The sequence below is a fragment of the Pleuronectes platessa genome, chromosome 15 (genome assembly GCF_947347685.1).
Source record: "Pleuronectes platessa chromosome 15, fPlePla1.1, whole genome shotgun sequence".
Lineage (NCBI taxonomy): Eukaryota > Metazoa > Chordata > Actinopteri > Pleuronectiformes > Pleuronectidae > Pleuronectes > Pleuronectes platessa.
In genome coordinates, this window is record NC_070640.1 from 16,076,783 (window position 1) to 16,186,097 (window position 109,315).

The following is a 109,315-nucleotide window of genomic DNA, read 5'->3' on the forward strand; positions in this document are numbered from 1 at the left end:
GTTGTACTGATCCATTAAAAGCTGCAGGACAAATGTCATATAGGCAAGTTCAATCACTTCACCTCACTGCCACCTGCTGGTAGGATCATGCAGCTGCTAGTGCACAGAAAACGACTGTGTCAAATGACCTCGACATTCAAACAGCACAGGAGCTCTGTGTTAACAGAGGTCAGTTGACAAGACAAGTTACTTCAACAAACAGAAACATACTGATTCTTGTGTGGACAACAAAGCAGAGAAGAAAGAAGCAATTGGAAAATGAGAACTTTATTATTACACACAAAATGTATATCTGGTCAAAGCATGTAAAGAACTGTATGTATTATATATATATATATTTGACCAGACAACTGGCTCCAGCCGAACGGAAGCCACACCCAGGTATTGTAATGGTCAAAACACACCACATGCTCATGAACATCCATCACCCCTGAACATTTTCACAATATACAGAGCAGTTCCGAGCATGCCAGACTCCTGACGACCAATCACTTTGCATAATAGTGTACTGTACAGACTTCTATTGCATATGGACACACTGTACAAACATTGACAAACTGCTCTGCAGTACAACTGGAAAACATTAACCGCGTGGAGCGGGTTCAGTATGCTGCAGTGCGAATGGTGAAGATGACAGTGGTGAAGAGATGAAGGTCGAGGCCGGCGCCGAGGTTGCAAGCACATCGACGTATCTGAGAGATTCGCTCTCGTTTTTTGGGGGGGTGGGGGGGTTGTGTAAAATTCACATGAAAGAACCTCTAACTAATTTGTGCTAAGGCAACAATGAAACTTTTGTAAAAATAAGGCAAACACATCAGCTAGCAGAGTAGTTGAGCTGCCATATGAACACGTGTTAGACCTTTGACCATTTTTGAAATTTACTTGAAAACAGGAATCGGGCACTTTTTGTATTAAATGAGAATACCAAAACACAAGTTAGAGATGCAAACCATATAAGAACAAAGTGGAAGACATTTTAAAATCGCCTTAAATGAGCCTGATACTTTATAAATAACATCAGTCACCTTCCACTGTGGCACAGGTCATGTTGAAATCCTGGATTTTACAGTACATAGAGCAATACAGCAAATATTTCTGCCTGTTTAAAACAAGTTTACTTCTAGGCAGGCCCAATGATGAGGATGATAAATGGTGGATGTGCTTGGAATGGAACAATATGACTATCCAGCCAAGAAGTGACAGAAGTAAAATGTCAGGGTCAGTTCACTCAAATCTTGCCACTTTTGCCAGTGAGAGAATAGCTGTGATTCAATTCCGAGCTGCAGAGGCGGCATTGAATCGATTGCATCACATGGGGGCATTTAAACTCTCTGTGTCAAACTTCAGCTCTGTTGCTGGAACGAGTTGGCCCAAAAGTTAGCCCAGCCCCCGAGGACCCATTCCTTTGTGAGCCACGTCCTCTGAAGAGTGTAGCTCTTTAATCGAGACATGATATATATCGTTTTTTCAGTTTTTTAGGTGAACTGACCCTTCGACCTCTCCTCACACGCTATCCATAAGATTCACCAATAGCAGAGTAACAGTTAAGATCATAGCAGTGCATAATAAGTCACTGATAAAAAATTAAATAAAAAAAATAAGGTTTAAAAAATTACAAATAAAATCAATACCCGCATAATTTTCCTAAGACCATTTTTTGTCAATTCGGTTCCATTACTTTGCCGCCTACACTTTTACCTACGGAACAACAGAAGGTGAAATCCATCCATTAACAGTAGATGCAGCAAAGTTCCAAAAGACAAAACACTGGTCTGAGGTATTAACCCTATAAAGAGTGACATGTTACAGCAGCCAACGAGTCAAACAATACAAAACGCTTAATTTGTAGTAATCATACAAATCTTGACTGGAAGAACGCATGCGTCACAATTCAGGTGAACCAGCTGAAGTTACGTCAGATTGTAGTGATCCGTCTTCTTCAAAATACATATTCTGGATATACTGTACATACTTATAAGTATGAAAATAGATTGTGTCGATTGAACAAATCTAAAATTTCAAGTTTTAAAGTACCGAACACTTACATTTTTTAGAGGGGGGGGCTGGAAGAAGAGGGAAAGAGGAATAACATCAACACATGAACAATTTCAAATTTCTCAAATATTTACAAACAAAAAAAAAGACTTTTGTATAAAAGTATACATCTAAGAACAGGCCTGCAGGATAACTGGTACGTAAGCAAAGTTGACATGATGCCGTTTATCTTTCTAGTCTCGTGGGGGGGTGGGGGGGAGAAAAGGAGAAGATTCAGCACACACACAAGGCAGCATTGTGGTGCTGTGACAGGGGAGCGAGTTCCTCCGAGGAGCTTCCCTCTCCTTTCTGAGCGTGTGTTCCACGGGATTGTTCACTTGGTGCTTTGCTACAAGGCGTATTCGGGGGCAAAACGTTGTCGGGCGACCGGCCGTCAAGTTCGGGGGGAGTGTGCGGCGAACGGCGAGACCTTTTCGGTGGCGGAGCAGAGGCGCCGCAGTCCATTGGGGTCGTCGGGTCTTGCTTTTCGTAAACCTTCTCCGAGGCGTGCGACGAGGACAGTGTGGCCCCGACAGAGTCATTGTCAGGTAAGAGCTGCGCGGTGGCACTGGAGGCGGCTTCGTGCAGCCCCAGTGCCTGCTCCAGAGCTGTGCAACTCGCTCTGAAACGGGAGGGAGTGGCCCCTGCTTCACTCTGCAGAAAGAATTAAAAAAAAAAAAAGAATCTGTCATTAAATGATCCTTATTCTTGGTCATCTAATTATAACAAAACATTACTGGTAAAAGCCTTAGAAATGATTTATTGTGTACGATTAAGAACAAACACAACTTTCCACTCATCGATCTAACATTAAACATGAGACACGGATGAAAGCTGTTACAAATGACTCATGGACTAAACTCATGGACATAAACAATAATTTAAAACAAAGTTGGATTAAGATAATGTTCACATGCTTCTACATTGAGTTGTGTGGATTATAGAGGATGTGGCCAGTTGGTATGAAAAGGTATAAACACCTATAAAATGATCGACTTGTATTAATTCACATCCACAGTAATCATTCAGTAATTAGTCCACTACGACAGAGTGTTTGAGCCACTTTCAGGGGAAATCATCTTAAGACCTGAGAAAAGAGTCATAAAATTACGGCAATAAAGTCGTTATATTGTTATATAATTATTTATAATAAGGTTTGTATAATGAAGTGTTAAATATTAAGCCTATATTAATATTCTCTGTCATTAAGCTTTTGATAACAACATCTAAGTAATCAACGCCATTTTAATAGATATCTATCGGCTAATACCAGTATCGTAAATGTTTTATTCTGTTATACTGGTATAGCATCGGTATAAATAGAAAAGGTGACATTTCTTAGAATGAAGTTAGCTATTGGCTGCCCTACCTGCTAATAACATGTTCTGATGTGATTGACTAATTAGTGTGTGGTATGCAGCCTTTTCACCGTGTCCCTATACTGGCACCCAATGGGACCGTTTGACCTTTGGTTTGGAAATGAAACTTTAATGCTTTTAAATTGGTTGTGTCACATTCATCCAAGACTTTAGTTAACAGTCGACAACCAATCTAGAAGAGTGAATAATCCTCAGCTCTCTTGCTGAACTGGATTGGATTGACCGTATGTAAGAGGATGTCGTTGATTTGCTTCCATATGGCTTAACTGGGGCTGCCAGGTTCATGGGTGGGTCTGGCTACTGAGCTAATGAGTAAATGTCACTGGCCGGTCATGTAGCCGACACGTCTGATACTGTTTTTGTTACGGAGCAGTCACCTCACTACCACTCCAGGCATGTCCAATCCTCATGTTCTTCTCCATATATCTCATCTTCTTCAAAAAACATGTCATCCTCATGCTCCGCCTGTTGGCCCCGAAAACAAAAGAGTGATTGGGTGAACGAGTGGTCCTCGGACGGAAACTGTGTGACCGTCGGTGTCTGTGAAGCATCATATTTTAACTGTGAAAGTATTAGAATGACAATAAAGATGGACTGAATTAATAAAAAAGGACAATACAGTGAATAGCAAACAACAAACAAACACACAGAAATATTTTGTACAAGCTTCCATGGTCAGAGCAGTCCTGAGGTACTTAACCCCGGCAGCCTAATGAAACAATGCAAAGAAGAGGATGCAACAAAGCTGTGGCACTGACCTTTGGGACCTCACATGTGTTATAAGGAGTTCCCGGGAATGGAACCTGGTCCATTCCAGTGGCCATGTCAATAACGATCTCATCTCGATGCATAGGGACAGGCGGTCCGCCGGGCTCCTGCAGGGCCAGGACGATAACCGTCGTGTTGTCTGCACGGAGCATGCGCTCTTTCCAGAACAGCAGGGCTGTGCATCCAAGCCGGCGGGCACAAGACATCCCCTTTGGACCCTTTAAGAAACAACCAGATAAAGAAATAAAACTAGAAAATGCGTTTATGTGGATTTTACATGATAATCAAAATTGAATTGCTTCCAAGATCCTACAAAATATTCATATTCTCATAACCTTTGCAAACATTGTATCCTCTTTACAGTGTGATGGTCTTTGCACAACAAGTCTATATTTTGCTTTAGATTTTTTTAATCACTCCAATAAAAATCATTGGGTGCTAAATCCTTGCACACTGAGTTCGATGTGTTTTATTATTCTATCTGTGGTGGTCGACCACTATCGAGGTGGCAGCTGATGGTGAATCCTAATGGCGCCAGTGGACCATGATTGTGGACTATGGTGGCATTCGATTGTGGTGGTGGATCTTGATCATGGTGGCTGCTGATCATGGACTTTGATTACAACCAGACTGCTTGTCATACAATATGTCTGCTCAGATACTCGACCGTTACTGACAATAATCCATCAATTAAGTTAACTTCCATTATGCTACAAACTGGTTCCGTTAACCAATGCTGCAAATACCCTTATCCTTCTGATGTTCTCCATTGCACGTGGCATCTATTACACTTCTGTCCGACCTGGGAGAGGGATCCCTCACATGTGGCTCTCTCTGAGGTTTCTACGTTCTGTTTACCCTGTTAAAAGGGCTTTCACACCTTGTTAAAGCCCTATGAGACACATTGTGATTTGTGAATATGGGCTGTACAAATAACATTGTATTGATTGATTATAGATTTGTAATGTGTAAACATTGTATTGATTGATTATAGATTTGTAATGTGTAAACGTGAATCACACAACGCAAGGTCATGTTTATTTGAAATAAGGACTTGGTGTGAAATTTTGAAATCTAAAACCAAAATCGATACACCAAGAAAAATGTATTAGTGTCATTACGTACCACCATTTTGTCATGGCTATAACACATATTCACAGCATTTTTGGGTGGCATCATATTCCATAGCCCATCACTGCCAAGGATGATGTAGCGATGCAGTTTGGGGTCAAGGGTCATTACGGTGGTATCAGGCTCTGGTGACACCACAAACTCCCCACTGTAGAAATCATAGCTCCAGAGATCACCTGCCAGCAAAAGACACATCAGATCACTTTAGGAGGAATAATTGCACAAATATATTCATTTCCATTACCATGTGTCATTGTATGGAAACTAATCTCAAGAAAAAAAAGGTAAAGTTGTTTTTTACCTAGGGATCGGGCCACAGCCAGGAAGGGGATCTGGTCGATGACTGTGCTCCTCCTCACAGGGCCGTTATGGGTCAGTCTAGGCCTCTTCCACACCACACGGTTCACGCCAGATTTCTTCATGACACTACAATTACAAGAACCATAAGTATATTAGTTCCACCCAATTTTCTTTTTTCTCTGAAATCCCTTCTTCTTTGCTGCTTCAAAACAGAAGTTGTGTTGGTGAGTCACTGACAAGTACTGTTTTTAGAGCTGCAAAGAAGGAGGTAAGATTAAGATTCCTTTATTGTCTCGCCAAAATGCACACATAAGCCCTACATGCTATGGGGAACTCTGCTTTTAACTCATCCGTGTGAACACAACACCCACAGTGACCACACGGAGCAGTGGGCAGCTTGCTCAGGGGCACTTAGACAGTGGGATAGGGAGAGTCCATCTGTCCCCTTGTACTTGAACAGAACCAGGTATGTTTGCCAGTCCGTGGCCTTGAACCTGCGACCTTGCAGTCTGATGTCCCTTTTTCTAACTAGTCCAACGCTGCTCCATGTAATGTGGTGTTAGCGAGAGCTAGCTTAGTGTCAGCAATTTAAAAGAGGTTTAACCTGAGCCAGGCCATACAACAATATCAATCACCTCTATACTGGGTAGCACCAAATATGTTATATATGTTTATTTATATGTCTCAATGCGCTGGTAGCCGATCAGTACTCGGCCTCAGCTAATATCCAGAATCCAGGTATTGGAATCTGTATCAGGAAGGGGAGAATAGTATCTGGACATCTCTACTTAGGACCTGAACTTCAAGCAGAATTCAAACGTTCACCAACTCACCTGCCACCCAGTCGTTCAATCCTCTCCTTTTCCTTCGGGAGTTCAGGTTTGTGGTCTTGTGTTACTTCAAGTGCCTGGAGCGTGATGTCGGACTCGTTCTCTTTCACTCCAACCACGACTGCTGAGTCCCCGACATGAGCCACGTACATGTGAACCCCACGGATCACGATCACGCTGGCTGTGGTGCCCGATGTGCTGGGCAGACCAGTGATGGTCTTCGGCCACTCCGCTGTAAAATAAGTCAAATTGATTTAAAAAAGTGTAACTTATATGTAAAATGTGATCAAGGTTAGGGGGGCACGGATAATAGTGTAAACCTTATTGTATGAATAGTCAGATAGAAATAGGTAAGAATGACATGACATCATTCAGACAGGTGGCTGTGGCATTAAAAATACCATAACTATGAATTATTATTATTATGAAACACACTTAAAAAGGTATGTTAGAGACAATAAAAACAAAAGCTACTCTCTCAGTCGAGCGCATTATTATTGGACTGTAAATCTGAACAGAGGTCAGGTTTTCACGAGACTTGCGCATCGGGTGCAAGCAACTGAGAGCTGCCTCACAATGCAGGGTTTTGATTCTGGAAATACTGAGTTAACCTGTCCCAGATGACCTGGGGGGGCTAGATGCACTGGAGAGCAGGGATGTACAGTATTTAACCCTGAGACCATTTATACTACTTTTCCAGCAGATGAGCTCTTGTTGTTTAACCCGGTTAAGATCAGGATTCTCGGTGCTCCCAGCAATCAGCCCACATTTCCACCAGTTTTGGAGTGAAACCATTGTCATCAACAAAGTCAGGGTCGTGTAAGAACTCCCCATCAATAAGTAGCACAAGGACGCCCGGCAGCAGATGGTCTGACCCCCGCAGAGCCCTGATCACTAGCCGTCTGGGATCGCATGAACAGACAAACGAAAATAGCGCTGCAGCTAAAGATTATTTTCACTATTGATCATTTTGCCTATTATTTTCTCAATTGATCGTTCCTATTTATTTTCCTAAATGTTTTTTTTTTGCCCTTAGCCCAATACATCCCTTCAGATACACCAGAGCAAGAACCAGAGATGTGGTTTGCGATTATGAAAACCATCAAATTCGAATCCACGTTTCAAGAGCAATAAAGAGCAAATGATGACACGGCATATTAGGCAACTGAAGAAATGTTCTCAAAAAGGCTTGCAAACAACCGATCTGCCAAGCAGCTTGAAAAATCTGTGTGCAAATGTACCAAGGAGAGCTGGTGTTGTTATAAAGGCAAAGGGTGGTCACACCAAACGGCCATTACATGTGCCAAGGAGGTAATGATTCAATTTGTTATTAAATTTGGACTGTTGGGCCCTAGTGGAGGAACACACTCCACTAAAGAGCTATTCCAGTTACACCTTTTGATTTTTTCAGTTACACCTTTTGATTATTTGTTTTTTCGCAGGACTACATAAAAATGGCGGATTACCACTAAACTCGGTGGAAGGGCACGGAGTGGGTCAGATAAGAACCCATTACATGTTGGTGAGGATGCAGGGAGTTTTTTCCCAGTTTTTTTAACATTGTGAGATTTTCACATTCTCAGGCACATTTAGGGGACAGCCATTTAGGAATGTAAAGGGGACGGGGGACGGGGGACGGGGGGGGGGCCTTGGTGGAGGAATGTGCTACTTCTAACTGTTTGATGTTGACAAAACAAAAAAAGATGAAATGCCTTTTGAAAGAGCCCCCAGCCCCCCCCCCCCCCCCCCCCACCCCCCCCCCCCCCCTATACATTTCGTGCATAAAACTTTTGAATGTTTATGCATTGCAGAGTATTTCATATAAAAATGGAAATAAATGATGTTTCTGTCAGAAAACTAGATATTCTTCCACTAACAGTAATGTTAAAAATGAGTGTCCAAGGGTTCCCTGCAGCTGCACTCGATTCATTGGGTGTGTATGGTGATCACTGGTATGACAGTTGGGTCATGTCAACTGGGTGGTGCTCACTGGGAGGAGGACCAGTCTCCTGACGACCGGGCATCAGATGAGGCGACCCCCAGTTTATCCCCCAAGCAACAATCACAAACCCCCACATTGACAGCAAACATGCGATTAACGCTCCACTTACGCAGCTCCTTCCACATGGCGTGGTGACAGGCGATGAAGCCTTTGCGGAGGGCGGCGCACACCTCGCCGTGATCCTTCGACCAGAAGCCGCGCTGCCTCTTCAGCAGCTCCCACAGATTGTCCCGGGCGAAGTGCGCGGCTTCCCGGCCCCCGTGGCCGTCGAACACGGCGAAGAACGCCAAGGACCTGCGCGTGTCCACGACGCGCTCCGCATCTTTCCCGGCCGGCTCCGGTGCTTCGCCGCCGCCGCTGTTGTTATCGCCGCTGTCCTCGCTCGGCACACTCTCCACCCACATCGCAGAAGCGGGACCAGATTCGGCGGCGACGTCACGTTCATCCCGCGCTTCGGTGTCCGTGTGTCCGGCGGCTTCGCCCTCCGCTCCCCCCGGCTGTCCTCCATCATGCTGCCGCTGCGGCTTCGGAGGATCCTCCGCTGCCGCCGCCGTCGGCTCGTACTCGATTTTGATCTCGACAACATCCTCCATGTATTTCCTCCCTCCCTGCTCGGAGAACGCGCTCATACGGAATATTATCGAGTCGTCCATGATGGTGTGCGCCGGTGGGGAGCGAGCTACGCGGGTGAAGGGGACATTAAGTCGCTACCTGCGGCTCGCGACCTCGACTTTTGAACCGATTTTGCCGCGATTGTGCAGCCGAAGGCTTCCTTCCTTTTTGTTTATCTTCTCCGAGACGTCCCGCTGTACGGGATGACGTCACGCTCTCCCGCACATATCATTCCAACGACCACGCACGGCACGCCGGACTGCCGTGGTGCCTTCACTGACGCTTGAAAATGTCGGAATTACACCACGCGTTCAGATTATAGAACCAAAAAAACTGCACATACTCTTGAATGTGACACGTTCCGTTACTTGGGTGATGTTACATATGTCATAGACACATTTTAGTATCATTATAATTAATAAAAAAGTTAAGTTATGATTTATCCACTCATCGATTCAGCAGCTAGCCCGCATTTGATTGCAGTGTTGCCTCTACAGGCACTCGGGAAGGTAGGAATTTCACAAGGCGTTAAATTAATACACAGAAGTCACGGTCCCAAACTCAAAGCTTGAATGTGGCCTTTTTAATGACTAACTTCATGACGCCATGTTTAAATGGTCAAACACAAATCTTACTTCCATGAAAATTCAAGATAACTTCATAAAGTCGCCCTTTGACGCGTTGAAGAGACGTTAACGTGGGAAACATTCTAATAACATAACAGCTAAACTGGAGATTGGGGCATACATTCACAGATGTTTTACAAAAGGTACAACTACAGTTAACACATTTTAAATATTAAATAAATATTCAAAAAGTATATGAAGCTAATTTAAAAGCTAAATGCCAATCTTCTCCACTCAGACCCAATGCAGCGGACTAAGTGCAAACATTTTCATTAGCTAAACCATTTTGTTTGGTGTATGTTAGACTTTAAATTCTCATTTTAATTTGTAAAGCACATCGTAACTGGGTTTGAAAGATGCTGTATAAATAACGTTTATTATTGATACTTTTAGTATTTAGGAGTTTATTTTAAGGTTTCTACATATAGTAATATGTAGAGTAACAGTCGTAAAATATATTGTGACACTAATAATAATGCAGAGTAGCCTGTTGATCTTCAGTTTGCTAAACCTGCTTACCTTGAAGGCCTTGTTGTCAGGCTTGAACTTGCACCAAAAAGGGATTTTCTTTGACTAAACTGCACTAAGTGATGGTCTTGACATGTCATAGCAGGTAAAACTACAGGTTTAAACCAGAATAGCACTTACTGGTGCACATTCCTCTGCCAAGACCCACCAGTCCCTTTAGGCTCAATAGAGCTGCACCAAATTTTACACACTCATATAGATATCAGTTCCATAATTGTGTCAAATTTGTTCATTAGAATCTATGAATTAGTCTCTGGGAAATCAATGAAGATGTAGAAAAATGTTCAACAGAGAGCAAAAAACACAACAACCTGGTTACATCCCCTGATCCACATCTCCACCAAAAGCAAATTGTCTCTTCCCCGACACATACTGCTTTGTGGTAATCCATACGGCTATGTTTATGTTAACGGTCAGGAGGAGAAACATAACCTCCTTGGCCCAGGTAATAATCAAATGATGACTGAGGGCTCTGGTACAGTGTCGGACTTACTGATGCTTGATTGCATTTGTTAGTAACACTTGTTGCCATGTCAGAATTTACCTGTGGGAAAAACAGCTCCTTCTCCTCTGCTATTTCTAGATAACAACAACAACTACAGGACAGCTCTCTCTACCGCAGCCAGTACGGTTGTTGATAGGTGTTTGTCTTGCTATTGCTTTGTATTAACTGACTGAATGTGGCTTGTGAAGATATATTTACTTTGTTTGTTGCTGACAAGTTTCCGTCCATTGCTAAACTTCTCGTCCATTGTCTGTCATTGATCTGTGGATTGCGTCTCTTTGTGATTATCCTGGTATTTGTGCAGTTAAACATCTCATCTCACAAAGGAGATATATTAAACTCTGTAGCAACTCAAATGTATAGATTTTCAGAGCTGCATTAGTCTCTGCTGCAATGTGACCTGGTGACCAACAACATTATATGAGAAGGAAACAAGTGTTTCACGCTGCTTGATGTTAAGATTGACTTTAAAACATAACAGTTAATTTTGACATAATAAACCACATGTGTGTGCATATCACGCCATTCTTGTTGCCCTATAAATAAGTTAATTAATCATGAATTAAGTGGCATTTACTTTTGTTTTGAATGCACTATGTACATATATATATATGTGTGTTAACTCTATAATGAATGCATGAATATTCCAAAGAAGAAAGCAGATGGTTAATTCATGTTGTATAAAAATCAACAGCTTTCGTAAAATCCCACCAGAAGGAATAGTGTGGGAGTTATTTTTACACCTTTGCATGAGCTGCTTTTTTAAGCAGTGCTACATTAATGCCAATAGGGGGCAGTGTTAAGCCATTCATATAAATTTATATCAGCCCTTTTCCCCAGTTTAACAAAATACATTTTAGTTAAACTTCAAAACACATCAAGTTATGTTTCAACATCCATCTTTTTTAATCACAAAAAAATACATTTAGGTGTCTTATCTCGATTACAATTGTATCATTGTGATGCATGGCTTAGAAGTCATGTTTATGTTCACTATCATACAACACAAAATTATTTATGATTAATGACTTGACATGATAATCCCATCTGTGGTGAAGGTTCTTGTGTGTGTTTATGTACGTACTGTACGAATGTGTGTCAGCCGAAATGAATGCCTGAGGTCAAAAGTGACAGTAAGAAAGTAGAAACAGTTTGTGCACTTTAAATAAGGCCGTTTTTATTCCATTAAAACAGATCTTAAAAGAGACACTTGGTCTGATTAACCAGCAAATGTGTTACAAAATAAATTGCAAGTGAGGTAACAAAAGTGAGAACATACATGACCTCCTATGGATTCTCTCAGCAATTTGCTTTTCTTTTCTTCTTCTTGATTTCACTTATACTTTCAGGAAAAATCTTTACAGAGCTTCCTCTTTGTGTGTGTGTGTGTGTGTATGTGAGAGACAGAGAGAGAGACAGGCAGAGAAGATGACACATGTTAAAGCGAATAAATAGACATTTCTTTTACTATGTGTCTTCATCCCTTCATCCCGTACTACCCGAGGCAGACCTGTCTGTCTGTCTGTCTGTCTGTCTGTCTGTCTGTCTGTCTTTCTTTCTTTCTTTCTCTCACTCTCTCCCTTTCTCTCTATCCATATCTTTCTTTCTCTCTGTCATCCTCTCTCTCTCCCTTTGTCTATCCATCTCTTTCTCTCGCTAACCCTCTCTCCCTCCCTTTCATTCACTCTTCCTTCCTTCGTCTCTTTCTTTCTGTCTTTCTTTCTTTCCTTCTTTCTTTGTTTCTCTATTTGTTTCTCTCTTCCTTTCTTGTTTGTATCCTTTAATAGTCCAGTCCTTAGAGAGATCCTGTTTGCACACAGGCCACCACCACCAACCAAGAGGAGAAGTGATTTCCATTTAAATGGTGTCAGAATGTCATTTTCAAGTGAAGCTGCTGAGAAAATGAATTCCTAAAGACGGAGGAGATTACCAGGGACCAATGACACCTGGATTGCTTTCTTGCAGATTTCCCCGTGCAGTTCTCATATAATGGTCCATCCATGAAAATAGCTTTGTTTGGCTTCTTGACTGTGTAGATGCTGAAGTCTCAGTCAGACCAAACCATACATTCATATATTGAATGTATGGTAATACAAGCACGGGTCATTGTATGATATGAGCAAAACATTTTTAAAAGAGAGGGACCTGTTTTGTCATCAATGTATGGTCGTAGTGTAATGATCAGTCTGGTGAGGGTACAATCAATGTGTCCGGGATAAATACATTATATTTGGAACATGTATGTATGTCAACCAGCAATAATGATGGAATGGGAAAAAGTGAAGACAGGACCAAGGGTTTGCAGGTTGAGCAAAACCCAAACCTCTTTCTTTTTTCATACAGAGGGAGACAGACCAGGAAAATAGCATTTTGCCAAGACTTTCACAGACGTGAGTATGAAGGTTGTTCATCTTACTGCTACTATTCTCAAGTGCCTTTGTTGTGAACTGAATTAAATATGAGATTCTAAAAGAATGTGCTGCACACAGAGCTGTGTATCTCTGTATGAACAAGTAGGTGATCTCCCAATAAATAAACCTTTTGTAAATCGGGATATTGAAAGTGATTAAATGCATCAATCAGGTTGCTAGGCTGCCAGACTGTCAACATTACTGTCTATGCTTAGCTTTATTTCATTTTTTATATATTTCTAGTTCTAAATTTTAAGCTTTGTTTTTTCACTGTTTTCACTTATTTTCGCTGCTATATAATTTACAGGCTATGTCATAGTCTAATGCACTACTTTGTTTAGTTTCAGTTAAGTATATTCAAATCTGTATTATATTCTTACTTGTGTAACAGTAGTCTATTGCTCTCACTTCAAATTGTCAATCATCTCTACTTACTAATCTCATATCTGTACTTTCAATATCCCCATAAGCACATACTTCTTTACAGTGGCATATCTCTCTCTCTATCCATCTATCTGTATATCTATCTGTCTGTCTGTCTGTCTGTCTGCCTGCCTGCCTGTCTGTCTGTCTGTCTGTCTGTCTGTCTGTCTGTCTGTCTGTCTGTCTGTCTGTCTGTCTGTCTATGTTATGGTCATGGCTGATGGAATAAAAATGATTAAGGATAGATTCACATCTAGACAATTCATTAAGGTATAAATAAAATCATTTGATCATGCACTAGCTATGATAACTAATTGAACTAGATAATGAAGGTAAAGATAAGATATCAAAGTTGAGAAAGGGGCAGACATATTTGTATTAATTAGAAGCATAATGTTACTGCTGTTTAACAAATATCATAACGTAACTAACACTGACGGTAATCACAACAATCAAACAAAATTTTTGATGATGTCTCTGTGTATCTCTCCTGAAATTTAAACTTCAACTGACTTGACCATACTGAAGTAGTTAAGCAACATCCCATGCTGGAGACAACGTTTTTCTCCTGAGATGATTATCTGTCCAAGGTCACACTCTGCTCCAGTCAGCGTGATCGATGACCACGATATTGACTTGAGGTTAATTCAAAACCGGGCTCCTAGGGTTCGATGGAGGATCTCGATAAGAGCGCGGCTGATAAGGATGCAGTTGAAAAGAAAATTGTTTTGGGTCACATGCCCTGATGCTCCTCCATTGCAACAGCCTCTGACCCATCATTTTTTTCTCTCTCTCTCTCTCTCTCTGTAGGCAAGAATACCTAGAAGCCAACAGCTAAGTTTTCATATTTATAATATGATTTAGCTCCACAATACATTTCCAACTTACTCACTGGATACAACCCGGTCAGGCCTCTTAGATCAGCAGGTAGTGCTTTTCTAGTTGTACCTAGATTCAGATGCAGGTCTGGCAAAGGTGCTTTTAGTTACTATGTTCTCTGGAACAAGCTGCCTGTTGACCTGTGGTGTGTGTTCGGGTCTTACATCAAGCCTTCTGACAGTTTGGAACAAATCTGTAAATTTGGGAATGATTATGCCTCATCGTGGATTCCTTCCACAAACCAAATACAAAAGCACAGAAATCTTTCTTAACGTTTGCTGTTTGGATGAACTAAATGTAAACGTCCATTATACCTAAACAACATACCTGTTAGGTTGCCTGATTGGTGTAATCCACTGAGGCCCCAACACTGATATATATGGTAAACTGAACTGAATAGAAAGCTGCTGACGAGTGTTGCGGATCAATTCTGCTGACATGATTACACAGAGGACGATGCATTCATCAGCCACTGTGGACACTGTTTTCAATCAAATGTAAAACATCTATAATTGTTGTTGCAGGTGAATAATCAATAAATAGCAGTGATTGTGGATCGTGGGAGACAGGGAGAAACGTTCCGAGCTCCGCAGACATGCAAGTCATGTGGACCGAAAACTCTTTTGGCACGCCGGTGTTTGTCTTTGCTATCTCTGTGATGAAGTGGGTGCTTTCTCGCCCCTCCACTGTATGTACCTGAATAGGAATAAGCAGGAGGCAAAAAAATAAATGGGCAAAAAACATTTTCAATTTCACTCAGCTAAAGAGAGAAAGAGAGAGAGAGAGAGATAGAGAGAGGGGGGGGGGGGGGGGGGGGGAGAGAGAGAGAGAGAGCAAGAGAGAGAGAGAGAGAGGCAGAATGGTTTTGCTGCAGGTAAATGTGGACCCTGTGGGATACCTCGCTGCAGATTGTGATACCTCGCTGCAGATTGTGAACCACAACACAGGGATGTTTCCACATATTGCAGCAACATCCTGTGATTCTCTACCCACTGTTGCAGGCAACGTGAGCTGTGAGGTTTCATTTGGAGAACCATCACAGATACAGTGAACGTAAAAATATATATACATGTCTAAATTCTGTCAAGCCATCAAATACAGTGTTAATCCTGCAAATAACACTGTATTTAATTGTAATAAATAACAGAAAGTAGTTTTGAATTATCCTCAACCTATAGCCCATGATGTCATAAGTGCATAAAAAAAGCAGAAACTGGAAAATGTGAATTTTTTTTTTTTTTTTTTTTTATAGCCTGAGAAGATGAAATGAAATGATAATTTTGTATTGTTGGAATTCAGCACTTTCTGATGTGTGCGATTTGTCAGGCGTAATCTGTGAGAGTAAATTGTTTGTGTGCAGCCTTAGGACCCTGAGGATATTGGACCTTGGTTGCTGCAGAGGTAGGTTTGTGATTTGTATGCACCCCATCTGATAGTGTCTCCTGGATCACAGACGGATTATTTAGACTTCTCCTTCTGCAGAGGCTCCTTCTGATTTTTTTTCTTTAATTTTATTGTTTTTCTTTAACAGGTCCACAACACACCTTCCTTTTTATTTATTTTTCTCCCTGCTCTCATTGTTGGGCTGCACTTGGACGCCGGCAAAACACACAGAGGCAGAGATTTGATTCTACCAGAGAAAATGGAACAATAATACCGGATGAACAACCTGCAGGGGTAAGTTGCAAAGTTCTATGCATTTCTGAGGCTTTTGGATTGTATTTTCACTATCGTGTGTGCACATGGTTTTGCTGCAGGTGGCTGCAGAGAGAACGGAATCCCTTCCCTGCCCACTGATTCATGCAGGAGCAGATGCTGTCCACGTGCTGTGGTGCTGAAAGTTATTTGCGGTGAACACAAATTGCCATGGATCTTATTTGTAATCGGTTGTGATGCAAATGTAATGATTTTTCATCCATAAATCTACTGAAATGACTGTAAATGTCAATATGTCTCGAGGTTTATCATAAAAAAAATGGCCAAATTACAAATGTATTTAACCGTGATAATTTTTCTGATTATTTTAATTTTTAGGGATGAAATACAGTGGAATAAATGTACTGAATTATTATTAGAGCCATAAACTTAGTGTGTAAAACTATTCATCTGTCTTTTACAGGGCTAAATAATTTGCATTTCTACAAAATCAAGATCTTCGGCTTTTTCTCTCTTCACCGTCTGTTTTCCACTTTAATTCTCTCGCTACTGGTTCTAAAAATCCTTCAGTGGTTTCGAAACCCTGAAGGGATTAAGCTATGGATGTGCATGGAACAGTTGCGAGAACTAGCCTCAAACATAAAGGGTCACTTAATCTGGTGGATTTAGTGTGATTGGCTTAACCTTAATTGTAAATATGAAGTTGCCCCTAACTGGCATTTCTGAGTGGACGTATTAAAAGTCAGCGGATTAATTTGTTTTGGAATCCCTTTAGATGTTTGTCAGAGAGGGATACAACTTTTCTGTGCTGCAGTTTTTCTTTCCTCTCAACAACCAAATTATTGATCACATTATTATTGTCATTAATACATTACACCAAACATGCATTATCTTCGTTATTCCCAGCCTCAACATTCAATTGCAGCTAACAGCGGGTTCAGCTGTTGAATCTTGCTATCGACATCAGTCATCTGGGACCGCTGCCCCTGGTGACTGCTTCCTGGCATCATCCGTTTACTCCTCAGCCTAGTTTTCCCTCTTCCACAATGCCTACTCATGCAGCCAATGGTGACTTGTCACTACGAGCTCCAGACACCGCCTCTCATACTTTTAATATCCTTTGTCTTGCTCTGATAGCTCCCTTAATGCGTTACAGTGGCAGTGATGAAAGCCTGTATTTGTCCCCCCCCCCCCCCCAAAGACACTGCCATATGTCAGCGATAACAGCCAGGTGCTGATAAGGACTCTCTAGTCTTATACGTGAGCAGACAGCGAGCCTCGTGTGACGTTACGCTACTTCCTCTTTTACTCGATTGGCAGACTTTTTTTTTTTTCATGCAGGTGGTTTGTGAGCATGTGAAATATCTGAGTCTGACTGTCTCAGCAGTGCAAGCCTCTCCCTGCACATACCTCCCACTGTGGCCTTGATTTAGACTCCAGATCTCATGCGGAAAATAGTCATTGAATCATACTTCCTGGTTGTACCCCCTGCTTCCACTCAGCGTCCACTGGTGTTGTGCAACAGAGCCTCTGATTAACCCCCACCTAGTGTCAATATTGCACATACAGATGTAGAAATTTGAATGTGTTTGACCTTAAACATGAGCACAATACAATATTACATTTAAAGTGCCTTAAAGGGGACATATTATGAAAATTCCACTTTTGTAGTGTTTCTACACGTTAATTTGGGTATCTGGCGTGTCTACCGTCTAGGTGTGGTAGTATTATATTCCCTCAGATGCTGCAGGTGCATTGAAATATGTCTCCTTTTTGTTGCAGCATATACATCCATTAACTTGAATATCCTCCTACACCTTTTGACACGGTACACTTAGTAAGAAGTATTGCATCGCACATGTTTGTCTCTACACGAGCGCAGAAGATTGCACTTAAGAAAGAGAAGAAAAAAAACAAAGACGGGGGATCTGCCGAAAGCTGATTCTGTTCATGCTCCAGTGCTTTCTACAGTATGTGATCCGTCTGCGCTGATATGGGGAGAGTTCCCGCTCTGGCATATTGACAGTGTGTTAGATGGTAAGCTGTGATTATTCCCCAGTAGACAGAAGAAGGAAGGGAGGAAATCAGCAGTCCTGTGTACTTTGATCTGCGGACTCTCCCCATTAACTCGGAGCCGGTGCAGATGAGATTCTTCTACTGTCATGTGGAAGGAAACTTTGCAAGTGTTGGGTGTGACTGCATGCATGTGTGCATGAGTGCATGTGCATGTAGACACTAAATGACACCATGTGATGGAACCCACAGGTTGTTCGCAGGTTTTCTCACTCTAAAGACAATAAGATCAGCATACGTGGAATGCACTATTCATTGACCTTACTGTATGAAGCAGTAGTTCTACACTTCAGTATGTAATGACTAGACTATTCTATACTAATCTTTACCTTGGGCATCCGTCACCTAGTTCTTTGTCCTCACTTTAACCATTTCCTTTTGCTCATTTCATTTCAGATAAGTGTGAAAATAACACTCCTCCGCTGGAGTTATCAGCATATTAAACACGCACTCAGGTGCTTTTTCTGTTTCACTCATATAATATTCTCTCCCTCTGGCGTATTTTTGAATTACATCGTGAATTCATTATGTATCTAAACCCAATTTCTTCCAGTCTCCGATCTGCATTCCCCATAAGATGTTTCACAAGGAGAAAACCATAAGCAATGCAATGTTATTACCGCCCACATTTAATATTCAGTCCTCAACAAAATGCAATCTTCCTCACTCATTATTATAGTAATTTATCCATGTAAAGAGTTTTGTAACAGCAGATCTCAATATGAATGTTACTCATATTACATTACAATTTATTACAATACCGTGGAATATTACTGTTTCTGGCTTTCATATCTTGTGAATCGTCAGCTTCTTTACTAGATTGAACACTGTGAAGTTGGTGGTAGAAGTTATAAAATAGGTTTGTTATTTTTTTGCCGAATCTGCATTGGCTTACAACATTTCACAAATTTAAAAAAAAGTAGATCCTGAATGAGACATACAATACAATAAGTACATAAAGTCTAATAAGTCTGCTAGTGTCTGTGTGGCTGTTCTGAGATATGCCCGTGCTCAGACATAAATACTAATGAAAACCTGCTCAAAATGCCAATACTAATAATAAATCAACTTTAGCTGAGGTTGATGGGAATCTCACGAGATGAAAAGTCATTATCTGCATTCCATGAATGTCTGTATCACATCTCATCTCATAGTTGATGAGATGTTTCACTAAAATTAAGAAACGCCAACCTTATGGTAACTTTTGTTGCCAGAGAAAAAGACACGTGATCGCCAACCAATATTTCACCAAATTGGTGATCTGACAGACCATCATTGCCAACTTTAGATGGCATATTGTTAAAATTAAAGTGTATTATATAACCTTATGTAACTAGAGCCACTCTGTCATAGCTACAGCAAAATCCAGATCAGCGACCTACTTATGAAAGATGAATCTGTAACTACAGTAATGTATAATATTAAAAAAACAACGTAAAAGGTCTTCCATCTTACTTATTTTTAAATATTTGTCTTTGGTGTCATCTAACTTTAAGAAACTTTAAATAAACAAGTATTTTATTTTGTGATTATTAGTTGACCAGAATAATTCAAGTCTCAATTCGATTGTATCACCACTAGCTGAGAAAAACAAAAAGACTAAACCAAAACCTCAAACATCTACAGTAATTCCTTACTGTTCATATTTAGAAAAACGTAGTTGCTCAGATATTTACAAAGCTAACACCATATCACTTTTTTTTTTAGCTTAATCAATTCCCAAAACATTACAAGCCCCACCCTCCTCATTACTGGGTGCACGGTACATTCACTATTTGTAGTTTTGGCATATTTACAAATGTTGGCTGTCGGTGTGCGTTTCTCAGAACAATTAAAGTGGCGCATCGAGTCGGTGGTCACAGGGTGCCAAGACATCCCAGGAATCTGGCCGTCCATCAGACGGCGAGGATGAGTTGCAAATCTGTTTGTACCACAGATGGCTGAGCAGTAGAACTGACTTCCTCTTTCTCTCGCCTGGCACTGTCACTGTGTCTCATCACCATTCCCATTTGAGAACAAGGAGTTCTGTTTTGTGTGAGCGGGCGCGTGCATGTGTGTGTGTGTGTGTGTGGCTGTGTATTTGGGGGTTTAGAAGGGGACGGGCAGCAGGTAAATGTGAGGAAGTTGGTGTTTCACTTGGTTCATGTATGAGCACATGCAATTTTTATGCGGGAACTTGAACACCAAGCATGGTTTCTGCACAAAGCTCCCAGAGAGCGTATTACAGATGTAGGCTGTGTGACTGTAGCGGCTCACTCTCTGTGTTTGGAATATGGGAGGAAAAGCAACAGTGAAGCACTAGTCCTCTGCTCCCCCCGCTCTATGTGTGGATTGGATCCGACTGAAACAAACCGTCTCAGAGTTTAGCAGCAAGCTGGACTGGTTTAGGAGGAAAGTCCATCTGTCTGCCTCTCCTCTTTGTAGTGGAATTTCACACAGCGACATGGTGGTACATACTCAACAGCAGGTTGGACCATAGAGAGAGTCTGATTATGATCATAATGCAATGCATGTAGGTGAAATTACACAATTATTATAAATTACTTCCACTGTGAATGAGAACCATTCATAAAAAACTGAATTAAAGGGCATTTACGTAAGTTTTTGCTGATGCTACACAGACGATGGCATTTAAAGCTGCTTACTTAGCAGCTCAGCAGAAACACAGCATCAGATTTCAGCATCAAACTAAATTCTTTATTCTAGAAAACCCATCTACAGAAATGGAAAGAAACATCAATGCTGACTGTTTTGGTTCTGCTTATACAGTAGAGCTTATTTGCTTCTACTGGAGATAGCATGCTAACCACCTAGAGGTCACTATCACGTCCAGTCTCTCAGAAAAAGAAACACAAAAATGTATACATTTCTTTGCAAGCTACAAGTATCACAACCCGCGTCCATCTTGAAATTAGAAGATTGAAATTAAATATAGCACTGGTAATGTATCTTTACAATAACACTGAATAGCAGAGAAGTGCACAGCAGATTATTTTCTGACTTCTTTTCAAAACATTAGAAGCATGAACTCCCCCGCCCCAAAAATTAATTTTGCCTGGATCATCTCAAGATCAGCTCATGTGTACATATGAAATTTCCTGATGTGATATTTATGTCTCTCACCCAGGTTTATTCAGGCCTTTTCAAGGCTCGCTGGGTCATTACGGACTATGAGGGCTTCACTGTCACCCCTCAGCTTCCTTCTCCTCAGCCTGCTGTATGTCAGCCAGCTGCAGCTCGGCCACACCATGGACATTTCATCAGGTGAGATATGTGGGTCAAAGAAGAGTAGATAAATAAATAAGTAACTTTAATTTATTGCAATTTATTTATCTAAAATGCTGTCTGAATAAGATGATTTCAGCACTGTAAAGAGTGCAGCAATGCTACCCTCCTGTGGCGAGAGCTTTAAGACACAGTGCTGGATATTTGAGTTAAAATGATCATGAAACAGGAAATTAAAATCGAGCCTTCAGGATAGTTTGCAAAACCACTTCAACTGGGGAGCCCTTCAATCAGACATTCTCTCAGTTTCCCAGTTAAACACAGGAGACTGATATTTCAAATGATGGCAAATGGTTTGTTTGCAATCTCATGTTTTGTACTTGCTGATATTTGACTAATTATATAAGTTTCAAGTTTCCTTTTGCCTTTGGCTGAAGTTTCATTAACATACCTGAATTCATTTCAAATAAAGTAAATTGCTGTAATGTGTATAATGAGAGCGTAAATATCCAAGTGCAACAAGTAACCAAATCTATAGTTTTACTTCTTCTCAATATGTTGAATGTCTTATTCAGTTTAATTTATTTCAAAGCCTGTTAACAATATACAAGATCATGACCCATGCACCAACCCCTCATATCAACAGCGTCCTATACTTTGAATAAGTGGTGGCTCCCTCTAGTGGTACACTTTAACAATATACATTTCTGTAAGCCTCCCCAAGCCCACAGCCAGTGGAAAAAGAGAGGAATATTAGAAAGTGAAGATTTTTGCGAAATAGAAAATCCAAGTTGGTTTATGTCATTATAAAATGTATGATAACTGAACATAATATGGCCAAAAATAATCATTTATTTAATAATTATTAACAATTTACCAACTTAAATATAAAGTGTATTGGTTGCTTAGCAACATTTCCATTATCACTCTATAGTTTCAAAAGTGAGTTGCATTGAATTTATTACATTACAATATTGATTATCGTGAAATGTGCTCAGGGTTGTAAGCCTAACCCCAACCCTCACAGGCAGTATCTACTACCTAATACTTAATACAATAATTTAAGTAGATATATTCATAACGAAATCAAACAAACGTTTAATGAGGAATCATCGATTTGCAGGACATAAGTGTATTTTCTAATAAACTCTTTGCTAAAATGAACATATAAATAAAGAATATTCTTACTATTGTCAAGCTAAGAAAAAAAAACATCTCCATGTTGCAAAATGGGTTAGCAACACAATTCTGTAATTTGTTTTCTATTATTTTCAAACTCGCTGTTGTTGTTCCCGTGCAAACAGCTACAGATAAACACAGAGAGAACCGTGAAGTCATCGCCCAAACAACTGCACCCGAACAAGACGTTGAATACAAAGGTAGGATCCTTCTTCTAAATGAGATTACTGCAAAATGGGGTTGACATGACTAACCAACGTTTAGCACTTTGCACCTTACTTTGTGTTATCAGTCAGGTGCGTTCTGGTCTCATGCACCTTTAAGTTAAAGGATGTGCTGAGGCCATTTGCATTCTTTTTCTCTATTATGTTAAAAAAGGAATCTCTGAAATAAGCCTTGATGAAGCCGTCAGTCGGTGACGTGTCGCTGTCAGTTGTGCTGAGTCTGTATTTGTCAATTGAAAGAGACAATATTGAATCCAATTCCCAGGAAGAGGACGATGTCTCCTTTTGCTGACAAAGACTCTAATACCACTTAATACCAGTTCAGCAGCTGTAGACTTTGAGTGCTGTGTCCAAAGTCAATGCACTCCAATGGCCCTCTGCCTTCGCTTTGATATTTCATGGTAAGGACTGAGACATGGGGCGTATTGTGATAGAACAAAGCTTTAAGTGGAAGAGCTCCTCTCTCCGTCTGTAGCCTCTTTGGCTGGGAGATTAAAACATTCAGTTTATATGCTGAACAGTCTCTCCGACACCTGGAGCCCATTTTAGATAACACAGGGAAGAAAATTAGAGATGATAAAGTAGAAATGTCTTTGGCCCTTTCATCCTTTAAAGCACTCCATAAAGATTGCTTCCTCTTTACTTGAATTGAATAACGGGAGCTTCTTGGGCTCCATCTGAAGTCGTTTCATCCCCCGAGATGAGAAGGCTTTTTGTTTTGGTGTCTCAAATCGCTGTGACCCAGAAAAAATAAAAAGATGACAGTGACATTGCAGGAAGTTGAATGGATGTCCAAGTCGTAACGGCTAATGAGACCGTCAGGGTGGCTGCCAGTTGGCCAATTTGGAGGGAGGTCAAGAGGAGCAAGCGGCGGCAGCGGTTTGTCGGTTGCATCAGCTTTTCCCCACCGTGCTGCAGCGACTGGCAAATGTGACGAATTATTCTGCTTGGAAACTTTCTGTGATCCAGAGAGACGGTGGGGATGTGCACTGAGATGGTGCTGAGATATCAACAAGTGGGGAGAAATGATGGCGAGATGGGGAGGGAGGGGAATGGAATGGAAATTAAGGCTGTGGGAGAAGCCGCTAATGGCGCGTTACCTTCACATCCATCCATTAATACATCCACCCAGGTCATTCGGTACCTGATATTCTGACACTAGGTATAGACAGATGATTTCAGCAAGGGGGATTTGAAGCCTGTTTGTATTTTAAATGGACACAGTTGTGACTAATAAAGGAGCAGCTGAGGACCAAGTGTGTTGCTCTGTGGAGATTCCAAATTATTTATTCCCTCGTAAATATTGTTGGGGATTTGGCTCAGGGCTTTTTTGAAGATATTTTCTCTCCTGGCTCAAAACCCACTGGAGAACTACTTTAATGAAAAAAGGAAAAAATAGAAAAGGGTCTCAGTGCTTGGCACTGTCTCATTGAAATCCTGGCCATTTTATGCGTGGTGTTGCCATGAAAACGTGCTTGTCTTTGTGTCCATTTTTCACCATCTGCTCCGGCAAATATCGGTGTTGGAGATGCTTTGGATTTTAACCAACCATGAAATGTGCTTTGTATTTTACCAACCCTGCATTTAGCTGTGAGCGCTGCATCTGTTGTTGTGTTGAGGCCGCATGTGCATAAAGCAAGAGCTCCTCCAGTGAATCCATATCCCCTTGTTATTTGTTCTTTAGCCCTTCTCTTATGGTTGCCAGCTAATTCCTAATAAGGATATGGCTTTAGACTAATTATGTAGTCATTACAGGACCAGGACCATATTTTCCTCCACAGTGTTAGTGTGCTACTGTGTGTTGGTCTCAGCCAAGAGGGCTGCCAGAGTCGTACAGTTGGGAGGAAACTAACATGCAAAACATGGAAATAATATGAACAGAGACTGTGGGGGAAATAAACACATGAACAGCAATGTGCAGCAATAACTTAGTTAGGCCTGAATAATAAGAGGCACAAGCTCGTATATTCCAGCAATGCATCGGCTGAACAGTGGAAAGAAAAAAACAGGAAAATCCAAGAAGAAAAAGGGAGAAGATGTGCTTGCAGGGGAGTGCATATTTTAGAAAGCCACTTAAGTGCTTGTGATGAGGCGGACTGTAATTCTCCCTGTTTTACTGGTTGTTTACAAGCTGTGATGTCTCTGCTTAGAGAGCTGGCTGCATTGAGCGGAGCTGCGAGTGGTCAGCGATGACCGATTAAAGGATTTGAGGCGAGAGGGGCAGGGAGGGCTGAGTGCATAAACTTTGTCTTGGGTCTGAATGAGACTTTAAAGAGCAGACGCCTCGCGGTTGTGTCTGTGGCGTGTGAGTGCATCAGACTGTTTGAAGTCGTTTGATTCCATCTTTTGTTTGGCTGGACATGTGAAGGAATGTTTTTTTTTTTTAAGTCTATGCTTTTTATAGTAGAAATGATTCGTATGGCTAACCATGACACTGAACTTTAGTTTCATGCAACCTGTAGTCCATCTTTTCTTATGTGACTGTGCAGATCATTCTGTGGCGTGGGCAGATATAGGACCAGTAGTGTATCTAAAAATAAAACCTAGCAACGATTTTGACTCTTTATGACAGCAGTGGTTATAATACTGCCGACACTGAGGATATATATTGGGAGATATCGACAGTGTCAGCATCAGAAAATTAAAAAACTCGCCTTGAATTGAACAGTGAGCTTTTCCTGCTGCTCCAGTTGCCCTAACACCAGACTGTGCTGCAGCTCCGCAGCCAGCAGAGGGAGTGCTGACCTCCTCAGACAAACACAAGACATCGCTCTTCCTCACTGCTCTGTGATGGAACTATTAACTTTAAAACGGATTCATCTTTCTCAATTCAGACTATATCCGATTTAAGTACAGTATCACAGATGTGATTATTACTTCAACATGTTTGATACCAATGCAAAATATATTAGATCATTCATTTCTATTAGAATGTCCTCTAATTTCCCCTGTGGCCTGTGGAGAGGTCACAGTGAGGAAACCTGATCGATTTTTTTTCCTCATGGGAAGAAGATGACACAGCTCTGTTGCTTTCCTGTGTGGATAAAGCCACATGGCTCATCATGGCTTAATTTAGTAATTTTTTCCATGTGTTGCATGAGCTTGTTCCATTAAAGGTTTTAATAAGAACACAGAGTGCACGTCTCTATATGTTGATAGAAGGGTATAAATAGCAGAGACCATTCATCGAGGTCATATTATAGCCAATATTCACATTAGACACACTTTATAAAGTATAGTTTAGGTTCAGGAATCTGCCTTTTTCACATTGTGCTTTAGTGGTGCAGCCAATGTGATTGACAACCATTGTGCAAACTTACATTTGAATAGACACTGTGACATATTGTGTTTTATATTTAATCCATCAGAGGTTAAACCCTAACCGTCCACATCCACTGGTTTGCAGGGATTTTTTCCAACATTTATGAGGCTGCTGAATCTCTTTTTTCGAGCTTAATGCAGAAACCCAGCAGAGTCTCGCGTTGTGCACGTGAATCCTTGTGCGGTTAGATGGTGCCTGACTCGCAGGAATCCTCCGCGCAGCAGAAAAAGCCTCTGAAGGAAAAGCAGAGCAGAGCTGCTGCGCGCAGAGACACACGGCGCCTCCATCCAACCAGCGCCAGTCCCACCAAACCCAGCCCGGCGCGAGAGAGGAGAGAGAGAGAGAGAGAGAGGGGGGGGTACAACTACACGTTTAACACGTTAAAGTGAAAGCAAGTGGACGCTTCTCCCCCTCGTGGAACTATACCATCTCAGGGCCGATGCGTTCCGCCAAGTTCTCGGCATTTTGGAGAGAGGAGTTCCTCAGGAGCGAGAGAATCCAAGTGGGGGACCGAGTGGATTAAAGCCAAAGCGATGCCTCCGACTGGGGTGAACTTTGGTTCCAGCAGCAGCAGTCCACTGTCCGGGGAGCAGCTCTGAACATTCTTTGTCTGTATCACTGCGGAGTTCAGGAGAAACTCTTCCCCGGCCGGAACCGAACCCGCACCGCCGCCTGCACAGCGCGTAGAAGTTGAGCTTTAGATGAAACAGACAACCAGCGCGCCTTCTCACTGGATTTACCCCGTTTCCAGCTGCCCGTGAACTGAAGGATGCCTGTCTGTCTGTGGGCAGTTTACTGTCTACTGGCACTTCTGCGAATTTGTTCAGGTATGAGCTGATCCATTGCCAAACACATATTTTTTTCTTTTTCTTTTGAGAAATCTACATTTCTGTGCTGCTTGTGAGTAATTCGAAACTGCGGTGGTGATGCATTTGCAAAGTTTGACCTGTCTCAGGCCCCCTGTGGATATAGAGGTCACCTTTCCTCTGTGCAGCAGGATCCGGTTGTGGCCCCTTGACCCACGCTGCCTTCCGCCTGCACGCTGAAAGTGACCCATCTATCTATAATTGCTGCAGACCAGCGGGACACAGGCCCACTTATAAGTCTTATCACACCATGTGGAAATTAGTTTCCACAGTGAGTGTCTGAATGAAAAAAAAAGGAAAAACCAGGAGAGTCAGGTTTGTGTTAAGATTGTGTTGTTTTAATGTGTGTGATAAAATCGGTTGCATCAGTGGGTGCATATACTTTACATGAGCTGCAGGTTAATGAGGAACAGAGAGACTTACCTTGGATACTCCCTCTGCACCAGTGAGGGTGTGTTACTTTCACTGGGTAGAAAGAAGACTCCAACTACTCGCTGGATTCAGAAATAGACAATTACATTCACTTTGTCAAGGTTGAAAGATAAAAATAAATTTCCAAAAAGTGACTTCAGTTTCTGGATATAGTTTAAATATATATTTTTGTATATGATCTATTCATGCACATTAATCAAAATCCCTGTAAGTGTGCCAGTTTTAGCCAGCAGGCTGTTTATTTAACTGCAGGGCTAATTTGGTGAGATGATCTGTTGCCTAAGGACGTTTTGCACATATTTTAGATTATAAAATTACATCCATATTTACACGCTTTTGTCACAGCACATGTTAGCCACTTTGTTCCAGTCAAGCACCACCCTTTGCAGATGTAGCCACTGAACTCGGTCAGGAGACATCCTCCACCCATCAGGAATCCGAGATTAAAAGCTTGGAATGATTGTGTCAACCCAGATCCTATTCAATCACATATATTCTTTATATATTTGGATCGGGTTTCGGGAACAAGGTGGTTGAGCCGGATGCGTTTAATTTTTTAATTTTTTAAAGGGCTCCACCTATGGGAGGAGTTTATTGATTGTCCCCAAATAATGCAGACATTTGAATACAAGGCAAAGGCCTATAGGGAATAATGACAAAATCCGTCCACTGTTTTTTTAAACACATGCTAAACCACAGTATGGATTCAAGAGCTAAAGCAAGTATTAAATTAAACAAAATCCTATTTACCAATAATCTAAAAACAATCGAAAGAGATGACTCGAGGAACTTCAGCACACAAGAAAACCCACAAGTCAAGAATCCCTCATATTCCCGACTGGCAGCAGTCTTGTTCACTGTGTCAGACAAAGACAGCTGTCAGTAACATTAACTGTGGCCACAGAGTGAAAACATGTTTCCAGCACCAGTGTGTGACACTGAGTGATGGCCTTTTTTGCTCGACTTCCTTTGACAGAATAGAGAGATACTTCTTCAAGCATTATTTTCTCTTATATCATGAGGGCTGGAATAAATCTACCCACATCAGAACACATGTGGCTTTAACACGCCCTAATTCTTGGATTTGTATCCATTCCTTGAGATTAACGTATTGTAAAAAGGTTTATCTATATAAGACTTAACTAAGATAAGGTTCTTCCCAGAGCCAGAGGAGGAGGAGGAGAGGTACAGTGTTAACATGTGGATACAACACAGGCTTTGAGCGACTCCTCTCTTTAATGTCAGTGGTAACTCAAAAAAGGAAACACACTCAGTCTTGCCTATCCACATCAAGAGCACTAAAATACGTGTGACGCCTATTTTCCATTTCGTTGTCTCTAAATTTCCAAACCGACAATCTTGGTAGCCGCGCAAATTCAGGGAGTTTCAAGAAGAAGGTTTGTGCTTTTGTCCGAATTATTTCCTCTGACCCTCTATTATTCATTATTATTAAACATGTTAATTTGCAGTTAAAGTTGAACCATCGGTGCAAAATCCTAACTGGCCACATAGACCTCAAAGTTTGAATCATCCTTTTAATTACCGGTAACAGTTATTTTCTTCCCATTAAGGGCCCCTGACATGAAATAGCCCAGATGCTAAGAGTATTCAGTGGTCGTCTTAACCACTGAGCTTCAGTAGCAGTGGACACGTTCTCACTGACTGGCCCAGTAATGTACTGTTTAGCCAAAGCATGTGCGGTGGGATAAATGTCATAAGCTGTGTAGTAGCTGTGCATTTCCCTAACCCTAACCCAGTTTGAACCTGTGAGAGAGTGGGTGGACCATATCCTCTTCCCACCACCCATACATTACAGGGACATTACAGCTGGGATAGCTGCCAGGTTTACGTGCCCATCCTTGAAAATTATCCCCGCTTAACAAGTTTCACTCAGAATGATGACATGTTTTTTTTCCCACCCTGTTTGTGCTCGATGCTCCCAAACTGATTCCCTTGTATGGTATCTTGACTGCATCGTAAAAAAAAGGTACACTGGTCCCTCATTAAAACACCGTGGTCTGAGAGCCGGGCTTTTAAAGACACGTTATCATGCTCAGAGCTAAGGGGCACCTTTGTTGAGAGTTTAATCTCCCAATAATAAATCTGCCGGTGGTAATTGGATGATACATTATAATCTAAATGATTGCCATTAAAAACATATGCTCGTGTCGAGATGGCTTTGTCCCTTTCGTCCCGTGGATCATAATTACGCATCCCCAGAGTGATGCCGCGACTTGGCTCGCCGCTCTACCTGCTTTGTCTGATGGTCTGTAAACATTATCCATAAAAAAAAGAAACATGGGAAAATAAAAGAATGGCCCATCCTTCTCTTCCTCTGGATGACGGTCTTATCACGCCTGCACTTTCAGAGCACAGGTCAATATTTTCATAAGTCGACGAAATAAATAACTAGGGTAATTACTTTGGTAATAACTGGCCGAGATCCTCCGAGGATTATTCTACCTTCATGGAGCACATCATCCATTTCTTACCAGCAGAGAAGTAAGTACAAGAGGGGCTCAGAGACCCAGCAGAAACCAGCCTAATTCCATCACTGGTGTGTGCAGCAGCCCCATAGGGAACAGTTTAACCGAGACATCTGGCCGGCCTGTTGGAGTTAGTTGTGCACAGGTCAGAGTTCACATGTACTTACTCGTGCTGCTTGGGCGACTGACACTCAAGGCTACAAGAGGTTTACTGTTGTGACCCAGAATACTGCACAACACCAGTTACAGAATACTGGACCTTTAGTAATGATGGCTTATTTGGGGGGCGGGGGGCTGGCCTGCTGCGTCGTCCCCTACGCTAACAAGACTCCCCATAGCCTTTGTCATCTGACAGTGATGGGTCCAGTCTTGCTGCTAATGAGGACTTCTTCGCCATGGATGATGGGGCTGATAAGACATCTTTGTATGGCGAGGAGCTTCCTTTGTTTGTCGGATGGAACTGTCAGGTTCCTTCTGGGCTTTCTTAGAAAAAATGAGACTAATAAGCTTTACTGGAGACCATTGTGGTAGGACAGCATCTCCTGTAAATGTTCTTTAGCACGCCAGCATAAGGGTAAGAAAAGGGTGAAATTCACCATGTGGCCACTCTGTTGTGTATTTCCTACTCACTGAGAATCTGCTGAAACTACTCTTTTTACAGGTATGATGGTTTCTTGCTAAATTATGCTGCATAATTTAATTTCTTACTGCCGGCAGCAACGTTTTCTTTCAAATCCATCAATCCTAGTTTGTGGTTGTGTTTTTTATATACATCCATGTTCTGAAAGAGTAGGATGCAAAACCCTGACTTAAGTTTTGTGCATCGTAAGCATCCACCTTGAAATGAGCTTTAACAAAGTAAAATTGTTTCAGACCGGTGTTGTTGAGATCATTATTACCTGAAAAATGCTCCTAAGAAGTTTCTTTTCCCCACCAGGAACCGTTAAGGTAGAGAAGCTGAGACTGTATCTCTCTTGTCTCTCAAACCCCTGTGGACGTCGCTGGAATTGTTTGGTTCTGACTGAACGTGCATACATGCATATGTAATGATGTTCGCGAAAGCTTGTTTTCCGTGTGTGCTTTCGAATTGTTTGCTGAGAGCTACGATTCATAATTGCTTCCGTTGTTTACTCGCTGTTTTCCTGTGGTGCTGTGAGGCCGCGAGCGTGGTTTGCAACCCCGGGGAAGGGGAGCTACTCGGAGCTTTAACAAGTGCCTGTGGGCCTGCAGTTCACAGGTCGTCACACCTTTGCATAGGCAGACACATACACTCACACTCCTGCGCACCACACATACACACACAACTGAGATGGATCGATAACTATATGCCTCTGCAGCAAAGCGAGCCGGTTCTATGCCTGGAGGATCCTCCTACACCCCTAACACTGTCTTCAACCTTTTCTACTCATCTCTAGAAAAGAGCTACCACAGACTTTATTTATTCAGTCCACATTTTTATTTGTTTAAGTTGAACTGGTCTCATTAAAGCACAGTAATGTATTGATTTAGTGCAACAGCGACTCAAAGCATGACCCGGGACAGATAACAAAACAAGAGTGACACTCAAACGGATACCTGTGCCAAGTCCCAACATCTTTCCTCAATTCAATCAAGCTGCACGAATGTTAACAGCTTTTCCAATGGTCAAAAACCCACAAATATCCACTAACACGTGTTTTTATTGGCTTTGATCAGCATTGATAGCAACGCCTGGATGAACGTGCTAATTTATTCGGTCGAAATGCTGCACCTTTCCTGGCTTGACGTTATGACGAGCCTTGAACCTAAATATCCAGGAAGGTTTGTGTACTTATTGATTTTTACATTCTGGGAACAACGTGCAACAGCCGAGTATAATGCTAAATATAACAGCAATGCAAGACAGTGAGGCACAGTGACTCACTGGGGAAAAATACAGAACTCCTCTACTGGCAATGGGAAAGGATTCACTCGCCTTATTTGAGCAGGAATACCCACATTTAAAAAAAACTGTGTATACCTGCTAACTTTGGCATTAAAGAGGTAATAGAAATCAGTCCCCTAAATATAAATAGTTTATTACCTGCATTATACTCTGGGAAATCAGTGGCAATGATGAAAGAATTCCTTTATCAGCCCCTTTATGAGGAATTGAATTAGTTCTCCCCTTCCACCAAGCTTCAAGATAACCCTTTCAGTAGTTTTGATCTCAACTACAAACCTGTAAAGCTTCATGACAGCATTTTGCTCATTTGTGATGCTACTCAGACAGACATACAGACTGAGGTAGTTCCTGCTACAGTAGGTATCTCTTTTGATTACTAAATATTAACATTAAGTTTCATGGTCGCTGCTACCTCAGTTATTTGTTAAATCACCTGAATAAATTGGTACTACCCACATCTTTCTGTTGAATACACAGTTATAAATGTGGTTGTGCCATGCCACATAGCACACTGTGAAAACACAATCAAACACCACACACAGTTTAATTATTTGTGGTCTTTGGAATATCTTGTGCTTGTCACCCCCCAGGTGCTGCTCTCTGTTCCTCGCCAACAAAAACATGGCCGAGAAATACTCATTGAGAAACCACTCATCTAAATAAGACTAGCCTCTGAGATCAGAAACTCCCTTGGGCCTGTGGTTTTTCTCCGGGCTGTTTGTACTTCTTTCGCCTTAGTTTCCTGCTCTGAGGCCAATGTCCTATGACTGTTTGCCGAGGCCCTTTGGATAATTACTTCTGCAAATAAAGCTGCTCTCCGTAGTCTTGACTTTTTCATAAATAATTACGAAGGTGTCCGCGTCAGAATTTTGTGGTTAATAATATGCATGTTGTTTCATCCTCTGGTCATAAAGGTGGGCTTATTGTGTTGTCTAAGACAAACTGTTTCTTTGAAACAAACTGTTGTGGCCCTCTGGGCTAGTAGTGGTTGCTTCAGAATGATGCTGCTTCCCTTAGGATTTCGGATAAGGAGTAATTGGGAGAATGAATATCTTGAAAGGACAGCTTTTTAAAGGTCACCGTAATGGTATGGCCTCGGAGATGCTTCCCAAGGATAACTCCCTGTCCATCCACCCGTCTCCAGTCAGGCAGCAAATAGTCAATAGTGTCAATATTTGTTTCGGTAGGTCTTCTGCAGTTCGTCTTTACTTTCAGACTCAGTCAATGGATGCATTCTCACACATATCAATTAGGCTGGCTGTGACAATTAAATCCAAGATTCGTTAATAAAGGAATGGTTCGGTATTAGTTGGTGCACATTATCCCTCTGCCATTTTGTAGGTCTTTCTCATCCTTCATTCATCTCACATCGCTCCCCAGCATTCCTGACAGGGTTCAGAGCCCCCTATGTGAAGACTGCAGCATAAAGAACGGTTTTCCCACCAGAGCCCCATCTCGCCGACAGCCCAAAACATGCATACATTGCTTTAATTAGCAGATCTATTATTAGCTAGCATTTTAAATTCTGTAGGATTCACACGAAATGTAGGTCCTGCGACTAATGCTGATGGTTTTGATAGATGTGGATTTATAACTATGAAGCCATGACTTTATCTGAACCTGTACTAAGGCAGAAGTGAGTGGAGTATTCAGTATTAGATATGTATGTGATGATACAATAAATACCTCACCTACTGCACCATATATACAGTATGTAGTATAATGTATATCTCATGTAGTTGTCATGCTTATTAACCTCTAAATGTCTCTGTGCAGTAAAATATCAAAATTTAAATTGAAAAAAAAAATCATTAAAAATCACGTTTGAAAACTGACTAGCTTTAAAATGAAAATGTAAAAACCATGTACTATGAATTGAACTAGCACAGTATGAACGACGTGCTGTGAAAATAACTAGAGACTGGCTTTGGCTTTAGGTAATGTCCTTCACCAAGATGAATTTGATCATCCACCAGACATCTGAGGGGAGCGGTTGAGGAGCACCTCTTTTAAAAAAAAAATTATTCTGACAGCCTTGATCAGAGCACGCCTAAACCAAACCCAGTCCTTCACGTCCCAGTAAGCCTCCAGTAAAAAGATGAAGACAGCAGGTGGATCAACAGGCCAGTCTGAGTGGCCTTTTCTCCTTAGTGGGAGAGAGAGGGAGAGAGAGGAGCTATCTAACGTTACCTTCATTAAACAGAGGCTGACGGCGGAATGCACACTCTCAAGGCATCTCAAGCATTTTGACTAACAGCCTCATTAGTAAGAGGGAGATATTTGTACTGTGCAGGAGTCATATGATGTCTCACCTATGTAAATGTTGACCAAGACAGATCCTGTATCAGTTTAGATTCTAAAGCTAATTTCTGTCATTCACCATGATGAGCTACAAAGATTTTTTTGCGTAGTCGGTTTGATACACAAACTAATAGCACCTGACGGCAAAACATAATTTTGATTGTTTGTTTGTCGGATTACGCAAACAATACACAACTGATTCCCATTCAATTTTGTTTAGGGATGGAGCATGACCCAAGATTTTAAGTTTTCACAAACAATAATTCATGCATCATGATGACATAAAGCTGTCATTTTGAAAGGACTGATATATATGAGTGTGTGTAATTTGGTTTACATCCAAATTAAAATCCACATCTAGTGAATTTAGATGTGTCCTAATAAGGGGGATGTTCGGGCTTTTGGCACAGGTATGCACTCTACTGGGTGTCATATTTATTTTCCTTCATTCTAGTTTTGATGTTTCACTGACAGCTTCACAAGAAAGAAAAACATCTTTAGTATTTTAATTCTAGAGTTTGTGCTATTAAGGCTCAAGATACATAAGAAACATTTAACGTCAAAAGGAATGGGAAAAAAGAAAGCCTCTTGGATCTGTTTTTTCTAAGCCTACATTCCATTTTCTCTCCTGTCGTGCTGGGTTACAGTGCAACAGAGGACTTTCTTTGGAAAGTCCATATAACTGGGGGTATAGCACTGTCGAAGCACAGCCACTGAAATCCTGTCATTTCTATAGAAAGCTGCCTCAGGTTAATGAGGGAGTAAAGAGTGTGGACAGGTACTGAGTCGGAGGAAGTGCAGTCTGTGGTGGCTCTGTTTTTGAAATGCATTAATTAGCTCATGTTCGGAATCTGTACGTGTGAAGACAGAGATAAAAAGAAACTTCAGACAGTCGTGAATCCTGCAGACATTTTGTTCTTATTTTCCACTTCAATAAGAACTGAAGGAGCAGGCTCGAGCTTAACTTCTAATCATCTGAAATACCTGTACTATTTCCTCACTTCAAGGAGAAGCTTTACTGTGACATGCAAGATCGGCATCCGCTGCTGTCTGCGATCTGATTGTAAAAATGCTTCATTGCAATCAGTGTTTTTTTTTCTTCATATCATTGCAATTACATGTAACAACTTCTCTCCAACCGGCATAATCACAGCCTTTTCAAATTGTACTCTCAACACAAGGCGTGCAGAAAATAACAGTTTACCTCAGAAACAATACTTAAAGCATTTATGTAGCAATAGTTACAAAATAGAGAGAAGTTTAGACCCACACCCTTAAACTCAACTCCACACAACAGAGTAAATCAGGCCGGAGAGCTGGGCTATATACTTTATGTCAACAACCGAACAGAGGCCCCTGTGCCAATGTGCGATCTGCAGCAGCATCGCAAATGAAGCCAAATCAAAAGCTGTTCACACAGATAAACTCACGTATTCAAATAAATTCAAGCGTTTATTGTTATCGGACAGCTGCACAACGAAACATAAGTGCAACTCCTCTCGGTGGTGCAAAGAGACAGCAGCAGTTAAAAGAAAAAACAACTCACTGCCAGATGAGCACTTTTAATCACCTCTTTATGAAAGAGCGTATTGAAGGGTGAGCTCTGAGCCTTTCACAGGGAAAAAAAAGGATTGAAGTCGCAAAAAAAGGAAGCAAAAAAGCAATTTGTGTGGAACATGGCTGGAAGGATATTTGCCCAGTGGAAGTGATTGACACGAGCAGGATTGCTGTGAAAAAGGGGTCAAGATATTATGGAGTTCCAGGCGCTGGTTCTCATCCACGCTGAACTCTGACTTCTCGGCCGCTTCCACCACGGAGCTTTATTGCAACTTGTAGACCTAGTCTTTGCAGGTCGTGCTTGTGTCTGGAAAACAAACATAAGACTTGGGTTTCCTCTTATGAACTTCAACATTATTTATTTTGTGGCTGTAATATCCCCACCAACCTTTTGGCAAACATGTTTGAAACGGGTAAAGACATTGGGAACACTTCCAATTCTTATTCATTATGTTTTATGTGCTGTAATTTACCTTTATACTAAGGCTTTGCAAGCATCATCAATTGCACATTGGTAAAGCAAGTACAACACAGAACAAAGTGGCGGCATCACCAGAAGCAGCACTAACAGCCGTGTTTTGATAAGAGTTACATTCTGTTCCTTGGCTTGACGGCTGCCAAATGCGTCAGACACCCGTTACTGTTTTTGAAAGCGTCAGACTGTTGCCTCAAGACACAAAACGATTTGACAATGAACAATGAAATGGATGTAAGTTTTTGCCTCAGATTAGAGAGTTAATTTGTGAAGATACAAGTAAAGGTACAGAGTGTGAAAGTGCATCGCAACTTAAAAAAATTAAACCTTTCCCGATTTTGTCAGTTGCCTGTAAAAGCCTGTGGCCTCATTCCTGTGTAACGGACTCAACCCAATGGATGTGAAATTCAAGCTCTCTCCCGTGTGCCTTGTCTCATTGCCTCGCTTTCACTTCACTGAGCACAAAAAAGAAAACAAATAAATCCTTAAAAAGAAAAGAAAAAAACATTGAGGGTCCATTACAGCACTGTGCCAGAGCTTGAGAGTTGGTATAGTCTAAAATACAGAGTTGGGCAAGTTACTGAAAATTGGTACTTAGTTACAGTTACTAGTTACTTCTTTTAAAAGTAATTGAATTACTTCACCAGTTACTGTATATCAAAAGTAATTAGTTACTAGGCAAAGTAACTTTTAAGTTACTTCTGTTATTTTATTGTGAAAATGTTTTATTGTGAAAATGTTACATGATGTTATTTTGAAACGGTTCCGGTAGAGTCGCGGACATCCTGTGATGACTACAACGGCGCTACGGAAAAGGTTTATGTTTTTAGCAACCCTCCGAAGAAGCACAATGTCTTACGGTGTCAACGGTTGTTTTAAGGTGTTTCTAAGTTGTTCAAAGTTGTATTAAGGTGTACGGTGTTACAAGGACGGCTCAAATAAACGACCAGAACATCAGTTTGAGTCTCGACCATCTTTCGGGGGATCTGGTTCACTTGTCTTCTTGTCTGCAAGTGTTCAGTTTTCTCAAAAGAGAGTAACGCGAGTAACGAACTCATTTAAATTTCAGAAATTGTAACTGATTAAAAAATTAAAAAAAATACTTGATTTACTTGATTAAAAAAAATACTTCGTTACATGCTCGTTACCGCTAAAAGTAGTGGAATTACAGTAACGCGTTACTTTGTAGCGCGTTACTCCCAACACTGCTAAAATATAATAAAGCTATAATAACACAGTGAATTTAGTTTCCTCATGCAGGTTAGTCTGTAGTTGGACTTGCTACCTGCACCACAGACGCTGGTGGACCATCTTATCGATGGATCGATGCACAGTCCAATAACCAAAGTGTCCTTGTCTGTCTCTTTTGAAAATATTCTTCATCCAGCCCAACTGTCAGCACAGCTAAGTGATGACAGCACACATTGCTGAACATCAGTATCACGAGAGGGCGACTTCTTTGCCACAAGTTTAATGAGAAGATCTATTGGTTTGTTAAGTCCTGATTTCTGGTTCTGGGTCCAAGCTCTTGTATTCTCAGCATGTCAGAGTGCTGCGTTTGTCTTTTGCTGACTTTAACAAGCTCCATTTATATTAAAACTTGGATTAAATGATTTGAGTTAGGTGAACTCCCGCTCGGCTGGGAAAAAAACTACATATGAATTCAGTTCCCTTTTTACCCTAATGCTGACTCCTTAAAAGTGCATGATGGTGAAAAAAGTAACTGGTGTTGGATGTGGATAGAGATATTATGTCACATTTAACAATTTGACAGCCAATCACAAAATGTTGTTTAAGCTTAAGAGTCGCTGTTTGGTGGGTTCCATTCTTTTTGCAAGGCTAAACTCATCTGACTCAGCATGAACGGATTATGCATAGTCCCCAAAACAGTGAACTACTCCTTTAATGACAGACAAGAATATAATCCATCTGGATGGCTTTTAGTGCCACGGATTGGGTTTTTGGTCTTTGTGAACACACAGGTTATCAACAATGACAAAAAAATCTAAGTGAAACTACACAACACTGAACTCTAATCCCCTGTGGCTCAGTGTACGCTCCCACTAATGTCCTCTCCGACTATTACGCTAACGCCACGATTGCTTTTAGTGTTAATGCAGTCCAACAACCAGGCAGAGCTGTGGCCACTTCATTACAGACACTGTGATTGAGCTTTAGAAGACTGGCTGGTTTTTTCCCATATTTATATCTGTGATATTGTTTAATTGGCATATCCAGCACGTGCACGTTTCTGTATCTGCACGCATACATTTCTGAAATAAGAGTAGATGGGTTCGGTGCTTACTGGGGAAGTCTCTCTGCCTTCACAGTACGACAGCCAGTTCACATCTGGACTGCCACTACCAGGGGCGCAATTAAGACAGAAATTAAATGTAGGTCACGCACACATGCACTTGTGACACGCACTGATGCAGCATGAAACTAATGTGATATTAATTCATTAATTGAGTTAGTCACGCAAAAATGTTTCAAATGACGGTTTTATAACTTTCAAGCCACAGAGGAGATGATGGAGACCCGACTGCAGGGGGACAAACGTACGTGATCTGTTCAGCTGATATTCATCCGGAGATTTGAAATAATTAGTTTCTCAGACCGGAGTTGTCTTAGAGGTTTAATTATTAGCTCTGCAGAGGAATCGTCAGCAACATGGCTCAGAGTGCAACCACGAGAAGTTAAAAAGGAAGGTTTTTATACAATGTGATAAACAGGAAACAAAACAGAAAGCAGACAGGAAACGTCTTCTCTGCATCAGCTAAGTGCACAGAAAACAGTTGAAACAGTAGTAAGACATTGAGCAGTGGAATTTTCCATTACACTGATTATTCAAATGAGAGCAGACTAAACTGTAACTTCTTACTGAATCACACTAATATAAAAGATTAACCGAGGGCAGGGTTTTTATTTTCTTTGATAACAAACGATCTCCGTACCGTTTCAGCGCCTGCTCCGTTCATGGGAAGTTTGACTTTCAAGCTCTGCCTCAGTGATAATCAATAACCTATATACAACCACTTTACTTTCCTCTGAACAGTTAATGGAGTGAGGATAAGCCTCTCTCCGATGGGCTGCTGGCCTTTCCAGGCAGTTGTGCTCCAAAGGTGTTTCTCATCACAAATACAGGAGGCAAGCTCCCAAGTATCAGCAACCTCTGTTTACTATGTCGAAGCAATATGCAGGATTGGGTCTGGATATAAAAAGCCAAACACGTAGACTCCTGGTGACAATATTTGACATTATCAGGCGATGTCTGTAATCCATTTTAACAGTGCTTGGAATCTGCTATATATACTTACAAGCTATTATTACATTTTTTAAAACTGTATAAAGAACTAAACCAAAACCATTTGTAGTGTCCGTCATATTTAGCCTGATGGATTTATCCTCCAGTTAAAATGTCCTGGTGACCTAGTTGGCTCAGATGTTTATCGTGCACCAGCAATGTTCTGGTTTGAGTCTGCCCTGGGGATTTCATTGCTTGTTACCTTCCCAGTGAGCATTTAACAGATGGCAAGCCAGAGAATATTTTGTTATAGTACTGTGTAGAGACACTGTTAAGAAAAACCATATGAAAACCATTTAGAAAAGGAATAAACGTCATTAATTGCAGATGGTTCTAAATGAAAGATGTGCTTAAAGTTATTTAATATAAACGCTTAATCAATTATTTGATTGACTGATGAAGTGTTTTTCATTCTTTTCTGACATTTAGAGACGGAATGATTAATCGAATAATCATAAAAAATAGTGGACAGATTAATCAATAATGACAGCAGTTGTTAGTCTACACATTATAATATGAATTCTCAAGCCTTTGTCAAGCGTCTGCCTCATTCTCACTCAGTTCATATCTTGCACTGAACATCTGGGTGCTGCAGTTCGGAGGCGTTATCTTCGCCCGTGACCTTGACTCCCCTCCAGAGACTGCCACATTGTGCATTCCGTTGTTAGAGATATCGCAGGAGAAGGAAACACAGATACACACAACATCCGAGTGATTAAAAACCACCTGTACAAATGCATTTTGAGGAGAGATCATATGTTGTAGCAGAGTGTAAGAGTGTGTGGTCACAGACACCTCGTCCCGGACACACACACACAGGCCTAGAGAAACACACACATTCCTTCCCCCGCATACTGGAGTGAATGACAGTGTTCAACTGTTCCACTTAATTGTAGTTTATACTGCCTGAGAAAGAATGTCTGGCATTTATTGGTTCCCTGTGTTTTACCTTGCAAATGAATGAGTGTGTTTGGAAAACGTGTCTCCACGGGATGAGTAACACAAATGGTTTGTTTTCCGTTTGAATGTATTTTCTTTGTCATTGAAATAGTTTGAAACGTTGAGAAATAGGCCTATTTCTTTTACTTTCGAGAGTTAGATGAGAAGATTTATATCGTTCACATATATTTACAATACATATACAAGACGGTTATAAGGAAGTTAGCTAAGCTCAGCTCAACGACTGAGGAAAGTGGGAAAGGTGGCCTGGCTCACTCAAAATGTTTAAAAAATAAATGAAATGCATTTATATAAGCACTTTGAAAGTTCAACAATTGTTTTGTAGCTTTCCTTTGTTGTAGCTTCTTATTAAACTCATGGAAGCCTGGGTAGCTTAGTCGATACAGCAGCACTCTTTCAATCTAATGGTTCAGGGATCATGTCTCTGTTCACCTGGTGCAAAGGTTCCGATACTTTCATTTGCCTAAATTTCCTTCGGGATCAATAAACTATCTGTCTATCTTTCTATCCATCTAAATATCTGTCTATCTATCTAGTACCCATGCAAGCAATCTTGATCGTCTCATCTAACTCTCAGTGACAAAGTGAATACGTGTAGAGGAATTTAAGTTTGGTCTGAGGCTTTTATCTAAAATGTATAAAGTTTAGGAATAGATGTTTCAGTGGTATCATTTAAAACAACTGTTCTTATTGCGAATATACCACAAAACAATAACATCCATTTATTTCTCTTATTTGATCTGTGGTCTGACTTACTTTATTTTCCCTCCAAGTTCTTAAATGACAAGTTGATCAATATGAATAATACAGTTATCATTGTTGGAAACTTTTAAAGCCAAAATATATATTTTTTGGAAATCATTTCAAGTGCATATTACTATTCAATATGGAGAAGTTAGTTGCAGCTGAACACGTGTATGGCTTTTAGAATAACCGTTGTATAACCTTTTTATTGTAGAGTCTGCACTGTTTTATAAAGCAGGTCCCTGGTCTCACTTAAAGCCCCTTTGATGTAACACTGAATCCACATTAGTCAGAACTTGGCCTACGAAGAGAGGATTTGTTGAATGTTTTTTTTGACATTTCTGTATAATCAGATGTGCTTTAAATACCAAAGGTTGTGCGGCAATGCAAGCACTTGCATAACATAACCCACTTGTCACACTAATACTTTGCTGCTCAGGGTAGAGTGTCACCGACTGTCTAGTCTGGATCTGTGAAGTGCACTTTTAGGATGGAAATGCTGACAGCACTTCTTTTTCAGGCAGACGCAGGGTTCATTTTGTGATATACATGTTTTTTTTCACTTGCGAAACTGAAACTTAACTTTCAGTGCATGTCAGGAAAAGGTGGAGGACTTTCCACATCCCCTTTGACACTGTCAACTTTCAAAATACTGAATCAATGTAAAACAACTTGTGAAGTTTACTTACTTCACCTGAGGTTTTCCTGCAGCACCCGTTGGTGTGATGGTGGTGTTCGGTTATGACTCTGTGCCACCGACAGCAGTGGAGGACAGCCGTGGCCCGAGGCGTGATTTTTTTGGGGTTGTCTGTCTGTCCATGTGTCCGTCTGGCTCATTCTTTTGAATAAGATATTTCAGGAATGCCTTGAGGGAAAATGTCATCAAATCTGGCAAAAATGTCCAGTTGGACTGGAAGATGAATTTAATAAAATGTTGTAGGTCAAAGGTGACATAAATTATTGCATGACATTTTCAAAAGGTCAAAGGTCAACTTCAATGCTTCACAAATACATCCATGTTCCAGCTTATCCTCTTGAGGCTTGTGGGATAGCTGTAGTCAATCTCAGCTGATAGTGGGCGAGAGCTGGTGTTTACCCTGGACGGGTTGCCGGTCCGTCAAAGGGCCGACATACAGAGGCACAAATCCGTTCACCCCCACGGTCAAATTAGAGACTCCACTCAACCCTAACCCAATCTGAATGTCTCTGAACCCCCCCCGGAGGACCCTGATAAAACCCACACAGAGAAAATGCCAGACTCTGGGCAAACCGGGTTTTGAACTTGGAATCTTCTTGCTGTGAAGAGGCAATAGTGCAAACCACTGCACAACCATGTTTCTTCAAATGCACCTTTTATTAAATTCCTTCACTAGATACATTATGAGTCTGGGCAGACGTGGATGCAAACTGCAGTTTTCTGGCAGACATTTACAACCATGAGACGGTAATTGTAGCCTCTGAAACTCTCTGTTGTCTGCTCTCTGGTCTCTCTCTGTTCTTTTTGGTTCTCTGCCTTGTTGAACCGGCCTTGGATAGTTGTCTGTGTTGTATGTGGTGTCATTTGACTCACGAGGGTGATGCTGTGAGCTGTGAAGCTCCTGCAAATCTCTGTCTCACCATTAAAAGTGTGGACTTCGATCCACGGCCAAGACCACGGCTCGCAAAAAAAGAAAACTAAATGACTTTCACAGACCGAAACAAAGGGATTGCTGTAACGAGACGTGGCTGTTCCATTTATTGCACACTCTTAAGCCCTTCTACAGAAATCAGCGTCCGTTTTAACAGCCGTGCCTGACTGCTACTCTCCCGGAGTGGCGTTGGCGCTCGAGTACAGGTAATCCTGCAGCACCACCGGGAGAGATTTACAATTTCCACCACCGGGGCTCAGGTAGGGTTGGTGTCAGAGTCCCCGAACAAGCCGAGTTTGTCACACAGCTGTCAGCTGCAACAAGGGGGTGGTACTAAGTCTGCGGTGTTCAACATTAATAAATGTCACCCACTGCTCGTCTTGTACTCACTTGTTTGGGAAAAAGCACACAGACAATTATTCTCCTTCTATAAGAAGTGACTTGAGGTCTTTGAGTGTGAATCGGAGTTGAGAACTGGAACCCAAGAAACCGATGCTTCAGGAACTTTGTTGTGTGTCTATGTGATGCGTTTTACCTTTGTATAGAGCCATTTTTCAAACTGAGCAGACGGCTGGTGCTGGTGCAGAGCTAATTTGATTGTGACATTTGATATTTTCTCTGTATATTTCCTTGGTTTGGGTCCAAACAGACATAGTATCCTCCTTTCATGCACTCTACATATATACAGTATTGTACTGTAAATGACACTGGGGTAGGTTGGTGTAGGACCACCAGCGTTGTGGTAAATTACACTCATATTTGTCACATTGTGTTATTACACTCGCAGTGCTCATGATTTGTTGCTTTAAAACCCCTACCCTCCCCCATTACAACCTCTCCCTTTCCTTCTCGCTCACTCCTATAATTTATCCCCTCATGCTTTCTTTTCTGTTACATATTCACCAAGCCTTCTTGAATAAAATACAAAATGCCTACTTTATCATTTCAACATACAATGCCTTTTTATTCACTCCTCTTCCCCCCCCCCCCCCTGCACATTTTATTTAATTCTCTAAAGAGAGATGCACAATTTTGGAGAAAACAGACTCCCCGTCCTCCCTCCTTTCTCACCGACTGAGACTAAACTACAGACATGCTCATTTCTCTTTTGTGTTTGAAACTCTTCATCCGCCTTCCCTACCTAGATCTTCACTGAACAACATAACTGCCTCAGGGATGACTGACAGGAAGACAAAAAAACACATTTGTAGGGGGTACAGGTGCTACAAATGACCTTTTAGTGTGTATGTTCTCCATTGTGCATCTGTGTTCGTGTTTTTGCATGCTGATTGTATGCTGGCTGCTGGCCCTTTGCAGATAAAACCTGGTCTTCTGGGGGCCCACTTGTGGCGTGCTGATATTGCCTTTCTGTAATGCCAGGGAAGCTTAGGGAGTTGCATGGACCCTTAGGCATCAGCCCAACACAATTAAGAACAAGGAAAGCAACATGCGGGCTGTGAACAGGGACCGACGGCCACATTGACCCCCCTTGTTTATATTGTTCTGTAATACTTTTAAACGTCTAGACAGTGTGTCAAATTGTCCTTGAATTATATTTGTATTTAAATATAGATTTAGCTTTTCTTTGTCTTTAGTTTTGATGGCTAAATGTTAATTTGTGGTTTAGGATTATTTCCCCCCATTTTCTAAATTATTAAGAAGTCTTTCAGCATCAACTGCCGGTAAGAGGCTTTGTGCTGTTTTAATAGGGCGTGGCAGAAATTCATATCAGTTTTCATAAATGTCTCTTTTTGAAGGCTGTGGTTTTAAACCTTTTTGGCACAGAATGACAAGCACTTGATAAAAAGCTAAATATTTTACGAATCTGAGGTAGATCAGATATGTGCTATATCTCTTTGCACGATGCAAAAGCATTTTATCAATAACTTTTGTGATATTGCTATTGATGAAAAATATATTGAATACATTTATACAGTTTTTTTTAAAGAGACCAATCGTACATTGCTCTGCAGCTCTGAAAAAATGTATGGAAACATAGGTTAGGTCACCACTTTATCACAGGTATTCATGGTGTCCAGAGGAGGAATCCTTATAACCCTACCTTCCATCTTCACATCCACTATTTTTTATTAATCACTAAATACATAACATCACCATCAGCCTCACATATAAGCCTTCTTTCTGATTTGCGGTAATCATCAAATAGTATGAGCTGTACACACCGTCGTCACATTAGCATTATGCTCAAAGCCCCGCTACAACATCAAAGTGCTGGCTCCTTGTTTTAAGTCAATTCTCTTCATCTACTCTTTTACTGGGGAGGATGCATGAGCGCCTCTTTGACAGCGCCACAGTTTAATTTGTGCTTCCTTGGCTCATGTCTCATCCTTTCACCAGTTCTTGTGGAAATACATCCATAGTTTTTGCGTAATCCAGCCATGCTAACAAACAAACACAGATAGATGTGAAAACCTAATTGGCGGAGGTTATGAATCCTATCTGCATTGAGCATGTTTTTCTTATGTACTGCATTAGTATAAAATAATAATAAATACTGAGCATGTTTGGGTTTTCAGTTCATTAGCATGTACCATTTTAGCTAGGTTGACCACTTAACATTAAAGCAAGAAGAGACAAATTAAACCAATTAAAGAAATAATGATAATGTTATAATCAGGCGGTGGAAATGCTAATCTCACCAATTCACATTGATTTAGTTTGAGTGCTACTTTCCAGGTAAAATGGTTTTGGATGCAACACACGCATTCATCATACCATAAAAAAGATGTATGATAGGACTGTGCACTTATCATGCACCAGACTTTTTGTGTGGAGAAGGGGGGGGGAATTCCACCTCTAAAACAATATCACATTTTCCATTATAAGCTTGCGGGAGATACAGTTAATGCAGATTTGTGCAAACACACAAAAGTGCACCGTGCTACCGAGATGATCGAAATCTCGCCCGTGTCATGTGCGAGGAGCTCTCTCTGGGTAAACACTTGTCTGTGTCGGATTTATTGGTTGCAGCGGTGAGTGTAGGAGCTCATCACTGTCGAGCACGGTAGTGATTATCTGCTTTACAGGGCCATTGGCACATTAAAGCATGACCTGCTGAAGACTGGATAAGGCTAGTGTTTGCAGCTGCAAGTAAAACAGTGACTCCATGACTGACATTAATGCCACATTTCCGACACTCTTCCCAGCCTCTCTTCGCTCTCTCCATGTGTGTGTGTGTTGTTAGCACAACAGCGGGCGCATTGCCAGCTAGATTCTGCAAAACAATAACACATGCGATTCCTTTGTAGAATCCACAACAGATTCTGCTGCATTTGTACACTACTGGAGGGAAAGAGGTGAGAAACGAGTGTGGGGGGGGTCTGTGTTTGGACGTTTGGTCGTGGTTAATGGTGGGCTACCTGGCTGTGTAAAGGGGTTGGAAAGATAGGGATGGAATGTTAGATATATATATGGAGGCATTGCAGCATCGTACCTGGACCTTATTAGGGTGGTTCTCTTTGTCCTTTGCTTCACAGGGAGCTCATTGTTATACAGCGAGACCATGAAGAAGAGCATGATTGACATCTCAACTGTGTGGCAGGGAATTAGAGGCTATTTGGTGGTTGTCAGTGTGGGTATGACTGGAAGTATTGATTCTATGGCACGGTTTAACAATTTCAGATGTTCGGAATAGTAAAATAAATTCACACGAAGAAACACACACACCCACACACACACAAGTGGGTATACACACATGCACACGACTAACTCCAGCAGAGTGATGGCTCATGCTGAGGATGGACATCCTTTCCCGTTTGCTTGAATATCAGAAAAAGACATTTATGGAGAGAAAAAATACCACAAGATATAGATGTAATATTAGATTTTCCACCAAGTGTATTTCCCTGGTCATTTATGAACTCCACTGTGAAAATACACCCACACATCATGCATTTGGGAATGTATGCTTTTCCTGCAATATTAGCTCTAGAAGGAGACGTGTAAAACTATTGGATATTTAAATTGTTAAAATATCACACTGGTGGAACCACACAGCAAGACACTGTAATCCCATTAGAATTCAGCCTGGGAGCTTTTATCAAAAAAAAAAAGTAGAGTACACGTATTTCTCTGCAAATGCTTTGAGGGTAGACATGTTTTGAAAGATATTACTTACTGAGGACTTAACATGTCAGCATTGTCTTTTTATTTTTTTTTCAATTTCCAATGCCTCATGAGGTTCCAACGGCTGAAACAAAAGCGAAAAACATTTTATGAATGCTTTGTGATTGGAAGGTAATTATATTGTCAAACTGGATTATTTCTAATACAGAGCACTTGCGCAGCTATACTAATGCACCATATCTAATTCCTTTAGAGCTGCTGCTGTTTTGATTCGATTTGATTAGTACTCCTCTTTATTGCATGGAGGGAGTGACTGATAGATTTCAGAATGGCTATTTACAGTGTGTTTTCTTGTGTTCTGTTGGCGTGTGTTATGTGGCTAATTTGGCTGCAAATTGAATACTTGAAACTGATCGTCATCTTTGTTTTAACACCTTTGCACTCTTCCAACTCTCTAGGGTCTCGTCTTCGCCAGGAAGACTTCCCTCCTCGCATCGTGGAGCACCCCTCCGACCTCATTGTATCCAAAGGGGAACCCGCCACTCTCAACTGCAAGGCCGAGGGCCGTCCAACCCCAACGGTGGAATGGTCCAAAGATGGGGAGCGCGTCGAGACGGACCGCGACAACCCCCGATCGCACCGCATGCTGCTGCCCAGCGGGTCGCTCTTCTTCCTGCGCATTGTCCACGGACGGCGGAGCAAGCCCGACGACGGCAGCTACGTGTGCGTGGCCCGAAACTATCTGGGCCAGGCGATCAGTCACAATGCGTCGCTGGAAGTAGCCAGTAAGTCCTGCTGGTGTGTGTCGGTGGGAGGTGGTGTGTGTGTGTCACAGTACTAAGAGATGTTTATTTCTTATTTTGGCTATTCCATTCAATCTTATGCAATACACATGCACTTTAGCAGGGTGTATTTACCAAGTGCATCTAACATATACATCTAAATTGACTAGAAATAACCAAGAAGCTGTTTCTAACACACAGGCAAAATATACACATATCCAGATAAAAGAATTCTGCACAAAATGATAGCACAAAATATATTTTGCGCTGGATATAATAATGAGGATTATTTTGTAAATCCAAAAGTCTGAAGTATTTGCTCAGTGAAACCTTTACATAACCACTTGTGTGATGTGTTAAAGCAACACATAATTAAAGGTGGAAATAAATGTTTACTTATTGCCATCACATATTGAGTGCCTTCACACTTGGCCTGCCTTGGTTTGCTACCTTTTTACAATATGGCTCGTTTTTATGGTTGAGGGACAGGTGGAAGTTCCCAGTGCCATCCACCTGTCAGGCACGGCAACAGCTGTGTGTCTGCTTTGGTCCCAGGGTTTAAACCAGGGCCCAGCATGTTCCCAACAGGTGACGGTGTCTATACTCGCTGAATCACAGAGTTGCAAAGAGTCAAGTGTGTGCCACTGCCAGATAAACAGCCTTTCACTGCAGTATGTCACAGGCAGGAATCTGTCGGGCTGCTTGCAGCAACCAAACATATGTGCGCATGTGTGTAAAGGTTAACTGTATGTGATGGAATGAAGCCTGTGGAGAAGCAGGGGGTAAAAGGTCAGGGTTTTACGACCATCAGAATAGGGTGAGTGCAGATGGTGTGTGTGTCCCCATAGAGCAGGGGCTTTGCCAAGTCCAAAAACAGTGTGAGCAGACTGGTAAACGGAGTGAAGAATGCACGGAAATAAGGAAGTGATGGTGTTAAGGGTTAACAACTGCACCCAAGCCCCTGCACGCTGCGTAGATCCCCCAACCTTCACTGTCGATCCCCTGGTCGGCTCAGCTGCGTCAGCTCGCGGAGCTCTACCCAGGCCCCGGTCTCCTGAGGAGATATTCTGCGAAGGTTTTAGAATAATAATAACCCTCTAGTATCCGTTTCACCTTTTGAATTATAATGAAAGAGATGGTCAAATGGTAAGATGGTAATGCTAGATCAGCGCTCCTACCCTGAGAAGCTAAGCCCTCTAGGGGGAGAGTTTATTACTGGGAGTTCAGTAAATTTACTGCCAGGTTTTGAGGTGGAGAGGAAAAACAGAGCGGACTTGTTGAGGCTTCCTGGATGAGTTATGTCTCCCTGCCTCATCCCTCAGAGGTCACGCAGATTCATGGGTCACCCTGGGGCTTGAGGGTAAAACCGAATCCCCTTTGGTGAAAGCGGCTGACAGAGGGAGTTCAGGAAAGGACTGAGGAACTGGGGAGTGTTAAAAGGAGGATTGACTCCAAACAGTCGATACACGTGTCAAATAATTTATCTTGTCTTGTTAAAGTGTCAGTTGTTAATTCTGTGTTGTGTTTTAATTGCCTTACTTTTTTAATGTGGCGGCACCTGCATCCACATTTGTGTGATACACAGTAAGTTACTCTGTCTGAATAATTTGTATTGACTTACAGCCCCGTGCACACGCGCACTTCACTTTCATCAAATTAACATCATGTTTCACTTATTATATTTGTCACTCAAAAATTACTGAGGCAATAACACAAACTGACAAGCGTCTAATAATAGAGCCAACTTGTGAATTGCAACAATATTCCAGATAATAATTTGAAGTCTGAACAGCTATTAAATTAACACCATATGCTACATGAAGTATATCTATTATAATAATTTGAGGCTGTATCTCCATCATAAAATGCTATCATAGAAACATATGCTTAATAAATTATCAATCATTTATTTATTTATTCGTGGCAAGATGCACTAAATATGGTTTATTGGGATTCAGTTTTTAATTCTAAAGTACAATAAAATAATTTATATTATTAAAGTTGTATTTACAGAAATCAGCATTACAACTGCAACATGACTAAATCCCTATAATCAATACATTTTAGCTATAACAATTGCTGCCTGTCTGTTGGTCAGTCCATCCACCACCTAGGTCTAGAACAAAATATCAGTATCTATCACTTGCCGTGACATTTTCAACATATTTTCAGGGCTCCCAGATGATGCATCCAAATGACTGCTGATCCCCTGACTTTAGGGAAAGTCAGGGGATCCATTTCCTATCAAGGCCCATAATAAATTATTGAACATATGTCTCACACTAACCTCTGGAACTGCTTCTCTTTGAGGAGACCTCTGATGTCAGATGGTAGTGATGATGACAGGGCCGGTGACTCAAATAAGGGGAAATAGCCACGATTAGACGGCACGTAATCTGTGGGTTCTTGTTATGTCTGTTGTTTCACCACAGGCCAAAGAGTCTTTCCGTGTTTTTTCAATGTCATCTGCAAAATCATTATTCTGCTCTGTGATATTATTTTAAGGCAAACTGACATTTAGGAATAGCTTTGTCCAGTTGTACGAGCTCCTGAGCGGCAGCGAGGCTCATTCACAAATTCTCCTTCTAAATGAGATTATATCTTTTTAGCTTTTAGCTCACACCTTAAAACCTGTTTAATGTTGCTTCTGACAGAATGTGACCCAAAAACTACACGAGTGAGTCCATGCAAACCTTTTGAGATGGTCTCATTTCAACAGCTCAACTCAGCAATAACATTTGTCTTATACGTATCTCATGGAAAGTGTGACATTCCGCAACTCCTTTTCTTTTGATGATGGTCTCCATGATGCTTGTGGCAATGCAATGCAACAGCTATTATTCTATATTGTTACCTCTTAACTGCAGAAAAAAACTAAATGCAAACTGTGACTTGATTTTTTTTTTTTTTTTAAATTTCTGAATCAATGCATTGCCTTGCAGGCCAAATCAAACTGTCTCACAGACCGTATATAACACAAAAGCCCGGCGCTCACCCCTGCCTCTGAGCATTGGTCTTTTAATCCCGTATTGACAAACTAAATGTGAAAGCCACAGTGGGAAATAAATTACCTATAAAAGTCTTAACCGAATTCAAGTTTATAATTTACTAGTGTATCATTTTCTCCTGCCACTTTGATTTAAGTCATGCAAAGTAGAGATGATGAAAAGTAGGGATACTGCTGACAATAGACTGTGTTGGAGACTGACAGATGTAAAGTGATGGGCGAGGGAAAGGAGTGACAGAGACAGATGGAAACAGAGAATAGAGGAGAAGAAGAATCTGTCCTTCAACGCACACGAGTGAAACTTGTTTGCAGAAAATTGAGGTGACGTGGTAGAGACAATGACAGATGTAGTATGTGCCGGTGCCTGGAGCGTGACCATGGGGTTGAAATGCTAAGCGCACACACACAACATGCTACCAGCACAACGTGCACACACAGACACAGGCTAGTGGAGCCCTCTCTGAAAGTGAAAGAGATGAAAGAGAATAAAAAAAGACATATAACTTAGTTCCCTTCCAATAAATGTCACAGAAGACACTCAGCATATTTTCTGTTTCCCCCTGCCCGCGGGGATCCTGGAGGACCCTGGGAAATGAACATATGTCCTATTGACCTCGGCCACTTGATTCAATCATGGAGCGCTTTATTGAGGTGAAGGCAAAGTCACAGCCTGTGTACTCTAAAGGTTATTGAATAGTAGACCTATTTTTATGTTCAGTAAGGGAGAGAGGAATAAATGTTATTCTTAAACTAATTGGACGCTGCCATTTGCTGAGGGAAAGCGAGGCTTGCGGCCGAGCGGATGGTTAGCCCACAATGCTGCAGTGATGAAGTAATGAGCCACATGCAGGGAAAGAAAACTATACAGCCACACCACTGCTCGTGTTTATGAAAGTATGACGTGAACGGCAGAGACACCCCCTCTCCATCTGTCTGTAGATTAATTAGGATACAAGCAAAACCATTCTTTCGGATCCTCACAAAAGTTCTATGGATTCTTCCCTCTCCCATAGCGCATCTTTCCACCAAGTTTTGTGGTAATCTATCTTGTAGTTTTTGCATAGTCCTGTTAACTAACAGAAAAACAAAGTGAAAACATAACCTCCTTGGTGGAGGTAATTATATCAGACCTTGATATTTTATATATTTTCTCTAACATAAGGCACTTTTCAATAGAAATGTGTCTCTCTCTTGTCAAGGAAAACAAACTGAATCTGCTGATTATCTTAATATGTGTTCATAGCTTGGCAGACATTGTGAATAATCGTCACTGTTGTAGTTTCATCGACATTTCAGCCGTCTTTATCAACCCTGTGAGTGAACACTTAAGTCATGTCATGGCACATTTGGCAGATCCCACAGAGAATTACAAAAAACAGCTGCAAGCCAGATCTCCAACACAAAGCGATACATGTTCCAGTCTGCACAGTCGCAGCAATTTGGTAATCAGTTAATCAATCTGCAGTAAATCCGTCACTGGTAGTTTTTGATAATTGCAGTCACTTATCAGTTAATAAGTCTGAAACATGTTGGTGAGTTGTCACTACAAGATAGTAGCTACAACATTGAAAAATGAAAAAATAAATACATGGGTGTGGATTTAGCCTGAGCAGATATCTGAAGCTCATCCTTCATCTCTGCCTGAGGCTACATCCTCCATTTCTAGCTGCATAACACACAATCTTTGACCACATTTGCTGGGCAGGTTGCATTATGGGTGATTTAGATGCCAGATTATTTGACAAGGAAAAAGAATATGCTGAAAAGAAGATGCTATCCGGATGATATCTGTTTCTGCTCAAAATAAAGAGTCCAACAACATTACAAGACTGCAATGCTAAATAAGTGGAATACTATTTTGATTATTTAATCAAATTACATAAACAGTACATCTACCTAATTACATGCTTACGTATGAGTAAATTGAGCAATAGAAGATGAAAAAGAAAGAAAGAATCCACAAATCTTTATTGGGATATATAGCTTTTATTTCCATCTCTTACACTTTCCTTTTTATCTTATATAATAAAACACACAATTCTCCATTGAGTGTTTCTGTCTCACCACCCGAAACGTGTGCAGCTTTGAGGGAAAGCCACTGGAAATCATGTGATGGCTTGCGGTTAATTACACGAATGCATTAACATGACAGACATGTTCACTGTAACACCATACTCTCTGAAGTGGATCATGGGATATGCGCAGCCCAGTCGAAGTTTGAGATTGACAGCTTGAGGTGGGACCCCTGCTTCGTCTCCCCGCCTGCTCCTCTTTGATTATAATCTCGGGCTGGAAGCGAGCGGCTTCAGGCAGGAGACGTACGGAGCCGCTAAGAGAGAGGCGGATTCTCGGAGGTCAGGTTCCCTCTCTGCCTGCCCCTGCCCATTAACTAACGGTTCCCTACTTCAAATATCTGTCACCGTTGCTGACAGCCTCCTGTCTGTAGTCGCTGTGGATAAATGCAATACACGATCCTAAGTGGCAGTGGAGTATATGTAAAGTTGTCATTATATCTTTGTATGAATGAGGAGTGATATTGTTTGATAGACAACCATTGACACATTGTAAATAGTCTTCATCCATAGCCACACATCTGTGTTTATTTCCAATTGCCTGTGACAGTCTGTGAACGGCGTGATAGGCTCCCCTTCCCCATCCTGTCTCCACTCCCTTGTACTATCCCAGTTGGCCTATGGTTAGATCAGTGAGTGAGCAAGTATCACACTCTGGGGACAGCTGGATTGTGTTTACAGTCGGGAGACCGTGGCGAGTGCACTGCAAGTATTATCCAAACAATTTGAGTCACTATATTCCTCTAGGCTCAGCGTTTCCAAGAGCCAGATCGGTGCCAGAGTGTCAGGACATGGGGAAAGAGTTTGTTCGGCTTGCAGCGGCTCATCGGAGAGAGAGAGGGGAGAGGGGAAGTGCTCGAGAGACTCTGACAAGGACCATATGGCTTCTTGGTGTTTGTCAATATCATCCGAATCCAAAGCTGTCCCTTTTGTGTGTGACTGTGTGAGTATTGTGTCAGGAATGTTCTCTATACAAGATTATTGAATTCTACCTTCAGGCACATTGAGACCACACACCCCTTCCGAGGCTTACGCCCTAGCTCGCCATGTCAGTGTTTTTTCCATTAATCATGTCAATTTTGGAGGCCTGTCATTTTTAATATGTACTCCTGCGAGTTTGATAATGACCCAAAAGCATTTAATACTTAATCATAACATCATAAAAGATCTATGTTCTGCATCATAGGTGTACAGTGCCTTTTCCCTGTTTTTACTATTATTACATTACATGGCATTTAGCTGACGCTTTTTGTCCAATGCGACTTACATTTTAGTACACTCAACATTTATGAGGGGGCACTTAGGGGTTCAGTATCTTGCCAAGGACACTTCGGGATGCAGATGGGGAAGAGTGGAGTTTGAACCGGCAACCTCCGTGTTGGAGAACGCCCGCTCTACCCCCTTGGCCACACCGCCCCACTATAACACACAGACAGAAAAAACGGATCTGCCCATTTATTTAGATCCTCGCCAAAAGGTTCGAGCTTCTTCCCTGGCCCATAGAAATGTCTCCTAACTTCGTCAAGGAAAACAGAAAGAATCTGCTGAATCTAGCTTTATATCTGTTAATAAACTGTCAGACATTGTAAATCATCTTTGCTGTTGTAGTTTCTTCTACTTTACTACTACGCGGAAGTTGCTGACGAGGAGAAATGGGACAAGAGGGAAAAAGGAGGAGACGGGGGGGAGGGGGGGGGGGGGGGGGGAATCAACAGATCTGTCTGTTAAAGACAGACTTTTGTGTATAGCGCGCTCCTCTGTGCCTTTATGTGGGTGACATTATGCATGTGATTAGGTATCTCTCTATTTTTATTCTGCATTCCATTTGCTTCAAATCACGTCGGGCACCATTTCTTTGTGGTTAATGTATTCAGTTCCGGATTGTTGACGGGGAGATATTGTGTAGCTCGCCCCATTTCCCAGCTCCACACTAAATCTTTCTCCTCTGCGCTGGTTGCATTTCCCTGCAGCCGCGGAGCTGTTATAAAGACAGACTTTATCTATTTCCGATAAAACTCCACGGATGTTGTGTCGGGTTACTCTGATGTCATACGCATTTCATTCACTCGTTTGCTGATCTGTAACATGACAAGAGAAACTCCTCCGAAAGGCCAAATAGCCAGCACTTATACGCTTTGCTGAAGAAGTGCTTCTAACAACTGAGATTAATTAAGAGGGAAATGTCGTCACCATGTCACAATTTGCAAAACAACTGTACTGACATAAACTATGATACGCTTTAGTGTGCCTTGTATTCTACTTGGGAGTTTGTCACAAGGCTCACAGCGTGGTTGAGTAATCCGGCTGTCACGGAGAGAAGAGGCATGCTTTAGCGTTTTGGATGATATTAGCCTTATCCATCCTCAATCTGTCATTCAGTAAAGCCACACTCAACAGCATCCACCGCCAGCCATATCTGTGCTCAGGGTTAATGCTGTTTTTCCCCAGTGGTTAAAGGTTGTGTTGCTTTTTCATTTCAGCCTCACGTTAGTTTTCATTTGCCCAAGCTCTCGGCCGGGTTTCCCAGAGTGTCTGCTTTGTGTGGTATCTTATCAGCGCATAAAAGTTAGAGTCCCTCCAGGGCGTAAAAATGAAAAATGATCACTCACCCTGATGTACGCTGTGTAATTGTCGTACCATGATTTATTGTGTGCGTTAGAGTTTATGATATAGATGCCAACTTTTTAGGACTGTCATTAAGCTAATCAAGATTCTTATGTGATGTAACACAGACAAACACTTTTACTTTGTCACTGCCAACCATAGTCAAATACTCTAAATGAAAACCAGACAGCCAAATTGCAGTGCAGTTAAATTATACTCAGTGTTTATTGTTTGTTTTGAAACAGTGTTGAAGCGATTCACTGTAGTGAATGGGATCTTTTCACCACCACTCAGTTTGGCTCTCTTGCCACATCCACCACAGCACAGGGCCTCATTCACCTCAGGATTTAAACTTTCTTTAAAATGGCCAGTATCAAACCAAGACACCCACCAGCTGACTTTGAGACTGAACACAGATGCTGATTCAAGACCTGAAAGTGAAAGTTAACTTTCACCATTTGCAACATTGAATTTTCAGTCATCTGGAATTAACACTGGACCTTGTGTCTTTTTCACCTGTTCATCGACTCCGACCTCTGCTCCTCTGTCACTGTCAGCACTACGTCACCTGACTTTATATTTTGTTCCTGTCCTGATTACTACAGCTTCCAGATTTCACTTAACAATAAAACATAAACACATCAGCACAGACGACCCATGGGCTTGTTTATCAGAAGAATTGTCACAAGCAAACATTCACCAGGGTAAATTGCATTACCAACACCAGTTTGCAGGCCACATTTCCAACTGGCTGATCATCTGTGGCACAGTGAACACAGTGCACATGTCAAAGTCCATTTAGATGCTGTTGTGGTCCTCCCTATTCAATATCTGCTGAGAACACACTCTCTGCCAGTGACATGAATTTTACAGTCCAAGTTAGTTGACTCAGCCACCCGTTTCCCAGCAGGGGATAGGCTTGCCACCTGCTGTCAATCAAACATGGACACGCCCCTCCGGCAGCTATCCCTGATTTCCGCAATAACCCATTTTATACATTTATTTCAGTGAAGATAGTGAAAATATATCCACATGTTTGGATGAAGTGTCTCGCCCTGGATAACCCTGTGGTAGGAGGCGGGGCTTAGACAAAAATCCTTCACAGTTTACACATACGTAAGCATTTGCCCTGAATTGTCGAAGGCGGTTTGAAACATTGAGGAGAGCCATGTTCAAACCGTCAATTTAATTTTTTCTTAAATTTAGAAATACATGTAACTTTAAAATCAGTTTTAATCAATGATCAGTTAACAGATAAAAAAAAACTAAAACATTGTGAAGTATCACTTTAAACAGGAGAATTCAGACAAACCATACACACATGATGAAAGCTGATGAAAGAAACATTGCAGGACATTACTTATTGTTACTTCCTAAATACTGTTTTACAACACAAAGGTGACACCATACACAACAAAGCCCTGGCACTTGGAGTCTGAGACGATAGAAGTTGTTGGTGCAGCAGCAGACATGTTGCTTTTGCAACATATTGTTGCTACTGCCTACCCCTCCACAACCAGAGATTCTGATATCTTCTCTAATAGTCTTGTAGATTGTGGAGATTTATAACATGCAGCAAGATTGAGGACAAAGAGTGAGAGAGAGAGGAGTGGTTCCTCAATGGAAAGCCGAATAATGAGAACAACAGTTCCGATGCTCTGCAACCACCCTCGTGCCTGGCTGTCAGTTCTGCATCCCCTCTTTTCTGCCATTTCCCTTCCTGCTCCTGTAGCATCGCTTCATCTCTCCCCTGTGGGGATACTTTGGAAAGAGCAGACAGGTTTGTGATGGAGCTGCTGTTGTTGAAGCCGCTCGCTGAAAGCTTTGGTGACCAGTGATGTTTTGCCCATTATAACACTGTCATGCACGCGATGTGTGTACAAATTGCCCTTGTGCACTGTATGTGTCTTTACCAGGCCCAGAGGCAGACAGTGAACCAAGGGTGTGTCTGAATCCAGTCCTGTCCTTAAAAATATGTGGTATTTTTAGTTTTTCTTCTTTTACTTTTGTTCCACATGTTGCAAAAGCTCAAATTATTTGAATTTTGTTATTTTTATTAGTACCTGAAAAATAACTGAATAGCGACAACCACTGTGGCTGAACTTGACATTTCTCACGGCGCTGCCACTTTAAGCGTCTGTGCTTTTTTCCCTACCCTTTATCTTTCAATCAAAAGCCTTTTGTGATGTTGACATTGCAGAATTCAAATAGGCAATTTCAATATTTTTCCAATTAACCGTGTTGCTATGTGTGGAGGTAGTAATAATACGTATTCACAATCTCTTTGTTTGCTGAGGTGGCAGCTTCCTTGCACAGCCACAAACTAAATTTCCCCTTTTTTCTCTCATAAAGGCCAATTTTCAAGGTCTCAGTTTTTATTATGTGCGACAGAGACGAGTGAGGGCCATCTTCCGTCTACCACAGCTTAACATTCGAGTACGTACAAGCCCCATTACTGTAGATGTTTACAGGCACTCTTTCCGTTTAATTCCTTCTTTCAAATATATTAAAGCATATTGTCTTCAAATGCTGCATAATATGAAAAGATGGAATATTTCATTACGCAGAGCTCTGCCAATAACACCCGCCTTTTTTTCTAACCTCTCTCAATCTGTGTTTTGTTTCTCGGTGGAAAAACTCCCTTTGCTGTTTCTCCCAGACTTGTCAAGGCTATTGCAGAGATATAACAAAAGGAGCGCAAAGGCAGACGGTGTGAAATGAGCAACTGGGAGCCGACGGGGGAAGATAAAGCCGAGAGGTGTAGGAAAACCAAGAGACACTGAAGAGGGACTGTAGATAATTAAAAAGGATCTTCAGAGTGATATAGTAGCTCTTAGCACCAGGACTTCATATTCTTCATGTTCATTTACACACCTTTAGATGCCCGTCTCACGCACCTCGGCCAGAGACATAAATCTGTGTCTCCACCCCGCCCGTACCTTTAAGCTGAGTTATGCAAAGCACGTCTGGATTTTAACAGCAATCTACTGGCAATTCATCACAATCAAGCGTGAAAAATGTGCTATTATTCAGCCGCGATTATTTATTTATTTCTTTGTTGTTTAATATAACACCCTGCGTTTCTTGGAAAATAATGCAATGTAGGTTTTATTGTCACATTGAAAAATGTGTATGGTACAAGTGCCACTGGTTACTCCTGGAATCTGGTGGTGTTGCCCTGCTGTAACTCTATTAGTATCTATGGTGACACCAGTGCACGTGCACAGCCAATGAAAGCTCACAGCTCGTCTGTCAGGCTGATTTCATTGTAATATGTGTTGGTAGTAAAAAATGGCAGGGGACTTGGCTAATGTTGTCTAAACAGCGAACACAATCGATCAGGCTTCTTTCTAGTGGCCTAATTTACTTCTACAGATCAATGAATGTCATGCATAACTTTGAACACTTCCCCCCCGCAGTGATGAAATGGTGCTAATGGCGCTCTCCCTGTTCCTGGTGCTTGCGATCATGGCAGCTCTGTCACGGGTCTCTGAGGTCAGAGGGAGGGACAGCTGAACCTAATGTTTGACAACCTGTCAGCAACTGTCAGCAGCCCTGTGTGTCTCTGTGTGTGGGTGTGTCTGTGTGTGTGTGTGTGTGTGTGTGTGTGTGAGAGTAAGAGAGAGAGAGAGAAAGAGAGAGAGAGAGTCAAAGAGTGGAAGATGAGACAAAAACCATCTGTTAATAAGTGAAATGTCTGTCAGCACTACCACCACCACTCGTATTCTTGGTTCATTGTACATTTTCCGCCTGCCTGTATGTGGCTGACATATTGTATATCAGGAACAGTTGATCTTGCCAGCTTCACACTTGTGAGTAAAGGGACTTAAGGAAGTGCAGCGTCAAATTTGGTGCGATTTGGACGGATACGAATATTAATAAACCTCGAAACCAGTGCTCTACTTCAGATGTGGTTGTGACTCTGAGATAAAAGTGAAATTGTTGATCACCACACAATGACGTTGAGTTTCACTGAACTCTGTCTACACAGGTGAACAGCTCTCTGTGCGGCAGCAGTGGTGCAGCTCTTTGTTTGTCTGTGGACTGAGCAGCTTTTCTATAGCTTAGCCATGGCTCAACTACTGCAGATCAATTTGAAAAGTTTTGGAAAGAAAACTGCAACCAGCAGGTCAAGCAAACCCCCCCAAACAGACAGGTGGAGACAGGTTCCATTGTCCAAATAACAAAAATCATAATGCTATTCATCTAATCTAGGATTTAAAAAATGTCTCATTTCTGTGTAAATAGGGAATCAAAATGCTCAAATGGTGAATAACTGCTTCCCTCTCAATGACCCTACTCACACACCATGAATGCAATTGTAACAGCATGTCACAAATTGATTTCTATGGTAATCTTGCATGTAGGCATGTCAGCCAGTTCTAGGTTTTCATTGTCTCAAGCTCTCATTTCATTTTAGACCCAGTCACTCCACCCTGCCCAGTTTCCTCCCGGCTGTCCGCTCCACCTCTGCACACAGCAGCTCCCATTCACCTCAGCATCCCTCTGTATATATGCTGTACCTCCCTGTGTTCACTCACCAGTTGTCAGATTTTGTTAATGTTCATTGCCAAACCCTACAAACCTTAGTTTTTAATCAATGCTCGATTCCTGTTTCTTGTTTTGAAAATTCCACTTTCCACTTCATACCCGCCGCCTTTCACTCTGGCAATTTTGTTTCTCAGAAAGTGACATCTACGCGTGACAGATTTACAGACTGATTATAAGGATGTGTGAACTATACATTCCTTTATGTGTCCCAGCACATATAGCAGAGCTGGCTAATTATACGTCCACCAAATTCTTCTGAAGTAAGACTAGTGAGGCAGGATTTGCGCTGATAATTGGATTGATCAGGGACTTGGATTCATTGCAAATCTAATCTAATTCTGTAGACATTTAAAAGCCACAAACTTAAGACTTGCATGCACACACTCATGAAAATCCCTGCGCAACATTACCTGCCTATCTCTTTTACCGCCTGCGGAATTTTGGGGGTAAAAGCCCTTTTCACATCTCCCATGAGAAACGTCTTGCTAAAGGTCTTGCACCAAAATGTCGACAGGCAGTAAAACATACCCACCCACATATCACAGACAGACTCAAGCTCATATTTTTTTTTTCCGGTCCACTCCCTACTTCGAGTGTGAGATGCCTCCTGAGATGAGTGGTTGTTTAATTGACAGCCGGCTCACTAACTGGTTCCCCTCACTGACAGATAAGGACGTTTTTCCTACAGTAATAGCCATCAGACACCTGCACATCTTGTCAGTTTTGCCTTGAAGTTTGTTGACAGCGTGTGCAGACACAGCGAGTGTGATGTCGGAGCACTGTCAGTCTGATGTCTTATATACTCGCAGTCACCTATTCTCGAGCACTCATGCAAAGTGCCATTTAAAAATAGACTGTATGGCACGGCCATGTGGTGTTTTTGTTGGCATGCGTTCCTTTCAGCATGTGCACCTCTAAAAAAACATCGGCAGGAAAGCACTTCAGGGACAGACTGAGACATTATATCTGATTTAATTACGGCTTCTCATATATTATTTTCATGCATTTATTTTCTCGTAGCTTTGCAAGCTTCGTTATTTTTTGCTTTTTCTGTTTATCTAAATTGCACAGTGTACATTTGAGTTATCATTTTAATAAGCTTATGTGCAGTGCATACACTTTACATTCCCAAGAACTGATATCAAATGTATTGTACACAGACAAAGAATTGTAAATGTTTGGATTAGGACACTTGTGCCTCATCTCGTCTTTGTATATTTTCTCTCTCTGGGTTTTGTGTGTTTGAGTAGACCTTGGTCCTGGGTCTGTCTCTCTCCAGCCTCTCGATCTGCTGCTCCTCTGTTGGCATTGATTATCTCAGACCTGAGGTATCATGTGTGCTTGTGTGTGTGTGTGTGTGCGCGTGTGTGTGTGCACTCTCACATGTGTATGTGTTCTACCGTCTGCATAGTCTGGCTGAATACTGAGAAAGTATATATCTCTAGAGGTCCCTGATAGAATGGATACTGTGGCCCGCCTCACATTGCCATGGGGGATGGAGGGAGAGTTGGGTATGTGAGGAGGGATGGAGTGGAAGAAATAGGGGAGAGGGCCAAGGATGAGAGTATCCTCTTCTTACCAGCAGATATGAATGAAATCCTATCTGTTTGATTAGCCCTTTGACTCCACTGATAACAAATGCTTCTAGTTAAAGCTAATTGAATTATGTCTCCTCCGGCGATATCAGGCAGAACGCTGTGACGTGTTGAATGTGGAATATTTGGAACCACTAAATTAAAGGGTCACTTGACCCAAGTAAAATAAGATATTCCTCACCTACTGTGGTATCTATCCATGCAGACGGTTTTGGTTTTATATGCTCATGTTTGGAATTTATCCATCTTTCAGAATTTTGCCTCTACCCCATTACAATGGAGGTGAATGGAATTCTGTACGTGGAGTGAAAGCACTTAAACATATTTTGTCTGTTTTCTATAATAGTTCTCTCATTGTTTCTCATCTAGGGATTATTAGGATGAACCGGTTTCCAAAGTTTGCTGCTGCTGATCGTTCCACTTTCCCTTTGCCTCTGTGAAACTCTCTTTCTCGTGAGGGTTTTTTAAATGCTTTATGAGATTGCCCGTGTTGTTATTGGCAACACAAGTTCCACCCTTCAAAACTTAACCTATACATTGTTTTACTTGTGAGATTAAGCGTGAAACATCGCAGAATTGCTGATATTTTATCTCGCTCTGGCAAATGCTGCTCAGAAGTCACCTCGTCTTTGCCCATGTGAAGCATCACAGAGTCTGCTGTTATATCTGGGTGAAACTAATAGACTTTAAAGATGTCATATCGGAATGGTAATTAGTTTTGCGCCCTCACCAATGCCTGATCCATTTTTCTTATCACAGGTATTTCAGACGCTGGCATCTCTAGGGATTATTATTTTACGAGAAAGTAGGTCCCATAAAAACACATTCAAGACAAAGTTGATGGATTATCCAGAGTAAAGAGACCTCTCACACCCTTTGTGACTTTGTCATTGAACACCACAAACACAATTCCAATCACCTCCATTGGAATAGGTTGGCAGAAAAATCTTGGAGAAACTGGGCAAATAGAACCAAAACTATGACTACACATCATCACTAGAATGAGAACATTGTCTGTAATTTGAGTCAATTTGCTCTCCCAGAGAGCTAAAACAGGTGAGGGTGGTCGCTGAAAGACTTTACAGTTTAATCCTCCCTTATATGCAGGAGCACACATCTAACCACACTGCGTCCTCCCAGAGTTTGTGTGTTTGTGGAGCAACAGCAAAGCAAGATGGCTCTACAGTACCAAATTGCTTCTGGGGAGGGGGAAGTGAACGAAGCTTCACACTCCCATGAACACGCAGCAGGGGGATGCGCTGTACATTGTTTACAGTACACACAGTTTGCCATGTTTAATAGCCCCCCCGCCCTCACTCCCATTTGCTTTCCGATCAGGAAGACAAGCTCACAAACACCGGGACTTCCAACAGCCCCATGTTAGTCAGTACGCTTCAATGGATGCTAATCACATGGGGCTACCTTCAGCAGAGACACCTACTGGGTCTAATCAGGGGTTTCAGTCCCAGTAAACCTAACTGTTCCTTTCCGTCTTAAATAACCGTAAAGACTAGCGAGAAGGTTTTGTACGAAGGCCTCCCACTTTTCACTCTTTATTCAAACCCCAGAGCAGCTGCATTTGTTATATCAAGCAGAGCGGAAATAAACTGTGCATCCAACAACAGACCCATTAATTTGGACACATACTGCCATATGTGATGGTTATTTAAATAAAAGAATAATTGAAGTCAACCATGTTTAGAAAGAAAAACCTTTGTATATACAATAGAACTCAGATGTCTTTAGTGTAGGATGTGGAGATGGTAATACCACAGGCAAGTGGAAATGACAGTCAACACTGACCTTGACTAGACCTCAATTTCCTCCTCTAAATGCACTTTTTCTCCATGGAGCCTATAGACACATGAAAGAAACTCATTCTCCACCGTCTGCGAAGGACGACTTTTCATTTTGAGCACACAATGTCATGGAGTGTCCTCCCAGAAAAAAGGTTATTCCTATCCCTAACTGCCCTCGTTCTCATCTCTTCCTATGTGGATCCAGACAGTCTACTAAGAGGGAGACAGCTGGACGGATTACAGCGAGCTAATTATAAGCTATCTATCCATAATTGCTGCGGATTACGCTATTATTCATGCGGGGCTTAGCCAGACAAAATGCCTTAAACGCCATCACATTACGTAGCACATATTGCTGCTTGCTATTCACTATTTATACAGCTGAAACTGAATACCGCATTTAGCCTTGGAAAGAGTAGAGACTAACCAAACTCTACTATCCAAGTACAGCTCTCTTCCTTTTTTTTTTGTCTGTAACACATCATTGATGACTCCATTAGCTTTGTGCACTGAGGGTATTGTTGGACAGAAATGAGGAAACGGCATGTTCCATTCAGGTAACAGATCAATCAGTGCAACTAATTCGAGGAGGAGAGCGAGATTTGGCTTCTTGGCTGGCCTTAGGATGATGGACAGACAAGTTAGTGGAGGAAATCCGCTGAGCAAATAGCAGAGCTTCAACTGCCTCATCAAACTCTTGTGCCTCCACCCACTCACCTTCTTTATATATGTAATACTAATCGAATTGATTATGTGACTGTAAGGAAATTGTAAAATGTCATCTTGGAAATCTGCTTCCTCCTCTTCATTAATTCTCCCCAGTCAGGCGAGAAATTGTCTACGAGGAAGTGGATCAATGGTCGACAGCACGAGACAAGTTGCAAAGAGCAGCTGAGGGCAGGTGTCAAAGCGCAGCCACATGTTCATGTAGCCCAGCTGATTTTATTTCACAGCCAGATGTGATGTTCGGCTCTTGATCCCTTGAGCCCATGAGCCCTGTACTGTAATTCCCTCATGGGAGTGTTTCATCTAACAGCATGCTAAGCATTGAGTAACATATCAAAGAATATTATCCATCTCCAGACCTAATATGGACTGAGCAAACAAGATAAACGTCTGCCACCTATTCTCACAACCAAAAACTCTCAATAGACGTATGTATGCCATACACTGTTTATAAAGATGGTCAATGCATCTGCACCTTCTCCCTTTCAAGGACAGGGCCAAGTGCCACTGGTCCTATCTGATATCTGATTGGCCCCAGAAGTGTCAGTAGTCTAACTGCACAAAAAATATTTTTTTTATTTCCTAAGCATTTTGAAGAACACAATGAACCTTGCTCAAAGCTTTAGAGCTAACAGTAAACAAAGAATGACTTAAATGTGAACGTTGCAGATCCGGAATTGTACAAAGATCTTGGACATACAATCGGCCCCTCTAGGTAAATTGTGGACCCTGATTTAGATAATTCCTAGACCTGCCACTGCTTCCACAATTGGAAATGAAGCCAAAATATAGCAGATATGCTTCCATTTTACAATAATGGCATCTTTTAGAGTAATAGCACAGTGGTAGGGAAATCCAGCTTTATCAAACACTCGCATTGAGATTTTACCCCATTTTATCAAATATTTAGACCAAACTTACTGTGGAAAAGAACCCTTGATCAATGTCATACCTTAAATGACAAAAAAAAAAAACTTTGAGAGAAATGTATTTGACATGTATTTTGACTTGTTAGTTTGCTCTGTGTTACCATCTACAAACATGGAGGAGGCGGATGTTATGACCTATACTGTAGCCAACCACCAGGGGGCAATTAAAACGCTCTGGCTTAACTTTTTGGGGGTCGGCCATTTTTATATACAGTCTACGAGGTTGGCCAGGGTCATGCATCTTGTAATGTGTGTGTCCACATTCTTTAATATTCATAAGATCCATTAGAAGCAAATGAGCGTCAAGGTGAATATTCTACGAGCATGGTGCGAGTGGTTGAACGTCCTGCAGCCCATCTCCCTCTCTCTCTGTTGCCAGATTAACAGAATGCTATTTCTCAACCTAGCTGGTTTAAAAAAATAATAATCTGTTTAACAATATGTTCACTTTGCCTCCTCCCACCTCCCTGCCCGTCAGAGCAGCTGTCTCCGTGCATGTGGTGCAGCAAGCCAACCTGAACGTTTTCTTTGCACTGCTGCTAAAACCAATTAAATTTACGGCAAAGAAATCACCTGATTATAGAAGCTGCTCGGTCCCCTCCCAGCCCCTTCTTTCCCTCTGGGCTGCACAGTACACTTGAGCGTGCATCTGTGTATGCGCGCCACCGAAGGCAACGTTGAGCGCCGATCAGGTGGCAGCGTGACATACTTTTGGCTCGTGCGTGTGCCTGTCTGTTTGCTTACCCATATGGGCGCAGCACTAATTAAATCCAGCGGCTCAGCCATTCACACCACTGGCTGCTTGGCAGTGAGCAAAAAAAAAAAGGTCTGTTGGTGTTCTGTCAGGTAATATGACAGACGCAGCAGGGAGAGTTTATGTGCGTGTGTGTTAATGTCTGTGAGAGACAAGGGGCTGTGATCAAGGCTGTACAGTGAGTTTTTGTGAGCAAGATTGAGACGGGGAGGGACCTGGCCTGCAGAGAAAGAAATATTAATTCTAGGATTAAAATTAGTCGATGGGGAAAGTCAAATTGTCTGTTGATGATGTAGACATCTGTGTAGGAGGTTAATAGCAGAGGAGACGTCATGTCAATCGAGGCCTCCTCACCCAGCCGACCCTGCTGGGGTCAGACAGGCGGGCTGCTCCAGAAGTGGGTGTCTCTCTCAGCAATTTCCAGGCCTTATCAAGACAAAACGATATAGACGTGTGCCTCCCCTCGTCCCTGAACCCATCGTTCCCCGTTGCTTTCTCCCAGTCCCTCCCAGCGGAATCTTATTATTGGGTTCTGAATAACCCAATTTTTTGGCGCATTTGCCAGTAATTTCACAGCAAATGTGTCGAGGTTCCTTAAACATTGTGTGTGACAGTACGCTTGATTGGTCCTGGTGCTTGTGGGGGCTGCTAATGTGTTGGTTTTCTGGTGCTGTGTTAACTGGATAAAGATTTATAGGGGGGGCAGGCCAGCGTGTATTCCGTGTTCCACACAACAGATAGGTAAGCAAATGGAAATTGGATCCATTTGTCACTGCCCAGCTTTGCATGGAATGCCACGTTTACCTGTGGAGCGCCGAGGCCCAACAGGGAGGTGACGGTTCGTCCCCGCCAGTCTCTTATCGGCTCCCCTGTCACACTTGTCTTTGTGAGCCTGCTCCAGCTCCCTGCAAACACAACTACCGACTCAATCCTCCACCGAAGGAGAGAACAAGGCAAAAGAGCCTTACCTCTGTTTGATTTCCTGTTCACACCTTTTTAGGATAAAATACTTATCACATGGTGAGTGGATCTTGCTTTAATTAAAAGCTAATTGAAGCTCGTGAGGACGACTGCATCCTGAAAAAGAAAAATCAGACAGTGGAATCAAATTAGTTTTTGAACAGATAATTAAGGTCATATTGTAATTTAAGAATTTGTGGTCTTTTATAAGTGCACACTACTCGACATTATGATTTCTCTTCTTTCTAATAAACCTCAGTCAGGTTACACAATAAAGGTTACACATATTACACATATTTTATTAAATAAAATGTAACCATTAAAAAATAAATAGGAAAACAATCCACTCCTCTAAGGGGGTTTTATTATTGCAAAATAAGTAGCCCATTGTGTTATTAGGGACAAATTAACCAGGTTAAGACAATAATCTGCATAAGACACTGCCTTGTAAATTGCATTTTGTGATTAGCTTAACGTGAATAAGGTCATACTAGGAATAAGCTTTAATCATATTAAGATGTGTGGAGTATTCCGACCATAGTCGTATGATGTAGACATAAATTATTTAATTATGTAAATATATATCGTAATCACATTACAGCGTTAGACAGCAGTTACAAGGTTTTGAGTACAAACAAGTAGTGGGATGTTATGTACTGTATATTTTAGTAATATCAGAATATGCTCTGTAAACAGAAATATGACTGTAATATTCTATTAGCAACTCAAATACAATCATAATCTAAATTAGGTCAACAGTCAAATTAGTATCAACTGCGAATGTAGTCACTGACACAGTTTTGAAAAATGATAGGACTCATTAAAAGTAGTATGCAGCTCCAGGACAACCTGATATGGTGAGTACTCTCTTTCCCCACGTTGCCTGTCAGTTTAATTCAAACAATGTGCCCCGAATACTTAATAAATATATAACAAAATAAAAAAAGAAAGTGAAACTCCAGAGACGTGGGTTTGAGTCCCACTTGTGGTGAGGTTTAGGCAACAAAGCACTTTGCTTTAGGTTTCGCGAAAGAACTGCGGTTTCAGTTTAATGGTAAAATAAACATGTGCTCCACGTTCATGTTGAATATTCCAAGCTATAACCCAGACTGTTATCATTCCCTAACTTCCCCTATCCAAGTGCTTGGAGTTATCTAAACTTACAGTCACCATAAGGCTCTGGCATTTTGTATTTTAAGAACAAATATTGAAGGGGAATCAAAAGAAAGATGCTATCGGTGCCAGATGCTAATTAGCAGCGTTTAAACATGTTATGATAATATGGTCCAGTAATACATTTCAATTCGAGCTTATTTGTTGCTGCATATTAGCAGCATATACATGTAATCTCTAAGAGACAGGACTGTTTATTAAGCACATTTCCCCTATAATTTCCTCAGGGATACAAGTTGTGGCGCAAAAAAAAAAAATGGAGGGGAAAAAATCTCCTCATGCACAGTAAGTGCTGCGTTTACCAGAGCAACACTGGCTTCTTTGGAACACAGAGGACTTGGCTAATTATCTTGTATAGCGATAGCTTCCATGGCTGCACAGACAAAGAAAAGTCAATCTTCAGCAAGATAAAACCTAATAAAATGTGAAAACATTGCACTCATGTGACAGAACGAGCACCTGTATACTGGCATGTACAGAATTAAAAAAAATATGAGCTACAGAGTAAGCAGAATCTCTTTTGAGTCATTTGACTAAATTGTTTAGCCAGCAGTTTTTCTATTCATTTTTCTCTCGAATATTTTCATAAATAGAAGAGAAAGACGTCGAGGCAGAGACAGACTGGAAGGCACAGTGCAGTTGTGTGGTTTACTCTGGTATTCTGCTGACATGGGATCCATTAGCTGGGTTTGAGGGATGGGGGTGGAGGTGGAGTGTGCTCAACAGGACTGGGAGAGAGAAGAAAAAAAAGGGGGGGAAGCGTGGGCCTTAAAAGTCAGTGAGGCAGAGCTATTGCGTCGCTGCAAGACTTTACAGCATTTTTGAGGCAGGAGAGAAGAAAAAGAGATGGGGAGGAGCAAAGCCTCGTGAGATGGTGAGATACTGAAGCTTGGAGGAAACAAAGGAGATACGAGTAAGCACAGATTGAAGTCGGAAGACGGGAAAACACAAGGGAGAATGAAAAGTGATGAGGGTGTGCAGCACCGTACATGCAGGAGGAGAAGACAGAGGGATGAAGAGCAGAGTTGGTGGGGGGATGATTCTGCTTACTATGGAGTGGTGGAGAACCAAAGCAGCGTGGTGGAACCTTTATGAGAACAGCACAGTAGAGCTGTGTGTTCAGTGTCATTAAAGCTGATTTCCTGGACATGTCTCTTTCTGTATGTGTGAATGGAAATGTCCAAGTCAGTTGCTCTGGACATTTCCTGGAACTTTTCCCTGCCATTACACTAGTAACATGCGTGTAAGTGAGTAAATGGGCGTGTCGATGGCATTTCTAAGACAGACACAAAACTAAAAACTGGGACTTAGTCGCGTGCATATCTCCGCTAATACCCAACAGTACCCTTGTGAAGGCACATTTAAATTCACTAGATCCACATTTTTATTTGGACCTGAGCAAAATTGCACATACTAAATATCATACGCCTTAACATGGTCGAATAATCCATGCACCTATTCTCCAAAAAACCCACAGAGAGAGAGAAAAAGCAATTCTGAATCCGGCTCCTGATGTGGACCTGCAACAAACTGTTATGGGTTCTTTCTTGACCCATACTGAATATTTCCCTTAAGTTTTGTAGTCATCTGTGAGCAGTTGTTGCTGACGAGACATAACACCCTTGGCACATGTAAAAACTATAATAATGCAACTATCTCATGATGAAAAAGAGCTGCCATACAAGTAGAAGACAACTCTCTTTCACATGTCTAAAAACAGCGTAGGACATATTCAAGTGTGCACACGCCTTAAACCAAAAATTGGCAGTGATGCACACTATTGGCTTCACTTCGCTCTGCTAATCCGCTCCCATCCAGTCAGGTGAGTCATATAATGTTGCAGGCGGGCCGAGCCAGGACAGGTGTAATGCGTTTTAGCAGGTCTTACTCATGGAACGCCTCACGCTGATGACAAGGCGTCTGTGCACACACGCTTAGTGATCTTTCCTGTGGTGCCCAAATGATACCCTCCGTCTCTGTCATCACCGGAGCCTGGCACGCCAACCCGCAGGGAGTGTCATTGTCAAAGGAATCGGGGAAATGCCTGGAGGCTGGCGTCGTATTTGCGTGGAATCAAACATTGACGGATGAATGTTTTGTAGCCACAGGGCTGCAGCGGTGTTGGTGAGAGGGATTTGGAGGATGACACAGGAGGGGATGGAGAATGAGGATGACACAGCCACTGTTTAATTAGCTTTATTTTTCAATAGGCTCCGTGTTATAGCTGCGTCGACCACTTTTGCTCACTTTTCCAGCAACGTTTTCACATGCAAATGCCCACTCTTTCCCATTCGCGCCCCTGACCACAACATCAAACGGAATGAGGTATCAGAGGCAAGACGGGAGCCGATCCATCCAGTATCAATTTTTTTTTCTCTCTCTCATATAATCGTGTTTTTCTCTCTCCCTTTGCATATCAATTTTTAGCCCTCTGCAATTCCCTCCTCCCCCCCTCCATACACATCCACGGACTCTCCTCGTCAGAAAGACAAATTACCCAGTGGGCTGCTCTTTTAGCTGTGCTTCTGTACAATAATCAATTGGAGGACGAGAGAAAAGAGAAGGCTGGAGAAACGTGAAATTATTCATCAGGGCTCCTCAGTAGCACGGCTGTGGAGGTGTGGGGGATGGTGTGGGGGGGGGGGGGGGGGGGCTACCTCGTCCTCCCTGAGATAATTAGGTAGAAGACCAAAAAGCAGACATAAGGGTAAGACTGCAGGCCAACGGTGAGAGGGAGGGAGAGAAGAAAAAGAGGCAGAGATGGAGAGTGGTAGGTGCAGAGTTGGGGGGGGGGTCATTGCTTGCCTTTGCGAGCAGTTTGTTGTTATATTTGGAAATCTTGAGATGGTGTTTAGGTTGTCGTCCCAGCAACAGAGAGATACACAGGAGAGGATGGAGCGTAGACAGCTGGGGCTGGTGACGAGTGAAGGGGAAGTGCAGAGAGGAGGAGGAGGAGGAGGAGGAGGAAGAGCTTTGAGGGGAAGTTAGCTTCAGTTAAACTACTCGGGAGAAAAAGAGGGACAGTGCAACTGGAGGAAAAATGAGCCAAGCTCTGACTTGTGGCGGCTGTTTATTCAGAGACCTCTTGTTTCCTACCAATTAAAGTGGCTGGAGACTGCTTCAGCAGAATCCTCCTGGTCCCCCTCCTCCTCTGCTCAATCTGTCTTCACTCCCTTCTTCTTCTGCCCTGTTTGCTCCACGTGCATTTTGGATCATTTAAACATCTCACAATGGATAGTTGCACGTGTATTTTTACCTCCTGTCTTCATCCATGTAACATTTTCACATATACAGTTGATTTTTACATTATTGAATAAAGCTTGTACTAAATCAATCCTAAATGTGTTTATCTTGTGATAATTAAGTGTATTACCTAAAAGAGCGGGCATTTACTCTGCTCTTATCTACAGCCTGCCCTCTGCCGCGATGACCCAATTTCCCCAGAGGGATCATTAAAGTTTCATCTTTCACCCCTCGTTCATTTCTCTCCCCGCTCACTCCTCCCCGGTGCAGCTCGGTCCAAACCAAACAAGCTTGTCGCTCTACGCCATTTCTCTTCCCGTTCCCACTCTAAATCACCAGTCTTTTAGCCTCTCCATGACTTAAAGGGATTAGAAGTGCCAAGGACTACTGTTTCCAGGCTGTTGTGTAACTCCAAATAGTGCAAATGTTGCATTTGTGGAATAATGGACCTGTTATTGATATATTCCTCAGAAAACCTCGAAGTTAATGATGATAAGCGGCTGCGTATACTGAATGTTTGCACAAAGCTTTTCTTTTTTGGTGTTTACCTAGAGAATAATAAATGAAGCAAAATGAAACCTGGCCCTTTCGTACTACCTGCACAGAGGAACCACAATGTGCAGCTGTACCTGCGTGCACATATTATTATCAGCATCAAACACCTGATGTGCTGCACTAAACGCCTCAAACTCATCCATCATTCAATGTATTTTACCTTCATGCTTCACCTAACCCTAACCCACATAACCATCAGTTGTCATGAAATAATGTACATTATATGGCGTCAAACGCCGCCTCTACACGTGCCTCGGAGTCATGTGCTCACACCATCTGGACCTGCGCTGTCAGCATCTTTCCCCACCACGATAATGTAATTTCCCCCCGTTGAATATAAAAGAATTGTTGTGTCGCGGCCTCAGCGCCGGATGCACGGCTGTCAGTCAGAATATTATACAGTTCTCTGGAATACGATGCCGCATTCTCAAATGTTCATGCGCAAACAGACCATGATTCTGTCTGGTATCCTTGTCTGATTTATGTCGTCCCCCTTTTTTTTTGTCAGTCATACCGGAGAGTGTTAACATACCTGCTCATAGCCTCCTTCTCTCCTGGGCCCCGAGTTGTCTCTCAGATTGATGACACGGGAAGGACTAGGGCACCTCGGGGTACATTAGGATGCGGGAACATAGCGGTAACTGTGAGTGTGTGTGGGTGTGATTTCTGTGCACGTGTGTGTGTGTAACTTTGCCTATTTTGGCACATGCCATGCCGTAAACCCCCCCCCCCCCTCAAAAAAAAGGAAACACTACATTGCAGTGACTGTTGACTCGTCTCGTTCGTTGTTGCATCTGCTGTAGCTCTTTGTTTCTTTGTGTCTGTATCTCTACTCCTACCCGCGCTTGGATTTCTTTGTCTTTCTCACTTTGTTGCAATACATGGCCCTCCCCGCCGCCACCTCCTCTTCATCCTCCTCCTCCTCCTCAACTCCATCGCCTCTCTGTTTGACCTGGGAGCACTCATCCTGTGGAGCGTCTCTCTTGGGTTTTCCTTTTTTTTTCATTATCATTATTTATATCTCTCCCTGCTTTGTCTTCTTACGCAAACAAAAGGCCAGGTAGGAATTAAGGAAGATGCTCATTTAAACAAAGAGAAGCCCACTAAGCATCGCATGCCCTGTCTGCAGTGTGTAATTGCACGTGCCCTTAAGTTGGACCCTCTTTGCTTTTTGTGTACAGTTTAGGGAAGGTGCTTATTTACAGCTCGGCCCTAGCCCAGGGAGATTTCTCCAAACAGGGTTGCTATGGTCATGCAGCTCAAACAAAGGCTTCTATGGACAAGCATACTGGAAAGCCTACTGGAATAGTTTTGTCTCAAGGTCTGACTGCTGTCTGCTCTCCCGTTCTTTTGTTTTGAAACACAAAGCCGGCGAAGTCTTTCTTACTAATCTCTCTCCTTCAGCGGGATTCATCGGCCTTATTAGTGGAAAGAATCTAGACGTGTGTTTTTGTCTGTGCAAGAAAAAAACAAACAAGATAATTGACACTCTCTCACACATTCACTCACACACACTTACATACAGGCTTCCCTCTTGCTAAACCATATTTTATCTACTCGTTAATGTTCCCAATTACTCTGTCAAACACAGGCAACGTTTTTGCAGCGTGGCACGCTTATTGAAATGGTAATGCAACCATCTCAAAGTGAAACTCTTTTTCATTCACTGGCTTCTAAGTGGATTTATTCATGACAATTTACAGGATTAAACTAATGAGAGGGTTAAAGGGTGGTGTGTGTGTGTAAGTGTGTGTGTGTGTGTGTGTGTGTGCGTGTGTGTGCATGTGTGGCTTGTCTCTGCTTTCATACGAGGAACTCTTGCCCTGGAGAGAGGCCCACATTTCTACTGCCTCCAGCACTCTCCATTATTTAAAAGAAGAGGGTTTGATTTGGTTCTGTACTGTTTCTCAATCTCTCTCTCTTCACTTCTTGCTATCCAAAGGAGTCAGCTGTTTTTTTGTGTGAGGTTTTATCTGATTTGAGTAAACAAACCAGTTTATATCTCGATTGTCTCCACTGAGTCAGTAAATTGGTGCACACCTGAAACAGGCCCCGAGTGTAATAAAGCAGGGATTGTGCACCGTGGGACCAGACAGTATACGCCACCTCCTTGCAGGAGGTCAGGTCCCAGTGGGGAGCTGTTGTTGGCACAGATTACAGTGTGTGGGTCAGTGTGTTGCCCGTGCTCTACCACGACTTCAAGCTGCTGCTGTCATCACATCGTCATGCAGCTCTCTGTGTCACCTTACCTGAAGCTAGTTAGTGTCATCCACCCAGCATCATCGCTTTTAACTTCCCCGCCTCCTGATATGATTCACACTCGAAGGAATTTTGTTTGGAATAATTAAAGGGCGGCTCCTGTGTAATTATATCACAATCACACGTTATAATGTAACTCATGGTGGGATCTTTCAGAGGCTAGATGTCAGTTTTTGCTGTTGTTAAAGAGGTAATGCTAACATGGACGGCTTAAGAAAACTTTTCAATTTTCAAACGTCTTTCCTTTACAATGTTTTTCTCTCTATTTCTATCACCTTGTCTCTGACTATCACCGCTCCAATGCGAAACGGGCCCACTCAGCTGCAGATAATTCGGGTTTATGTATAAAGCACCTTTAAATTAAAAGAATTACGGCTTCCCCTGTTTACCTGAAGGGGTTTTATGAGTTCACAACGAAGGGTTAAATGGTCTCTGAAGTGCAGGGTACTTACAAAATAACTGGTGGCAAGAGCAGACACCACCCACACACATAAACATTTTATTTGGACTTCAAACAGATTCGGTCATACGATGTTTGCATCATCAGAGCAGTGAACTTGTCCAGTCCTCGCAAATATAAGACTGTGTACAAAACACAGAGGATAGCAGCTTGTAAACTGTATTTTGCAAACACATCACATAAAACCTTCCACATTGTGCCCTGAGGAAGGAGACACTCTAGATTAAATGGACCAAGCTTCTATCTCGAGTCTGTTTTATTTGCTATTCATTTGTTTTTTACTTAACAGAAGCTTCACTTGAAATAGAAGAACTTTAGTGAAACTTATTAGTCAATGTACTTGAAGTCATGAGCATAATCAGAATAAAGTTGAGCTATAGCTACCAGTTTATTACCAAGTAATAGCTACAACTGGGTTATATAAACACAGTATTTGCAGAAAACCCCACACACACTTTACTTACCAGTGCACACACGCTTTACTTACCAGTGAGGTTGCACCTGAACCCAAGGGGCCGAAAATACATATGATCTTTTGGTAGCTTGTATTATTTACTGTATGTTAATGATTATGCACATCAACATATTAAAATAATTAATTATTAATAGAAAATCAAATATTCAAGTGATAATATTAATATTAAAGTCACCTTCGGTTATGTGCAATGGGTAAAAAAGAAAATAATACTAGATGGTGAATATCCCTTGTTTGAAGGTCCTCTGAACTATATTGATGGTAAACCCAACACATTTTAGAACACATCATCAGTAGTGGACCATATGATCATACAATGTGATCACCTGAGAAAGGCCCCATCAGGGTTGATGGAGCACTGTGTTGCGTCCCATAGCCAATCATATTTGTTTTTTAAGGTTTTTGAGATTATGATTTGTAGTTTCCATTTTCTAGAAATCACAGTTTGTGAGTGTTGTTGTGCATTATTTAGTCTTAATGACAAATCTTCAAGGGCAGAATGGTCTTGCCTGATGTTGCCTGCACCAGACAACATAAGGAAAAGGTATATGTGGGAATGTTTTCACTAAAAACACTATGTATCCCATAAAAAGAGTGCTTGTGTGTGTTTGCTTGCGTCAGTGCATGTGTATGTGTTTGCGCTTATAACAACTCGTACAGCCTGTATTTCCTCTACCTCTCACAAATGTCTTGAATTGATAAAGTCCTCTGCAGCTCATAAAAACGTCCACAGCTCTGGTTCCTTAAATCATAAAAGCAAGGTTGGAAGTAATGTGTGTACAGTGTTTCTCATTAAAGATTTGACATTTGACAGTAGTTTGGTTTTACACTGCACCGGCTTGTTGCGGAATAGAGAAGGTATTACACGCTTCTTCTCATTGCCTGCTCTCTGAACCTGTACCACCAGGGTTAAATCAGGTTAGCGCCTCGATCCTGAGAGCTGATCCAGTTTCATTTAGTCTTTTATTACATTTTTTTGCAGCTCAGACTGCGGAGCAAATAAATAGCAGCTGTTAAAAATACAATTTTCTCTGCTTTGTTTTGACTTATCGTCATCGAGGAAAATTGGGGGAATAAACACCTCAGCAACCAACAACAGGGACGAAGAGTGAATCCTTTGCACTTTAGTCTGACTGACAATTTTAATAACCCTATCAGAGCTGTTCAGCCTCTATTTCACCCTGCTCCTCTGCCACGTCGCTAATTCTCCTAATCTGCTTCATGTCCGTCTGTCTTTTCCTATCTGCCCTCTCCTTATTTCTCAGCTATGCTTTTCCTCTTTCTCGTCCCCCTGTCTTCCGTCTTACGGAGCGATGGGATGAGTGGAGGAGATTAAAACGGAGGTTACACAATCCTTTTAGCTGGTTTTAATGTTTGCCCCTCACGAGTGATATGTTCAGCACGTACATCAACAGGATTAGGGTGTCAGAACATCCAAGAGCTGATGAACCGGTGCATCCATCCTTGCACGCACACTCACACACCATCATGGTAGAAATAAAGCCCCTGTCAGAACGCAGCACCTTTTAAAAAGCTTGTTTATGTTTATTGCACATCATTTCTGATGTCAATTTGTTTCTAATAGAACTAAAAAGGACAATAAGAGCAGCATAAAAGACTCAGTAAAGAGGGCAATATCGCAGCAAAAAAACACGACTGTGGTTCAAGACCTTAAGGGGCCCCCACTGCTTCAGCACTTCCATACTGTTGTCAATATTTGAATATTCACAAACCTACTGTAAATCCACCATTCTATAACTATGCTATTTGTGCCGTCGGCCAGACTAACAGTGTTGATTTGCTGCTGAAGTTAGCTTATAGCCCTGTGCGGAGGAAGGTGGACCATGTGAGATAGCTTTGGCCTTTGGGTGGACGCAGATCGATGATTTTAGTTTCCACCCATTAATCAAAACGTGATTGGGACATTCACCTGCCTTTTTCTGTGCAAACACACACTCCTTCAGGCAATCCTGCTGCAACTAACAAGTAAGCCAACTGCCCTTTAATGCATCTTTAAGGCACCCAGACAACAACAAAAAAAGACAAATCTGATTGCATAACCTCACTTCCATGGTTTGGGGACGGTATTAAATGTCAGTACATTGGAGAGACTAAATATAACATTTAATGAAGGCCTAAAGGGTTCCCCACTGGTAGCTGGGATAAACCAAAATACTGTGTCACCTCTGCCAAGGAGCTGATGTTTTCACCGCTGTTTGTTGGTTTGTATGTTTGTTATGCAAGACTACGTAAAACTACAGGAAGGACAATGAAACTTGGAGGAAAGATGCGGTATGGGTCAGGAGAAACCCTATACTTTTTAGGTTGAACAGGATCAGGGACCGGATCAAGGATTTTGTTTGATCACTGTCTTTAACATTTAGAGATTGGGGACTGTTGGGCCTTGGTTGAGGTATGCACTCTACTAAGTGTCATTAAAGTTCAAATTTAGATGATAGGATGCCAGGAAGAAGAGGGGATGTCTGCCTGCACATTAATTGGTCCTTACACTGTACAAATACTGTGCATATAGCTTCTTAAATTATATTTGATATATGCTGATTATTACATACTACAGTATTTGTTTTGTAAGCATGTGAGTTACCTCTGATAGGCTAGGAATATAAAATAGGATAATTACAAGCTAAATGTCTGATAAAAGTCCAGCAGGTCAACATAGGGCTAACATTGTTAGCATGTTTTCCAAGAAGTGTATGAAGCTGGAGCCATGACACAACACAGATATCTACAGGGGATGGTCTTGTTGATTCTAAGAAAAGAGAGCAAACACGTTTACAAGTAAAAATTTAGCCCAACAAATAATGTAACCGAGAGCTTTATCCCATTAAGTCAACTACTATGCTGAGTTAATTGGCTCAACAAACATTAGAGTTCCGTATGGTCCAGCATGCAAAAAAAATCTGTTTACTCTGTTACTTTTTTTTGTTAGTAATGATTTCTTTGCAGAAAATGAAAGTCAAATAAGGTGGCTTGGGGAAGACTAACAGGGTATTTTTGTTTCCTTTATAAGCACCGTGTGTGTGTGTGTGTGTGTGTATGTGTCTTGGTGGTTGCTAGTGCAATCTGAAAATCTCATGTGGCATAGTTATGATACCATAATGCATGTATCCTAATGTGTGTGTGTGGGACCTGCATTTTTTATTGGATTTGCTCGGTTGCAGTTTATATTATGTTATTGGCTTTGGTATGTGCTTGTAAAGAGGCACAGAACCCATGGACCTCCTGTGTTAGGGTATTTGTGTATGCGAGTGTGTGTCTGTGTGTCTTTCTTCGATCTATCGGACCAACTACTACACACAAGCTGCACATATTGGTTTTTCTGTGGAGCAGCTGTTAATCCTGCAGCTTTCTGTCTCTCCAGACTACAGCTCTGTAGGAAAAGAGCATGGAGAGGAGGGGGAGGAGTGAGAAAGAGGGAGGGTAGACGGGTAGATGCAGAGAGGTAGGGGGTAACGGAGAGGTCAGGAAAATAGATTGTGAGAAAGTCAAGGATTTCATCTCTGCTGGGGATGTATGATATAGCTGCATTTTCACGGTCAGCTTTGGGTATTTATTACATTCATGTATTTTCAGGTTGGTGCTCTGGGATATTTTAGTCAAAAAAAGTCTGGCTTGTATTTGAGCTGAATTCATGTTTTTAAGCACTGGGAAACATCAAGACTTCTGCAAGGCGTAATAGATGCCAATACTTACTTTTACGACTTACCCTTGGAATAATTTGTTTTAGTGCGGTCTCGGCCCAAAGTACGTCGGTACAGAGAAGGAGACATAATTCCTGCTTCTGCCTCTCTTTTCATTCTAGTGTTTACATTTCACAGACACAGTCTGGTGAAATACCTAGAAAATGTCAGGAATAAAAGTAAATGGTAAAGTAGTACCATTTTTAGCCTTTTCTTTTCATTTAATTTGTGTTTTTCGTCAGCATTTCATTAAATTTTACTTTTGTCTTCCACTCACTTTTGAACCATATAGAGGAGGCCAGAGAGTAGCAAGATTACACTTGAATGATTGACTGGTTAAATCATAAAAATATTCTAATTTTTGTATGAGGTTTCAATGTTTTGACACTATTATGGTTTATATGTTTTCTACTAACAAAAGTGGAAGATGTATTGTCTGGTCACAATGTGCTGAAACAAAAACAGATTCCAAACATTGGCATGTTAAACATTGTTCTATCTATTTTGTTTATTAAGGCAAAGCGAAAACCAGGACTCTGTTGTTTTGGCTTTTAATCATAGTCCTTTTATCATTTAAAGCCTATATAATAAGATGTGATTGGCTTTTTTCTGCTATCCCTAAAGTATTGACAGCACCATGAGGTTGCCGGGCAACCAGCTGAGATTCCATAAAATCAAGAATAGTCCAGAACGTAATCCATCCCTAAAACCACAACCTTGCACAGATTAAACTAGAATGGCAGTCAGCAGAGCACATACCTCTGCCAAGGCCCAACAGTCCCTTAAATTCAGAATGATTTTTTTTCATCAAGGTCCGTGAATAATTCCATGGGAAAACTGTGAAAATGTTGAAAAACATCATATCTCACAAAGAAATTCTGCAATTATTGATCCGGATACACAGCAAAATTAATTGGGTTCTCTCCTGACCCGAACCGCATCTTAAAATCTAGTTTCTTGGAAATATGTTCAGTTATTTTTATCTAATCTTGCTTGCAAACCAACAAATATACGGACACACCGACCAACAATAAGAAATTGGTGAATGTTTAACGTCTTGGAGGTAAAAGCTAAATATTGTATGTTATTCATTGAACTTGAGAGGTTAAATAAATGGATTTTCTTTATTTGTGGACAGAGTCTCTGCGTTTCCAGTCTTTTTGCTACTGTGAGCTGAGCTAAGCTAAGCTCCAGTTCATCTGTGCAGACATGAACAAAGAATCCCATCTAACTCTAGGCAAATCACAAGCCTATTTCCCAAAACTATTCATTTTCAGTTAATATCAACATTAACCAAAAAAAAAAAGTTTGATCAATTATCGGAGTCTAATGAAACAACAGGTTGATGTGTACCTCTATTTAATTTTCCCATAAAAGAAATCTGTATTTATCCCAGATTTGACATCTAATTACATTCATCAAGTTCAAACGCTGCTGACCATAAATATGTGATCCCATTGTTGATATCTAATAGATCTTCTCAACAGTGATTAACAGGTCATGTCATGAAGACTCTGATAAATGCTATAATCTATGAAAATATAAAACAATTCAAACAACGATGTGGAATTTCAAACGTCTACTCTATTCTTACCATCTGTCAATGGACTCTAAACAGGCTTTTGGAATCATAACCCCATTATAATGTGAGTTAAAGCAGAAGGACCTAGAGTACAGTCTGCTTTTGGCAAATCTAAGCTACAACTGAGATTAAACTAATACAAATCAGTGGTTTACAGTATTCATGTTTACTTTGGGTCATGCAAACGATTCTTGCACCGAAATATCTCTACAGCTGGAGCTGCACTAGGTAAAAAGCACCTTGGAAACCAATGAAAGCAACAAGGGAGGGTACGTTTAGACTGCGGTGACAAAAGCTGCCTCTGCTTGGGCTGATGTGGTGTGATAAGGCTACTGTGCGTGCCCCGCTCCACTCGAACTATCTGTGGGGTGAGACAGTCTTCCTTTTTGGTCCGGTCGGACTCTGCAGAGAGGATTATTGGAGCTCAACTACAGTAGGCCTTTCAAGCTCTGCGCTCAGGCTCCACGGGACTAACAACAAGTCAGACACTGTCAGATCCAGGTTAGGGAGGCCAAGGGCTGATGCTTTGAAGTGGGCTTTGAGATTCTCATCTGGAGGGGGGGGGGAAGACAGCGAAAGGTGCAAAGCTCCAGCTAAACAGGCAAGCTGGGTTGGCTTCAGGAGCCGCAGAGGTGGGGGTTTTTACTTACTGTTATGAATGGCTTCCACTCAATGGAATCCTGGGAAATCCACGCATCCAAACTCCCGAAATAAACAAGTACGGTTCGGGAATAACAACACGATGGCGTGTGAAGCCTTAAAATGCAGAGGCAAGAGTGTGAGACAAAAAAAAAAGGGGGGAGAAGGAGAACTCAGAAAGAATTAGCTGAGGTTTTGAAGTTGAGAGGGAGATGCAGGAGCAATATTAATGACCTCGCAATCAAAGCCTTTGGAGAAAAAAAAAAAAATATTTCAGAAAGTGACGGAAATTTGTGGTGATTGTCCTCTGCATTATTCTTCAAACCTAAAATCAGGGAAGTCATATCAGGATGTCCACATGTTCCTAATCACTATAAAAATGTATGCGTCCACCTTTTTTTTCCCTTCTTTTTCATTCCCCCTTCGCTATGGAGCCTGGTTTTTACAAAGGCCATTAACTTAAGGGATTTAGGGCCAGACACAGATGTTAGCAACATCAATCCTAGGAAGTAGATTGTCAGGATGTGTTTACAGATAAGCCAGAATATATATGAATTGCGCAGGAGATGACCGCTAATGCAAAGAAAAGCAGGAGGAACTGGAAAGGATGAAACTATCTTTGCATACTTCAGGTTTTTCAGAAGCACTGTATTTCCTTTGTGTTCGCTTCTATGGTTTCTACTAGGGCATGCATAATTTCCCATTATACTGTAACAGGCCGATACATTTCCCCCTCTCAGAATATAAAACAGTCAGTTTTACAAACACATGTTCCGGATTATTTGTGTGCTTACCCAGCATATTCGTATAACATGCGAAAAAACCAGCCCGACTTGGCCTCGTTCAGACACATAAACATGCGCGCTTATGAGAAAATTCTTCGCTAGCCTTCATACGCTTCCTCTGGTTTTTAAACCTTATGTCTTACCGCTTTAATTCTTAAACTAACTAAGGCTATTACCAAAAATAAATCTTTCGCAAAGAGGGGCATGAGGAAATAGTGCAGGCATTCAAATGGAGACATTTGGACCTCACAAGATAGTAATAACAGATGTGTAATCTGAATGCGCTCGGTATTGTAAGATAGTATCAGCCAATCAATCAACACACACACACACACACACAGTACAGGCAGTCAGGATGGTCTCACTTTCTTCCTGTCTGATGTAACCCCAACCATGTTTTCGTGTCCCTCGAGGAATGCCTTTTATCATGTGACATGGTGGTGTTGGCGGCGGCGGGGAGGTAGTGGGGTTGGGGGGGGGGGGGGCAGCGTCAGACAGCTGTTTCCCATCAGCGCTCACTCAACTGCAGTCAGCCAGTCGCAGCCCTGCTCAGGAGGATCAGGGGGGCCGAGCGAGCGTAGCGGAGCTCAAAGATTTGCGGGGGCCAAAATACCTCCAATTAGAGGGTCATCCCAATTTGTTTCCCCCCGCATCCACTGCGCCCATCATGCATCTCGGGCTCCGCAGTCTCGCCGTGCATCCTCAGGCCTCGGCGTTATGTACAATTCCGCGTCCAGAGGTGAATGGGTTGCTGCCATCTGGGAGCGATTATGACTTTTCCTCATTGTTTCCTGTCTTTTCACCCCAACACAGCTCAGCTCGACTGAGTTCTGCCGTTCCGCTGTAGCCCTGTGTTGCCTCAGCTCCCTCAGCATGTTCAGGTTGTAAGCCCCCATTGTAATGCAAGACTGGGAACACTTAACAACAGCCACTCATGCACAGGGCGTCTACATTAGCACATGGTCACCTCATCAGCAGCAGGATTCTCAGCAGTTATATGGAACAAAAAGGTTGTTTTCATTTATGATGTACGCCTTCCTGTCTTATTTTACAATGTTAGCTATGTCCATCCTCTGCAGATTGTAATACACTTTGATTAATACAATTATCTATTTGATTACAAAATCAATATTTGTATTGTCCTTCTAGACGTGCTCTTCCTCATACTCTTCCTCACTTGGAAGTTGAGACTGTACAGTAAATACCTTTATATGCAGATACTGTGGAGACAGGTCAACCAGTGAGCACTGGAAATCACTGCTCAGCCTCTAGCTGCGAACTCTTTTTTCGGTCCGCATGCTACTCACCGTGGAAAGATGACAAATTGCTGCGGTAGCTTTATGCTGCCTGCTTGGGGAGCCATCTGGACCTCACCTTTCTGCAGTGCTCTGTCGCAGTGTATCTTCTGGCCTGGCCGTCCACCATCAGGACAAGCAGCGTCCTCTGCAGCCACTCTCTATAGAACTTGTCTTAGCAAGGAAGTAAGAGGCTGGGAGATTGCATATTGTCACTCACACTATTATAGTCGTATGATTACATTAAGCTAGTTGGTATTAAGGTAGACTGATAGATGCAGATATATTGAATATTAATAATTCATGAAAATGAGGATGGTGTTTGTGCACTGCTCCTAATTGAGTGATGGACAAAGTTAGTAAACAACCCTTCATTATGACATTTGAGCAAAACCTGCCAAAGACAAAGCTGGACAATGTGTTTCCACTTCTTGTTGTTGTACAAAAATGAAGGTAAAATATCATAGTGTCGCCATCTTCTGCTGGTGATGTAATTTGGAACCAGTCTGGACAGTAGTGATGGTGGATTTGAGGTCCTGCCAGTACACAAGCTCAGCCAATGCCCAAAATAATACTTGAACAAACATTAGCATGAGTAATAACTAACTAAATTAAAACCATCTTTGAGAAACGTTTATTTTACGTGTCCTTTAGACTTTTTAGCTTGGTCAATATTCCGTCTGATTACAAGGAGGAGGCTGGGTTTATGACCTATACTGCAGGCAGCCACCAGGGGTCGATCAAGATGATTTGGCTTCCCTTTTGATGTTTTTTTTTTTCCATCTTTAAAATACATTCAATGAGGTGAAATCTTACGGTTGTGTGCTGAGTATCAAGTTAACAATATCCTGGTGGTTTAAGTCTTGATAACATTGTTTCTTGGTGAATAATCTCTATCAACATATTTTGAATCTGAATAGGCAGAAAACACTTAAAAGGTATTGCTGTTTATGTTGTTTCAGTTTTTTGACTTTTGTGGTAAAATAATCTAGTCAGACTGTAAACGGTATAGGCCAAACAGAGGACAGTCTTAGCCTGGATAACCACTGTCTACACCGGAAGCCCCAAAGTATTGGTTGTTGCACCCAGAGGCTAATTCATTGTCCAGCAATAGCCAATGGCCTCCGAGATTGCTTGATGACTAACAATAAAAATAACTGTTGCCTTGTTGTCCTTTCAAAAGTGGTGAGAAGTGAGACAATGTATATGATAGCAACTAGAAAATTATAGTCAATAAAAAAAAGATTAAATAATAAATCCCCAAAAAACTGCATAAATGTCACCACTTCTCTAATCCGAGTTTAAAATCTACACGTGTGAAAGCTGTGAATGCGACATCAGTCAGTCCCAGACAAGGGCTCCTCTGTTGACACAATAAATACACACTTGAAGGCACCAATGTGAGCAAATATTATGCTTTGCCATCGTCAAATCATGGTCAAACATCATTAAACTCCCCTCTGTTCTGCTCCTCTGTGTGTTTTCCAGTTTTACGTGACGACTTCCGACAGAACCCTGTGGATGTTATGGCTGCGGTGGGGGAGCCCGCAGTGCTGGAGTGCCAACCGCCCCGTGGGCACCCTGAACCCACCATCTCCTGGAGAAAGGACGGAGCCAATTTAGACGACAGAGACGAACGCATCACAGTAGGAGATATTTTAGTTTTCAGTAATTATATGGCTGCAACTAATTAAAATTCGACTTTCGTAATCACTGCATCTATTTTAATTGCTTTTTCCAGTTAATTGTTCAGTTAAAATGTTAGAAATTAGGAACAAAGGTGCATCAAGCTCCCGGAGCTCAAGGTGACGTATTCAAAATGCTTGCTATGTCTAATACAACGGAGTCAAATTGAGTTTAAAATGAAATCTGAAACGCCAGGCTTCAGCTTCAAAATGCTTGCTGAATAAGTGTCTGTCCATTCATTTGTTTGGTAATAAATGGATTGTTTCAGCTTCTTATTCTGACCTTGAATGTCTCATTCACCCAAAACATTTCCGTCACCCTCATGTTGGACAAAATGCTGACTATAGCGATTAATGCATCCTCATACAAAACATGCAGGGTGCTCACATAAACAGAAGTTGCTTGGTGTAAATCTGTGGTATTTAGTTGCCCTTTTAGGAACCAATTACCTCTCCCTTCAGTCATTTTGAAGTGTGGAAGAGCAAGTGTGTTAAGTCGGGATCAATTTACGACCACAAGAACACTACTTCATCTTTATATGTGTCCACAGTGGAGTGGACACGGCCATGAAGTAATACATCAGTAAAATAAATTATGCATATGATGCTGTTTTAAATAAGTTGTGGTGAAAATCATGTCACTGAATAGGCTATAACATGATTTGATGTGTAAGTACGAGCAGGCCTCTCATTGCTTTAACTCAAACATACAACCAGGTGGGAGCTACTTTTTTCTCTGTGTGTGTGTGTATTTATATGAATGTGTTTGCGTGCTCCTGCGGGGACACACGGAGGAGATTCAAAGCTCCTGTTAGTGCGGAGTGACAGGTAAAGTCTCTCTGGGGGTCTGTGATGGACAGAGCAGCTATGTGTGATTCAAGGAGAGGCCCGGATCAGAGCCGTGGGGAGGCTCCTCTGAGGGAAACACAAAGGCTGCTCCCGGCTTTGTACTTTCTGCATGCCTGTCTTTGTCCTCCCTAATCATCTTTTCTATATGGAAATATGTCTTTGCCGCGAGAGTTCACTCAAAGACATCACTTAGACCGTACAAAGACCAAATGAGTCCACAGCAAGTGATTCTTGATGGTCCCTCATGGTGTAGACCATCGTTTATTAATACTGATATGGATATAAAGTTGTGAGTTAATTCCTCAGGACAATTTTTAGAAGGTTCTCGTATGTATAAGTGGAATTTACAGATTTTAATTAAAATGTCCAGCGCTTTTATGAAGCAAAATACATTTAAATCACACTCCAAACAGCTTGTGTGTGCCCTTAGGGCAAATACATGTAGGAGGCAGTAGCAAGAGGAGAAAGAAAAGATTGAAAACAGAGCAGAGATGGAAGTTGAGGTTTCCGTGTCCGAGATGGAGGAGAGACAAACCACAGTTGGATTTCTTAGCAATGGAATTGCTGCTAAAAATGACGATGGGTCAGTAAATGGAAATAAGAAAAGTTCTGAGTCTGCTCTTTAATCAGCTGCTTAAAGTTGCTGGTGCAGCAGTATTTACAGAAAACAGAAAAAAACGTTGCAGAACAGTAAGTATAACATTAGTCAAAGACATTGGTTAGAGCAAGATGGTCTTTGCAGTCCTTGAGGAATACTTATGCTGGCATGCTGACACAATTACACGCCACAAATATTTGATATTGGTTCATCTGGGGACAAATATTACAAATACCCAGCAGGCTGAGTGTCCTTGGATGCTCAGTGAATCTGATGCGCAGATCTTTTTGTGGATAACCTCACTTTATGATATTAAAAACAGCATGGAAAAGATTATGAACCAATAATAGAGCTACCCACTGACAATCAAGTACTTAGACAAAGAAAAGTGCATGTCTGTGTTACTCTTATTATTATCTGTGTTTCAATTTAGTGCAATTATCTTTTCTTTAATGTGTAGATAAGCTGATGAATTGAATTAGGGCGACACGGTGGTGCATTGGTTTGCACAGTTGCAACAGGAGTTTGCATTTTCTCTCCATGTCTTTGTTGGTTTTCTAAGGTTGTTCTGGCTTCATCCCCGACTCCAAACACATGTAGATAGGTGCTAAGGGTTAACTGGAGACTCTTAGTTGTCCATAAGTGTGAATGTCTTTCTGAGTGGTTGTTTCTCTCTGCATTATGCTGGCAACCTGTCCAGGATGTACCCCTTCTCTCGTCCATATCAGATGAGATTGCCCCCCAATAAAAATCTATTAATTCAACATTAACAAAAATTGAGTGTGTGCAGGGTTTTCTTCTTCCTATAAATATCTATAAGATCGATTAACTGTCTGTACCAGTGCTGTGACATCCATGCAATCGTATGGGCTGGGTTTCCATCATCAACGTCAGGCGTCATCTATGGCTCATCAGCGACAGTATAGACCTGTTACTGTACCGATAGACACATTTTTTCATTGGCTCCGAAGTGAATCCAAACATCCAAACCTAATCCACCAGTTCCACTGAAGACTTGCTGAGTCTCCAATACCAGCTCACCAAACCACCCCCTCACACACAAACACACACACACACACACACACACACACACACACACACACACACACACACACACTTTCCTTGTGATTACTGGCGGGTTGCACTGTGTATGAGAAGTGCATGCTGCACAACCACAAGCTGCACCACAGTTCGTTAAATCTTCCTCCTAAAAAACGCGTCATTTGCAACAGCTCTTGGACGTCAGCCGTAGTTAGGTGACTGCTAGTTGCTATTTATCTGGTGGACGGTGTGTGAGCTGCTTGTGGTGGAAGGTTAGCCCGGAGCAGGATGACTAATAAATGAAAGGCTTTCGGGGTTCATCCTTGCAGCAGCAATTTAATGATGTATTCCATCGGCGAGTGGAGAGTGCCCACTGAGCAAGGTGCAGTCTAGCACGACACAGAATCCCCCGCATGCTTTATGGACACGGCGCTGCAGGCAGCCCTGACCCCTGACCTCTTTTAAAGAAATAACAGAGCCCGGCCACCGCCAGCTGACTAGAGACACACACCGCTACCTTAAATCATAATAAGGAGGCTGAAAGTTTAATTGAAGTTGATGCCCTGGAGTTTTATAGATGTTTGCTTGTGAGGAATGTCTTTGCGTTTTGTTTTGAGGTCTTCAGATCGCTAGATTTTGCTGCTTTATTTTCGTGCCCGCTCGCTGCTGCCAGGGCGTCACCTCTAACACTGGGTGTCTGCGCCCTATCAATACAGCAGCTAACATCTAAAAGCATCGAGAAGACAGCTACGATAGTGTGTGGGGGCGTGTGGTGGATAGGATATGAAAAGACTGAAAGCAGCGTGGAGAGCATGCAGTATATCTTTCACCTCTTTGTTGTGTGTGTGTCAGTGTGGGTGTGTGTCTGTATGTGTGTGTGTGTGTGTGTACGAGGAGCTAAAAAGTTTGAGAAAGGCAAAGTACGCTGACTGAACATCTGAGGAGCGGATCTACAAAGACGTGCTGTCTTTGTTCCCAGGGTTCTGTGCTAATGTAGCACTAGATATGAATTATGTAATTTTCTAATGGATGACCTTCTACGCAGCTTGAAAGGCAACGCAAATTCTATTCCTGAGATAAAGAGAGGCATGCACAAGCACGCGGATACAGACTACACCACTTGCCATCGAGTGCATAAGAATGTTGTGTGTATTTTCAGATGGAAGATGTGATTAGACATGGGTGGCATCCTGCATTAAGAATTTTACCACAAAATGTACAAATCAAATGTGTATTATTTACACTTGTCACAAATGTGCCACACTCTCTCAGTAACCGGCATACGCATACACGTGGGTTCTTCCGCAAACACAGCTGTACAAATATGTTGTGTGCTTTCTTTCAGATCCGCGGTGGCAAGCTGATGATCACCAACACCAGGAAGAGCGACGCGGGGAAATACATCTGCGTAGGAACCAACATGGTGGGGGAGAGGGAGAGCGAGATCGCCGAGCTCACCGTGCTGGGTACAAACGTGCAGCTTTGTTGATTTGCATGACACGGTACTTCACTTAGTCCGAGTGGCCCTCACAGTTCTCACTGGTTTACTCTGCCAGTGCGCTGTGTGAGGTCTCTGTCACTGGGGTGTAATAACCCATTAACTAACGTCGATTATGCTGGACTACCGTCAAGCTGTGGAGGGGTTTCCAAACCAACCACGCAGAGGCATCCGGCGCCACAGCCTCTCGAACTTTACAATATGCGCTCCCTCCGACAACTCCCACCCACAAAATCGCTCGCTTCCATTCTCCAACCCTCTGTCTTTTATGTTCTGAACATTTCCCATCAGAATGGAGCTCTTATCTGTATCACACAGTTGGATGACCTTGGTACAGGTTGGGAGTGTACGGTGTAGGGCCTCATAGAGCCGTTCAAGGCTGTGAGAATAATCCTGCTGAATGCAGAAACAGGTCAAAACACATTGTTCTACAGGTTGTGCATAATAAATGACTTTGGAGATTGTCAGAGGATTATCACCAGAATATCCCAGTTTCTCAGAGTCGATAATAATAACAACCTCCACCAAGAGTTTTCAACCCTGCCCATTTGTTGGCTTGTGTAGTTGTTTGATTTGTAGCATGTTCAGGCTAAAGTTACTGAGCCCGTTTCTGCAAAACATGGGGAAAGCATGTGGAATGGGTCATGGAAGAACCATTCAATTTGCTGTGGATTATGATCATTTTTTTTACACTTTCTTTAACATTGCAAGATTGGGCATTTTTCCTAAGAAATGACTCATGGATGAAAAATATATTTTGGGAGGTGATGTTGTTGTGAAATTTGGTGCAGCTTGGTTGAATTCAAGGATACTGTAAGGCACTCTGGGTGCCATTCTAATTGCAATGTTTAGTTGATTTAGCACATTTTGCCAGATTTTCCCTATTTATTAACATTTGATTCTAAAATAAAAGGTTTTTGACAAAGTCAAATATTAGTAGAGTCTAAATATTACTTGAGCATTTTGAATATTTTCTGGTCAACCAAGTACCTTGATTAAAACTCATGTTGTTTTAAAAGTATTCATATTACACTTACACTGACCCTAACCCTACTAAACAGTGTATAAAACAGTAGCATCTGAGATATAGTAATTTCACAAAGATATCTGTCAAGTAAAGGATGTAAATTCTATGAGCTAAGCTATCATGTTGCCCTCCAGAGCGCCCAACCTTTGTAAAGCGGCCCAGCAGCGTGGTGGTGTTGGCAGACGAGAGCGTAGAGTTCCCCTGCGTGGTTCAAGGAGACCCCGTTCCCAATATCCGCTGGAGGAAGGATGATTCCGAGCTGCCTAAGGGCAGGTAATGCACAAATTCACTCTACATGCAGCAATTTAACAGGAAAACACAGTGGCAAAGAGTTTTCTTTCATCTCCTGATGGCGTGTGTCCGTCTTCCCTGCAGATTTGAAATCCTAGAGGACCACACCTTGACACTTCGCCAAGTGACATCCTTGGATGAGGGCTCGTACACGTGCGTGGTGGAGAACATGGTTGGGAAGTCTGAGACATCCGCCACGCTCACTGTACACGGTCAGTACAACCCGACCCCCTCATGTAATGTCCTCTAACTCTACTGCCGCCTTCATTTCCATACTTCATACTGTTCACACGCTGCTTTCGGGGCCTCAACATTTATTTTCAAGGACTTCGCAAAACGTCTGTCTTTAAAGTCTTCCATTTTCAATTTATGACCTAGTTTTCATTATTGTGCCTTGAGCTCCAGTTTCTCTCAACACAGTCCTGACAGGCAGAATCATCCCTGGGGTATTTGAGTTTTCTTTGTACTTCCTGGCTGGAGGTCACATAACGTCTGCAGCAGTTGCTAACTCTATATACTAATAATAAGCAGTATAGGACTCTGCAGCAGTTTGTTGACAGTCTGTTGTGCTGCGTAAACTGAGAAGAGGATGCAGAGTAAATGTTTACGTGGCCACAGAGGATGGATCTGTTTGGTCTGAGCTGTCCTGCCACAATGACAGCCCTTAATTTTTTTAATCAGTCACAGGAAATGAGCGGTGAGACACCTCTCATGGTCGCACACAGACATATCTATGCACATAAACATGCAGTGCAGTGACACAGTGGGTGTCTCATACTGCGAGGACAGTAGGACTTAATTAAAGATAAGGCAGGGCTCGTTCCATGCTTGGAAATGACATGGGTCCAATTACACCGTCTCCCTCTCCCTCCCAAAACCTGAGAAAGCAAGCATCATGGGGGAGTAAAGCCAATTTGGGCAGTGAATGAGAAAAGGGCAGCAATAAATGGCAGATGAGCGGAAGTTGCATTTGGGGAGGAAACAAGACAGCCATCTAAGTGGATGTGTGTTTCATTATTAAATTTAAAAATAAAGTCTCTGTCTGGCTCAATCGTGGCTCTAGCCTTAACCGCAGAAGTATTTTTTACTGACTTGAAACATTTCTTTGATATTAAACATTTGCCATTTGAATCAAATACAGCAGGCCAAGGAGCTTTAAAAGCTTATTTTAAGGTTCTGCACAGTTTCCAAGTCTGAAATGAAATGACTCTTCTTCATTGCACTCATTAAAATTATCTGTAAGCTTGCAGACACTAACTTGGGATCCAATCAAACAGCTAAAACATGAAACATGTCTCCCCAGACAGGCTGCTTTATAAGACCCAGCTTGTGTGCCCCTACGCAAAGTTGTGCACTTCACTTTTCTAAAAACATTCTTTGAACACAATAATGTTGTGCAATAACCACAGTCATCTCCTCGCAGTACTTCCAAAACCAGCGGGTTAGCTAGCCCCTCATTTCATTATAAATCTAGTTTACAGATGTCATGAGTTGTCCCCGCCTGAGAATGTGTCTCTGAGCAGCTCCATTTAGGAGAGCAGAGCGCCGCACAGCACGGCCAGCTCGCCCCTTCACCTCTCCTTTCAGACATTATCCTCAGACCGCACAGGTTTATGTCCTCATTAGGGGATTGTATCTTTGCCTAAATGTGCCTCAAGGCCGACTGGCTATGTAACTCAAACCACGCAATTACATTTTCTTTTCACACCTCATTATCAACAAGCCTGCTGGGTCTAATTGGGACTTAACGGCGCTCCGAGTGCTTTGTCTTCTTTGACGTGCGGCAATGTGTTAAATATAATAAAATATATATTGTTCACCCCAAAAATGTGTTGTTATTGGGCGTTACCAACACACATCTGTCCACATACAGGATGGTAATATGGTAAATTGTGCTTCTCTAGTCTTTTTTCGGTAAAAGTCACATTGACCCACTCACACACATTCATCCGGTTCTTCTCAGCAGCATTTTTGTCTATCACACCATTCATATTGTCACCACAGCCACCAGGGGCATTTTTGGGGATGGAACCAGCAACCCTCTGATTAGTGGCCGACCCTCTCTATCTCCAAAGCCACAGGAGCCAACCAAACGAGCTCGAAAGTAGTTTCAGCAGGCCATTATCACCCATTTATTGCATTGAGCCCAGTAGGTGCAGAGGGTCTGTTCTGTTATGCATGTTATCAGCATTTTGAAGATAAATAGATAGATAGATAAAGGAAGCTGAAATCTAAAACTGGGATTTAAACCAAGAACCTTCTGGCTGTGAGGCCACAGCTCTAATCACTGCACCACCATGCCGCACCCTCCAACCACATATATATTTAGTGGATGTATCTCAGTTCAACAATTAAGTAGTGGGTTCCTGGTTTGTGTTAAGCTGCACAAGGCGGCTCTACGAGGCTGCATGAACTGGATCGATACCATAAATGGGTGTCTGGAGCCTAGTGAATCCACTAGTAGAGGTTTAGTACGCCCCTACTGCATTAGTTCATATCTGGGAAGGCCTGATAACAGTCAATCCAGATGAAAAAACTCAGTTGCAGGTACCCTTCTCCTTGCAATACCTATATTACTGACCGTTTCTTCCATGCCTTTTCAATTGTGCTGACTCATTCAAACATGTGCTAATTCTGTTGAGTGTGTCATTGCAGCTGCATATCCCTGTGTTCATTCTGGTTATTCATTACACTGCTCTGTTTTGTGTTTTTCCCTTGTAGTCAATACCGGTAAGTTGTCATCCATCCGTCATCCACCATCAGACCGCCACAGGAAATCATGAGCCCCTGTCATTGTCCTATCAACACTGTAATTCCGTCCACCAATACAGTATGTAGTTCATGTCATGTGTGGGTAAATTAATTTTAAAACATTTGCTATTTTTCTATTCAAACAAAGGCACATAGTGACTGATGTTGCTACTTACACTCTTAAACTGCTTTATTCCTTGAGCTTTCCAAGATCACTGATGTCTTTAAAAATAGTGAAACTGTGTCAGGCTGCCAGGTAATTAGGGCTTCTCTTCCTCTGCAGTGCCCCCAGCATTTGCCATACGCCCCAGGAACCAGGTGGTGACGGTGGGCAGGACGGTCACCTTCCAGTGCGAGGCCACCGGCAACCCGCAGCCAGCTATCTTCTGGCAGAGGGAAGGCAGCGAGGTGAGAGTGACCCTCAGTCTGTCATCACGCTAAAGTCATCGCTCAGGAACGGGGGGCTCCCAACTCTGTGATCTCTCCCTCTTTCTCTCTCCTCTCTCAGAGTCTCCTGTTCTCTTACCAGCCGCCGCAGCCCTACAGCCGCCTGTCCGTCTCCCAGATGGGCAGCTTGACCATTACTGATGTTCAGCACTCGGACGGCGGCTTCTACAGCTGCCAGGCTCTCAACATCGCCGGCAGTGTTATTACCAAAGCACTGCTGGAGGTCACAGACTGTGAGTGAAGGGGAAGGAGTGATGTCGGGCAGAGGGGTGGGTGGTGGGGTGGGACTTTTTGTTCTGCACATTTATAGCTCCACTTTTTTTTTGTCCTTTGAATAAAATGCCTTATAAGCGTACCCGTCCTTGAATAAGCATTATTCTTTTCTGCTGCAGTTCTGAGCAGGTATATGAGGCTACAAATTGGCCCATGTTGCAGGCTGGTGAGAGCTGCATCCCTCAGGTGTTGTAGTTGGCCTTGGCTACTAACTGTCAGGGGAGGGATTTCAAAACGTGTTGTTCTCCTGTCCCCATGGCAATTGTGTGTAATGTTTAGCCTCAGTTCACATCACCGAAGACACAACTTCTTAACAGTTAGAGAGATACTGCAGACTTAAATTTGAGTTTGATTAAATAGATCAATGCTATGTTTCAGCATCACATTTATTACAAAATGTATAGAAACAAAATCTGCATTCTTGGCTTGAACATGGTTTATGACATTTTATATATGCATGAAAAAGTTAACACCTTCTAATCGAAGGCTACAGGGACCGCTCGGGAGCTGGATTCAGGAAAGCTTCTCTCATTTTCAAATCTATGCTGAAACAAAACCCCTAAACCACCACCCTCTTGCTCCTCAGCTGTCTCTTACACTCACACTGTTTGAACCTGGCTGAGACAGAGACCATGGTTGTCTCAGCAGCAGCCACTGCTGCCAGCAGTTCAAACTGTTTGAGACGAGAGAAGCCTCTATTTGATACTGCGTGTGTTTGGGGGAGGGGTGCATTAGCCCCGCCTTCGTTGCTTTGACAGGGGGGGGCACAAAATCTTAGGGGTGAAGTCACAATAAAGTTGTATACATAAAGAGGTCAAGGGGAAATAGAATAATTATCATGTGTGAGTCTGGTTTGAATTAATACATCGTCTCTGTCCCTTTCGCCTGTAGATATGTGCGAATTAAGACTGCAGGATTGACACATGATTTTGATCATCGGTGCCTTTTATATGAACGTGTGTCTCAGGGACTGTCAAATAAATCCTAGATGAAGAAATAACTGTGTTAATTGTTTGAAAAAAGCAATTTAAATCCGCTCGGAGGCCCTCACCAGTAATTACAAACCATTGAGAAAGTCCACAGACTCCCAGTTAAATGACCTGTGTGATCAGGAATACATGTGTCTGGGTAATTTTGTACTACAGTATGTACATATATTAAATTAATGAAGGTAATTGCCTAAGGGTTAAGCAGACATTCACTGCATCTCCACACTGAGTAGTTGGGTGCAGCCCTCTTAGTTATAATGGATAGTGTGCTGCTCTTAGTCTGCGCTCTGCAGCCACCTAGCAGGGAAATGAGAGGTATACGCTCTGCGGGGAAAAAAAATGTGTTATGGTTAATGGACGTGGAAACAGATGGTGTTGTGTGTTTGATGCAGTTTTTTCATTGGTCTGTAGCGCTCCTCTCTTGTCTGAACCTGTCTCTCTCCGCCCCAAATTTTCTCCATCCCACCACACACTCATCTCATCCCCATTTGGAGTGGTGCATTTGTATGGAAATAACCAGTCTGCATCACTGCAGGCAGTTTTCAAATGTGTGCTTCCATCACCCCCTTTTTTGGGTTGTATTTATATTTATTTATTTATATGGCACCCTCTGCCCCCCCCCCCCCCCCCTCCCCCCATTCACAGGGTTTTAAAATGTAAGAGAGAGATTGGGAGAGAGAGGGAGAGCTCCGTTATCTAAGTGGGAATGTTATTAGTTGGGCTTTGCCGTTGTGATTGGAGTTGGCTCCAGCAGCACCTAGCTGCCGAATGAACGATTAGTTGCTCTCCGCTGGAGGGGAAAAGTTGATTTCTTTTTTCCTCCACTGCCTGCACAACCAGCCGGAGCTATTGTTCTCCCTCTTTACCAATTTTCCTCCCAGTATCTTTCACATCTTATCTGTCTTTCAGTTTTTTTGTGTGTGTTTCTTTTGGGGCAGAATTACTTTTTCATTTTCTCTACTTTCATCTTTCGTACTCTCTCTCTTCAGCCTTGATCTTTTGCGAATGTCAATTCCCGATATCCAATTTCATGATGTACTATTGACCGTATGCTTATTGCTCTTTTGGAATTTAGCTTTTATTCAGTTGCGATGGTACAGATACAGAGAGAACAACGCAGGGAGAGAGACAGGGGACAATCCACCAGTGCAACTCAGGTCACTGACCAGTACCAGACTGGAGATAGATGACATGACGTTACCAGACACAGCTACTGCTTTGACTGTTCATAAAGGAATATTTCCCATTACAAGAAAATAACTTTCCTTTGGTAACAACAGGAAATTAAAGCTTTTTATTACAGACATAAATCATGAAACTCTATATCATCAACGCAGGCAAGATCTTTCCAAAATCTTAACCTTACTTTTCTTTTATTCCCTAGGCTTAACAAATACGTAACCCATACAGTTTTACAATGACCAATAATCTCAAACCCAAAATAGGTGCTTTTACTTCCCTGACACCACCACCAAAACCTTGAACATGTTTTAGTTGGAGTGTTCTGTTGCAGGGAGGGAATTTTTAAACCCGCAGATATTTGGATTTTGATTAAAAAAAAGGAGACAAATAGGGGTTTGAAGTTTCTTTCTAAATGTTTTGTTTGTAGCAGACTTCACCAGACCACAGGATATTTCCACCATTGTTCAAATAGCATCTTCGAATTTTTGTTAAACTATGGCATAATATTGTTCATCAACCAATAGAAATTATTTTATTTAGTTTATATTGATGTTTCCAGTTCAGATCCACAGCTCAAATGTTTAGTGTTTAGGTGCAGTTTGTAATGTTTGTAATGTGTAATGTGTTTCTAACGTCTTAAACACTCCTGCTTTTGTACTTTAATAGCTGGGTCAGACCACCCTCCTCCTGTGATAAGGCAGGGACCCATCAACCAGACCGTTGCTATGGACAGCTCGGTCGTCCTCAGGTGCCAAACCGCTGGTCCTCCGTCTCCCACAGTCCACTGGAAGAAGGACGGTAAGCTGCTGTCTCCATTGGAGTCCCGCATGTCCTCAACAGACACAGGATCACTGGAGATTCACTCTGCTAAGGTAGGGGATGACGCTAAACAGCGGTTAATACTTAACAGTTACAGTGACTGTGCTGAGCTAATCCAAACCACAAATGTCTGCTCCTGTGGCATCTCTCCTCAGCTGGGAGACACAGGCTTCTACACTTGTGTGGCTTCTAGTCCAAATGGAGAGGCTTCCTGGACAGCATACCTGCAAGTGGAAGGTGGGCTATTCATATGGAAACAGTCAAAAGTCAATCACTGTAACAATAAAAAGTTGTTATGACAGTAAATGTGTACCGTAAAAGTCATAGTTAATGATTTTTTCATGAATGTGTCTGTGTCTCTGGGGCAGAGTTTGGAGTCCAGTCCCCTCATCAAACAGACCCTGACCTGATCCCCAGCACTCCATCTAAACCTGAGGTGTCCGACATCAGCCGCACATCCGTCACCCTGTCGTGGAAAACCAGCCCCGGTGCCGGTGCAGCACCTATATCTCATCTAATCGAGGCATTCAGGTTAGACATGAAACGTCCGACGTGTTTTAACGGCATATAACAGGACTATTGTCTGGCTTCAACATAATGTATTTGAATGTTTTTATCTCCCACCTCTGCCTGCAGTGATACGTTAGGCAGCCGATGGGTGACCCTGGCCGAGCACGTGAAGACACAGACCTTTGTTCTGAGGAACCTGAAGCCGGGAGCTGTCTACCTCTTCATGGTCAGAGCGGTGAATGCGTACGGCCTCAGTGACCCCAGTCCGATCTCAGACGCTGTCAGAACACAGGGTCAGTGTGGGCTGTTCACATAGAACAGATGTCTGTAAAACTGCAGGCGACTTTCGTGTTTGGTTGGAATGAGTCGATTTCAGTTCATCGTCGCTATTTCATTCCATTTTTCCTTCCTTTGATACCAATAGACAGCGCTTCCACCATGCAGGGGGTGGACCATCGTCACATCCAGAGGGAGCTGGGAGATGTAGTCATCCACCTGCACACGCCCACCGTCCTGTCATCTTCTGCTGTCCGGCTGCAGTGGATGGTAAGGGGACCATGCCATGTCAACAGTAATCACGTCTGTGCTCCATTACGTAAAAGCAAAGTTGTCAACGTTAGGGTAAATATGGGAAAAGGTCAAATGTTCAATTTTACCAGCAAATGTAAACAGATACTGTACATTAAAGTATGAGTTTAAAGACGAGGGGTCAGGCCTTAGAATAATCAACACAGAGTCAGATGCTGACAGAGTTTTTTATCGGGGGGGTTTTAGAGCAGATTTATTTTCTCTGACATGTTTTTATAAAGTCTCCTAAGCAACATGAGCTCTCAACGAAGATTGAGCAAATACACTTTGAACAGAGATTTAGTGAAAGCATTTATTAGCTGAGAATAAATCCACTCAACAGTGGTGAGTTTTTCTTAGTGTCATTAAATTGAACTTAACATTTTAGTAAGTCTCCAGTAACTCAACGTAATGTCCTCTGAAGTCATGAAGACATAACCGTGTGTGTGTTCCTGTACTTGTAACTTTGTGAGGACCATTTTAAGCATAGACTCTACAGTGTGAGGACATTTTGGCCGGTCCTCACTTTTTCAATGGGCTGTTTGAGGGTTAAGACTTGTCTTTTGGGTTAGGTTTAGAATAAAGTTTAGGTTAGGCATTTAGTTGTGATGGTTAAGGTTAGGGTAAGGAACTAGGGAATGTATTATGCTGAAGAGTGTCCTCAGTAAGATAGAGGATGCACGTGTGTGTGTGTGATTGTGTGGGTGTGTGTGCATACGTGTGCCTGTGTGTGTGCCTGCCGCCCCCACAGGCACCCTTTGTCATAATTGGTGTGGTTTAAATGGAAAGTGCTTAATTCTCTCCTGGCTTGATTTGAACTAGAGCTTCCTGAGAGGAAACTATTAATTACCTGATATTGTGGTTTACAATGAAAATTCACAGATACGGGGAAAATGCTAATCTGTATTGGCCCTAAAGGCAAAGTGAATTAACTGAGTTTTAACAGATCCTTCCTGCAGAGTGTTCACAAGACGAAGCTCAAACCCCCCCCAGATGTGTGTTAATTTAACTCACATGCGGATTCTTATTGTGAACCTCAGACTTAATAATAACCACAATGGAATCACTGTATCTCTCGCTGTTCCATATTCTGACATTCAAGTTCTCCTGCATCCGCATTAAGGTCGAGCAGCAGTCCCCGTACACCCAGGGCTACAAGGTGCTGTACAGGGCGTCTGCTGAGCACGGTCAGCCTGAGGGGCAGTGGAGCTTCCTGGAGGTGCGCGCCCCTCGAGAGGACGGGGTGGTGATCAGTCAGCTGAAGCGAGGCTCCATCTACGAGTTCAAAGTGCGTCCCTTTTTTGACGAGTTCCAGGGAGCTGACAGCGAGGTCAAGGTGGTTAGGACATTGGAAGAAGGTCAGTCGGCTGAACAGTATTCAACCTTTTTGCTCTATAAATAGCTGATAATAATGAAAATGACTGAATAACATTGGTTCAATTCTTGCAATACCCTTCAATCTGTATCTGTATAACAATGCAGACAGATGTTGTTTTATTGTATATGCAAATCTGTCAGGGATGCAGTCCCATCTCTGGGATGCAGACAGGATCAGATGAGTGTTTATGACTGTATAGTTAACAGTATGTTTCATTGCATCAGCTCCTGGTAGAGCACCTCAGGGTGTCACAGTGACAAAGAGTGGCACCGATGGAACTTCCATCCTCATCACTTGGAAGCCGCCTCCACACCCGGAGGAGGCAGGAGTCATTCAGGAGTACAAGGTGAGAAAAGAACCCCCCCCCCACTCTCTCCTGATCTAATGCCTAGGAATCTCCAGTTAGAATGTAAATTGCATTTTTGTGAGGCTGCCGGTGCCTCTTGTGTTGTCGGATGTGTGTCCCTCAGGCGATCACTGTCATCCCGTCTTCCACAGATCTGGTGCCTGGGTAATGAGAGTCGCTACCATGTGAACCAGTCGGTCGACGGCTCCACCTTCTCCGTGCTCATTTCCAGTCTGGCACCGGGAATTCGCTACAGTGTCGAGGTCGCAGCCAGCAACAGTGCAGGGCCTGGGGTCAAAAGTGACGTCACTTTCTTTCAATTTGGTAAGAATTCTGAACCAGCTTAGGAAGTAAAAGTTTGAAATGAAAACATCTATAATATTTCATAGCATAGAGTTCACAGAATTTCGAATAAAGCACCATTCTGTGATTACCTTTGTGTCCAATTAGGAAAAAAAAGAAAAAAAGAAATTTTAAAATCTCCACTTATTTTTCTTTTTCATTTCTGTTTTTGTTTTCACGAGTTTCTGTGTTTCTTCTGTTTTTTGCTCTTGTCAGACTCTGCAGGCCAGATGATGGACATCAGTGTGGAAAGAGACACGTTTTCTCACATCTCAGATGTGGTGAGGCAGCCGGCGTTTATCGGGGGCATTGGCGCCACCTGCTGGTTGATCCTCATGATCTTCAGCGTCTGGCTCTACCGGCACAGAAAGAAGAGAAATGGCCTGAGCAGCACGTACACCGGCATCCGCAAGGGTGAGTGTTCCTCTGTTTTAAGTTACAGGAGTGTTTGACAGATAAGTGTAATTTATGTAGGTTCAAAATGCAAATATACAACCTGTACATATGTAGGCCCAATGCACAACTACTTCTCTGGGTATGTTTGAAGGTGTCTGATGAAAGGATCAAGCCACGACATGTCACCATCGCAATAAACACCTGTCTTCATCTCTGTGATATTAACGAAAATATTCTCAGATGCTGACAAGCAGATCACATCAAATGTTGAAAAATACTCTCGCTCTAATCTTCCCTCGACACCGAGACCTCAGGAGCAAATTTGCATTCGCGATTATGCAGACATTCAAAGGCTGACCTTTAGTGGCTCATTTGTAAAGTGTCATTCCCCCAACATGGCGCAGATCTTGAAGGCACAGGCCTGTCAACCTGCCATTACCATGTCTGCTCCAATATCACTATTATTTTCTCCTCCCTTCCCTCTCCCTTTGGTCGCCCATCACCCCCATTAACCTTCATCTGGACACACGTGTCAAAGACTGAGCCAGAGGCAAGGCAGATGACATGTTGTTATTTAAATGTTTGTACGCATCAGATCTCGATATAAATAGATGTGCATCATCACACTGAGGTTATATGAATAGGCGCAAAACAATAACTCCTTCTCTAAAGCACATTTCTTCATAATGCTAAAGTACTCTGAACTGGTGTCACCCTGTTTTCTCTCTTCTCTTTCCCTCCAGTCCCTTCATTCACCTTTACACCTGCAGGTATGTACAGTATCTCTTCAGTTGCTTTAACTTGGACAAGCAATCCTGTTGCCTTCATCGAGGTGCTGAGCATTGCTTAGGCTGTTGTCACTGTGTTGTCTTAATGACTGTGGCAACTGTCATTCGATTGAATTTTGTTGAGAGATGTTTTAGGTCTTGAACCCCCGTCGTTGTCCACAGTACCTCTGTGCCAACACTTTGAAACAGCAAACAGGGGAAGCAATAAAATGCATTGTTTACTCCGCATCCAGTTGGTAGAGTATGTTTCTCATAACAAGAGCGGGAGAAGCCCCGGGTGTAGGCTCATCCCCGAGTCTGCCCGGACCCAGCTCCCTTTTTGAGCACCTTGTGAAAGAGTGTTTTTGTCAAGAAATTAGCGGATTTGCCGCAGTTCCACTTGAAGTCGTCGTATCTTTGCCGGGCAGCTCGCAGCGGAAGTAACTCAGTGCCGGCGGATGTGCTTAAAACAGCATCCAGGGTTCACCAATCACAGACATTAGATTAAAAAAAAGCTTAAATCCATACCTATTCGCTGTAACTGAAAGTGGGATGGTCTGGGGCGCAGAGTGCTTCCACCTATGGAAAATCTGCAATAACCATTTAAAGAGCAGCCACAGGTGCCGTGGTTGCCAAAAGTTTGGGGACTTTTACTTTGAAAATGTTTTTGCCGGTGCCCCACACCAGGAAGTATATGTATTTAGGAAGAAACTGACCAGATGCAATGTGAAAACATGCTCACAGGTGCATTGTACAAGTAAACTAGTATCATCTATTTAAAACAGGTTGAACATGTTTATATGTTTTCTCCAGATGTTGGAAAGGTCGGTGCCTCAGTGCCCCTTATTAACAGGCCGCACAGATCCTGAGATGAAATTGCATTTCTTAAACGGAGTCTGAAGAATCAATTTTTGCAATTAGATATTTCAGTAATTTACATACGTGCCAAATATTTGTGCAATTATTAATGAACATAACATAGAATATAAATCGTTTTTAACAAACATCTCAACATAGAAGAGATAGAATCTGTTAAAATAAACAATTCCTGGAATTAAAACATCATCAAGAATAAGAATTAGTAGTAGAAGTAGTAGAGCACATCCTTCCACCAAGGCCCAAAACAGTCCCCTTGAATTTAATCAAGATGCACCAAATTTCGCACACGCACATAGGTTTTTTCATCATGGGTTAGGGTTAGTTAGGGATCTTAAAGAAGAAAACATGAATCTGCTCACCGATCTGGATCTTTTCCAAAACTTAATTCTTACGTTCTACCCACACCCATACCACATCTTTCCACCAAGTTGTTGCATAATCTTGCTTAAAAACGTATCAACAAAGGAACCGACATGGGTGAAAACAAAACCTCCTTAGAGATAAACATGGGAAGCACAATTGACTGTGCCATAAGAAAAACTTGGCAAAGAACCTTAGGTTGACTGAATAAGAATATCAACCAGAATATGAGCTACAATGGGAAGTGATTAGAAAAAAGAAACTAGGAAATGCTACTTTACCTGTAAATGAACATATTGTATTTGTTGCAATGAATTGTGGAGTTGGTTGAAAAACTCGGATGTGCCTCACACCTGCTCACTAGGTTGGGTTCATTTGATTTAATAAGCAAAGAGTCGAATGCACTCTATGCGAGGAATTTTGTTTGTTTCATGTTTCACTTGTGGCGGATGAGAAACTTTTTCAAACGGTGTGTTTTCCTTTAAATCAGTGTCGGTGTCGTGCTGAGAGGGTTAAGGCGCAGGCAATTATTTGTGTTGTCTTCACATAAATTAAATCAGACAGTCAGACTCTCTGCCTTATGGAAGGAAATAGGTATTGAAGTAAGAGCAAACTTTAGACTTCAGACCTTTGCTCAGGCGCTCTCTCATGTGTTCCTCTACCTTTGGCACTTCCTCTTTTTGACAGCTCATCAAGGTGTAATGTTCTTTTCCTCCTGTTCCTCTTTGCAGTTGCGTATCAAAGAGGAGAATCTGTGTGCAGTGCTGGCAGGTGAGTTATATTTTTGTCCCTTTGAGTTATATAAAGACAAACAAAAAAAGAAGAAATGCACCGATGCTGTGGAAACACTAGGGGGAGGTGTCTGCCCGCTGTAAACTGATGACCTGAATGCATCCACCCCACACTCTTTTCATGTGGGATTTATGAGGCGGGGCAGGTTTTGATTGACAGCGCTGTGCTCTTCCTCGTTGCAGACCTGGCCTCCTCAGCATGGGGGAGCCTCTCAACCAGCTGTGGCTGCCAGACAATTGGCCGAACGCATGTGCCAATCACAAGGACTGCAGCATCAACTGCTGCAATAATGGCAACGGCACCAGTGACAGCAACATGACAACATACAGCCGACCAGGTCAGTGCAAGACCGAGTTCACATCTCGGTTCATTATAGATTGTATCTGACACATATATTGGGTGTGTGTCTGATCCAAATCAAACATCTCCCGGCTATGTCGAAGGTCTCCAGCTTCAAGTGCTGCTTTGTTTCACCCCCTCTGCAGCTGACTGCATCGCCAACTACGGAAACCACCCAGACAACAAACAGCTTGCTTCTGACACGGCCATTTACTGTGACGTGGACCTCTCCAACAAGCTCAATGAGATTAAAACCTTCAACAACTCTAGCTTGAGTTACACGAGTCCCGGAGAGGATTCATCCGCCACCTATGAGCCCATCCCGTACGCCACCACGCAGCTTATCCAAGCCAGCATCAAGAATAAAGCCTCGTCTGGTGGCGCTTTAGCAGAGCCTCTGGACATGGCCTGCTGGAAACACCCCCCTAACCCGCCTCCGATACCGAAGGAGATGGTGGCCCAGATGCAGTACCACGTTATTGAGCAAAACTTGCTGAATAAAGGTAAAGTATGGATCCAATCGATTTGTTTAGTATATATTCCTGTGCCAAAAAGATGTTCTAAATTAGTTTTCTACTCCGTCTTCAGAACACCTGCAAGGAATTGAAGGAATGATCCATCCCAAAAGCATCGCCTACAGCCAAAGCCGTGATCACAGCACAGGAGGCTCGCACCACAGCTCCGACAGAGGCAGCAACAGCACCTCAGGTGAGGCCAGCAGCTAGACACTGTCCGACGGTGAACCTTAGTGCGGTGATCCGCGAGTCTGTGCTCACCTCAGCCAATTTCCTGTCTTCTCTGTCTCTTTCTCAGGGAGTCAGAATCATAAGAAAGGGACGCGGGCACCAAAGCTCCCAAAACATAATGTGGTGAGCTGGGGAGAAGCCCTTTCTCCTCCTCCTCTTCCTCATGTTAATGCCTGGGACTGTGACGAGTACAGCCTACCCATGGAGAGGAGGTAAGTGGAGGAAGAAAAGACACACACACATACACACATACAAGCACAGACAAGTGCTACATCCACACTACTAGATTTTAGTTTGAAAGTACATCAACTCTGCGGCAGATCTGCCTGTTGTCAACACTACTTCATGAGATTTAAAGCCACTAAAATGGAGGTGTTTGGAAAACGCCGCTGACCGTGTACATCGGTCATGATGTAGGCATTGCTGGACGTCATCAGGCTCCTCACATTCTTCCCCTCTAGAAGAAAACAGGCATTAGCCCTCAGCTACAAGTGTAGAAATGTAACATGGATAATCAATTACAAACGTTGCTGACCCAGCGTTCTTGTCTTGGCTCACAGCTGGTGTGCAGTTAAATTCTGCATTTCACAATGATACAACTGCTTACATGTCTACAATTACAGTGTCCAGTGAGGGGGGTGGGGGCGGTGGGGGGGTCAGGCCTTCCTCTACGTGACCGTTCACATGATTCAGACGTGTTAGTACGGACAGGGACTCAAACTGATACTGAGCCAAAACACCTGTATTGTCAGAGATTGTTTTAGTTTGAAAACAGCGTTTTTTAAGAAATATTCTTATTAGTATTGATGTAGCCTTGCAGTACTCGTTAGCGCTGAACTAGTGCATGATATAAAATAAAAATCATTGCTGAATGTTTCATGTCAAACTACTACTTCTGCACATGATGTTGCTCATTAGCAGGCTGCAGCCCACCAGGGTTAAATGACTGGGGGGGGGGGGGGGAAATACATCAATAAAGTTATTAGACTCACACATGCTTAATTGGATGTGCGCCGTGAACACTGTCTGTCAAAACACGTTGTTGCTGTCGCCAGCAATACTTTTAACCAAACTAATTATACAATATTTGTTATGAAATTTGTCACAGAAAGTGCTTAATGAAATGTATAGCAAAGCAAAGAGAAACACACTCTGTCACTTTAACTTTGGCGGTACAAAAGCAGATGGTGCAGAAAGCTCAATGAACACCTTTTTACATTTTTCGATAATGGAAGTTTGGGATTTGATGGAGGACCCAGGCATTTGCTTTCACGTCTAATGGGCTGTGACTAATGCGCACACCCCTAGTTCCTTTAGCCATTCCCTCATGTCAGTTGTCCTTTTCTTGTAAGATTTGACACAGAAGGAAGAAAAGAAAGCTGTCCTACTCCACCAGTTAGAGGGGCGGTGTCTTCTCCTGCTGAAGTGTCATATAGTCACCCACCCTCCACATCACTGCAGGGCGACCTGAGCACTGACCTGCACAACGGAAACAAGCACCTGAGGTAACCAGATTCAGTATTCCTGACCCTGCATTCAACAATTGTTGTGACAAGAATGCACAGATGTTTTTTTCATCCACTTTCCAGCCAACACACCAGCAGCCACCCTTGCCACCTCTCCCCGACGCACACCTACAGCTCCATACCCCTCTGCTTGGAAGCCGACGAACAGGAAGAGGAAGTGGAGGAGGAAGAGGAGGAGGCAGAGGAGGAGGCGGACACGGAGCTCGCTGACAGTCGGAACAGCCAGCGCCACAACGGGCAGAGGGACAAGCACCAGCTGCACCACCCCTCTCCACACAAGCTGCTCTTCCACGGGCTGGACCAGACCCCAGCCTCCAGCACCGGGGATCTGGACAAATCCGTGACGGGGTCCATGGTGAACAGCTGGGGCTCAGCATCTGAGGACAACATCTCATCGGGCCGGTCCAGTGTTGTCAGCACTTCAGAAGGATCCTTCTTCACAGACGGGGACTTCAACCAGGCTGCAGCCTCTTCACGGGATACCGTAGGCCTGCGCATGTGTAGATACCAAGATGAGTCAGGTAAAAAAAAAGTTTGGCCTGCTTTATTGTAGAACATATCATATTATACTTCTGATATTTGTAGCATTTATTCAATCCCAACATTTAAAATTGTGCTAAATCTGTGTGATGATTTCAGGCCGGCGGCCCCAGCGTCCCAGCAGCCCCATGTCCACAGACAGCAACATGAGTCCCGCAATAACACATAAAAGGCCCAGGAGGCATAAACAGAACCAGTGTGGTCAGGAGGGCTACCAACCCAAAGACGTCTTCAACGATGGTAAAGATTTAACCTACACAGAGATTAGAGGATTTACTGCTCCGTATCTATGGATGACACTTACAGTACATCTGTCTCTCTCTGCTGTGCTGTTTCCACAGACTCCTGCATGCCTCTGAGTTTCCCCAGCCACATGTCCCATGGCGAATATAAAGTGAGGGGGGCCACGCTGCCCCGGATGGGCTCTGGGGATGCCGGGGGTCGACGAGGCAGCACGGGGACTCACAGGGTGAGGGAGGGTACGGCTGAGCCGAGAGATAACCAGGTCAAGCACAAGACTCCGCTGGGAGGAAAAGGAAGTAGCAGAAGCCGACAGCACTCAGGTACCAGTGGTTGATTTTAACACCCTCTATGAAAACTGTGAATTTTTCTTTTTTAATAAATAATGAAGCGTCTAGCCAATTCAAATGTTTTATTTCTTGCCTCTCCCTCAGAATTCGGGGACATCCTTCTATACAGTCGCCCCTCTTTCCCATCAGGCCCAGCTCTGAGGGAGCCCGATGATCCCAATTCATCAACCTTCATGTCGTGTGGAGACTCAAGGACCAAACAGGGAGGACAGGTGGGAGACGAGCAAGAGGTGAATCAACCAATCCAATCTAATGTTATGTCTTTAGCCCATATTCACAAATCCCCATTTGTCTCATAGGGCTAAACATTTTGGCACATCCTTTGCCCTAAATCTTTAAGACTTAATAAAACTACCAAAAAGAATTACGTTTAACAGGGTAAAAAAAACATACAAACCTCCGAGAGAGCTGCATGTGAGGGATCAGTCTCATAGAACGGACAGAGGTGCAGTAGATGCCGTATGTAGCAGAGCATGTCAACAAAATAACAATATTAAAAGCATCAATTAGGAAAGAAAGTGTTTTAAGTAAATGGAGAGGAGTATCCATGTTTAAATAATTAATAAAAAAGAAGTGGTCTGACATAAATTAAGAGAGCAGAAGTGACAGTTGTAATTATAAGGGTATTGCCAATAATGGTAATAGCGTGTATTTGAGTAGGCATATTGTATATATCAGAAATCTAGTTGTTTTCATGATCCATGATCCACGACATGGCCTTAAACGCAATATTGAATCTGCAATAAGCAATAAGGAATCAAAGCTCTAAATATAGTTGTTTTTGTGTCTGTGTGTTATTGCTACTGCTTCCTCGAATACATGTGTTAAATTGCATGACCCTGTTATTTTCCCACAGTTCCTGCAAAGCTAAGAAGCAACGCGAGCACAGAAGAACTATCCTCCAGCTGCTTCATACGAAGGACTCTGCACAACACATGCTATCATTTTCTAATTAAAATTTCTCATTAGATGTTGGAAAAAAAAGAAGAAAGAAAAAAAAGGTGCCCTTATGTTTGAGTCTGTTAGGACTTCACTCTGATGCACTGTTTGTTGTTTTCTGCTCTTTTTGGGGGACCGGCTTCCAGGAGCGGGGGGGCACTGGCTGCTCAGTAAAAGTAAAGATGAATGCACATTCGATGGCTGTCGTGAGTGTCTCCAAAACTATTGTCCGTGGCGACTGCTTGACGCGGTCCACATGCTCTTTGCTCGTTCGTGTCTTATTTTACTGTAGTTGATATTCAGTCATTACCAGCCATCTTGTAAATCGTTGGAATTGTTTACTGCCACAGAAGTGCTTCAAAATTCAGATTTTATAGAGCGGTGTCAATGTTTTATAAGTGATGTACATCTCGTCTTTGTATTCTTTGTTTCTACTTTGGTTATGAAAGCACAATCTCTTGTTTTTTATTGTAAGTCATTATTATAACAAATTTATGTTGGGAGGAAGTCAGTCTTCGGAGTCTGTGTTATAGTCTTTTCATCGGGTCAGTTTCGGGGGCGGGGGAAATTGTCGATTGTGGTTGTGCATACGGTTGTGTTCATTCGAGCTGCGTTTATTCAGATTTGAACCATCTGATGTTTGTACTGAGAGATTTTGCATGCAGATTCACCTGTAAGAGGTTTTACTCAACACCTCGGCTTCTTTGTTCCACCCTCTCTGGGATGTTGCAAAAGTTATCTTCATGGACTGGTTCCATTTTTCATTTTGTCTCCACCGATCATCTAAACCTGTGTTCCCACATCTGGCCATATCTTCTGGAACAGGGCCTGACAATCCACCGTATTTATTGAATTACTCAGCATGAATTCTTTACAAGCTTTAAATTCACTGAAGGCAGTTTTCAGTAATAAAATTGCCTGGATCCCATTTGATATAAGTGAGAACAGCCACAGCAGCATTTCAGCTGGTCTGTCTTCAGTCCAGTCCAGAGGTTTAAAACCTTGAGCTGGACACATCGGACTTAAGCCAATACTAGAACGTGTATATTAATCAGGCACTTATTTAAATATATACATAGATATATCTCTATATTATTGTCTATTTATCGTTGGAAAGTTAAATGTACATTGTGATGTAGATGTTGGTAATATTGTCCAGCCCTGTTCTCCAAGTTATACAGTATATGGAACAATTATGTCACTTTAACTTCTCTGTTTAAATAAATATTGCTGTTCCTTAATTAAAAACAATCACGGTTCATCTCTCTTCTGTATACTATAACCTGTATGTCCTCTTTACATCAAACAAACACGTGACTTACCACAAAGAACTAGACACATTGAAAACCACTATGGACCACGATTTACCATGAAAACTGAAAATGACCCTTATTTCACTGAATGTATGATAAAAAGTTATGAAAAGTATAAGACACTGACAGTCATTTAAAACCCATCTGTAGTGTAAGACTTGAAAACTTCAAAACAATGGATGCACACAAAGCACAGAAAAGTATATCATAACCATTGTTTTAACCCTTTGTGTAAATGTCGTTAATTTTTAAGTATATACTACAATAAATGTGATTCATTAGATTTGGTTTATAAGATGCGAAAGTATTCTAAACAAAGAAGAAATGTGAAAAGCATCTTACTAGAAATGACATCAAGGGGATTGTTGTAAGTAAACTACAGTGGTTTTCAGCTTAAAGAGCAAATGGAATTCAAATCTTAACATTCTTGTGAATGTTATGGATCTAAATTGAAAAGTTGTACATTTTGCTCCATTATTTATAATTAAAAACACCTACCAAGAAATTTGTTCATTCATGTTTTTAGGTCAGTTCTCGGTTTCCAACCGTCACCAGTTTTTTTTGCTTCGTCAGATCAACCCATGGGTAAACCCATCCACTTGTGTTACTGGGAGGTGGATGAGGACAAGTGGAGATGAGGAACCTGTGATGATGTGATGAGACGTGCTGTTTAATTAACCTCATTTAAGAACCTTCATCAACAGAGCACCTGCGTGCTG

General features: G+C 42.2%; 2 protein-coding genes across 2 annotated transcripts; one reads left to right on the forward strand and one right to left on the reverse strand.

Moving 5' to 3' along the window:
* Positions 1-251: 251 nt before the first annotated feature.
* Positions 252-9,097, reverse strand: LOC128457439 (protein phosphatase 1D). The gene is made up of 7 exons (XM_053442121.1): positions 8,554-9,097; positions 6,446-6,674; positions 5,614-5,738; positions 5,307-5,488; positions 4,172-4,399; positions 3,791-3,878; positions 252-2,688 (listed from the first exon to the last, which is right to left on the reverse strand). The coding sequence occupies exons 1-6, from the start codon at positions 9,095-9,097 to the stop codon at positions 3,795-3,797; spliced, it is 1,392 nt and encodes a 463-aa protein (XP_053298096.1). The 3' UTR covers positions 252-2,688; positions 3,791-3,794.
* Positions 9,098-26,419: 17,322 nt separating this feature from the next.
* Positions 26,420-108,544, forward strand: LOC128457597 (roundabout homolog 1). The gene is made up of 29 exons (XM_053442373.1): positions 26,420-26,934; positions 47,329-47,655; positions 84,305-84,462; positions 88,335-88,455; positions 89,649-89,787; positions 89,890-90,041; positions 92,840-92,964; positions 93,065-93,236; positions 96,114-96,319; positions 96,422-96,503; positions 96,635-96,797; positions 96,903-97,069; positions 97,201-97,322; positions 98,467-98,701; positions 98,946-99,067; positions 99,220-99,391; positions 99,626-99,823; positions 100,549-100,575; positions 102,543-102,582; positions 102,786-102,940; positions 103,089-103,445; positions 103,531-103,650; positions 103,756-103,900; positions 105,041-105,193; positions 105,278-105,735; positions 105,854-105,994; positions 106,096-106,317; positions 106,429-106,574; positions 107,201-108,544. Exons 1-29 carry the CDS (start codon positions 26,877-26,879, stop codon positions 107,213-107,215), a joined length of 4,698 nt encoding a protein of 1,565 aa, XP_053298348.1. The 5' UTR covers positions 26,420-26,876; the 3' UTR covers positions 107,216-108,544.
* The last annotated feature ends 771 nt before the right edge of the window (positions 108,545-109,315 follow it).

Excerpts from the sequence above, each read along its gene's own strand:
- LOC128457439 (XM_053442121.1), bottom strand. The coding sequence starts at position 9,097 with ATGGACGACTCGATAATATTCCGTATGAGCGCGTTCTCCGAGCAGGGA. Across the intron at positions 5,489-5,613 it reads GGCTGTGGCCCGATCCCTAG|GTGATCTCTGGAGCTATGAT; the intron begins GTAAAAAACAAC and ends TTTTGCTGGCAG. Across the intron at positions 4,400-5,306 it reads ATAGCCATGACAAAATGGTG|GGTCCAAAGGGGATGTCTTG; the intron begins GTACGTAATGAC and ends TGTTTCTTAAAG.
- LOC128457597 (XM_053442373.1), top strand. The coding sequence starts at position 26,877 with ATGCCTGTCTGTCTGTGGGCAGTTTACTGTCTACTGGCACTTCTGCGA. Across the intron at positions 96,504-96,634 it reads AGCATACCTGCAAGTGGAAG|AGTTTGGAGTCCAGTCCCCT; the intron begins GTGGGCTATTCA and ends TCTCTGGGGCAG. Across the intron at positions 97,323-98,466 it reads CTGTCCGGCTGCAGTGGATG|GTCGAGCAGCAGTCCCCGTA; the intron begins GTAAGGGGACCA and ends ATCCGCATTAAG.